At 48.0% G+C, this 109,459-nt stretch overlaps 13 protein-coding genes across 23 annotated transcripts; 5 read left to right on the top strand and 8 right to left on the bottom strand.

The window, feature by feature from the left end:
* Positions 1-1,268: 1,268 nt before the first annotated feature.
* LOC111258359 (putative disease resistance protein RGA4) lies at positions 1,269-3,105 on the bottom strand. Its single transcript, XM_022829577.1, has 2 exons — positions 3,028-3,105; positions 1,269-1,808 (listed from the first exon to the last, which is right to left on the bottom strand). Exons 1-2 carry the CDS (start codon positions 3,103-3,105, stop codon positions 1,269-1,271), a joined length of 618 nt encoding a protein of 205 aa, XP_022685312.1.
* Positions 3,106-19,389: 16,284 nt separating this feature from the next.
* LOC101785879 lies at positions 19,390-29,269 on the bottom strand. Of its 7 annotated transcripts, none has more exons than XM_004979896.4 (19): positions 29,111-29,269; positions 28,930-29,042; positions 28,772-28,853; positions 28,246-28,493; positions 27,555-28,078; positions 26,915-27,013; positions 26,624-26,685; positions 26,350-26,422; positions 25,672-25,770; positions 25,365-25,426; positions 25,091-25,163; positions 24,411-24,509; positions 24,106-24,167; positions 23,832-23,898; positions 22,109-22,361; positions 21,511-21,992; positions 20,482-20,568; positions 20,171-20,235; positions 19,390-20,038 (listed from the first exon to the last, which is right to left on the bottom strand). In XM_004979896.4, exons 2-19 carry the CDS (start codon positions 29,025-29,027, stop codon positions 19,658-19,660), a joined length of 2,916 nt encoding a protein of 971 aa, XP_004979953.1. In that variant the 5' UTR covers positions 29,028-29,042; positions 29,111-29,269; the 3' UTR covers positions 19,390-19,657. The 7 variants fall into 7 exon arrangements, with proteins under 7 accessions (XP_004979953.1, XP_004979954.1, XP_004979955.1 ...); XM_004979897.4 differs by having other exon boundaries at positions 28,246-28,472; XM_004979898.4 differs by having other exon boundaries at positions 28,246-28,451.
* Positions 29,270-29,827: 558 nt separating this feature from the next.
* On the top strand, positions 29,828-31,177 carry LOC111258301 (protein MID1-COMPLEMENTING ACTIVITY 2-like). The gene is made up of 2 exons (XM_022829451.1): positions 29,828-30,679; positions 30,806-31,177. Exons 1-2 carry the CDS (start codon positions 30,102-30,104, stop codon positions 30,906-30,908), a joined length of 681 nt encoding a protein of 226 aa, XP_022685186.1. The 5' UTR covers positions 29,828-30,101; the 3' UTR covers positions 30,909-31,177.
* Positions 31,178-31,646: 469 nt separating this feature from the next.
* LOC101759852 (ATP-dependent DNA helicase Q-like 1) lies at positions 31,647-40,190 on the bottom strand. Its single transcript, XM_022829353.1, is given in 11 exon segments — positions 31,647-31,881; positions 31,967-32,191; positions 32,287-32,545; positions 32,547-32,640; positions 32,719-32,831; positions 32,921-32,964; positions 38,024-38,120; positions 38,280-38,443; positions 38,536-38,796; positions 39,009-39,397; positions 40,070-40,190. Coding segments are annotated over 11 exon segments (1,872 nt in total). The 3' UTR covers positions 31,647-31,776.
* Positions 40,191-43,874: 3,684 nt separating this feature from the next.
* On the bottom strand, positions 43,875-44,933 carry LOC106804486. The gene has a single exon (XM_014805659.1). It carries the CDS (start codon positions 44,931-44,933, stop codon positions 43,875-43,877), a length of 1,059 nt encoding a protein of 352 aa, XP_014661145.1.
* A 746-nt stretch (positions 44,934-45,679) lies between these two features.
* Positions 45,680-49,635, bottom strand: LOC101759445 (glutathione S-transferase T3-like). The gene is made up of 3 exons (XM_004980798.2): positions 49,148-49,635; positions 45,991-47,057; positions 45,680-45,803 (listed from the first exon to the last, which is right to left on the bottom strand). Exons 1-2 carry the CDS (start codon positions 49,468-49,470, stop codon positions 45,995-45,997), a joined length of 1,386 nt encoding a protein of 461 aa, XP_004980855.1. The 5' UTR covers positions 49,471-49,635; the 3' UTR covers positions 45,680-45,803; positions 45,991-45,994.
* A 10,464-nt stretch (positions 49,636-60,099) lies between these two features.
* On the top strand, positions 60,100-62,070 carry LOC101759043 (G-type lectin S-receptor-like serine/threonine-protein kinase LECRK1). The gene has a single exon (XM_004980797.3). The coding sequence runs from the start codon at positions 60,100-60,102 to the stop codon at positions 62,068-62,070; it is 1,971 nt and encodes a 656-aa protein (XP_004980854.2).
* A 1,432-nt stretch (positions 62,071-63,502) lies between these two features.
* Positions 63,503-64,177, top strand: LOC101758635. Its single transcript, XM_004980796.1, has 2 exons — positions 63,503-63,818; positions 63,963-64,177. Exons 1-2 carry the CDS (start codon positions 63,503-63,505, stop codon positions 64,175-64,177), a joined length of 531 nt encoding a protein of 176 aa, XP_004980853.1.
* Positions 64,178-65,998: 1,821 nt separating this feature from the next.
* LOC101753078 (disease resistance protein RPP13) lies at positions 65,999-84,443 on the top strand. 2 transcript variants are annotated; one of them, XM_012848589.2, is made up of 4 exons: positions 65,999-66,110; positions 78,694-79,439; positions 81,608-83,692; positions 83,782-84,443. In XM_012848589.2, the coding sequence occupies exons 1-4, from the start codon at positions 66,033-66,035 to the stop codon at positions 83,807-83,809; spliced, it is 2,937 nt and encodes a 978-aa protein (XP_012704043.1). In that variant the 5' UTR covers positions 65,999-66,032; the 3' UTR covers positions 83,810-84,443. The 2 variants fall into 2 exon arrangements, with proteins under 2 accessions (XP_012704043.1, XP_004979960.1); XM_004979903.3 differs by lacking the exon at positions 65,999-66,110 and having other exon boundaries at positions 78,416-79,439.
* A 3,458-nt stretch (positions 84,444-87,901) lies between these two features.
* Positions 87,902-93,033, bottom strand: LOC101753766 (putative receptor-like protein kinase At4g00960). Of its 4 annotated transcripts, none has more exons than XM_022829429.1 (10): positions 92,538-93,033; positions 92,083-92,249; positions 91,130-91,735; positions 90,448-90,500; positions 89,933-89,985; positions 89,687-89,784; positions 88,996-89,224; positions 88,665-88,905; positions 88,401-88,560; positions 87,902-88,294 (listed from the first exon to the last, which is right to left on the bottom strand). In XM_022829429.1, exons 3-10 carry the CDS (start codon positions 91,544-91,546, stop codon positions 88,055-88,057), a joined length of 1,491 nt encoding a protein of 496 aa, XP_022685164.1. In that variant the 5' UTR covers positions 91,547-91,735; positions 92,083-92,249; positions 92,538-93,033; the 3' UTR covers positions 87,902-88,054. The 4 variants fall into 4 exon arrangements, with proteins under 4 accessions (XP_022685164.1, XP_012703468.1, XP_022685166.1 ...); XM_012848014.3 differs by having other exon boundaries at positions 88,996-89,059; XM_022829431.1 differs by having other exon boundaries at positions 92,102-92,249.
* A 4,204-nt stretch (positions 93,034-97,237) lies between these two features.
* Positions 97,238-100,641, top strand: LOC101754435 (stachyose synthase). Its single transcript, XM_022828940.1, has 3 exons — positions 97,238-97,537; positions 97,609-99,730; positions 99,888-100,641. Exons 1-3 carry the CDS (start codon positions 97,359-97,361, stop codon positions 100,458-100,460), a joined length of 2,874 nt encoding a protein of 957 aa, XP_022684675.1. The 5' UTR covers positions 97,238-97,358; the 3' UTR covers positions 100,461-100,641.
* A 172-nt stretch (positions 100,642-100,813) lies between these two features.
* LOC101755236 lies at positions 100,814-105,251 on the bottom strand. Its single transcript, XM_022828873.1, has 3 exons — positions 102,044-105,251; positions 101,362-101,954; positions 100,814-101,281 (listed from the first exon to the last, which is right to left on the bottom strand). Exon 1 carries the CDS (start codon positions 104,771-104,773, stop codon positions 102,623-102,625), a length of 2,151 nt encoding a protein of 716 aa, XP_022684608.1. The 5' UTR covers positions 104,774-105,251; the 3' UTR covers positions 100,814-101,281; positions 101,362-101,954; positions 102,044-102,622.
* Positions 105,252-106,487: 1,236 nt separating this feature from the next.
* LOC101755644 lies at positions 106,488-108,709 on the bottom strand. The gene has a single exon (XM_004979908.3). The coding sequence runs from the start codon at positions 108,503-108,505 to the stop codon at positions 106,670-106,672; it is 1,836 nt and encodes a 611-aa protein (XP_004979965.1). The 5' UTR covers positions 108,506-108,709; the 3' UTR covers positions 106,488-106,669.
* Positions 108,710-109,459: the final 750 nt, after the last annotated feature.

The following is a 109,459-nucleotide window of genomic DNA, read 5'->3' as shown; positions in this document are numbered from 1 at the left end:
GTTAAGCTGATCGACCCCACCTGGTCTTGCCAACACACCGCCTGGTCAGTGTTCTCCCAAACCAACCCTGAATCCCAGCCGTCCACCCCGAACCGACGTCCTGTATCCTGCGGCCAAGATCGCTCTGAACACTCCACACGTTGTCGCAGCCAGCAAGGCAAGCAAGGCATACGGCCGGCGGCGTATGCAAGCGCGCGCGTATAATATTCTCCCAACCGCGTATCCGCTGGTAAAAATTTCGAAGCCTTCCTCGTATGAGTCGTATGAGGTTCTTCTTTTTCTGAAAAAGAAAAAAGAAACACCGAGGTGCATGGACGGATCGGGTTGACGAGCATGGGCTCCCGTAATGGCCAATCTTAGCGGAAGTTTCGTAAAGAGTCTTATGAGTATTAATTTTCATATTACATCACCAATTGTGCTGATTTGGCAAGATATTTTTATGAAGAGAGAAGGAGAAGTTTCATTATATACGAGAGAAGTTTCATCCCACGACACTCAACCAGCATAGTTACCTAGTTTCAAATTTTAATAATTTATAATGAAACTGTGCATTAAAATTATCCTCGCTGCCGCTGCGTGCGCGACGCAGGCGAGCCGGCGACAGGGTCGGTCTGACCGACGACCACCGTACCGGCGTCCCCTACACGTAGCGCACACTTGCCCTGGCTTGTGTGGGTTACGGATCATCCCTTGGCAAACCGAGGAGGAAAACAGAAGCGGCGAATGGACGGTGCGGCCTCTGTGACGCAAGTGCAACTCGGAGGACGCGGCGGGTATCGCCACGAATGAACCTCGTGGTGCAAGCAACAATAGCTGGTGCCGAGAACAAAGGTGCCTTCCATCCTGGAGTAGCAGCTTGGCTAAATATTGACGAGTGCCTCAAGACAGTGGCCTATGAAGCGAATGACATCTTTGACGAGTGCAACTATGAGGCACTTCGTCGAGAAGCCAAGAAAGAGGGCCACCATAACAAGCTTGGAACGGAGAAGTCACGCAGGATTGTGCAAACCATTGAGGCCCTGGTCACCGAGATGAATACATTTGGTTTCAGACACCTGCACCGAGCACCACCATCATGGCAGTGGCCACAGCTTCCAAAAAAATTGACTCTGACAAGGATATATATTGTCAGCAGATCCAGAGATGAGGAGAAGAAGAAAATTGTGGGGATGCTGCTTGATGAAGCTAGCAACATGGATCTCATGGATGGTCCTTCCTATTATTGGTATGGGTGGTATGGGAAAGACCACCACCCTGGTGCAACTCATTTACAATGACCCTGCAATCATTTGAAGACAAGTGATACTTTTGGCTGATATATCCTTCCATTCTTTCAGACTTGTCTTGGTATTCAACACAGAGACAAGGGTTTTTGCAGCCAAAGGAGAACCAGCAAATCTGTCAACAATCATATCAACAATGTCATCTAGCTCTTCAATGTTTGGTTTTTGCAAATTGAATGCTCTACTCTGGACTATTTCCATCAAATGTTTGGGACTCAATTTCTCGATAGTATAGGCTTCAGCTACACCCATTTTCATAATTTGAGCTACTTCTGCATCATGAGTTGTTGTCAGTACTGCACTGCCCTTGCCACCTTGCTTAAGGCAGGACATCGGTTTTCCCCACTTAGCCTCATCCCTATTCCATACATCATCTAACACAATGAGGTACCTCTTTCCAGTTATTATACCCTGGAGCTCCTTCAATGCTTTTTCATGATCTTTGTCACTGGTCTGGCAGATATTGCTTGCAATGGTGCCATCAAAATCATCATACACACAACACCACCTCCGAAGCACAATGTGCTTCTCGATTAAAGGGTCATTGTAAATGAGTTGCAAGATCCGTCAACCGGAGGGGGGGGATTCCCACCTGAATTTCACTAAAGGGCCTTGGGTTGTACAATATTTTCAGCAACATAAAACACGAGTTACAACCGGAGTACAACACGAGAGAGAAACAAAAACACATTCACATATACACTTCAAATTGACAAGCCATCATTCAAGCCGAAAGAACCACCACCGTTCGCCAATTAGAGTCACCACTAAACAACATACTCGTCGGGTTCGTCGTGGCCATTGCACATCCAGTCCACCTCTTGTAACTACGTCGTTCCAGTGTCACCCTCCATCTGAGAACCAGGCTAATGGAATGGGAACTAAAGGTGGCAGGAGGTGCGCAAACCAAAACTCATCGGACATGATGATATCCCTTAAAGCTGATGGTAACACCATTCAGCGCACATCCAAGCTCCACTTATCGCCATCCAACGCCGTACAAGGGGAGGAAGCCTCGAGGGGAATGGCAATAGAGGTGGAAACACCATCCGGCATAAGATTTGATGGCACCATCAACAATGAGACAGTCGATGGAGTAGAGGCGCCATATGGGGAACACTTACGTAACCACGACGGAGGTCAACAACCATTAGCCGCTAGATCAAAGAAGTGTGATGTGGAATGAGAAGCACCAAAACCATTAGCGGTTGTGAGTGGTAGCACGAGGGGATCTCCGAGACGATGCCTTCACTAAAGTGGTGCACATAGCCCCAATAGGGAGTTGTCGTTGTCAAGATTTGCGGATCAAGACTCTAGACTAGTAAATTTCTTTTATGCGCGTAAGGCTTCGGATGGTGGCGTGGGAGACACGGGTTTAGACTGGTTCGGGCAAAGGGAGGCCCTACGTCCAATATCGAGGCTGCTCGCGTTACCCACGCGGGGTTCTGTAGTAGGGGTTACAGATGGGTGAGAGAGGGAACTGATCCCAGGTCTCTTGAGTGTGCTTGTGCTCTAAGGGAGTGTGAGAGTGTACTGTTGGCTTCAAAAAAAAAGTCCCCGTCTCAGGATCCCCGGTCCTCCTTTTATAGCACAAGGGGGAGCTCGGGGTTACAGTCGAACCGGGCGTCCGGAGAAGAGGTAGAAAGGATAAGCCAAGTAGAAAAATAATACAAGGGGAGGGTCCCTAGGCCGCCGCTCTTGCTCCGGCCCACGGTCCCTGTCAGCGCGTCCGGCGAGGGAGAACGATTCCTTCCAGATCTTGTCGATAATCTCCCTGGGCGCCGTCGCCGTCGAGCGTGATGATGAGCCCCAGCCCCGGCATCCGTGCCCATCGGGGAGGAAGTCCGATTCTATTGCCCCGCCGATTACCGCAAGACCCGGACGTCGCATCCCTAAAACTGTCGTTGGGAGCACGGGGCGTGAGAGCGAGCGATGCGCCCTCCTGTGCCGTTCGGCGCAGCTCATGAGTACTCTGTGGCGAGTCAGAAGGAGCCGCGGCCACTGCAGCTCACGCCGCACGGCCGCGCACCGGTATTCGGGACCGATTACGTTGGGGACGCTGCTCCCTTTTGGCTTGACAGGGCCGCGGCACATTTATGGCGAGGTCAATAGGGGGACCCACGGGATCATCATCCTGATCCTCCAGTCCACGCCCGAGGCGGATATTCGTCTTGTGGTCCCGAGTGAGTCCGACCCCCGCGCCAAGGGTCGGGCGAGGCGGAATTTCTGTGGTGGGGGTTGGGCAAGGCGGAGTTTAGTCTTCGAGGGGTCGGGAGCGTCCGACCCTGGGACTCCGGGTCGGGCGAGGCGGAGCGTGGCCTCTCCCTTTCATATTGGGCTGACGGCAGTTTTGCCACCCCAGATGGGCCTGGGCCTTTAAGTTCTGTTGAGTTCGTGGGCTGGGGGAGATCATTGATATTTCCCCCCAACAGTAGCCCCCGAGCCTATGGTGGAGCAGGAATGCTCCTCCAGAGGCTGCAGTGGTTGCCAGTACGGGATCCTCTTTGTTTGACCCGGGGTGGAGGAGCTGTTCGGATGGTGTTGACCGAAGAGTCCGACTGGACAACTCATCCTGTGCGCTACTTGGCGCTGGGGACACCTGGTCGTTTCCTTTCGTCCGAGAACCTTAAGTTAGGACCATCCGCATAGCCTTAGGTTGCGAGGCTAGCCCCCGAGCCCCCGCGCGTCGCAGGGGACCGATCGGAGGTTGGGTCGACTTTTGTTCATTCACCCTCAAGCATCCGTTCGCTAGGACGGAGGGGGTGAGCCGTGCCACGCTATCCTCGTCAGACGAACCGTGGTGCTCTTGGAGCTACTAACGGGTTGATTCAAGTGGGATCCCGGTCCCCGTTCGGGGGGGTCCGGCTCGGGCCAGGCTGGTGGCGTACCCCAGGCTCCAGCCGGCCAGTTCATATAGTTCCCGAGTCCATTCGGTCGGATCTGGGGGCTCGTTGCCTTTCCTCGTGGAAAAAACCATGAACTTTGGTGCCGGTCTGGACTCGAATGTGAGCTTGAGACGCCCGGGGCCGTCGCGCGCCCGGGTCACGGTCGCTAGTGGACCCGTCCCTTCTCACCCCTCGCTCGTGGGCATCCTGAGGCGGCTGTCGAACCCGTAGTGGGCCAGCCTTCGAACCTCTGGATCATAATGGGCCGTAGGGGCGTTTCCAGCCCCGTATCCCTTATTACCTTTCGGTGGGCCTTGGGCTGAATCGGGGCGGATGTTGCGTCTTGGGCCGAACGTGGGGACATTGCGTGCGCGTCTTCTGGGAGGCGGAGTTATGGAGGGCACCGACCCGCGAATCGAGGAGAAGAGGATGTCTCTGCGGCCGATCGTGCGCGCGGTTTATGAAAAGAAAGTGGGCTTTGACGGGGGCGTACCTGGCGCCGCATCGCTGGTTCCGCCTGCTGCTTTCAAGTCTTTTCGCCTTCCAAACTCGCCCTCAGCTCATCCGCGCCCGCTTCATCTTTCTCCGCTCAGAGCTACGCCCTTTCTCCCCATCCCCGTCGAGTTCTTTCCTCCTTCGGCGATGGGATCCTGGGGGATTTCCCACTTCAACTCCTCGCGTGCCGAAGGTCTGGTGAGGAAAGGCCTCTTCTGCGAGAGGACGGAGGTGGGCGAGTGGGAGCTGCCGGGGTCGGAGCAGGTGCCGACGCCTCCAGCCGGCTACGTCGTCTCCTTCGCCCACTTCCACGAGCGGGGGTTCGCGACTCCGCCGAGCTGCTTCTTCCGCGGGCTCCTCCATTACTACGGGCTCGAGCTGCAGCACCTCAACCCCAACGGGATCCAGCATATCGCGGCGTTCGTCGCACTATGCGAGGGGTTCATGGGCATTGAGCCCAATTTCTCGCTGTGGAAGTACTTTTTCACGGTCAGCTTGTACCAGAAGATGGAGAGGAGGGGGAACCAGCAGCGGTCACCCCCGGTGCCGATCGGGTGCGCCGGGATCCACCTCCGCCATACTCGCTCCAAGGAGTACATGGCGATGAAGACCGCGGCGTCCCACAAGGGGTGGCACAACCAGTGGTTCTATGTGAAGAACTACTTGAACTCCCCCCTACCGGAGTTCACCGGCCGCACCATCGACGTGGCGCCGTAGGTGTGGGCGTACGGATCGGTCGAGAAGGAGAAGAAGCGGATCCTCGACCTGCTGCAGGCCGTCGAGCAATTGATGAGGAGAGGGCTTACCGGCGCCGGGGTCATCGGGGCGTACCATGCCCGGCGGGTGGCGCCGCTGATGCTCCGGGCTCGTTCGCTCGCCAACATGACTCCGGGCGCGTCGACCGAGGGTACCGTCCTGGCGACGGGTGCGCTCACCGCCTCCGAGATCCGACAACGGATTCGGGAGGCATTGGAGGACAAGGACGCCGACTACCCGGTGCCCGGGCACCCGCCGATGCACCCGGACGAGGGCTTCATCGACTTGGTAAGGAATTCGCGCGCCGACCTCCTTTTTTTTTCATGTTCGTCGCTCTGACGCGGGGTCATTTTGTGTTTGTAGGGCATGCTGACCCGGGTTGTGGACTCGCACCCGCCGGTGCCGGAGGACGCCGATCGGCGGCTGCAAAATCGTCTCCTTGCAGAAGAGCAGAAGCGCCGCAAGGACAAGGAGACGGCGAAAAAGAAGAAGAAGGCCGCCAAGGAGTTCCAACAGCGGCGGCGAGGGCAGGTCGTGTCGGACGACGATGACGACGACGATGATGACGATGAGGAGGAAGGTGAGGAGGATGATGATGAGGAGGAAGAGCTTGCCTTATCCCCTCGGTCGGGCGCGCTCGTTATTCGGGAGGCGCGCCCGCAAACGGCCGTGAGGGGTGAAGCGGGCGGACCGTCCGCCCGGGGCTTGGTTTCGCAAGGCTCCGGGGCCATGCCCCAGGGATCGGCGTGGGGCGCCCCCCAGGAGTCAGCGCAGAGCGCCCCCCAGGGGTCGGCGCGGGGCCCCCCCCAGGAGTCGGCGCAGAGCGTCCCCCAGGGGTCGGCGCGGGGCGCCCCCCAGGAGCCGGCGCGGGGCGCTCCCCGGAGGTCTATGGAGCCCGCCCCCGCCGTCGTGCCTGCAGCCCAAGAGCAGAGGAGCGGCGATAAGCGGCCGCTGCCGGATGCCCCAGGGTCGGCGTCCGGCTCGGAGGCGAAGCGCGCGCGTCGTCCTTGCTCCGGAGGAATGTGAGTTGGATTTCCTCGTGAACCTCACTCCTTTCCCCACCTTGCGTTTGTTTCCGCTGACATTTGTTTGTTGTTTCGCAGTGCCACCCCCCGTGGTCTCGTTTTTCAACTGGCACCCAAAAAGGCCCTGCGTGTGTTGTCCGCCTGTGCTTAGCGGACCGCGGCCCCGCCCGCGGCGAGCGGCGGGGTCCCCGGTGAGGTCGCGGGTCCCATCGCGGGAGCGGTTCCCGTGACGGCGACCGATGTAGTGGTGGCGCCATCGGGCGTGGGAAAGGGCGTGGACCCCGCTCCACCTTCCGCTTCTTTGGTCAAGCCTTCGTTGTAGAGCGTCGTTCCCCCGGGCCCTCAAGCCGGGGAGGTGATCGACCTCGACGCCGACGAGGCGGAGGGAACGGCGGCGATGGGGACAGGGACGGATGTCCCTGCAGCCGCGACGGGGACAGCGATGGCGACAGAGGAGGGAGGGCCTGCCTCCGCGGCCGCGGTGGAGGAGGCGGCGGTGACGGAGGCGGGGACCTCCGCCCCGGAGGTCCCGACGGAGGTGGCACCGACTGCGGAGGCGGAGGTGCCCGCTCGAGGGGCTCCGGCAGTGGCGGAGGAGCCTCCCTCGGCGGTTGTGGTGGAGGGTGAGGTGGCTGCGGGGATACTTGTTCCGCCGCCTGCGTCGGAGGCGGTGGCGCCGTCGGGCGGGCCCGCGGTGGCCCCGACGGCGACGGGTGCGCAGGCGCCGGGACCGTCGGCGAACCCGACGGCTTCCGGGGTGATGGAGCCTGCTTCGACGACGGCGTCGGGATCAGCTCCCGCCTCGGTCTTGGCCGCTACCGTTCCCAGAGCGTGGAGAGGGTTTTTCCTGCGTTGGACGTCCCGTGAGGACCCGCCGAGGCACCTCTTCACCCTGGATGACGCCGCGGAGTGGCGCAAGTGGCAGGCGGTGCAGGGCAGCCTCGCCAACGCCCGCGCGGCTCTGTCCTCGGTGCTGGGGGAGTTGGACAACGTCGTCCTCCCTGCTAGCCAGGTACGTTACCTCTCCTGTTGGTGATTGTCCCTTTTCTCGTTGCCTTGCCCCTGATGGTGCACTGCTTTGTAGGCTCTCCAAGAATGCAGTCGGGGGAAATCTGATTTCCTCCGGCTGGAGCGGGGGCTCTGGGAGCGCTTCAACTTGGAGAGGGAGCGAACCAGGGAGCTGTCCATGCAGATTGCTACCGCCCAGCAGGTCATCATCGATCTACAAAGGCGCGAGCAAGCGGCGCAGGAGGACGTGCGGCAGTCGGAGGCCAAGCTCCAAGCCATCGTCGAGAAGGCCCGCCTTGATGCCGAGGAGCTCGGATGGCTGAGGGGGGATCTTGATGCCCTTCAGAAGACCGTCGAGCGCATCCGGTGTGAGCGGCAAAAGGCCTGGTAGGAGCGGGATTCCGAGGCGGCCCGGAAGAACGAGGCGGAGAAGATGGCGGCTGAGCTTGGCGCGGAGGTCGGTCAGCTCCGGGCACAAGTGCAAGAGCTCCAGACCGCTGTGTCCCAGGGGGCCGATCGGGAGCGTGAGCTGAAGGCCCGGTCCGACGGTGAGACTCCTTTTCGTTTCTGTGTCTCCGTGGTGTTGCGGTGATTTCTGACTTGGTGGGTCTTTCCGGGTGGTTCTTGCAGACGAAATCGCCAAGCTGAGGGAGCTACTCGACGCGGAGCGTGGTGAGCACGGCGCCCTGCGGGATGCGGTCTGCATCGTCTGCGACGGACTCGGCGTGGTCCAGGGGGAGGGGTCGAGCTCGCTGACGGCTCGTGTCCTCGGGATGTACCGCCGGGCCTGCGAGATCGCCGTGGATGCACTCCACACCGGCGTGCGGCGAGCCTTCGGGGTCTTCGGCTCCCATTATTCTGGCATCAACTTCGCCGGATGAGCGGAGGATACGCCGCCGGCTACTCCGAGGCCGAGCTAGATGAGATCGACGCGTCGGTGTTCAACCCGGCGGAGGCCCTGGCGAAACTCTTAGAGGATGAGGCTGTCCCTCCCGAAGATCCCCAGCGAGCTAACTGTATCGGGCTGGCGCCCCAGATGTAAATACATTAGTTTCAGACTTGTTTTGTGATGGCCATAGAGGCCTTTTCTATAAATTGTCGTAAAAAAGTTCTTGATTCCCGTTCTTGTTTTTAGGACTTGGAAAGTTTAGAGTGCGTTGTCGGGCATGTCAGTAAGCTTTGATGAGCGAGGGCACCGTAGCCGCTGGAGCGTAGGTTTTTTCGCAGTCCGATCAATCTTGCCTGAACACCGTTCGTGCACTCTCTCCTTTTTATGCCCAAAAGTTCAGAAAGGGGGGCTCGGTTCGGAAGGAAAAATGTTTTTTAGATGGTGCCAAGTGGCTTGAGCCGGAGCCCCCGATAGCCCCCGAGGGATATGCGACCCTGGAGCGAAGCCAGGGTCGGATATCTCTGAGCTCGACGGAAAAAGCTAGAATAGAATTGGCTTGAAATTCCTTTTTCCGCAAAAAGAAATCTTCGAATTTACAGAAAAGTTTATGTACAGAACTTGGAAATGAAAACTAGGGGTAGAAACGCCTTAGCTGTTCTATGTTCCAAGCATTGCCGAAGATCTGCCCGTCGGGGGTCGCTAGCTTGTAGGTGCCTGGCCGTAGTACTTGCGCGACGATGAAAGGACCTTCCCACGGGGGAGTCAGCTTGTGCCGACCCCTGTTGTCCTGGATGAGACGGAGCACCAGGTCGCCAACGTTGAAGGCTCGGCCTTGCACCTTGCAGCTGTGGTAACGTCGTAGGGCCTGCTGGTATTTGGCCGAGTGCAGCAGGGCCACGTCGCGCGCCTCGTCGAGCTGATCTTGTGCGTCTTCGAGCGATGCCTAGTTCCCTTGTTTGTCATACGCCTTGACCCTCGGCAACCCGTATTCCAGGTCGGTGGGCAGGATAGCCTCGGACCCGTAGACCATGAAGAACGGGGTGAAGCCAGTCGCCCGACTGGGGGTTGTCCTCAGGCTCCAAAGGACTGCGGGAATCTCGGCGACCCACCGTCCGCCAAACTTTCTGAGGCAGTCAAAGATCCGTGGCTTGAGTCCCTGGAGTATCATGCCGTTGGCTCGCTCGACTTGCCCGTTCGTGCGGGGGTGTGCCACGGCCGACCAGTCTACCCGGATGTGGTGGTCGTCGTAGAACTGGAGAAATTTCTTCCTGGTGAACTGCGTGCCGTTGTCGGTGATGATGGACTTGGGGATTCCGAAGTGATGGATGATGTCGGTGAAGAACTGCACCGCCTGCTCAGATTTGATTTGCGCGACCGGTCTCGCTTCGATCCACTTAGAGAACTTGTCGATGGCGACAAGTAGGTGGGTGAAGCCCCCGGGCGCTTTCTTGAAGGGCCCGACGAGATCCAGCCCCCAGACTGCGAACGGCCATGTGATGGGGATGGTCTGGAGCGCCTGCGCGGGCAGATGGGTTTGGCGCGCAAAGAACTGGCAGCCCTCACAGGTGCGGACTACTTGGGTGGCGTCGGCGACCGCCGTCGGCCAGTAGAAATCTTGCCGGAAGGCGTTACCAACGAGGGTTCTTGGCGTAGCGTGGTGGCCGCAGGCTCCGGCGTGGATGTCCTGGATCAGTGCCTTTCCCTGTTCGATCGGGATGCAGCGCTGGAGGATGTTGGTGTGGCTTCTCTTGTAGAGCTCCTGATCGATAACGGTGAAGGATTTGGCGCGACGCGCGATCCTACGGGCCTCCGTTTTGTTCGCCGGGAGCGTGTCGCGGACGAGGTAATCGAGGTATGGGGCTCTCCAGTCGGCTGGGGGGTCGGACCCCACCGCGGGGTCTGCCACGATTTCCATGACCATGGGGCCGGAGGGGTCGGCTTCCGAGGCTGAGTCGGGCGAAGCGATGCCGACCCCGTCGGGGCTGGCGTCAGGGCCTGGGACGGGTGGCGCGTCGCCGACCTCCCCTAGGTCAGGGCCCGATCCCGGGGCCGGTGGCGCTTCGCCGACCCCCGTCGGTTCTGGGTAACGGATTGAAAGCTTGAACTGGTCGCTGACGAAGACGCCATCGGGGACGGGCATTCGGCCGGATGCTGCCTTCGCCAGCTCGTCGGCGGCTTCGTTGAAGCGCCTTGCGACGTGGTTGAGCTCCAGCCTGTCGAACTTGTCTTCAAGCTTGCGAACCTCGTTGCAGTAGGCTGCCATCTTGGGGTCGTGGCAGCTCCACTCCTTCATGACTTGTTCAACGACTTGTTGGGAGTCGCCCCGGATGTCTAGCCGACGGATGCCCAGCTCGATGGCGATGCGAAGCCCGTTTAGGAGGGCCTCGTACTCGGCGACATTGTTGGACGCACGAAAGTGGAGGCGGATCATGTACCTGATGCGCACGCCTAGAGGAGAGACGAAGACGAGGCCTGCTCCGGCGCGGGCCCTCATCAATGACCCATCGAAGTACATTGTCCAGTACTCCTGCTTCTCCGGCGCCGATGGCGTTTGGATCTCCGTCCACTCTGCTATGAAATCGGCGAGTACCTGGGACTTGATGGTGGTGCGGGGGGCGTAGGTGATGCCCTGGTCCATGAGCTCGAGCGCCCACTTCACGATCCGTCCCATGGGGTCCTGGTTCCGGATCACTTCGCCTAGTGGGAACGACGAAACGACCATTACCGGGTGGGAGGTGAAGTAGTGGCGCAGCTTCCTCTTCGTGATGAGGACGGCGTAGATGAGCTTCTAGATCTGCGGGTAGCGTGCCTTGGACTCGGACAAGACTTCGCTGACGAAGTACACCGGGCGTTGCACCTTGAGAGCGTGCCCCTCCTCTTCTCGTTCCACCACTAAGGTCGCGCTAACCACCTGGGTGGTCGCCGCGATGTAGAGCAAGAGGGGCTCGCCGTCGATCGGCGGGACCAGGATCGGGGCCTTCGTCAAGAGGTCCTTGAGTCGGTCAAGTGCCTCCTGGGCCTCGTCGGTCCATTCGAAGCGGTCAGTCTTCTTTAGGAGTCGATAGAGAGGAAGCCCCCGTTCGCCAAGGCGCGAGATGAAGCAGCTCAGGGCCGCCAAGCATCCCGTGACGCGCTGGACTCCCTTTATGTTTCGGATTGGCCCCATGTCGCTGATGGCCGCTATCTTCTCCGGATTGGCTTCGATGCCACGCACGGAGACGATGAAACCTAGCAGCATGCCCCTTGGAACTCCGAAAATGCATTTTTCGGGATTGAGCTTAATACGCTTACCCCTCAGCCTTTCGAAGGCTAGCTCGAGGTAAGGGACGAGCTGGTCGCCCCTCTTGGATTTGACTACGATATCATCAACGTAAGCCTCAACGGTCCGCCCGATGAGGTCCCCGAAACATTTCAGCATGCATCGCTGGAATGTAGCCCCCGCGTTTTTTAGGCCGAATGGCATCTTAACGTAGCAGTAGGGGCCGAAGGGGGTGATGAAAGAGGTAGCGAGCTGGTCGGATTCTTTCATCGCGATCTGATGGTAGCCGGAATACGCGTCAAGGAAGCTAAGGGTTTCGCACCCGGCGGTCGAGTCGACTATCTGATCTATGCGTGATCTATGCGTGGCAAAGAAAACAGATCCTTTGGGCACGCCTTGTTGAGATCGGTACAATCAACACACATCCTTCATTTCCTATTCTTTTTTCGTACAAGAACAGGATTAGCTAGCCACTCAACGTGGTACACTTCCTTGATGAATCCGGCCATCAAAAGCTTCTGGAGCTCCTCGCCGATGGCCTTGCGGCTCTCCTCATCGAAGCGGCGCAGTCCTTGCTTCACTGGCTTGGAGCCGGCCTTGATATTCAAGGAGTGCTCGGCGACTTCTCTCGGAATGCCGGGCATGTCCGAGGGCTTCCACGCGAAGACGTCGCTGTTCGTGCGGAGGAAGTCGACGAGCGCACTTTCCTATTTGGGGGATAGGGTAGCGCCGATCCGCATGGTCTTGCCGTCGGAGCTGCTGGGGTCGAGGAGGACATCCTTGATGCCTTCGGTGGCCTCGAAGGAGGTGGCCGACTGCTTGGAGTCGGGATGGTCCTCGGCGCCCTCCGCGAGCTGGACCGCCAGATCCCCTGTGAAGGTGATGGCTGCGGCGTACTCGCAGCATTCCACGTCGCACTCGTACGCCTTTTGGAAAGACGTGCCGACGGTGATGATCCCATTGGGCCCCGGCACCTTGAGCTTGAGGTAGGTGTAGTTGGGGATGGCCATGAACTTCGCGTAGCATGGTCGCCCCAAGATGGCGTGATAGGTTCCGCGGAACCCCACCACCTCGAAGGTAAGGACCTCCTTCCTATAGTTGGAAGGGGTCCTGAAAGTGACGGGCAAGTTGATTTGCCCGAGAGCCATCGCCTGTTTTCCTGGCACGATGCCGTGGAACGGCGCCTTGCTGGGGCGAAGGTGGGAGCGGTCAATTCCCATAGCATCGAGGGTCTCGGCGTAGAGGATGTTGAGGCCGCTGCCTCCATCCATAAGCACCTTGGTAAGGCGCGTCGTGCCGACGATGGGGTCGACGACGAGGGTGTAGCGTCCTGGATGCCGGACGCGTCCCGGGTGGTCGGACCGATCGAAGGTGATGGCTGATCCCGACTAGTCGAGGAAGGCCGGCGTTGCCAGCTCGGCCGCGTAGACCTCTCGGCGCTCCAGCTTCTGACGGCGCTTGGAGTCGTACGCTGCCGGGCCGCCGAAGATCATGAAGCAGCCGTCCACCTTGGGGAAGCCGTCTTTCTTCTCTTCGTCGCCCTTCTTCTCCTCATCGGGCTTCCGCTTCCGGTCGCCCTTCACTGGGTTGCCTACAAAGTACCTCTTCATGAGGTTGCAGTCCGTGTAGGCGTGTTTCGCGGGGAACTCATGGTTCGGGCACGGTCCCTCAAGCAGTTTGTCGAAGAAGCCAGGAGTGCCCTCCGGGGGCGGCTGTCCTCGCTTGCGCTCGACAGCAGCCATGAGGGGAGCCTCGCGCCGCTGTTTGCCCTTCTTCTTCTGCTGGCGGTTGGAGGTGCCCTCGTCAGCATCCTCCTCCCGCTTTTCCTTGCCTTTGGAGCGGTCGAAGATCGCTCCAACGGCCTCTTCGCCCGAGGCGTAGCTGGTGGCAATATTGAGGAGCTCCTCCGTGGTTCGCGGGCCTCAGCGCCCTAGCTCGTGGACGAGGGGTCGGTAGGAGGTTCCCGCTAAGAAGGCCCCTATGACGTTGGCGTCCGTGATGTTGGAGAGCTCAGTGCGCTTCCTGGAGAAGCGCCGGATGTAGTCCCGGAGGGACTCGTCCAATCCCTGGCAACAGCTCCGGAGATCCCAGGAGTTGCCGGGGCGCGTGTACGTGCCCTGGAAGTTTCCTATAAATATCTCCTTCAGGTCATTCCAGCAGCGGATCCGTCCCGAAGGGATATGTTCCAGCCAGGCTCGTGCCGAGTCGGCCAGGAAGAGTGGTAGGTTGCGGATGATGAACAGATCATCATCCGCCCCGCCGGCTTGGCACGCGAGCCGGTAGTCGCTGAGCCAAACCCCAGGGTTCGTCTCCCCCGAGTATTTGGCTACGTTCGTCGGTTGCCTGAAGCGCGGCGGAAAAGGCGCGTTCAGGATTCGCGCGGAGAAGGCCCGGGGCCCCGCCGGGTCGGGGCTCGGGCTGCGGTCTTCCTCGCTGTCGTAGCGCCCGCCGCGGTGGAGGTGGTAGCCGCGATCTACCCCATTCTCCCTATCCGCGCGGGAGCGCCTCCGCGCGTCCAGAGTGTCGTGGGCGTCGCGAACGGGGCCGACGCGTCGATGAACAGATCGAGCCCCGCCTCCCGTGGGTGGTGGTGTCCACCGGGCGGACACGGCCTGGTTCGCCCTGGGAGGAGGCTGGTGGACAGACTCCCTCCGTCTCTCCGGAGGCGTGTCAGGCGCCGCCCTACTAGCATTTTGTCTGCGTCGCCGGGACACGGAACTTTCCGCCTGCTGGACGGCGGCGCATTCGAGCAAGTCGCGCATCTCTTGGCACGCCCGTCGCTCCTCGGGCGTCGCCGACTCGGGGAGTTGCCGGAGTAGGGCCATCGCGGCAGCAATGTTCTGGCTGGCGCGAGCGAAGAGCTGAGGGCACTCTTCGTCCGCGCAGATGCGCTGCTGGACGTCGCGCGCCCGTTGTCACGCTCCGCCTTCGTGGCGGGGGCGTTCGACTTCTTGGCGGGACACTGCGCGCACCCCCGGCTACCGAGGACGCTCCGGAGCCCTGCCCAGGGCCCCGATCGTAGCCACGGCGCGCGAAGGGGGAGTCCTCTGTCTCCCTTCGGCGCCGTCGTCGTTGGACCCCTCGGAGTGCACGTCGGCCATGAAGCACTCACGCGAGGGGTGGTGGCTCCCGCTGTCGGAGCCGGCGTCGGAGATTGTCCTCGCCACGCCCGCGAGTTTGTTGCTTGCGGGCGACACGGTCATGGACCGCGTTAGGAGGCGACCGTAAGTCACCGCGGCATTGCGCAGCCCGAAGAGCCGACCACCTGGGAAGGGCCCTCCGGCGTGCGCCTAGCCGCTCGCCGCTGTCCCGGCGGCGGGGCCGGGGATGGCGGGATGAGCGGGCAAGACGAGGAGAGGGATCAGCTCGATCCCCTCCCCGGTGGCGAGGAAGTCCAGACTCCCGAAGCGGATCAGGGAGCCTGGAGCGAAGCTGGTGTCGTGGCTGGCCATCTGAAGCCGGAGATGTACGCGCAACGGTCCCCTACCTGGCACGCCAACTGTCGTTGTCAAGATTTGCGAATCAAGACTCTAGACTAGTAAATTTCTTTTATGCGCGTAAGGCTTCGGATGGTGGCGTGGGAGACACGGGTTTAGACTGGTTCGGGCAAAGGGAGGCCCTACGTCCAGTATCAAGGCTGCTCGCGTTACCCACGCGGGGTTCTGTAGTAGGGGTTACAGATGGATGAGAGAGGGAACTGATCCCAGGTCTCTTGAGTGTGCTTGTGCTCTAAGGGAGTGTGAGAGTGTACTGTTGGCTTCAAAAAAAAAGTCCCCGTCTCAGGATCCCCGGTCCTCCTTTTATAGCACAAGGGGGAGCTCGGGGTTACAGTCGAACCGGGCGTCCGGAGAAGAGGTAGAAAGGATAAGCCAAGTAGAAAAATAATACAAGGGGAGGGTCCCTAGGCTGCCGCTCTTGCTCCGGCCCCTGGTCCCTGTCAGCGCGTCCGGCGAGGGAGAACGATTCCTTCCAGATCTTGTCAATAATCTCCCAGGTCGCCGTCGCCGTCGAGCGTGATGATGAGCCCCAGCCCCGGCATCCGTGCCCGTCGGGGAGGAAGTCCGATTCTGTTGCCCCGCCGATTACCGCAAGACCCGGACGTCGCATCCTTAAAACTGTCGTTGGGAGCACGGGGCGCGAGAGCGAGCGATGCGCCCTCCTGTGCCGTTCGGCGCAGCTCATGAGTACTCTGTGGCGAGTCAGAAGGAGCCGCGGCCACTGCAGCTCACGCCGCACGGCCGCGCACCGGTATTCAGGACCGATTACGTTGGGGACGCCGCTTCCTTTTGGCTTGATAGGGCCGTGGCACATTTATAGCGAGGTCGACAGGGGAACCCACGGGATCGTCATCCTGATCCTCCAGTCCGCGCCCGAGGCGGATATTCGTCTTGTGGTCCCGAGCGAGTCCGACCCCCGCGCCAAGGGTCGGGCGAGGTGGAATTTCTGTGGTGGGGGTCGGGCGTTCCTGACCCCGGTCCTCCAGGGTCGGGCGAGGCGGAGTTTAGTCTTCGAGGGGTCAGGAGCGTCCGACCCCGGGACTCCGGGTCGGGCGAGGCGGAGCGTGGCCTCTCCCTTTCATATTGGGCCGACGGCAGTTTTGCCACCCCAGATGGGCTTGGGCCTTTAAGTTTTGTTGAATTCGTGGGCTGGGGGAGATCGTTGATATTTCCCCCCAACAGGAGTGGTCTCCCATCATCGCCTCCAAGAAGGCCAATGGTGCCCGAGATACGCTCGATGATGGCACTGGTGCAAAAACCAGGCTAGGATTTCTCCTGACCGAAACCTCCTAGACCAGCACAACTGCAACCAAAACATGTGGATGGGGACACCTCGAAACAGTTCCTCCAAGGAGGAAGAACGGCACTTGAGGGTGTCGCTGTCGTTGGCACGACAAAAAGCCAAGCTTGGATTTCTCCTGACGATTCCTGGGCCACTGGCTGCAGTGCACGCGCTGTGGGATATGGACAACCACATGCAGAGAGCAACGAGTGGAGTTCCTGATTGGCCGCAGCAGCGGAGGAGGAGACACAAGGTGAGGACAGATCACCCTCGGCCGCCGTTGTCACCGGACACTGAAGCCTATAGACATAGGGACCTCCACTCTGCAGCAGCCTCGGCTACTGCCACATCGGGGGAATCGGAGCTAGATGAGCTCCATGCCCCGGGCTCCCCTGTAACTAGAAGTCAGCAAGGCCCTCGAGCTCCCCCACCAAATGAACGAGATTAGGATCGGAGGAAGCTGCATCTGGCGAGGGGAAGTTGAGTTGTCCGCCATCATCGTTGGGCAACGAAGCCCAAAGGTACCATAGCCCCGCCTCAGCAGCAGCTCAGCCTCGCTCACCGCCACACTGAGAGAGCGGTAGCTGGACGTGAGGTCCAGGAGCCCTGTGCCCCGAGCTCCCCCACCGGAGGGACCAGATCAGGGTCCACTAGTAGAAAATTGACCTTTAATCCCGATTGGTAGGGAGCAAATCTCATGTAAAACCATCCGGGATAAAGCAATCGAGACAAGAGGGTCTTTTGTCTCGGGTCAACCAACCGGGACTAAAGATCTCCTTTTATCTCGGTTGGTAAAACCACCTGGGACTAAAGAATTTTTCAAAAAAAATATTTATATCTCAAAAAAATATTAGAAATTCCCAGGAGGCCCCCCCACGCGTGTCTCAAGTCACAAGCCACGTGATTTTTCTTGCAAAATATGCGCATGCACGGTGCGTTGAATTCGAAACCACGACCTTAAACCTCGCACGTAGCTTCCTTGCCATCCCACCTGCACAACACATTGATTATATTGGGGATGCAATCCCTTTGTATTAACTTATGGGGACCCTTTTATCCCTATTAGAAACACCAACTGGGATAAAAGATTTCCTTTTATCCCGATTGGTAATACCAATCGGGATAAAATGGTTCGAGGGCTTTAGTCCTTTTTCAGCCACCCGTGGGGATCCTTTTATCCTGGTTGGAAATACAAACCAGGATTAAAGATCTTTTTTTATCCTGGTTGGTGTTCAAGGGCTTTAGTCCCAGGTGGTAAGACCAACCGGGATTAAAGTCCCTGCCGGGATTAAAGTAGGGACTTTAATCCCGGGGACTAAAGTGGAGTCTTTAGTCCCAGTTGCAAATACCAACTGGGAGCACCCCCTTTTCTCCCAGGTCTACTTTAAACCAGGATAAAAGAGGACACAAGAAAAGTCAGTTCTCTACTAGTGGTCCCACGAGGCCGGATCTGGCGAGGGGAAGTCGAGCTCTAGACTCTAGAGCTCACAAACGGATCAAAGTTTGCTAATCTTGTTAGGTTTGGTGGCTGCTCACGATTTGAAATTGGATTTGAAATTGGAGAGGAACTGGTGAAGAGGAGGTGGACAGAGAGGGAGGCAGATGATTGCCGGCTTCGACACCGCTGCCGCCGCCGCCGCCGCACGGCGTTCCGTGGCGGTCGACGAGGCCCGCGGGTGGAGTCTGGGCGACCGGCCGAGTTGCCCCTCCCATCGCCTGAGAGCGACGCCCTGCAGACCTTCTTATGGTGGAGCAGGAGTAGATCAAGCCTTCATGCACACGGATCCGGCCGTCACACACCAGGATCTGACCAAGAAGAAGAGAGAGCGATTGGATCTTGAATGGGAGAGTTGGGCTGCGGTGGATGAAGAGGTGAGAGGAGTATTCGCACGGTGGCCGCTTGGCACCACCTGGTGGCCGCTTGGCACCACCTGCTGGCCGCCACCGCTGTGGTCGCCGTTGCTGGCAGGCAGCAGCAGCGGCCGCGCCGGCCTTGGGAGGAGGAGGAGGTTCGGTGGCTGGGCGGCGCCCTCGAGTCGCCTCCCGAGGACAACATCCTTGTCAGAGTCAATTTTTTTGGAAGCTGTGGCCACTGCCATGACGGTGGTGCTTGTTGCAGGTGTCTGAAACCAAATGTATTCATCTCGGTGATCAGGGCCTCAATCCTGCGTGACTTCTTGCCCATCTCCGTTCCAAGCTTGTTATGGTGGCCCTCTTTCTTGGCTTCTCGACGAAGTGCCTCATAGTTGCACTCGTCAAAGATGTCATTCGCTTCATAGGCCACTGTCTTGAGGTACTCGTCAATATTTAGCCAAGCTGCTACTCCATGATGGAAGGCGCCTTTTGTTCTCGGCACCAGTTATTTTTGCTTGCACCACGAAAGTGTGAAAGTTGGAAGAAAAACATGCAACAATCATTAAGCTGCGATTGGAGGTAACAATCGATTCATCATCAACAAGAGCGCAAATGATTCTCAGCTGGAACTCAGGTCATATTTGTGTTTCCTTTTTTCCTTTTATTCCACATCTCACTAGCTTCACAAATCCAGAAATAAAGCATGCGAGCATGCCACTAGAAATGAATGAGACGAGGAACAACTAAAACAAGCCCCTATTTTGGAGTATGAAACTTTTAACAGTACTTTTATGGTCTTTCAAGGTTATATCGTGAAATGGATGCAATTGAATCTGTCTCGAATTCGAAATTTTTATCTAAGGGGGTGTTTGGATCCCCGGGCTAAACTTTAGCCCCTATCGCATCGAATGTTTAGATACTAATTAGGAGTATTAAACATAGACTATTTACAAAACCCATTGTACAGATGGAGGCTAAACGGCGAGACGAATCTATTAAACCTAATTAGTCTATGATTTGACAATGTGTTGCTACAGTAACCATTTGCTAATGATGGATTAATTAGGTTTAATAGATTCGTCTCGCTGTTTAGCCTCCATCTGTATAATTAGTTTTATAATTAACTCATATTTAGTCCTCCTAATTAACTTTCGAATATTCAATATGACACGGACTAAACTTTAGCTTTAGGATCAAAAAGTGCGATGGGAATTGTTAACATGAATGGGCTACATACAGACTGGGTCTTGGGCACGCACACAGCAGGTGGATATCGAAGCCCAACGAAATCTACACCTTTACTATTATTTTTTAAGGAAACAAAAAAAAAAACTCTACCCTTCGGTCGTTCGTTGTCCTCCTACCCGTAGCCGCGCACGGCGCACCGTTTCAAAACAGAGAGGAATCCGCACGTCGTGTCTCCTCTACATTATGGAGCAGTCCCTGCCGCTCGACCCGTAAAAGGGCTGCGGCACGTACGGGGGCAGGATGGGTCGCTCGTAGCTCAGCGGCTGCGGCACGTACGGGGGCAGGGGCACGGCGGCGGCGGCTGCGGGGGTCTTCTTGTCGCCGCCGCCCTCCTTCTTGGCCTCAGCGCCGACCTGCAATAAATTCGCGGGCCCGACCTTATTGCGCAGCGCCGTGACGAGGCGGACGGGGTCGACGCCGTGGCCGACGACGACGAGCTGGTCCCTGGCGTCGCCGGCGAGCGCCACGGAATCCACCCCGGGCGTGGCCGCCACCAGCTGCATCGCCGTGGTCCGGCGCCGGGCGCACGTCATCTCCACCCTGATCACGATCTTTTGCTGCAACGAGACAAAACAAAAATATGAATCCACATCCCCATGTCAGCGTGATCATCGTCATTCGCTCCAAATCAGAACAGGAAAGAAGAACAATGGTGGACGAACAGGAGGAACAGGAAGCGACTCGTGCACCTTCATTGTCGCTGATTCTGTAGCTGGAATTGGAAGCTTTGATCGTCCCCCAATCAAATCAAAACCTGAAAATGAGGAGGAAACATAATGATTTGAATCATTCAGAATACAAGCACAAAAGGAGGAGGCTGGTTTACAACCAGGCTGCTAAAGCCTAAGGGTGCGGGCATGCACCTTTCCTACTAGGGCTCAAGCAACATACTAACTGTTAATGTTCACTGATTTTGATGTATAAATATGCAGGTACAACATGCATCTCCTTGCATTCTCTTTAAAAAAAAGAGTAAAAAGAAAAGAACTTCAAGTCTTACTGTTTCCCGCATTTATCGGTGACAGGTGTGGCAGGTTAGGCATTGGATTATTTTGTTCTTGATAATTATTGTCGACCAGAGCTTGCCCTACAAAAATGTTAAACTTTCATCCAAAGAAAACAAAACTAAGAGCATCAAACTAAAACAGTAGTATTAATATAGTGAAAGTGCCTGGTAATGTGCAAACTTGAGCGAGATTCTTTCTCAATAACATTAATTTAAAGAAATTAAAAAAGTTCTTTTCTATTTATTTTATGCTAAAGAATATGTCTCATTATATACTCCCTAAGTTTTGAACAATAGTATGATTAAATAAACTATATATATGTGTATATAATTTTTTAAACTATATAATTTTATTTTATTTAGTCACTAAATTAGCTATTCTTGCTTGCACCACCAAAGGATGGTTAATTCTAGCAGTGTCATCCTCCGGCCATATGCCAGTGACACGCCCACTCTCCTTCATGGAACCAGCGGAGTAACTAGCTAATCAGTCTCACCACATGGCACGAGGCGACTCGATATGTATTCTTATGGAAAAAATATAGACAAACGAAAAAAAAAGATGGATGGACCCAGATCAACATACAGAAACTAATCATATCATGTTAATGTGTAAAAAATAGTAGATTCTTGATTAATAGAATTTTTTTGTTAATAGATTTCATTTGTCTGGCTTCAGTTCTTACTTATCATTTTGCATGAAGGTACAGCTTTCACATGATTGCAACTTTTATATAGATTGAACAAGATTTTTTTTTGAAAAATATCAAATGTATATTTATTGCATTTACTACTAGTATGCTCGCACTGACGTTTGATAGATTTCCAGCCATTTCTCTAGCATACCACAAAATTGTAAAATGTTGTTTGCTAAAAATATATCAAATTTTTAAAACTTTTTTGTGAAATTGTGTGAATGCATGTACTTGTAGGTCAAATCCAAGTCAAACATCCATTTCTCATCTCAAATTAAATATTGGCAAATTAATTTGAGTATCTAAAATAGTTCAAGCTTACATGTACCTGCAAAATGACGATCCTTCACCCAGAATGGTTCTGATACTCCTTCTTGAATTCTCTCTTCATGGGTGCTAGCTAGCCTTACACCCAACTTGAACTTTCCAGTTCTAGCACAATAGGATGTCATCTGGAAAAAGACATCACCAAGACATGCCTCTCCATCAGCTAGAACTAAGATACAATTACCTCCTAGGACTGATGATGCTTCTTCTCCAGGCCGTGGACACACTTCGTAGCGACCGAACTCCTCTGAAGTCCAGTAATCCTGACCGTGGTCATTGAAGTCACCATGGAGAACTACGATCTGAACAGAAGCTGAAGACAGGGGACCATATGTGATCTTTATGTTGTTCTCATCGAACAAAGCAACTTTGAGAAGGTTCCCATCATCTGCTTTTATTGGATCCCTTGTGTGATAGGCCCCGCACACCTTATTCAAAAATCGCAATTCGTATTTACTGCACATCTTCCTCTTCAATTGTCGCCTTTAAAATGTTAGATAAATGAATAAAAGTTAGCAAGATGGTTATTGATAGTGACATAAAGTACACAGTACAATTTTGACAGTTCTATGTAACTGAGGACGAATTGAGGAACACACTCTTCATCTGAATCATCAGGCTCAAGTGGCTCAATGATAACACCTCTGTTCCGACGAGTCTGCATGACTTCCATTGCTATGATAGTCAGTGGGTCTAAGTGCTCTTGCATGAGGCGCGTAGTAGGTTTATTAAATTTTGGCAGTGGCATGAGCTGATCAAGAAGGTTCCAATGACGCTTGCTCGGCTCCACATTAGGCCTATCCCATACAAGTTGCACTGCAAGTGTTGTTGGGTTTGTAGTGAATCGCGTATCTGCAGAATAAAACTATAAATCAAATCATCTGTTTAATTAGTAGTAGTAGAAGGAGTGCTCAATTAATAAAAGACTATTAAGTTAACCTGAACGTATGGTTGTAAATATGATCGTCTGCAGATGGAATTTTATTTACCGCTCAAATTTTACCTTGGACATGGTTCCATTTTCTTTTTTTCTCTAGAGTATGGGTAAATGGCTAAGATATTATGTTTAAGCGGCCAAAATGAGGTCACACGTTCACATGTCAAAAATATAGAAAAAATCCACATAAATAACCAGCTTAACCCACCAGTTGTGTGAATCAGAACATGGGCATTGCCCATAAAACTTGGGTCCCTGAAAGAATCATCCACTACCAATGACGATTCATCAACTGAATAGTTATTAGAAAGATGAAAGAAAGAAAATTAATATATTCAAAATTAATACAACTAGTTGAATTCGACATTGCCGTGGATAAATGTAAAAGAAACAAGTGTACGCACAAACAAGGTGAATCATCTGCATGTTGCTGTGGATATTATCGATATTTCTGTTAGGCTTGCTCGCTATTATAAAAATGTTTGGTAATAAGCTTGTACCACTAAATTAACTTACAAACTCCTTAATTACATAAAATGAGTAAAACTGGCCTAATTAATTTGCCATGCCAGTGTGAGGCTACATTCTAATGCAGGTTTCCATTTTGACCATAATCTATTGTGTTTGCTGCTAAAAATACGATTGCATCTCTTTTACAATACTTTTATATCAATCTATACTGTTATAATTGTATTAATGGAATGAATTCTAGGCATTGACAGTAAAGATATTAGCCTATAATCTTAATAATCTACACCATTAATGCAGAAGCTATCTATGACAAGGGAGGTTCTAAACCATTTGTGATGATGTATGTAACAACAGACAAAATGGAAAGGGAAGTCTATGCGTCTGAGAGGATGGTAATGGTGAACTCTCCTTGGAAAAAGTCTATGTGATGATGGATATATATGGATGATGTATTTCGAGGATATCTTTAGAAGTTGTCATCATCTGCGCATATCTATGGATATGGTTTACGAAGATGGGTAGTTTTACTCATAGATAAAAATAATAGATCTAAACTGCTAAAACCAGAACAACAAAATTAACATGTTTTTTTAAGTATTAGATTAGAAATGTGATTCAACAGTAACACGCTCTACAATAAAAAGAAAAATACTAAACATTAGAAATCAGAGAACATGAAATTAACATTTAGTTTATCAGACATGGCTAGCTTATGAGAGCAATCATGATGAGACCATTTTGGCCTTGTCTATAGCAACACAACAGGTAAATAAAAGGACCAAAATTTGTAAGTTATGTTTTATCTGTTCAAATCATATAACATTATGGGAGATAAATCCCCATAGTTACCCACATAACCCATCATTTGTAGGAATCAAAACAGGATCACCATCCAATGAACAGAAGTGTCATACCGTTTTGTCCTGGAAAAGCTTGGTCCACCCACAGAGAATCAGGATAAGGGTATGATGTTATCAAAGCCTGTAGTTGGACAAAATAACAAATAGGTGACAAATAAAATTAGTGTGCCGCATTATGAAGTGGAAGTAATATAAAACCCTAGACCCATCTTAAGCACTCTCCTTTACGATTATTATGATTAACTGTGTATCAAAACCTAGTGTCATGATATAGTCAGGGTTGTGTGCCCTACATATAAAACTGTAGCCTAGTTTTTTAATTACTTACATTGATAGATGATTCTGTAGCTGGAAATGGAAACTGTGATCGTCCCCCAATCATACCCAAACCTGAAAATGAGGAGGAAACATAATGATCTGAAACATTCATAATACAAGCACAAAAGTAGGAGGCTGGTTTACAACCAAGCTGCTAAGGCCTAAGGGTGCGGGCATGCACCTTTCGTACTAGAGCTCAAGCAATATACTAATTGTTAATGTTCACTGATTTTGATGTATAAATATGCAGGTGAACATGCATCTCCTTGCATTCTCTTAAAACAAGAGCAAAAACAAAAGAACTGCAAGCCTTACTGTTTCCCGCAGTTTGAGTTGAATTTATCCAAAACAGGTGTGGCAGGTTAGGCATTGGGCTATTTTGTTCTTGATTTTCATTCCCAAGCATAGCTTGCCCTACAAAAGTGTGAAACTTTCATCCAAAGAAACAAAAACTAAGAACATCAAACTAAAATAGTAGTATTAATATAGTCAAAATGCCTGGTAATGTGCCTAATCAAGTTGGAGCAAGATTCTTTCTCAATAAGATTAATTTAAAGGAATTAAGAAAGTTATTTTCTATTTTATTTTATGCTAAAGAATATGTCTCATTATATACTACCCCAAGTTTTGAAGAATAGTATGATTAAGTTAAATATATATATGTGTATATAATTTTTAAAACAATATAATTTTATTTTATTTAGAGTTGGTTTCATACATTTATGGTGGAAAATAAAAAAAACTTTTCTTAGGTAGCGGCTTCACAAAATTACATTCTAATTTATATTCCTATTAAAAGTCTAGATTTCTAAAACTTACACGTGCAGTAGCTGTGTACAGATTGTAAACTCTTAACAATGTGAAGTAGAAAAGGTTCCAATTAATGAAATACTACCAACTTAAAAAAGTTTCAAACACAGAACAAGCTACCCACTTAACCCATCACTTGTAGGAATCAAAACAGGATCACCATCCAATGAACAGAAGTGTCATACCGCTTTGTCTGCAAATAGCTTGGGGCATCCTCGTCATAGCAGGATCAAGGTATGGTTGTACCAAAGCCTGTAGCTGGACAAAACAACAAACAGATGACAAATAGAATTAGTGTGCCGTATTATGGAGTGGAAGTAAAATAACGCCCTGGAGCCACCTTAAGCACGCTCCTTTACGATTATTACGATTAACTATGTGTATCAAAACCTGTTGTCATGATATAGTAAGGGTTGTGTGCCCTACATATAAACTTTAGCCTAGTTTTCAATTACTTACACTGGTAGATGGTTCTATAGTTGTAATTGGAAGTTGTGATCGTCCCCCAATCATATCCAAACCTGAAAATGAGGAGGAAACATAATGATTTGAACCATTCAGTATACAAGCAGAAAAGGAGGAGGCTGGTTTACAGGCAGGCTGCTAAGGCCTAAGGGTGCGGGCATGCACCTTTCGTACTAGGGCTCAAGCAATATACTAATTGTTAACATTCCCTTATTTTGATGTATAAATATGTAGGTGGAACATGCATCTCCTTACATTCTCTTAAAAAAGAGCAAAAAAAAAAAAGAACCTCAAGCCTTACTGTTTCCCTCAGTTTGAGTTGAATTTATCCGACACGGGTGTTGCAGGTTAGGCATTGGGCTATTTTCTTCTTGATTTTCATTGCCAACCATAGCTTGCCCTACAAAAGTGTTAAACTTTCATCCAAAGAAACAAAAACTAAGAGCATCAAACTAAAATAGTAGTATTAATATAGTCAAAATGTCCGGTAATGTGCCTAATCAAGTTGGAGCGAGATTCTTTCTCAATAAGATTAATTTAAAGGAATTAAGAAAGTTATTTTCTATTTTATTTTACGGTAAAGAATATGTCTCATTATATACTCCCCAAGTTTTGAAGAATAGTATGATTAAATTAACTATATATATGTGTATATAATTTTTTAAACTATATAATTTTATTTTATTTAGAGTTGGTTTCATACATTTCTGGTGAAAAATAAAAAAACATTTTTTAGGTAGCGGCTTCGCAAAATTACATTCTAATTTATATTCCAATTAAAAGTTTAGATTTCTAAAACTTACACGTGCGGTAGCTGTGTACAGATTGTAAACTCTTAACAATGTGAAGTAGAAAAGGTTCCAATTAATGAAATACTACCAACTTAAAAAAGTTTCAAACACAGAACAAGCTACCCACTTAACCCATCACTTGTAGGAATCAAAATAGGATCACCATCCAATGAACAGAAGTGTCATACCGTTTTGTCTGCAAATAGCTTGGGGCATCCTTGTCATAGCAGGATCAAGGTATGGTTGTATCAAAGCCTGTAGCTGGACAAAACAACAAACATGTGACAAATAGAATTAGTGTGCCGCATTATGGAGTGGAAGTAAAATAAAGCCCTGGAGCCACCTTAAGCACGCTCCTTTACGATTATTACGATTAACTATGTGTATCAAAACCTGTTGTCATGATATAGTAAGGGTTGTGTGCCCTACATATAAACTTTAGCCTAGCTTTCAATTACTTACACTGATAGATGGTTCTGTAGTTGTAATTGGAAGCTGTGATCGTCCCCCAATCATATCCAAACCTGAAAATAAGGAGGAAACATAATGATTTGAACCATTCAGTATACAAGCAGAAAAGGAGGAGGCTGGTTTACCAGCCTAAGGGTGCGGGCATGCACCTTTCATACTAGGGCTCAAGCAATATACTAATTGTTAACATTCACTTATTTTGATGTATAAATATGTAGATGGAACATGCATCTCCTTACATTCTCTTAAAAAAGAGCAAAAAAAAAGAACCTCAAGCCTTACTGTTTCCCTCAGTTTGAGTTGAATTTATCCGACACGGGTGTTGCAGGTTAGGCATTGGGCTATTTTCTTCTTGATTTTCATTGCCAACCATAGCGTGCCCTACAAAAGTGTTAAACTTTCATCCAAAGAAACAAAAACTAAGAGCATCAAACTAAAATAGTAGTATTAATATAGTCAAAATGCCCGGTAATGTGCCTAATCAAGTTGGAGCGAGATTCTTTCTCAATAAGATTAATTTAAAGGAATTAAGAAAGTTATTTTCTATTTTATTTTATGCTAAAGAATGTCTCTTTATATACTCCCCATGTTTTGAAGAATAGTATGATTAAATTAACTATATATATGTGTATATAATTTTTTAAACTATATAATTTTATTTTATTTAGAGTTGGTTTCATACATTTCTGGTGGAAAATAAAAAAACATTTGTTAGGTAGTGGCTTGCAAAATTACATTCTAATTTATATTCCAATTAAAAGTCTAGATTTCTAAAACTTACACGTGCAGTAGCTGTGTACAGATTGTAAACTCTTAACAATGTGAAGTAGAAAAGGTTCCAATTAATGAAATACTACCAACTTAAGAAAGTTTCAAACACAGAACAATTTGTATCATAGAATCTGAGAAAGAATAGACTTACTTTGCCTGTTTGAGCTGTTATGGCGCAAGTTATTTTGTCTTCCTGGCCGGTCATGGCCCCGCACAAAGAAAGGATTTGATAATCCTTCTAGAACTCGTTCTTCAGTTGGCGACACTACCATCACCCCAAACCTAACCTTCTTGTTACTGGAGTTTTCGAATATTCTAGAACCACTATGACATTTAGCTCCATGAACAAGGTTAAATCGACCGTTACTAACTATTGATTTTACTGACTGATCCACATCTCCTGTTGCCGTATTTCCACGACGTGGTTTTTTCATGTAGTACTCAAATTCCTCTCTGGACCAATTGTGTTGATTATCGTGTTCATTGAACTCTGCGTTAACGACAACCAACTCAACTGTTGCAGAAGCAAGGGGTCCATTTTCTACAGTTTGATCATTATTACCCTCAACTAGAGCTACACTTATATCTATGGTTTGCCCTTTTTCAATTGTGTCAATATTCCCAGATGTGAATACCAGTCGGTATCTAGGTGGCTGCAGTTGATTTGATTGTGATCTGTGAAAGAAAGAAAAACTAACTTATGAAGTGAAAAAACAGAGTGAAGCTAATAAACTGTTGTATCTATTCCTAGTATATACTATTAAATTATTATGATAACTTCACTATTCACTGTTGGTAGTGCCCGAAAAACAAATGATATGATGGTATGTAGCAGACAATACCTTGGAGCATCAGAAGCATGACTTGTGCCGTTAGTATGAAGCTCTGATTGTTTGCGGAGCTTCTTCAATTCTTTGCTCTGAACATTTTGATTTTCAAGAACCTTCTCCAACTGTTTGTGTATTTCACTAATGTCATCCTTATTCTGCTTCGATTGTTTGTGAAATTCCACTTTGAGTAATTTTATCATCTCTAGGATCTCATTGCCCTGAGAGCATGTTAACAGCTCCTTCAAAAAAAAGAACGGTAACTGTAGTACGATCATTGCAGTATACTGGGTATCTAAAATTCGATGCAGATAAATTTATGGTGACAAGATCAAAAGGAATCTAAACATGATGCTGGTTTTTCTTTTAAAATTTCACATTTGACTTTGGAGTTCGAATTTTCAGTGCAATTTATTTGGAGGGACGACCGGGTCGCGTTTTCCGAATCAAAAAAAGAAAAAGTTATATATTGAAGAACACTGCTGCAAAATCATGCAGTTTCTGAAGCATATTATAAGCCCAACAGGCAGGCTGAAAGTACCTCATTTTTCCTAGCATTTCCTGAAGACGGAGTCCGTCGTCTTCTACGTTTAGTTCTCTCTGGAGATGCGTCATCAGCTGAGCTGTTTGGTCCCCAGAAAGTCAGGCGAGATTTGAAGCAAGCAGTGAAATCAAGAATTGAATCTCCGACAGGCTTACCTCGCGCTCGTGGAGTAGGGGTCGAGGTCCATCAGCCCCTGACGCCCCCTTCCTTGTGAGTTTGTGATGCAGCTCCTCTTTTTTGTGATGCCCACCATCTCCAGTATCCACAACTGAGATTGAACAGATCTTTTCATCAGAAACTTAATGTATTGCTAAACCTTGGCCCAAAGATGAATACCTGGCGAGCAGATCCGCCGCCGCCTGCCCCTCCACCACCTCACTGCGAAGCAGAGGGCGAGAGCGACATCCCACTGCCGGCGAAGAACGAGCTGGTGCAGAGGGGAAGGGCAGATATGATGAGCAGAAGGGATGGTGAAGATTGGAAAAGCCAAAAATGTATCTACAGCTGGACGGAAGAAAATTCTCTGCCACCCCTCGATGGAGAGCGACCGGGCAGTGAAGTAGATAGATTGGAAAAGCCAAAAATGGCGCGTAACCGGGCCCCGCGCTGGAAGAAGAAGATTCTCTGCTTCAGCTATTCGGGAACGCCATCACGCTCATCGACCCACAGGGTATGACGGGTGGGCCACGGTATACCTGGCGGGCCACGCCCACCGCCACAGCACGGTGCGAACATACCCAAGTCTGGTGGCGGCGATGCTGCTGCCGCGACAAACCCCGCGTTCACACTTGACAGAGTCTGTGCGAAAAAATGACCGCACGCGTTCACACTTGACGCTTATCCTGCCCTGTCCCCAATCGCGTCATCCCGCCATCGACCCAGGAGGTCCCGTGGAGTCCCCGCGACCTCCACCTCAAGCCCCTGTCGTTCCTCCCGACTTGTTTTGCTCCATCGGCGCGACTCCCTTGCAAGTCCATCTAAAGTCCCGGGGTGTTGACAACAACTACTCCCGGTTGCTCCCAGTTGCGCTTGCACCCAAATGCTTCTCTTCAAATGCACCATGCATGCACTCTGTTTCTGCTTCTGCCCCCGGGGGAAGTCCGGTGGAGTCCCTCAAACCTCCGTCCGGGAGCAGCAGCAAAACGGAAAGGCTTCAAGAACACCAACCAGAGGTACCCCGTACTCACATGGCGCCACAGGGTAACTCGTGCTGAAGCCCTCCTCATCCTCCAAGTCATGCATTGCAGGTCAGGGCTAGCTAGCTTATGAGTTATGACCAAGCCCATGCCCATCTCTTCTCGAGACCAAGTAGCTAGTCAATGGCTCAATGCAACTGTGCATGCATGAAACCTTAATCGCTCGCTCTGGCTTTGATGAACCTATATATGCATGCGCAGAGGTCGACTGCATGCAGAAGCATATCGTTTTACTCTTGTTTGCGGAGCGGTGCGAAATGGCCGGGTTTTGGGACATGGTCGGGAAGGCGGCCAACCTGGTTCAGCTATTCGGAGTGGACGCCATCACGCTCATCACCATCGTCGCGAGCTGCTTCTGGCAGTTTCATGAGGTTCAGAAGGAATGCCGGAAGCTGGAGGACAGTGTGCGGATGCTCCGGCTGCTCCTGCTCTCGCCAGCCGGCTGCTGGATCATGCAGCAGCAGAACTTCGAGCTGCTGGGGCATCTCGTGACCAATGCACTCATGGATGCAGACGACCTCGTCCGGTCCTTCTGCGAGAGCACGCCGTCTTTATGTGTCCTGAGGGGCAGGGGCATGTCCAGGCAGTTCCGCGATCTGCGCAACAGCATCGACTCCTACTGTCACATCATCCTCTCCATCATCGTCGTCGTGCAAGACAACCCTCCTCCTCCTCCTCCTCCTCCTCCTCCTCCGTCGTCGCTTGTCAGGTGATCAGATTTTCGCTCCGATATCCAGCAGCTAGATGTTTAGTTACATGTTCAGAAGACACAACAACGTCGTCGTACAACACTGGCAATCTGAACTGAATGCTTTCATAATTCATTGAAATGCAGGGCTCAGGTGAACCATGTAGGCGTGCCACCATCCCCCGGGGATTCCACGTCGTCATCTACGGCTGCTCCTGATCACACTCACATCATCGACATCAATGAGTAGCCAGCAAGCCACATCATCTATCGCGTGGGGAAGACAAAGATGGAGGTGCTTCCAAGCGGCCTGCCTTGGTGGAAGCAGTTCAGGGTTTCTGGACCATGTCTTCGAGCTGTTTTGCCAAACAATTTTCAAAAATGGCTTCAGCTTCACCAGAGAAGCTGCTTCACCAGAGTAGCCACAACCCTGCCAAACAGGCCCTTCCTCTGCACACTTACAGAATTCATGCTATTGTTGTCCATTTCATCCAACATTTCAATATCTGAATCATCTGAAATAGACCAGACTTTGAAGTGGATAAATCTGCTTTTACTTTCTTTGAAGTGAATGGACCAGCCTTTCGACGGTTTGTAGCAACATCAACTCTTGAACTGTTTATCACCATTCCATTGGAGCTGCCATGAGCTTCACTCTTTGTCACCTCTAGGTCGTCCCAGCCTTTAGTAGCCAATGAAGACAGGAATTCTTGGCCACAGTTCTCCACGGTAAGAGCATCTACCAAAACCAAAAGCACCATCGATTCCAACATTTCTACTCCTCATCTCCACCAAACTGGAGATCCAGTGATCCACCAATCGGATGGGCACCACCACCCCAGCCAGCAATGCCAACATGAACCCCAATCGAACAAAAATCTCTTGATAACTTGTTGCTGTGCTTAGCGAGTCAACAGAGTTGTGGCACCTCAAGAGGCCATTGAAATGAACGCATTACAATCATAAGTTGTGGCACTTGTTTGGGCTCTGGATGCTGTATATACAGATCGAGACAGGTGTGACCTGACGTGACAAGTTCATCTCTAGATCCTGTGGGAAACACCCTTCAAAAGCTCAAAGCATCACTGACAGTATGGCCATGCCTGATTCTCCCAAAACTATGTCTTCAGGCAGTTGTCACAAGGGCTTGGACCATCTCTGCACCTTTGCCTGTTGTAGTGTTCACCAAAGTGCTCCAGCAGGGCCTGCCTCCGGCATTCAGTCTGCAAGAAAAAGGGAAATGATCACCCATATTGTTCAGTTTAAGCACAACTTTTGACAACATAGTGTACTGAACTGTAGATTTACCTTCAGCTTACAATATGATTGCATCTTCTTAGCCTGCTCCATCGCCGCCTTGAAGCTCTGGCTGTTGAAGTTGTCCGCGTTCCTCAACATGCACACAATACGGCTGAAGTCTTTCTTCTGGTATAAGACAATACAGTGTGCCGGAAGGTCGTCTCTTCCTGCCCTCCCGGACTCCTGATAGTAGCTTTCTATTGATTTCGACATGGTGTTGTGGATGACAAAGCGCTGCATGGTGAAGATATTAGCGTGACAAAACTTGCAGAGACCGACAGAGAGAACACAGACAGAGGTATACGCAAACAAAGGCTGAAAACACGTACCACGTCAGGCTTGTCGATCCCCATGCCAAAGGCTATGGTAGCACAGATGACCTTAACCTCCCCACTGTGCCATTTTTCTTGGACACTGGTTCTCTGACGAGCTGCTAAGCCGGCATGGTAATATGCACATTTGATCTTGTATTTCTCCCTCAAGAACTTGGCAGTGTCTGTACACTCATTCTTCGAGAGACAGTACACGATGCCAGACTTGTTCATGATGCGCTCTTTCAGGAGATCACCCAGCTGCTTCTGGGCAGTTTGTCTTACCGATCACCTCATAGTTGAGATTTAGTCTATCAAAGCTCCTCTTGAGAATTACAGCATTTGGTATCCTTAAAGCACCAAGTACGTCCTGCAGATTCCATCAACTTAACAGTAAGCAATTTGTGCAATCGTACGCAAGCTGTAGTGTGAGAGAGTGCTTTATTATGTTAAGGACAGATTCAGTTGCTGTTGCAGTTAAAGCCATGATTGGGACCCTAGGGAAGTTCTGCTTGAGGCATCCTAGACCGCGGTAATCAGGACGGAAGTCATGTCCCCATTGACTGGTTTAGAAACAAAAATATGAACTACTGTCAGGATATAGCCGCTTCCTTCTAAAACAGTCATCACAGATGCTGAATTTATGTATTACCTTACACAATGTGCTTCATCGACCACAAACCTTGCTAGCAGTCCCTATTCAAAGACATTTATATTAATACCTTTTGTCAGCTAAACTTAAATAAAAAAAAGTGTATCCTCTGCAGAAGTAGAATTTAATTTTTTTTTCGAGAATACGCAGGAGAGCTGCGTACCTTTGTATTAAGAAGAATGAGTGGAATTGTTACAACGCGGGCCTACCGGGCTCACGCACACGGTTTTGAAATGTAACTTGAGCTTACATGGCAACTTATTTACATCCGTTTAAACACAAAGGTTAGGGTAAGAAACCACTAAGGTACCATTGCTTCAGCGTCGTCATGCTGTTGTCGCGGCCACTGGAACATTGCTAAGTATTTGGCTCCTGCCGCGCACCAATCAGCAGTTTGTTCTCGGATTAGCTCAGTCCGTTGCAGAGGATTTCTTTTTGGGGCTCTATCAAAGTTTCTGTCGTTGCGCTGTTTCCAAATTGTCCAGGAGATCAACATAAACAAGGAGTCCATCCCTTTTCTTAGTGATATGCTCATGGCTCGCCCCTTATGCACCCAGTAGTTCGTTAAAGAGGTTTCAGACAGTGAGGTGGTGTTCTGTATATGCAGCACTGTCGAGACGATGTGCCAAACCTCCTTTGTGTAAGGGCAAGCAGCTAGCAAGTGCACTGCTGTTTCTAGCTCCTATTCACAGAATGTACACTCCGCGTTTCCCTGTAACCCATGTCGATGCCTTCTATCGGTCATCTAGAACCACTCCTTAATTGCCAACCAGATGAAAAATTTCACTTTCATTGATGCCCATGATTTCCAAATCAGCTTAGCGGCAGCGAACTTTGTGGCTCCAAAAAAGAAGGCGCGGTAGGCTGAACGAGCAGAATAGACTCCAGAGGCGTCCCATCTCCACAAGACTCGGTTTTCAACTCCCTGGATTAGATGAACATTGGCTAGCTTGTGCCAGAGAAGAACATGTTGTGTAAGAGCAGGCACTGTAGCGCATCCGGCAAAGTCTAGAATCCATTGCTTCTGGTGCAACGCCTGTGCGACCGTCCTTGTTCTTTTCACCTGCGGCGTGATCAAGTTACAGAGATATGGTGCCAGAATAGAGGGTGAAGATTGTCCTAGCCAAGCATCCTGCCAAAAGAGCGCTAGATTGCCGTCCCCAAGCTGTATCTGAATGGAAGCCTGGAACATGTGCTGAAGAACAGTGTCTCGGGCAAACTCCAATTGCAGGTTCTTCCAAGGCCGGTTCGCGTTAGTCTTCTTCAGCCATAGCCATCGTAGACGGAGGGCGAAGGATGCCAGCCTAAGGTCCAATAGACCCAAGCCGCCATAGTCAGTAGGCCTACAAACTGTTGGCCAGGCAACAGTACAGTGAGCACCTAAGGCTTTTTCTTTGCCAGTCCACAGGAAACCGCGGTGCCTTTTGTCAATCTCCTCTAGGACCCAGTCTGGCATTTTCAATGAAATGAGTGTGTGAATAGGTATTGAAGTCATGATCACCCTAACTGTCGTCAGTCAGTCGGCTCTGTTCATCAATGGCGCCTTCCATGTGGGCATACTAGCCGTTACTCGGTCGATCAACGGTTGGAAGTGTGCCTTCCTTAATCTTCCAACTGTCAATGGTAGCCCCAAATATTGAATGAGAAATTCAGAAACCCTGGCTGGCAAAATTTCAGTGATTGCTTCAATCTGTTGTCGAGAGCATGCTATGGGCGCCACCAAGCTTTTCTGAAAATTGGTGTGCAGGCCAGACGCATTTCCAAAGAAGAGTAAAATTTCCCTAACCGTGACCATGTCCTGAATTGTGGGTGAAGCAAAAAGGATCATGTCGTCTGCATATAAAGAACATTGGTGTTGTATGTCATGATCGGCCGGTGCAGCCAAAACACCTTGCTGGACTGCTCTTTTGAACAGATGGTGCAGCATCTCCATCAGAAGGATGAAGATCATGGGGGACAGGGGGTCCCCCTGCCGTAGTCCCCTCATATTGCGAATAACACCTCCTGACACTCCGTTGACTAATACCCTTGTAGATACCCAATCTCGAAATTTCCCCCAAAACCAAGGGCTTGCAGGACCTGCAGCATGAACGGCCAACAAACCATGTCAAATGCCTTTGAGATATCCAACTTGAGCAGCACAGAGGCTTTTTTCTTCTTGTGTAATGATCTAGCACCTTGCTCTACAAACTTGAAACTGTCATGGATGGGTCCGACACGAAGCCGTTGGGCGGTGCCTGCGGCAACGGTTCACTCTGCAGCTCATCGGGGAGCGGCAGCTCGCTCAGCGCTTCTCCCACTGCGCATATCCTGGGCCTTCGCTGGTAGGTTCGTAGGGGCAGCGTGATGGGAGACGCCGCAGCAGGATATGCACGCGTATCTTCACACTCCCTGGAAATCATGGCGGGAGGCAGTGTACAGGAGGCTTCAAGCTTCATTGGGTCCCCTCCGTGTTCCGGGGCCCAGCGGTCAGGGAGGAGCAAGGCATCAGGTGGTAGCTCCTTGCGTTTAGGTACCCAGGTGCGGCGTTCCCGTGACCCCGCCTGCCGGGTTGGCAGCTGAACAGTGCTGCGCCGCACGGCATAAACAGTGCTCGGGAGTCGCGCGCACGCCCCCGTCCCATCTCTGCGTGATGTTGCCAGGGTTTCATGGCGGGACACCTTCTCACCAAATTTCTCGGCACCCAGGTGCATTGACCGGGTCAACCGCACTGTATTGCTCGCCGTGGACGTAGCGGCCGTAGCATTTTGCCGGCGGCCGTTGAATCCACCATGGGTAGGGTCTTGAGGAGGGTTAGCCGACCGAGCAGCAGGATGGGTTGCTGCGATCGCCCGCGGCGTTGCATGACGCAATGGCGGCGATCTCGCGGCGTTCCTACGACTCGGGTTGGCGGCGAGCTCATCGTGTGGCGGCGAGCATCCATCCTCGACCCCCATCGCCGTGGGGAAGCCATACAAACGCGGTTTGAAGCCCTGGGACTCGGCATATTCGCGGTTAGGGTCGCCGTCCTGCCCAGAATCGCCATCGTCAGACGGCGGCGACAGCCCAAGTGGTGGTGATGGCGATCTTGAGCTGAAATCCGCCACATGTCGGAGGTGAATGAGCACACGGTATCCAAAGACTTTTTTCTCCTTGAGATAAGGCGGCAGGTTCCCAAATACTCTTTGCATAACTGGGTCATCATAAACGAATTGTCGTTCGTGCTCCGCAATGAGGAGCGTCTTCCTCCGCGGCAGCTCGCGCGGATCGTCAATCCAGGCCTGCACTCTCAGCCTTGACATGTCCGAGCGCTCATCGTCAGGGGCGGATCTAGAACGGAGGGGCGGATCTAGAACGGGGCTGCGCCCCGGGCTGAGCTGTTGAATCACACCTAAAATAGTCTAATTTTGTCTCCTAAGCCTCATTTTGTTAGGCTAAACAGCATATAGGTTAAAGGGACTCCATGATCTCGCCCCGGGCTGCAGCCCGGGCCCTGGATCCGCCCCTGCTCATCGCCAACTTGATCAACCGTCTCCACCCAGCAGGAGGAGGAGAGTATGTTCCGGGCAGTGCGCTTACTCCAAGCGTGCGCCGGAACGCCTTCGAGCTCAAGAGTGACGCGGAACATCAGCCGTCTGGCGTCGGCCCTCACCAAACGAGTCCAAGGCCTAAAGAAGAGACGCACGCCGCTAACGGGGACACTCCCAGCCTGCATCATCGCGTCGCGCGCTCGCTGGGAGGTGAAGGTGACGAGGAAGTGCTCCGGCCAGAATTGTCGGACGCTGAAGTTATCGGCGTCGGCCTCAGGCACATCAGCGATGGCGCGGTGCATCCCGTCCAGGGGGATGGTATGCGGAGCCCCGGGGGCAGTTGCCAGCAGGGCCAAGCGAAGTCTAGCCTCCTCAGCGTCCATCGCGTCGTCGCGGGATAGGAAGCACGTTTCCTCTGCCGGACGATCAGCAGGGTTGCCCGGAGGTGTGTCGTCATCGAACAGGGCCTCCGTGTGCCGATGTCGTCGTCGTCGGATCGAGAACCTGACGGCCCTTCCCACAAGGGCGGCCCTGGCAGGCACTGACCGAGACGTGGAAAGGCAGCGTCGCCGGCGGGAGCCTGTCCGGATCCCGTGACGGGGTAGGTGCGCCGCTTATCCCTTGGTGCTGCGCACCCGACGCCAAAGATGGCCGGGGCAGGCGGGGAAGGCGTGCGTCCCTGGGCCGCAGAACCACGTGGAGTGGGGGAGGGGAACACTGGCGCGCACGGACAAGGCGGCGGCCACCCCCCTCCGCAGATGACGCAGAACTGGCCGGGCTGCGCGGCCTCTTGCACTCCCTAGCGAGGTGCGAAAAGCTGCGGCACCTGAAGCACCTCGTCGGCAGCCTGCACTGCGCAACCAAGTGAGTTTGGGAGAGGCAGTTTAAGCACTTCCCGGTGAGCCCTCCGGGATTCGCCTAACGGGCGGCCGCGGCACTGACGCCGCAGCGAGATGTCGCTGGGCCAGCCGTTGCCTACGCCGCCTCCTGGACCTAGTGTGGCGACCTTCCGCCTTCGTCCAACCATCTTCGTCTTGGTCCTGGGCGAGGTCGGGCAATGCAAGGACCGAGCGCAGCCGCGACCGCTCGGCAGTGCACTCCGGTCGGCGAAGGGGAAGGCCGTGCACCAGGGTCGTCTGGCCGCGGCGTCGCTCAGGACGTAGGCCGGGACGGACCCCAGTGCGCAAGCCGTCAAGCGCAGAAGACCTGGCCTGCCCGCACGCGGCCGTCGCCTCGTCGACAACCAACGAGAGTGGAGGGGTAGGTTGTGCCATGGTGGGTGGGGAAGGAGCGAGGAGGAGAGCATCTCGGTAGGAAATCCGCGCCGGCGAGAAGCACAGCGACTCGACGTCGGAGTCTGATTCGTCGTGCCAACGAACCTGTTTTCCTCTTCCGCCTTGTGTCCCGCTCGGGTAGAACGGCTCGGCATCAGGGGAGAGGGGTGAGCGGCTGGCGCCGGAGCTGGGCTTGGTGGTCGCCAGTGCCGGAGTGGCCGCCGGCGAGGGGTGGTCGTGGGGACCGGGAGCGTGGGAGGAAGCGGGAGAGCGGACGAGAGCGGAAGTAGAATTTAAAAGATGAAGTTTCAGACTAGTACCCTCTGATCTAAGCCTCTCAGGATCTCCATAAATGTGTAGTTCGCAGCAATTCTTTCTGGAGTAACATACAGAAGTTTGAAGGATGGCTTGACAGATCTGCAATGAGATAATCAGATCATGACAGTATGTCATGCATACAACAATATGTGATTTGTTTCGTTGGTGATTAGGTACTCTGCAGGACGACAGGAAATTCCAAAGGAAGGTACATTATAGATCTAATCGCGAATGTTACAGAGACCACATAATGTTTACCTGAGCTCTTGGATTACTGCAGATGCCTGAGCAGGAGTTTGCTGAGAATTTAAGAATGCTGCCGGTATCGCAAACTTGTAGGTTAATGCCACAATCTGATCCTGGATAAGTGACAGCAAAGGGCATACAAAAACAGTGACGCCTGGGTGCAATGTTGCTGGAAGCTGCAAGAACAGTAATTTCGATGAAGTGTTCCAGGTCCTGACACCAACCAATAGAAAGAACAATGCTGAACAAGAACGTTGAATTAGCTGACCTGATAACAAAGACTCTTCCCACCACCAGTTGGCATAAGTATGAAACAGTCTTTATTATCCATTGCAGACCAGCAAGCTTCATACTGCAGAGGCCTGAAGCTTTTGTTGCCAAAGATGACAACATTAGCAAAGTTGACATCGTCAAGACAGCTAAGCTGTTCATAATTCAGAGTTTCGCTCTTTTGATGAAATGCAGCTGGGTGCCTCTCTCTATTTGAAGTGGGAGTTGTTGACTTGTATCTGTTGGTTCCCCTGGTCACCTTCAATAGGAAAGATAAATATGAGCAAAAAATAGAAGAAGAAAGGCAAAAGGCCACGTAAACTTGTTTGAAAGCACAGAACACCATAATTGCATGTTTGGCATCTTGTATGAATGCAAGGCTCAATCGTCTTAAGTTATGGTATCACCTTACGCAAAACTAAAATAAGAATGGAAATGACTAGTAGAGGAAGATCAAGATAAGTGGCTTACAGTAGACTTTGCCGACCTTCGGCTCTGCATTCCAGAGTTTCGAGATTGTGCCTGCCTTTGAGTACTGGAAGAATTGTTGCGAAGGTTATCAATTCCATCCCCCATGTCAAAATCTGAATCATCTGGGGGAAAATCGAAAGCCTCCAAATCATCAGGAGCATGGCGACTAAACGAATCTGCCTCTCTGACGGTACGACAACTGTCCATAGCAGCTCCTCCATTACAGTCAGGTACATTCTTCATCATCATATCATTCAAATTGCCACATGCTTCGGTCTCAATCCCTTTCAAGTCGTCCCAGTCATCAGTAGGTTGCGTAGCATCAGCCAATGAGGCAAGGAAATCATCGCCACAGTTCTCGACGGTAACCAAACCCATGCCATCCTCCCCTGCACCAGAAGAAGCAACCATATCTCAGTGAGCAGACAATCCCAGTAAACATTACAAAAACAAACCATGAGAGCAGGTTTGCAGATTCAACAATGTAAATGTGAAACAACCTTTCTGATTGCCCCTGAAGTAGTACAGTACAACTTTCTTTTTGTGAAAAGAAAACTGAGAAGCATAATGAAATATTATCATATTCCTAGCCACCACACATAAAATCGACACACTGATTCATACAATCATACTCACTATGGACGATGGACGCAATATTCTAAAGGTTTAACGACTCCTCTTTTCCTCAATATTTATAGTCAATATTTCATTATGAGGATAGTGTTCAAATACCCCCAAACAGTTCCAGCAGTAAATCAGTAATGATAATACTGAAAACATAATCACATATTTAAAAAAAGGTTCATACTCATCACTGGAGCAAAACTGTATAAGAAAAAAGGTTGAACAGCTCCTCTTTTACTGAAACTATAAACAGCTCCTCGTCTCCTCAAACTACCAGTCCGACCACTGTTTCACTAGGGGAAACGAGGCAGAGAAACATCTGGATCTCAGCCTCCTCAGGAGGGTCACGGAATTTTTTTCCCTCCAGAAGTGATTGATGGCCAGCCGCAGAGGCACAGGCAGCCCGGATAGGAAGGGGACCAGCCGCGGGCACGTACCGTAGACCTCGAGGAGGCGGGCGAGGCAGCTGGAGGCGACGTTGCGGTCGAAGCCGCAGTCGGCGGCGAGGTCGAGCAGGCGGCGGTCCTCCCGCTCCCGGTCCCTCCGCGCGCGGTCCATCGCCGGCGATTCAGTGGCCAGGGTCCGGGCTTCCACGCCGTCGGAGCGGAGGTGTGGTGTGGGGAATGCGGGGAAGCGAAAGTGGCGGGAACGGACGGGTGCGGCGGCGCGCTCTGTGAGTTCCGTTCCGTAGCGGGTTGGGTGGGGGTGGGGCTGGGGCTGGGGGTGCTGGGCCTGGGCCTATGGATAGTTAATATATCTTTGATTCGCTAGCAGCCCAACGAATATAGCCCAAAACAGCCCATGAAGAACAAAAGCAAAGTCCGGAGGGAGCCCGTTAGTGGTTTCAGGTAGGCAAGCAGCAAACGGTCAGAAGCTCATCATCACGTGGCACACGGATGCAACTTTTTCTTTGTTACGTCATCTCCCTAGTTAAAGCCGGTGATATTTACTTTTCTTTTTCTAAAATAACATGAGTAAACATGAAGCTATTATTATATTCAACAATTTGAATAAATCGAATAAATCGTTCCGTCTCAATTTGTTGTGTTGCCAACATTTTTTTCTGTGAACGTGTTCGGCTGCGTTACTTAGGGGGTGTTTGTTCGACACGTGTCAGAGTTGGCGTCAAAAGCGAAAAGGAGATGGCCGATGCAATCAGCCAAAAAGGGATCGGCCGATGAAGCTACAGCAGGATGGCCGGCGGCTGATGCAATCAATGGGGTTCAGCCAACGGAAGCTGAGGTGGTCCAGCCGATGTGTCGAGGTGGGCCTGTATGGGCCAAGGCAGGGTTAGCCCGTAGAGGATTGAGTAGAATCCGACTCTGGTGCGGGTTCCTCTAGTATGTAGATATTTGTTGCTTTTAAATTAGAGATAGGATATCAAGTCGTGTTCGATCAGGAGACGTGGTGTAATAAGCTAGAAATAGGCGCCCCGAGGGGCTTGGAAAAAGAACGAATATCAAATCAATACAAATCTACTATTTTCATGCAATTTACTTTCGGCGACTTCGTCAAGATCTTTTCTCTTTCACGAGTTCGTGCAAGTTGGTAGGACTGCATCAACGTGATCTTCGGCCAATCCGTAAGTTCTACTTCTCGAATAACATCTAAGCTTTGACTTCGGGCGCATTGCTGTCTTTTCGTTTAGATCTATTCACTAGTTATCGATACTAGTTAGAATTTCAAGCTTCTTGTTGTTTTAACTTTTATCACCAGTTATCCAGCTTGAAACACGTGTGATCGGCCATTTATCTTATCATCATATGGCCGATTAGATTTGTTTCGAGTGTTGTTTCCGTAGCATTTGTTCAGGTTGTTTCGCGGATTTCCTTTACATTTACTACGCGATCATCGGCTGACCATAGCCAGTCGTCTATTCCCTATCGATCACTCCGCCGATAACGTCCTTGAGCAGATCGGAAATCCAGCCGATTGGCTCTGAGCATTTGACACGTGTTTTTCCTTGTCAATCAACAGGTCTTGACTGGCACGCCACGCGAACCGCACCAGGACGATAACCCAAACAGGAGTTAAGTAGATTCTCTCGAGCCATGTGTCCGACGTGACGTTCGGGCCCACTGTCCGATTTTTACGCCAACACACTTTTGGCACGTCCAATGGGACAAGAACGAAGATCCAACATGACCAAGGGAAAAGCCGCCGAGGTCATCGACCCTGAAGCAGTTGCAGCCGGTGAAATTCCGGCCCTGGCGGGAGGAACAGAAGCATCCTTTTCCTTTTTCCTTTGCACCTCCAAGCTGGAAGTTTTCAACTTCGCTTTCGCCACTTCTCGTGCAACGACAGCCTAACCAGATGATGACGCGGGATCCGTCTCAACCTTTCTTTTCTTCTCAAGCCCCCGACCACTCCCGCGACGACGCCTTTTACCCCTGACCTCGGCACGAGGCGGCACAACAAAGTTGAACATTTCCAAGATACGATTTACCCTGCGGTCATGCTTAACAACCGTCTTCAACGACTTCTCCTCTGGCTTCGAAATTGGCCCAAAAATCTCGCAAGCCCGCTGCTCCATCCCCTGAACATAAGTAACCGGATCTGCCCTCTTCAACCTCGGCATCAATTCAAGGATAACACAGCGGGCTGCTTTTCCAGGTCACACACCTCTTCTCAACCCTGAAATACTTAGAGAACTCCGCAGAAAGAGGCCAGACGGTAGTGGCGATATACTCCTCCACCAGGTCACGACCAGAAATGGAAGATGATGCAGCTCTGTACGTAGCCTCGCATTTCCGCACTGCCGAGGACCTCGTGAACGGCGGAGTAGTAACAACATCCAGAGGATTGATGAGAGCATAAAAAGGAAAACCAGTCCTCCCGTCCCCAGCCATCTCCACTTTCACATAAAACCAATAACCAAGTCAATCATCTTCCCACTTGTTCCTCTGAGCAAATGATAATTCAATCCTCGGGATATTCCTCCTCTCATTCTTCCTCCGAGTGGCAAAAGTACAGCAACCGAAATGATTCTCGTACACCCTGTTATCTCCCTCGAAAGTAACCTTTTTCTTCTGAATATGCAATTCATACAGCCGGGCGAAGTCATCGACATCGATACACTCGCCAAACGTACGCTGCACCCAGTAAAACTTAGACAGCGCAACAAAAGAGTTGGGTGTCAACTGATGCAGTTTCACCCAATAACGATAAAAAATAGCTGATAGACGACTGTCACATGGAAACCGGAGCCCCGCAACAAAGAAATCCTTGAAGACAACAGCCTCGCCATATTGGGGTTTCGGAACAATCTCATCGCCAGGAGCCCTTCCAACACCCACTGGAAAAACATCTTTCTCCTCATAAGTTTTGATATCCTCCTCCGTCACCAGCGACCTCCCAAACTGCATGGTAGGAGTGCAAGACTCTTTCCCAGGCACGAGGTCAGATACGTCAGCCTCAACCTCGTCAAGATCCTCCTCCCCGCTAACCACCTCGTCACTAGCACCCTTATCCGTCTCCAAAACAGCTTCGCTGCCCCCCTCTCTACCCCTCTCCTCAACCTCACCACTTCCACCCTCCGTTTCTTCCCCTTCGTCGTCACTTGACATAGACTCAGACGAGTCACTGCTAGATGACCCCTCGCCAACGGCGGTCAGTGCAGTCGCAGTATAGATTCTTCCCCCAGATCGCTTAGACTTGCCCTTGTTGAGTTCTTCCTCCTCAGATACTTCCACGATCTCCACCGACTCGGACAACGAAGCTTGGCTAGCCTCTTCTCCAGGGCCAGCCTGGATTGCGAGCTCCTCTGAAGACATTAGGCGAGCGGTTTGCCTAACACGAGCCACCTAACCGTTAAAAAGGAGCAAAAATAATGAAACTCAAAAACTAAGCTACAAATAATTACTCATAGTAACTTCGCTACCTTTAGCAAGTGTGAAGCCGAAAACCGAAGGCACACCGGCTCAGCACAGCAGCGGGCGAATACGCAACGAAGCACCTAAGGGCATGTACAACCCACAGATAGGTGTTCGTCTCTAAGGGCCTCGAATCTATCATACAGATAGGTATAAAGACAGATCATACAATCCACAGACAGGGGGTCCGTCTCTATACTGTTTAATGCTTTGCATGTAGCTAGGATCAACTATAAATAAATTTTTGTATACCATTATGTGGCTATTTGGTAGAAAATATATCAAGGATAAATAAGAGCAACATGATTACAATATTTTTAAAAATCATCAATATAATAATTATATTTCATATAGATGCAACGTCTTTTATCTAATTTCCTTTGTTTCCGTAGCGTTGCCATATGTGCTCGATTAGATCCTTCTTGAGTTTCCTATGTGTTGGTCGAGCTTTGATAGTGGAATTTCTACGAAGTACCTCTGCGAAGGTAGGATTAGGGTTGTCGCTTGTACGCACTTCAGGTGGGAGCACTATCGTCGCACTTGGATTCTCATTCAAATCCAAGACTTCTCTAATTGAATCCTTCTCATCTTCCACTATCATATTGTGAAGGATAACACAAGCTTGCATTATGTTGATAACGTCCCCCTGCTTCCATAACCTTGCTGGTCGACGAACAATATCAAAGCGTGATTGCAGCACACCAAATGCGCACTCGACATCTTTCCTCGCCCCTTCTTGCATCAATGAAAATAATTTGTCTTCCGCCAACTGAGGGGCCGTCACTGTCTTCACAAATACTGCCCATTCTGGATATATTTTATCAGCAAGATAATAACCCATGTCATATTGTGTACCATTTACATTATAGTGTACGGCAGGAGCTTCCCCTTTTATTGTTTGAATGAACAGTGGTGACTTGTTTAGAACGTTTATGTCATTCTGAGACCCGGCGGTACCAAAGAAAGCATGCCATATACGAAGATCCCGAGTTGCCACCGCTTCAAGGATCATAGTAGGAACGCCTTTATCACCACGTGTGAACATGCCTGCCCAACCTTTCGGACAATTCTTCCATGCCCAATGCATACAATCGATGCTTCCCAACATTCCTGGAAAACCACGAGCCTCATTTTCTACTAATATTTTTTCCAGTTCATCGCTTCTTGGAGGGCGGAGATATTCTTCACCGAATGTTTCAATCACCCCTTCAGCAAATTTTCCCAAAATCTCCAAACAAGTGCTTGCAGCTATCTTTAACACCTCATCAAGTTGATCAGCCGAGCTTCCATAAGCTAGCATCCTGATAGCCGCGGTACACTTTTGAAGCGGTGAAAGTCCATTCCTACCAGTAGCATCGGATCTTTGGGTGAAATAAGGAGACCAATCACTGAGTGCATGCACGATACGTAAGAACAATGGCCTATTCATCCTAAATCTCCTACGGAACATCTCATCGGTGTAGATAGGATTTGCAGAGAAGTAATTAGCGACAAGATCATCATGAGCTGCTTCTCGATTCCTCGATATGTACCTGCGCGGTCCAGTTTGTCGGCGACGGCGAGATACTGCTGATGCTTCTCCATCGATGTAGGCCTTCAATTCCTCTTGTATCATATCTTCTAAGATTTCATCCTCCGCTAGCATATCTTCTACGGTGAACACCTCTGCAGGATCAAAGTCCTGGGCATGTTGCACCTCAACTTGCTCCATAGGAACTATCTAGAGTGGAAAATGAACTGGTATGCGGTGATCTGGTCTGTGGTGGACTGGTGCCATTTTATAGTATGCGGTGAACATCTGTACGGTGTATATTCACATTCAAATGACATGTTCACATTTAGATAACACATTCACATTCAGATAGGTGCACATTCACATTCGGATGACATGTTCACATTCAGATTACACATTCACATTCAGATAGCTCATCGATTCATATTTAGATAGCACATTCACATTTAGATTCAGATTCACACTCAGATACATGTCCATGTGCGCTAGAAGACCTTCACCCTTTCTGACAGAAAATAAAAAGATACATGTCCATGTGCTCTAAAGGAGATGACATATGACTCTAGTGCACTCATAGCAAATGTTCCATCAGGCCATGACCTCTCAGCAAAGATTCTTACAACATTAATCTAAATCAGGTAACATTCAATTGAAATGGCATGTTCACTAGTACATAAAATTCAGGTAAATAGTAGATAGCACTCAGATGACAGGTTGCTCAAACTCTTCCCAGGTTCTGCATCCCTTCTGTTCTAGGCTTCTAGCATAGGCACTCGCCTGCAGTACCTTCAAACAATACCAATGGAAATAAAATCAGAATAAAGAATAAATGGTTCAGTCACTTTCAAGAATAAATGTTCAGTCACAATTAATAAAGAATAATGGTTAACATACTCATATAGCATTCAGATTCAAATAGCATTCTCATTCAACTCAGATAGCGCTCAGATTCAACTCAGATTGCTCAAGTTACCTGTTCAGTCACTTTCAGGAAAAAGGGCCTTCCTAAGACACTTCATGGCAGCAACTCGCTCCGCCTTTTCCACATCAGACATTGAACTTGTATCTTGTAAGATGAGGCTGTTATAAGCCTCCATCATCTTTGATTCTTTCTCAAGCTTCTTTCCCTCTTTGGTCTCTTGTGCAGTAAGATGGGCAACTTTTGTGGTCTCAAGCTTCTCAGATGATAGCTTCTGTTGCAGTTCCAATATCTTCATACGGTTTGCATTTGTTTCCTCCTGAATTTTGCTAAACCTACCTAATTTATCTAGATCAATAGCAGATTCCTTTGAGTTACCATCATCGCTGCTGGAGCCTTTTGACTTGCCTTTTGCTGCTAGAGCTGCCTTTTTAGCTGCCTTCTGACCCATTGGTCGATTTGGCATCTCTTCCAAACTTTCATCACTTCCCTGATCCCTTTCTTCTTCAAGGTGAAATGATTTCCTTTTACGTGCATTCCTCAGCTCTTCATTGTATGTTTTCCACTTTGACACTTCTCGACAAATTTTCCAAACCTCAATCCCAACAAAGGGTCCTAGTTTTGCATCTTTGTTGTCCTCCACATAGAACTTGTGGGCTGCATCAATCCACATTTGATCGGAATATCCACTTGTAAATACTCTACGAGCCTTTACATAAGCACATTCAAAGAGGTCTGTCCACCTATTAATCTTGTGCCATCTATCCTTGCATTGCTTCAGATTTCTCTTTCGAAGTGGTGGGGTAGTCTTGTTGTAGGATTCAACAACCTCACCCCAATACTGGTTACCACCCTTATCGGCTCCACAGGTAGAGTCTGTTGAATGTTCTATCCAAGCGCTCATCAATCTAAGATCCTCTTCCTCTGTCCATAGGATCCTCTTCTCAGTCCTAACATTGTCATTGTCAAGTATTTCTACTTCAGGCTGTGAACTTGCATCATTGTTGGTGGACAGTTTATTCAAAGGGCTGTTGTGAATAGGTTGACCAACCAAATGAAAGTTGTGTGGCTGATTTCTGAAGTAGTTCATGAAACCACCAGATGGATGTGGATCTTTGTCCCTGCAGGAAACAAACAATGACCACTATGTTTCAGTTCAAACAATAACATAGTTCACTGGAGGAATACAGTAGTACTTCAATTGATAGACATGGTCACAAATACGCAATTGATAATCAACTGAACGGAACTGATTTGAAAACATCTCCTGTTACTTCTGATGCTCGTCATTAGTAAACTAGCTAGATAATTCAGATAGAAGGGGTCAATGCTGCAGGTCTCAGAGTTCTCCCATTGCCAACATAAATGATTTAGGCATATGATGAATGAACAGAGATGAACTAAAATGGATTGTGCAGTAGTAACTAAACAAAGGCACTCCATTCTTATGGTAGGATTACTAGTTCACAACATATCATTCATACTATATGGCAGCGACATCTGATCAGGCAGACCATTTCAGGTAATCACCAGTTAACATTAAATGGCAGACATCTGATCATATTGTATTGCACCTGTTGATTTGGCAGGGATTGTTGACTCTGCAACTTCAATTGCATATATTTTCTATGATCATCTTCTTTCCTCCTTAAATGGCTATTAAGTTTACCTTTTTTTATCTGTATAAATACAGTTGCTACCTTGCATTAGGCAATCTTGAAGATGCCTCAAGGAACTACATGTCCTATTTGAACAGTAACACTTTGAGTTCTAACCCCAAAATGTTTACTGAAGCTTCTAATGGTTTGGAAAAAGTCAAGGTATCTTCTATCTTGTCCTTTTTGTTTATAGCAGACACATCTAATATTCACTATTTTTATTTTTTACATTTCATATCTTTTTTGTTGTTAAATTTGGATTGATTTTCTCTATGTTCTAGAATCCATAAATCATAGTACATGGTAAGTATGCAATGCAATTGTTTTTAGTTAGAAAGACTTATTAGTTGTTTATTTAGTTCCCAAAATTATTCAGTACTTTTGAAATAGTAATGCCTCACAGAACTACATATGTGCTTCCCCCCATTGCAAATATAACTCCATATGACTCCAATATGACATATGGACTAGTAAGCTCCAAGGTCTGAATACTATAGTCCATAAAAGTGACAGGCCATTTTACAGAGAATCTGTTTGTTACTGAAACTCCAGCAAAAGTTGCTCCAGCTCTGAAGTTTATCTTGTTAAAAAAAGACTGAAGTAAAGATAGTGATACAAAGCAGTGTCTAGGGTCTGGTAATAGAAACATATAAACTCACACATGCAGTGAGGTTACTGGAACAAACAAGTGGAACAGAACAGAAACATTCAACTAAAACTACCAGCTTTACACTCCCTGGCAAAGCCTCCAGAGACAACCTCTTCTGAGACCAACACAACAAACAAAGCTTGGCAGCACCATCATGATTACAGCAACCGAGGACCACCACACATATTGCCCTCGATTCCTCGAATCAATCACTGTGCATTCTCTTCTCAAACTTGAAGTTTCTAACAGCACTAGTTACATTCAGCTAGAGACTGACGGCGTTTCTAGGAACTACAATAGGCTGATCAATTGGAGCACTACCACCAGGAAAACAAATTTGCTGTCAGGTCCTGTTTTCACTATATTTTTCTTCATTCAACTCTAGAGGTTTGACCATAAATCTAGCAGGGCCACTACTCCTCGGCCATCATATTAGTTAGATTAACAAAGTCATGTAGCAGCTGATGAATCAAAAGATAAAGTAGTGCTTGTACAATTGAAAACAATGTGCCCCTAACAGTCCAATAAGAGGTGATAGTTGACTTGCAAGTAAAGTTCCTTTTCGTCGATTCCAATTGACCTGACAAAGCACGAACAGGCTTCTAGCTAGAGAACTACAGTTACCTAACTAACCTAAATTCCCTGAAACTAATCTTGAATTATGGTCAACTTTGCAACACTTCGGATACACTATTTCAATTGTTCTTGCACTAATTTAGCAAATAAAAATTAAATGACTAATCAAACAGTAAGTTGCAGTGACAATCCAAAAATGAACAGAAGTACTGACAGCACTCCATTTTGACAGCTATAAACAACTAAACCACAGGCGACTCTGTTACACATGTTGCTAGCATAAATCATACCAAACTTGTAGTCACACATCTAAGTTTTGAGTGATTACCATGTTCCAGGAGAAGAGGGATCTTTGCTGGCCGTATCAAACCAAGCTTCAGACGGTGAGTGAGGGAACTGAAATCCATCTATGCTGGGGAAGCCACCAACGCTGGATCCATCAATGGAGGATGGCGCCGTCGTCGTGCCCCTGTCGACACCACCGGTGGTTGGGCGGGTGCCTGCTGCCGCCGAGCTGCTGCCACGACCTAGAGAGAGAGCCGTCGGCGCCGAGAAGCCACCGCGACCGAGGGTACGGGTTGGGGCCGCCGCCGCCGCCGCATCCAACGCTGACGGTGTAGCCCCCTTCTTCTTCCTAGCTGCGGCCGCCATGGAGTTCGGAGGTGGAGATGGAGGCGGATTGGGGGAGCTGGGAGATATGACGGGGAAGATGGATTGGGCGCGAAAAACTCCCGCGCGCGCCCAAATCTCCTGCCACTGCGCGCCTCCCGCGCGGGATCCGAGCGCGCCGTCGACTCTCGAGGACGAGGCCGTACAACGGAGTCGCCGCCGTCGGTTCCACCTCGGAGCACGGGAGATGCCCGTCGCCTCGCGAGGCGACGGGGCGCGCGTCGCTTGGCTCGACGGGGGGCTTCCTGAAAAATGACCTCGCGAAGAGACGAGAAAAAGACGCCGCTGTACGTGCCCTAACCTCGCAGAGCACCAAAGCCCTCCAGCGGCCAACAACAGAAAGTGACCGGCTCAGCACTCCTTTTATAGGCGCGGTAAAAAAAACGCCAAAAGTCATATTTCCACCGCCTTGAGCACACGAAACGTCACACGGTGAAAAGAGGTCTAACCGCCGCCAAAAGGTAACCGTTGTCTCGGTTCACGCCAACGCTCGAGGGTGACATTTTTTGGGCGCATAACTCTATTTCGTGGGTTCGGTCGCCGATGTCTAACCTCACCCACGAGGGGCTACTGTTGGGAATCACCCTAATAAATGTCAATCTCGAAGCTGACAAGAACCGATTCCCTACGACTCCTAACCTCGGCCAAAACCGTCTCCAACCGAAGCCAAGATACCTTCTCGGCAACTAACCCTTGTAAGACCCAAGAAATATCTCTTTTTTCTACTGTGTGCAGGGCAGCTCCGAAGGCGCAAGAACAGCTTCGTTTTTAGCATGTGACCTCGCTTGCTAACGGCTTCGGGGTACGTCACTGAAGCCAATACTTGATTGTCCGCGAAGCCAAGGAAGGGGTGAGCACACGCAGTGGAATCAAAGATGAACAGGCGGTCAAAAAGAGGGCTGTGTCAGGAAAAAAGGCCGCGAGGGAGAAAAAGACCTCCAACGAAGGGATATTCCGCGAATGTAGCAGGTAGACGAGGGCAAATGTGTAATCAGATTTGTACGACGTGTCATGTAATGGAATCAGTTTATCACTTTGTACGGCATATTCCTATAATGTAGTGGTTGGCTAGTGGTGTAACCAGTATGTGAAAATGTACCTTTACAACACTATAAAAGGAGGCGAACCGCCCACCGTAACGGACACTATTTATTGACAAGACAGCTATGGAGTAGACTTGAGAATTGTTTAAACCCGAAGCCACTAATCTCCTGTTTCCTAATCGTGTTGTGATCTTACTTATTCCGGAGTTAGATCCCAATATTTGGCGCCCACCGTGTTTAAGCCAAGAAGCAACCCACGATGCCTCCACAAAGAAAGAAGAAAGCCACAACGGCACCCGAAGCTGACGAAGATAGACAACTCATCCCGTCTGAGCCATCACAACAGGTCATGTCAGACAAAGAAGAGCATTGTGCACGCATCGAACAAGTTCTAAGAGCGAAAGCAATGAAGGCAAGGGCCGTACCAGAGGCCGAACATGACGATCAGCAACCCACCGATGCCGAAGACAGAAACGCCACTGACACAGAGGACGAGCTGCTTTCGGTCATAAGTTGGAGGAAGTCAAGAGGCAGAAAGCACAGTTCACGGAGCAAATGCAAGCTCAAAGAGCGGCAGCCAACAGACTGGCCATCTTAAACGAAGCCAAGAAACAATTGGAGCAATTGCAACAGGAAATTGCGAAGCTAGAACACATGCAGGAAACTCCACAGCAACCACTGTCCCAGAACAGCCAGCATCCCAGCTTCGATTCTGCACGAGTCATTTACACCAATCCCAACCTCGGCCAACACGACCAGACACCAGTGGTAAGCGCATGCCTGGTCATCGACAAGAGTTCCCCACTTTCGATTGGGCTCCAGACTGCACCCTGGCCAGTCACATATAAGTCAGTAACTCTACCTAAGTTCAATGGTCAAACGGATCCGAAGTTGAAGTTGACCCGTACTTCACTAGAAGCACCAAAGCTCAAGTATATAAAGCTGTATGAAGACAGGCCACAGCTATTCTTCGCAGCAACAGTTAAATCAAAACAAATGTCTTCACTGTCCATGCTAGCACTGTCTGCCCATGATATAGAAGTAACAACACCTCAGATAGATGAAAATCATGAATCTTCTCTGTCAGAACTAAGCTTGAAGGGGCTGCCACATGAAGATAAAAGACATATCACACTCCGATTCAAGCAATCCACAAGAAGGTACCTTTCAATTTCATTTTCTTCGTTGCCTTCTCAAATGTGACTTGCATGCAGTCCGGCTTCATGCACACTTTGCACAATTGGCATTCAAAATTCGAGCTTAATGCAAAAAATAGCCAAAGAAATGATTACTTAATACTGTTTTTGAACCATTTTGCAAGCAACCTCTACATTCATGCTCTGCTAGTAAAATGCATTATTTTGTTCACATCTCTTAGGCTTCTACAACTACAATTTCATCAATTTTTGTGACATGCACAATGTATAGAATACATAATGGATTTTTTCCTCAAAAATATTTGGGCATTGAACTGAGTGCCCATGAATTTAATGGTTATTCCCCTGGAACAATCCATTCTGACTGATGTAACCCCAGGCCTAATTGTTAGTTTATAAAGCTCTTGGTTTTATCTTTTTTAAGATAATGTTCATTGGTTTATCTAGGTTACAATCGATGTACATAAAGGAATTCTTACATATTCTCCATTTCCAGGGCGTAAACTAAGGCTTTAGCCTTCACGTTGGTGCCGATATTGGGCACTCAGAAACGATGAGATCCACGAAAGTACATTGTGGATGCCCTCCTTGTGCAGTTCTGCTATATAACCAAGCCTGCATAGCGTTTCTTGAATTGAATACCGCCCTATTTCTTTTTTTGAATACCGCCATATTTCTGGATAACATGTGCAGCAGATTTATGTATTCAATGACTAAAATAGTCAGCTCGAAGGAAAGACAACTAGTAGAATAGTGAGTTCGGGGTCCAATTGGAGATGATTTGATTGTTCTTGGTGGTCTAAGATAACTTTATCGGACTATTTCCATTTTCATGGAACTGTGAATATCTTCGTATTTTCACTGGTTGTGGTGGCTAGATGAGTTGGACATTTATTATGACCCAACCCTTTATTCAGTCATGGCAAAGTTTCAGATGAAGAGAGAGTCCGGGAGGGCAGGAGGCCACGAGCTTTGTGTGTGTGTGTGTGACGCGTCTGGGCGGGATGGTTGCTTTCAGCCCACCCACCAATCCGCTGCTTCCTGGTCCTTACTACTTTGGGCCCAAACGGTGCCCACCACCAACTGGACCACCGGCCCACGACACTGTCAGCCCAACTGACCTACCCATCCAGCCAGGTGCACCAGCAGCGAGCGACTCCCTTCTCTGGTTTTGTAGAGCAACAAATGCTCATGCCAATTCGAGTGAATTTTGCACTTCCTTCCAGCACTCAACTGTACTGTAACAGTCTACCAGAAGTCCGGGAGAGGGCAGCAAGAGATGACCTTCCGGCACTTTTGCATCGTACTGTACCAGAAGAAAGACTTCAGCCGTATTGTCAATTGTGTGTGCATGGTGAGGAACGCGGACAACTTCAACGACGAGAGCTTCAAGGCGGCAATGGAGCAGGCTAGGGGTATTTGGATACGAGGTACTAAATTTTACGAGGGTTACATTAGATGTTCGGACGCTAATTAGGAGGACTAAACATAAGTTAATTATAAAACTAACTGCAGAACCCCTATACTAATTCGCGAGACGAATCTATTAAGCCTAATTAATTCATCATTAGCAAATGGTTACTGTAGCACCACATTGTCAAATCATGGACTAATTAGGCTTAATAGATTCGTCTCGCGAATTAGACTCCATCTGTGCAATTAGTTTTGTAATTAGACTATATTTAATACTCATAATTAGTATCCAAACATCCGATGTGATAGGTATTAAAGTTTAGGGGGTGTATCCAAACACCCCCAACACCCCCTAAGAAGATGCAAGCATACTGTGAGGTGAGGGTAAATCTATAGTTCAGTACACTATGTTGTCAAAAGTGCTGCATAAAACTAAACAATATGGGTGGTCATTTCCCTTTTCTTGCAGACTGAATAATGCGGGAGCTAGGCCTGTAAGTTCGAAGGGAACATGGCTGCCTATCTTGGCTTACCACGATTGCATGTTTATAGAGGGATTTACATGATTTAGTTGTTGTAGTTGACTTGATCTCCAAGTATAAAGATTAATCTATCGTTAAGGAGGTAAGCTCCATGAAATACAATTAGGTGAGATCCTCCCCCATCTCCCAAAAAAGAGGGAAGCTATATGATGCTCGCGCATTTTCATCCTCTCCCCACACTCGAATTTGTGCCCAATGAGGAGACGCAACGTACCCGGCCTCGTCTTCCTTAATCCCGGCAGCTCCGGTGAGCTTTTAGGGTTAGGGGTCGGGGTCTTTAGGGTCTGAGGTTTAGGGGAGCTAGGTGGTGTACCTGTATCTGGCCGGCGGTCCTAGAGGGAGCTCCATGGTGACATGGTAGCAGGCGGTGCCGGCAGTTTGTGCCGATGGGGTGGTGAGGTGGCGTGGGTGCTGCCAGTCGTGGGTGGCTGGTGGACAGCGTTTGGCCTGTGGAAGCGGCGGGGGCGAGAACCATCAACGAGTTAGTGTGGGTGCTTCAGTGGGTGGCGGCGGAGGTATCGCTGGAGCCAGGCAGGTTGGTGGCGACGGCGGGGGCTAGCAGCGACCAATGCCAGGAAGAAAGAGAAGGGAAGATGGATTGGGAAGAGCCCAACTGGGGAGGAATGGAGCCTCGCCGGTGCCGGGGACGACGCTGGCAAGGGGAAGAGGCAGCAGCGGGCGGGAGGGTGGCGGTCGAGTGTCCCTGCACAGAGAGGATAAGGTTGGAGGTGTGGAGGAGATGAAGGTGGATGAGATTCGATCAGGGCTATTTGTTTTTGATCTAAAGGTCCAAAAGATTCAGGTGCGGGAAGGGAGTTTTTCACTCGAGTATAGCATAGACATCCCTAGAAAATAGGATCATATCAGGAGGAAGATGAGGAGGCGACGATGGCAATTGGGAATGCAGCTCTTGAATCGTTCCATTTCGGTTCCAACCAACCGTGCATTATCAGTTGCTTCTTCTGATGCTATATACGCTCAATTCCGTAGTTTCCATGCACGCATCAAACTGATCAGTTTTTCGGCTGCTCCAGCAGTATGACATGATATGTAGGCATGCAGTCGATCATGCACGTTAGAATAAAACCCTGTTCATGTTGAGTCTATTGGCTTGTTTGATGTACTTACCGTAAGGTGCTTTATATTCTGGCTTCATGACCCTCCGTTGCATATATATACACAAGCATATACTCCCTCTGTTTGCTGGTTCTGAAAGCTTTTGTTTCAGCGGCTTCTCTGGCTTCTCAATAAGGTGCCCAGAAGATATCGAAGAGCTTATTGTTAGTTTAACACCAGTCATCAACTGAAAGAGCATCTAGGCCCCTAGTGGGTTTTGGTGTGTTAAATGATAACTAGATTAAAGGTCTAACACACTTGATAAAGTATGTGAGTAGGTATAAGGTTATTGGTAAATAATCTTAGTTGAAAAAGATTGTATTTATGGCTCATATGGTGAAAATAACAAGTGTGATATGTTACATTGCTTATCTAAGCATGAGAGCAAGCAATGATGATAAAGATGAATTGAGGAATGGTTGATAGCCTCATATTGCAAGATTGCTTGATTTTGAAGATAAATGTCATAAGAATAAATATTATGTGTGATCCCATAGAGTCTATGTGTGATATATAACAAGCAAATTAAGATGAAAATAGAGGTGTGATGGCATTGATATATTTGTCGGTCTCTAAATAAAATGAGAAGCTTGTTAGCAACAAATGGGATATTGAAAGTAAAGGAAGATATGATCTCTCAAGTGGATTTCACTCTTGATGTCAAAACAAAGCTAGACTCATGTGGCAGCAATTGGATGAAGAAATCAAGCAAGAGATTAGCAACGAGGTTTGGTCAAGTGGTGGCTTGAGCCATGAGCTTTGCTAGGGTGAAGTGAATAATGCTTGGGGGATTTCGAAGTATCAAGTCAAGCCTTACCGAGTATAGCAATGGAATGCATCAAATGATTAATTGAGTCATATGAAGGGGTGACTTGTGATCTAAAATTGTTTGTCATTCATATGTGTTGAACATTGATCCAAGTCACCAGTTCAAGGTTGAAGTGCTCAAATAAAAGAGACAAAGTTGGATGCAGCTCTCAAGTGGATATATTGATCAAGTATGGCATGATACATGATGATGAAACTCAAGTGGATAAAAGGTTGTATTTACATTTTACATATTACCTTAAAAGTTTCTTCTAACATTCCTCGAAGCAAAGTCACTTATGATAGGGTTGATGTCAATCTCATCCAATAATTTCTTCTCGATACATAATGTTGCCAAACCACTTAACCTCTCTTGAGTCATTGTTGACCTTAAATAGTTGCTCAATAACTTCAACTTTGAAAAGTTTCTTTCAGCCGATGCGACAGTCACAGGCACAGTAAATAAGATTCGGTAAGCAATGGAGACATTAGGTTAACAATCCACATCTCTCACATACTCAAAAATCTCCATAGCAGACATTACGCCATCTGGCAAAGTGAATTTTATAATCTTTAATTCAGAAATAAGATTATATACCTCAACATCAGATGAACCATAAAAAAAAGTTTTTGCAAATTTAGTGCAATATTTTTCAAGATCATTATCATTTAATGACGTCAAAGTACTTGAGATCATCAAAAATCCGAATATATCTTTAAACACCATGAGTTCTTTAAATCTGTTCTTCAAAGAAGCGATTGCCATATTAACCAAAATAAAAAATATTCAACTTCAAAAGCCTTCTCAGCTTCAAGAATTTCTTCCTGGCAATTACTTTCATCAAACTGTTTCTTCCTCGTAGCACGACGTTTTTCTGGAAATGATGCTTCGACACCCATGTCTGTTGCAATACCTTTGGCGATGATCAGACTAGAAGAAAACCCCTCATTTCTGTAATTCTCAAAGTATTGCGTTATACCTTGTATTTGCTTCAAAGTAGAGTCAATGCACATGGCTGGCGATTGCAACTTCTTGCTCACTTTATTTACAGCAAATAAAATGCTCTTGGATTGATATCAAGTAACCGTGTTTTTACCCCTTTGTATTTTCCTTTCATATTAGAACCATTGTCATAGCCTTGACCCCTTATGTCACTAATATTTAAGCCAAAAGACTCCATAGATTCAAGCAATACATTAAAAAGCCCCAAACTAGATGTGTCATCCATCTTCAAGAACCCAAAAACGTACTCATCAATTTTTATCTTGCCATCAGACAAATTAACACATCGAACTAATAAAGTCATTTGTTCTTGATGACTGACATCAGGGGTACAATCTAGGTACAATCTAGGATAACAGAGAAATACGTAGCCTCTTTAATAACCTTTATGATAGGACTTGTGATATCAGAAGCCAAAAGAGAGATGAACTCATTCTGAATTTTATGACTGAGATAATGATAATGAATGTCTTTGTTCTGAATACGTGTGAGGTGATCTTGCATTAACAAGTCAAATTCTGCAATCATCTCAACACAAGCTAAGAAATTATCATTACTATATAAAGCTGCTCACTGCTTCCTTTGAAAGCCAAATTGCGTTTACTAATATGCTCGATACTATTTTCATGTTTTCTAAGCTTCTCACTAATATGCTTCCAATTTCTTAACCCATCACCCGCTAAGGAACTAGGACTCTTGCTAGTGCTAGACTTGAAGATCTTACAACAGAAATAAAAAACTTTGTCAACATGCTTCGAATAAACTAACCATTTTCTGTCATGTACCTCTCCATTACTTAATTTTCTAGAATAATGAGCATATGAAAAATATCTTGAGGCAGCATCTAAAGGAAATTTGATATTTTCTTCTCTTATAGGCCCTTTCTCGACTAATATGTCTCTTGCTTTATTATCAAGATTATCCCAATTTCTTGGATCATAAATATCTGAAGTGTACACAGGTTCCTCATCAACATTAGCAGACTGTGCATGTGCACCTGATGCATTTACTGTGGTCTAAGAGTCACTTACATTGTTATCATCGACGTTGATGTTAACATTTTCTTCCTGATTCCCATTAGTTGGTTCATCTGCAATAATTATTGCCAACTCATCTGGGTTCGTCGAAACACCCATATTACTCTCAGGACCCTGATAACTCTTGCAAGATTTATCCTAGCTCCTCTTTGTGATTCTATGAACTCATCCACACGTCTTTTCCTTTTCCTTTTCTCGTAACCTGATTCATATTTTCTAGACGACATGATATCCCACAGTGCTGAAATTATTATAAATACACGATAGTTATAAATCAGTTGAAATTAAATAACTTGTGATAGTGAATTAATAATTAATGATATGAAGAATGGGGAAATTGGCAATCGAGTAGCGTACCTGGGTGCCAGCACAGTTGAATAGGAACAACCAAATCTCGTCCGGCGAAGTTCAACAGTAAATGGAACAACATGCGCACAAGACACAACTCTAGAGTCTAGAGGGATCACGCGCATGCGTGGGAGTGCGACCGCCGGACGTAGCCGCGCAGCACGACAACGGCGGCAGCAGGGCAGCTTTTGGCGGCGGCGCTATGGCCTATGGCGTGTGCGATCTAATTGTTGCCCGTGCGCCTGCCTTTAGGAATTAGGCACGATGATTGCGCCTGACATGGGTGGGGCCCGGTATTTTGTTTCGTTTCTTCCTATTAGGACCTCTGATTGTTTAATTGTTAGGCCTATCACCACCTGTGCATCGCGTTCTGGGAACCTGGGGGTCGGGGGGAGTTTGGGGGGCCAGGGCAGCCGACCCCCTATCCCCCCCTCCCCATGGCCGGCCCTGCCTAAATTTTTCCATTTTCCATTGCTATCGATCTTGCCGTGTCCACCGTACCTACTACTATACCGTGTGTGTTGAATTCCTTGCCTCCAGCTGCCAGTCTGCTGCTGCTACGAAACGCCATTGCCGGCCCCCATGACCGTTACCATTAGATAATGCCATTGCGTACGTCGTCGCTGCTAACACAGAATCCAGCCGGTCTTTCCTATCGCCATCCATGGTCTCATGGATGGATTATTGTCCGTGCACAACGCGGTCGCGGGTCAATATGAATTTGACCAAATAATCCTTCAACACAAAAACCGTAATGTAGCGGTCGCGAGTCAATTTTGAGAGGTGACCAAATGCACTACTTTCTTATGTTTGACCAGGCTTATATATACTCCCTCTATTCCAAATTACAAGACATTTTGATTTTTGTAGATACATTATGTTTTTAGCATGTATCTAGGTATAGTGTATATTTGAGTGCATAACAAAAACTATGTATCAGAAAAACTCAAGACGTCTTATAATTTCGAATGGAGGGAGTAGAAAATGGTTTGTCAACAAAAAGAAGGCTTATACATCATAAATAGAGGTAAACTATATATGTATGAAAATAATATATATAGTTCGTAATTGGATCTTTGATGATGCTTATTTTTATACTCCCACCACCTCAAAATAAAGGGAAAAAACTCAATTTGTAAAGTTGCCATGAGTCAAATAATTTTAAGTTTGACCAAATCTATAGAAAATTACATAAATATTTTATGATATCTAATTATCATTCCACATAAAATGCTCTTTCATAAACAACTTATTTCGTGTCGTAGACGTTAATACTCTTCTCTACGAAATCTACAACATCAAATTAGTTTTATTAAATTATATCCATGAAATATGTTTTGATAATAACATATTTACTTGAACTCGTAGACGTTAATATATATTTTTTTCTTAAGCCTTGATGAATACTAAAAATTGTCGAGGGCAAAAGCAAAGTGAACTATAATTTAGAACGGGGTGAGTATATTTGTCCACTTCTCCTATATCTCGGGTGCTTGATTTTTTTTATTATCCAGACAACATGCATGTAATTATGTTATGGTTTAGCTATAGAAAGAAATTATTTATTGTCTCTTATGACTGTATCCTTTAATTGTACTAGTTGATTGTGTAAGATCGTTGCCTCAAATTTATAAAAAATAAGGCGCTTAAAATATAGCGACTCCCACATTTTCCAACTGAAGAAGGAGAACTTGTCAAGCAGCAAGATGAGGAAGAGAGCAAGTACATTCATCACTTCTGCTCCACCCTTACTAGCTAGCTTGGCAGTTGGCAGCCATGGCTATACCTGTACCCATCCGTCTGCTGTTGCTCGCACTCGCCACGCTTGCTTCCCTGCCCAGGTCAGGTGCGCAGACCAACGTCACCTTGGGGACCTCCCTGCCGGCCGCCGCCGGTGCCGCCTGGCCCTCCCCATCCGGCCGCTTCGCCTTCGGTTTCTACGCCACGGGCGGCGGCCTCGCCGTCGGCGTCTGGCTCGCCACATCGCCCAACGTGACCGTCACGTGGACGGCCGGCGGCGGCAACGACACGCCGGCCAACGGCGGCGAGCTCCAGCTCTCCGAAGACGGCCGCCTGCTCTGGACCGGCGCCGACGGCCAGTACAGAAGCCTCGCCGCTCCTCCCCAGCCGGCCCTCTCTGCGGCCATGCGCGACGACGGTAGCTTCGTGCTCTACGATGCCGACGGGGCCGTGGTGTGGTCCACGTTCGAGTTCCCCACGGACACCTTGGTCCCCGGTCAAGACCTCGTCCCTGGTGCGCACCTCTTCTCCAGCGTGTCGCCCACCAACAGGGCCGCCGGCAAGTTCCGCCTCGCCAACCAGCTCAACGACGAAAACCTCGTCTTGTACCCCGTGCAGACGGAGAACGCCGCGCACGCCGCGTACTGGGACACCGCCACGTTCCAGATCGGCTTCCCGCTCACCCTGCGCCTCGACGCCACCGGAGTGCTATACCTCACCGGCAACGGCGGCAACTACACCAAGAACCTCACGCGGCCCGGAGCCGCGCTGTCTCCCGCCGAGACGCAGGTCTTCTACCGCGTCACGCTCGACCCCGACGGAGTCTTGCGCCTGTACCGTCACGCCGTCGCGTCCGGCGACGCGTGGACGACCGACGTCCAGTTGATCGGCCCAAGCGACAGATGCCACGTCAAGGGCACGTGCGGGCCCAACAGCTACTGCGTCCTAGACCGCGACGCGCAGCCGAGCTGCCTTTGCCCTCCGGGGTTTGAATTCATCGATGCTGCCAACGGCGCGCTAGGGTGCACCAGGACCTCAGGCGCCGGCGACTGCGAGGCCGGTCTGTCCATGGCGACGATCCAGAACATGTCGTGGGCGGACACGTCGTACGCCGTGCTGGGCGCGGCCACCAGCGCCGCCGACTGCCAGGCCGCGTGCATGGCCGACTGCCTCTGCGCCGCCATGCTGCTCAACAGCAAAGACGGCACGTGCACTACGCAGCAGCTCCCTCTCATGTACGGCCGCACTGGCGGCGGCTACACGCTGTTCGTCAAGATCACCTCGGTGAGCCCGGCAATCGGCGGCGGCGGCAGGGGCCACCGCGTCGGGCGCACGACCATCGTCGTTGTGGTCTGCACCGGGCTCCTCGCGTGCGTGTCGTTAGCCGCGCTCCTGGCGGCGGCGCTGCTGTTCTGGGCGAACCGGAGGACGTTCGCGGAACAGGACGCGGCAGAGGCCCTGGACGAGGAGGCGCCCCTGAGGTCGTACAGCTACCAGGAACTGGAGCACGCAACGTGCGGCTTCCGCGAGCCGCTGGGCCGCGGCGCGTTCGGCACGGTGTTCCGGGGCACGCTGCTGCACAACAGCAGCGAGAAGACGATCGCCGTGAAGCGGCTGGACAAGGTGGTGGAGGAAGGGGAGGTGGAGTTCCAGCGGGAGGTGCGCGCCATCGGGCGGACGAGCCACCGGAACCTGGTCCGGCTGCTGGGGTTCTGCCACGAGGGCGCCAACCGGCTGCTGGTGTACGAGTACATGAGCAACGGGTCGCTGGCGGAGCGTCTGTTCAGGAGCGGCGGCGGTGACGGGCCGCCGGCGTGGGGCGAGCGGATGGGCATCGCGCTGGACGTCGCGCGCGGGCTGCACTACCTCCACGACGAGCTGGATAGCCGCGTGATCCACTGCGACGTGAAGCCGCAGAACATCCTGATGGACGCGTCGGGCACGGCCAAGATCGCCGACTTCGGGCTGGCCAAGCTGCTGCTGCCGGACCAGACGCGGACGTTCACGGGGGTGCGCGGCACGCGCGGGTACATGGCCCCGGAGTGGTACCGCGGCGTCGGGCCGCTGACGGTGAAGGCGGACGTGTACAGCTACGGCGTGGTGCTGCTGGAGATCGTGACGTGCCGGCGGAGCATGGAGCTGGAGGAGGCCGGCGAGGAGCGGACGCTCATGGAGTGCGCGCACGAGTGGCTAGTGCGGGGCGAGGTGACGCGGGCGGTGGGCTGCCAAGACGAGGCGCCGGAGGTGGAGCGGGCGGTGAAGGTGGCGGTGTGGTGCGCGCAGGCGGAGCCCCAGGCGAGGCCGGCCATGAGGAGCGTCATCCTGATGCTGGAAGGGCTCGTGGAGGTGCCCTTCCCGCCGCTGCCGGCCTCCTGATCGATCGAGATGCATCATCATGCATGTATGTACCATCGGACTATCGGAGAGACGGATCGGAGTAGTAATTGTACGGAGTAGTTTCTTGGGACAGTGTATCTTTTATAGTGACAGGCCGGGTGGATAATTAAGATGCAAATTTAGGGTGTTATTGACGAGTACACATTATCACAGGTTTCCGTCAACAATCAAATGTGGCTCAAGAAGATTAACCCCGGCCCCTTATTGACTTTAACTAGTCGTACGACTTGGAGACTATATACCCGTTGGGTGGGCTCGCGCGCCTTTGGTGAAGATGGTCTCTGACAGGCAAGGATCCCCAATTGGTGAAGACACTTCTCTCCTTCAACCTCAGAAACTCTAGTTCCTCTTTTTCCTCTCACCAGTTTATAACTCTTTTATTGTGAACTTTGCGCCCTCTATGTTCACGAACATAGACGATGTTCCCCAGCAATAAACCCCAAGTCTATAAGTGCTAAATTAACCATCTGAACTAGTCCGCTGTACAAAACAATGGCAGTTACTTTATGTATTTTATTTTATTATGACAGAGGTCGGTAGCTTTTTATAAAACAAAATAGATCTAAATGTCTGCTGTTGGCGATGATGATTAGAGCCTACTCCCTCAGTTTCAAATTCTAAGTCATTCTGACTGTCCTACTACGTATAAAACTTTTACTACATATCTAAACATAATGTATATCTAATTACACAACAAAACTATGAACCTAAAAAAACCCGAATGGAGGGAGTACAAATTAAAGGCCATATGCTCTGATTATTATGAACCTAGAAAAGCTATGATTCATCTTATTTCCGTAACATGTGTTGTACTAATTAACATAGGCTTAGTTGAAGGTCTCTAATCAGTACCCCTCCGTTCCAAATTACAAGTCAGCCTGACTTTTTTCTAGATACGTAACTTTTTACTGTGCATCTAACTATAATGTGTGTATATTTGAAAGTTTGCTTCTATACCGCCTTTGCACACAGAAAGAGGTAAGGATCGTGCGTGATCTGTTTCCTTTCGTTCCTACGTGAGTTGGATAGAGTTGAGCTAGCCTGGCCATGTCAAAAAAGCACAAGAAGTCGTCGACAGAACATATGCACGCTCCCCATTACCTCCAAACATGCATGCAAAGACAGAAGTCAAGTAGTAGGCCGCAAATGCAATGCAAGCTGCGGTAGCTCGAAAACGCAACTCCACACAACGGCTTGACTGACTCGATCGGAGTGGGCGCACGAACAACGGAGACGCCATGACCACGATCAGACAAAGAGGAGGACGTGTACTCGTCACATCCCAAAACAACTCATTTCTGCATGCATGCTACTAGCTCCGGCCCCCGGCCGCGGCCCGCGCACAACGTACGACGCCGCGCCGACCCGCTGAGAGCTGGCCATCTCCCCTTCGCGCGTGACCCTGACATGCATGCCGGTGGCAGCTTCACCCTCTCCTCTTGTCACACGAGACACGCGCGCTACTGCATGCAGCGCATGGGCTATCAGCGAAGAAGCGATCGAGCACGGAGGCCGGCACGGCAGCGCGGCGGCGCCCGCGTGCGTGTGCAACTGCATGCCAGCACCAACGCACACGAAATCTTGCCGTGCGGGCTGGCTGGCTGGCAGCGCCGGCCCGCTGCTGCTACTCAACCTCGCCCTCTACGTCTCCATGATGGGATTCGCGAGCTGGGCACTCAACAGCTTCGTCGATGACATAGGTGACCAGGAATACTACCCACCTGCGGGTCCGTACGTCAACCCATCCGATCCGATCCATCATCTTCTTCTTCCGTGCAAATAACGACCCTTGCAGAGATTCTTTTATATGCATATACATACTCAACAGCTTCGTCTAGACGACGCGTGCATGTGCACGGGCACGCCTGGAGGCGCAGCGCCGGCGACGCTCCACTTCATCCAGTTCGCGCTGCTGGCGGCCGTGCTCGGCAGCGCGTCCAAGGCCGCGGCGGCGTTCCACGCGCGCGCATCGTGGCGACCGCAGGGTCTCGCGGCCGCCGCCGCGCTGGGCACCGTTGCGTGGGCGGCCACCGCGCTCGCGCTCGACCTCGCGTGCAAGGAGATGCGGGCCGCGTGCTGGCAGTAGATCAAACGTCGTCGCCCTCGGTGGCGCTGAGCATGGCCACCACCACCACCACAGGCAGGGCGGCGGGCCCTCGTGCAGTGTCATGTGAACTAGCATACCCATCGTGGTGTTGTCACTGTGTTGTCTTGTGATTTTCCGTCCTCGTGTTTCGTCGCGTGGAAAATAAGCAATTTGGTTTTTTAGTAATTGTGAAGTTACGAAGAGAAGTAAGACATTGCATCGCTTTTTTAGAAGCAAGATATAATCGAGACTTCATGTCCCTTAGAAAGAGCATCGTCTGTTAAACAAGTCTGCCACAACCTTTGTTTGACTATTTATAGTGTAATTTGCCTATGTTTTCAACTCAACCATCGGCACGCATTCATGCACGTACGCGACGATGATAGGTCTTGTTGTTGTTGGGACTAAACAGTAAAGGTACTCGATCGGTGGCAATGGCAGGCATGGCAGGGGAGAGGAATTGAAGAGGGGACGAAGCGAAGGCGGCGCTACTTTCTCCTCAAGGTATATATGACTTATGAGGCGCTACTTTCTCCTTGGTTTTAAACATTTTTTTGGGTTCATCCATATAACATCTATCATGCTGATAACTTCACAAACAGAGCTTATCTTAACCGGAACAAGGTGAGGACTAGGAAACTATATATGAATTGAAGAACCACCGTCAGCGCGCTCAAAATTATGATGGTTTAGTGAAAGCCAAAAGCTGCAGTTTTTCTCTAACATGATAATGCTTTGGTGAAAAACAAATGCCAAAATGTGAGCGGCCTGCGCACAACCTAAGCCTTTAGGGGCACCTGCTCCCCAGGGTGAAGAGGCCGCCTTGGAGCACTGTGCTTGATGATACTCCAGATTTTTGGGCACCATTCTGAACGGAGAGAAGAAGAACATTTCAGCTCCCTTGAGCCTGAATATTGATATATATTGTATCAGCATCCCCTTAAGCTCTGTTTGTCTGAACGAAATCCAATAATAACTTCAGTAGGGTTGCTTTGCTGAACATATTGCCGAGCATAGTTTCATGTCAGGTTTAAGGGATATAAACAAAATTCATAGTCCCTTCTGGGGTGTGGCCCCTTCGTGAAGTGGCCCATTCGGGGAGTAACTACCACATGTGCTAATCACATGTTTATTCATTAATTACATAATTAAGTAATTGATCACTAATTAGTGATTCACAACACCTATGTCTGTTCTGAACTCAGAGGCTAAATACACAGCTGGTTCATATCACCAATCTCTGAAGCAATTTGCATAACAATTTACTGATCTAGGCAGATTGGATCTCGATGTTAAACAAATTAAAACCAAAGCACACGGTGACGGTTCCACATGTGCTCAGGCCAGCCGTTCACACCACCAAGGTCCTTATCTAATCTTAGAGATCCAAAGCGTTTTAGTATTTACAAGTGAGGCGAAACTGGTTCCGTATCTTGCATGTTACAATATTTACTGATATGATCAACTAGTCCTGGTGTATGCAAATTCAAACTGTGAATTACGAAGAAGTTTTTCTTCAGAGCAAATTAAATAACTAAATTACGAAGAAGTCTTTCTGTCACCTTCACTAGGATCGGACCTGGAAATTGAATTCAAAAAAATACAATGCCCTGGTCCCTTGAATAAAAAAAATGGAAATCAGACTGTCCACCAATAGCAGGTACACACTTTACTTCATTTCTCCTCTTCCTCTTCCTCCTCCTGCAGGCATCTATCGATGGAAATCACCGATGCTTATATGTGTCTACTCTCCTGACCTCTCCTCACACACGGACATCAACCATTGTTGTTCCTGAGTGCCCTCCGCCACACCCAACATTACTCGACCTTGCATTTGGGAGCTCCTCGCGCGAGCATGGATCTCGTGACGGGGGCCATCGGCAGCATCATCTCCAAGCTGGCCGAGCTCCTCGCGGCGGAGTACAAGCTGCAGGCCGGCGTGAAGATGGAGACACTGCTGGCACGTCAAATTTACCGAGTGTTTTTATATTTGCCGAGTGTATTTTTTCGGTAACTCGACGAATAATTTCTTTGTCGAGTGCTGCGCTAAAAACACTCGGCAAAAAGGTGGTTTGCCGAGTGTAAAAAACACACTCAGCAAAGAGGGGAGTTTGCCGAGTGTTTTATTTTTAACACTCGGTAAAGAAATAAAATCTTTTTTCTGGAAAAGAAGAAGAAGAAAAATGAAAAAAACCTTTGCCGAGTGCGCAGATCTAGGACATCGCCACCCCCTCCCTCCCTCCCTCCCCCAACGGCGAGATCCAGGGACGGGGATGGAGACGGCGACGTGGGCCAGGGGCAGAGGGGACGGCGGCGGCGCGGGCCAAGGGCGGAGGGGATAGTGGTAGCGCGAGCCAGGGGTGGGGCGTGTCAGGGGCGGAGGGGACAGTGGCAGCGCGGTCCAGTGACGTCGGCGGCAGTGGGCATGGTGGAGGTGGCATGGTGCGGGCGTGGTTGGCGTGGTGTGGGCGGTATTGGCATGCTTGGTGGATGTGGCGTGGCGGCGGCAGGCGTAGGAGAGGCGGTGGTGGCGGGGTGGCGATGAGCTCACCGGCGTCTTTGTTTTTTTCCTAAAAAATATTTGCCGAGTGTTTTTTTGGCACTCGGCAAAGACTTTACCGAGTGTTTTTTGGCACTCGGCAAAGACTTTACCGAGTGTCCGACAAAAAACTCGGCAAAGATTGTTTGCCGGTAAGATCTTCCCTGAGTGTCAGTTGCCGAGTGCAATACTCGGCAAACAATATTGCCGAATGTTTTTAGACCTTTGCCGAGTGCCCAACGACCTGAATCCGTAGTGAGATTTGTTTTCTGTGCTAGCCTCGGTGTATGCACGTTTCTCTACGTGGGGAACAAAAAACTGAAGCACATGTGTGCACGCTGGTTCCATGTGTGTGCACGTTGAATCTCTGAGGCTAAATAAACTGGTTCATATTCATTAATCTCCAAGCAGATTGGATTTCGATCGATGTTAGTAATACTTAAACAAAACCGAAGCACATGGTTCCACATGAGCTCACAGGTCAGCATGCAGTTGACACTACCGAGGCCCTTATATATATATCTAATCTTAGAGATCCAAAGCGTATCAATCTAATTCTACGATAGGTATGTATGCGGTGGTGGTGTACGCAAATTCAAACTTCAGAGCAAATTACGAAGTTTCTCGGGGGCTCGTTTTTCTTCAGAGCAAATTAAATAGCGGAATCTTTCTGTCACCTTCGCTAGGATCAGACTTGGAAATTGAATAAAAAATACAATGCCATGGACCCTCACCGATAGAAAACTATTAGTCCTCAACCAGGATATAAGAAACATTTTTAGTCCCGGTCGGTAATATGTGCATGCGCGTGGGATTCAAACCCACGACCTCAAGTCTCGCGCATAGCCTCCTTACCATCCCACCTACACACTATATCTAACTATGTAGGGGATGCTATCATTTTGTATTAACTCTTGGAGGATCCTTTTATCCGGGTTGGAAACATCAACCGGGATAAAAGACGATCTTTTATCCCGGTTGGTAATACAAACCGGGATAAAAGGGTCCAAGGGATTTAGTCCTTTCCCAGCCACACGTGGGGACCCTTTATATCTCGGTTGGAAACACCAACCAGGATAAAAAGGGTCCGAGGGATTTATTCTTTTTTCAGTCCCATGGGGGACCATTTTATCCTGATTAGAGTTTTCAACCGGGATAAAACATCCCCTTTTATCCCGGTTGATGTCATGAGCTTTAGTTCCGGGTGGTAACACCAACCGGGATTTAAGAGTGACCTTTTAGTCCCTGTTTGTCTTACCACCCGGGACTAAAGGGTCCCCCACGGGAGGTTGGTTTTTGACCCGGGATAAAGGCACTGTTGCAAATACCAACCGAGAGTAAATTCCAGCCTACCGTGACGCACCTCTTTTTCTCCCGGGTCTACATTAAACTGGGACTAAAGGGAGGATCGAAAGTCGGTTTTCTACTGGTGCCTTAAATAAAAAAAATTGGAAATGAGACTGTGGGGGCGGTTACAAAGACACCGCGGGCAGGATGCCGAATAGCAGGCATCTATCGATGGCTCACGAGCTACAACACCCAGGCACTCACCAACCGTCCATCATATCCATTGATCACGCCTTGTCACACCCAATAATTCACCGGAGAGACTCTCCCGATGCTTATATGTGTCTACTCTCCTGACCTCTCCTCACACACGGACATCAACCATTGTTCCTGAGAGCCCTCCGCCACACCCAACATTACTCGAGCTTCCATTGGGAGCTCCTCGCGCGAGCATGGATCTCGTGACGGGGGCCATCGGCAGCATCATCTCCAAGCTGGCCGAGCTCCTCGCGGCGGAGTACAAGCTGCAGGCGGGCGCGTGAAGCAGCGGATCGAGTCTCTCACAAGGGAGCTCGAGAGCGCACACGCCTTCCTCCAAGAGATCGACAAGGTGCCCCCGGACCAGCTCAACAACCAGGTCAAGATCTGGGCCTGCGAGGTCAGGGACGCATCCTACGACATGGAGGACGTCCTTGACACCTTCCTCATCCACGCCAAGGATCCCAACCCCGTCAACAAGAACAAGAACAAAGAACATGCTCGAGTGGCTGAAGGAGAAGATCGACATGACCAAGGCTCGAGTTAGCATGACCAAGGCTCGCCATGACATTGGCAACGGGATCGAGGAGGTCAACAAGAAGCTCAAAGAGATCGACGAGCGGCGTAAGAGGTACAAGATCGACGATTGCGTGGCTTGTCCTGACACACCGTCCTCGTTTATCGATCCGCGCATGGCGCGGGTTCGCATGACCAGCGCGTCCATGCTCATTGGCATCGATGAGTCCAAGGAAGCAGTCATAAAGATGTTGTCCCACGATGACATGAAGACAAGGGTTGTCTCTGTTTTTGGATTTGGAGGACTCGGCAAGACAACTCTTGCCAAGGCAACATATGACCAGCTTAAACAAAACTATGAGTGTGGGGCATTTGTTTCCGTTGGCCGGAATCCGGACTTGGTGAAAGTTTTTAAGGACATTCTCTACGATCTTGACAAAGGCAACTATGGGGACATTCACTCTACACAAAAAGGTGCAGATTTGCTCATCCGCGAACTCCAAGAGTTCCTACGAGACAAGAGTACGCTAGCTGTTAGTGCTACAAGTAGTCGCAGTGTTATCCTAAACACTAAACGGTAAACAGTTGGTCACCATTTGTTTAGCGTTTAGGCTGTTTAAACAGTATTTAAACAGGATTAAACGACCTAAATGGATAATAATTTTGAGAGAAACAACATTTAGAAATTTACAAATGAATTAGAGTCCATAACTAATGATTAAAAATATTTACTATGCTCTCATATAGATACATACTCCCTCCATTTCAAATTGTAGGTCATTTTGATTTTTCTAGGTTCATAGATATTATTATGCATCTAGACATACACTATATCTAGATGCATAGCAAAAACTATGCACCTAAACAAGCCAAAACGATCTACAATTTAGAACGGATTGAGTACTTATCTTTATTCATTTATGATAGATTTTAGTTAGTAACTACTTTGTATATTTTTTCATCCATATTCATAGCTAGTAATTGCACCCTTAGTCCGAGCAATGTATTTTGTCATGAAAATTGGTATTTTCATTGCTACTTCCATAGATGTGCACGTGGTCTACATGTTGCATCATGCATGTATATACACATTAAGTTAGTATTTTTATATTAATAATAACAATATTTATATATATATATATATATTGGTGTACTTTGGGATATTTATTCATAATGGTATATGTAAGAAACTTAGATTTGGATTTAGTGATTATTTTCATAATGATAGATGTGGTAATTTTTTAGAAAATATAGTAGATCTGGCTCTGATGATTAGATTCTACGGCATTGATAGTTGGATGTTCTATTTTTCATAAGAATTTTTAGAATTTATCTTATTTTTAATAGCACATCTCGTCAGTAATAGCAAGATAGTACCCTACTGTTCAAAGTTTATTTAACCGCTTTCTTATGAATTGAACTCATATACGCACAAAATTCCGGTTTGCATGTCTGTATGAAACAAAAGAACATTAGAGATGCACTTTGAAGTGTACTATTATAGATTAGTCTAGATATGTGACTTTATACTTTTAGTGTAATATTTTTCCTTTTTCTTAATTGAGCTAACATGATACTCCCTCCATAATGAAATATAAGTGACTTTGAGTTTGTTCTAAGTCAAACAATCCTATGTTTGACTAAGTTTATAGAAAATAACAATAATATTTATGATATCAAATGAGCATCAATAGATCATTTACGAAATGTATTTTCATAGTTTACTTCTTTGACTGCGTGGTCTACGTGGCAAGACAGGAACTAGTCGAGGATTAAGAAAACTACTCGTAGTAACTAGAGTAGGACTCGCTTAGTCGAAACCGACCAATATTCTTGTAAATCAACTAACCTGTAACCCTGCCCCGGCAATATAAGGTGAGGTAGGGATCCCCTCCAAAGTAATTCAATCCAACCAACACACAGGATGTAGGGTCTAAATCAAGTGTTTGAGTTCACCTTCGAGTTCCTGATCTCCGTGAGTCCCATGCACTATGCACTATCCTCTTCATTCCTAGGATCCTCCCGCCGTGGTGTTGCTCGGTGCGGCTATTGAACATCCGTCGTAATAGAATTTTCCCACGAGATTTATCACCTCGTCCACCCGGAATCCTATGAGACCTTCACATATTGCGAAAATACTCTCCTTCTCCATAAGCTTGTTGAATATTAAACATCTATAATTTGGAAATATGTGAATGTTACACGAATAATTAAATATAAGGAACTAGAAAATAATTAATTATTAATACTTTTATTTTACGTACATTTATATCATGCAACGACAACACCTTGTGATGCACAAAATTGTTCATGTGCTCACAGATGTAGTATCCACATAGACTATTGCCTTGTTCCCATCTCAAGCACTTTAGTGAAAAAAAACAAGTCATGAAATATTCGTGTTATAAAATGTACCGGGAACTTTGTATTGAATGTAAGTTTTTCTTTGAATGGACCACAGTGAGTCTTGAGGAATCGTTTCCATGCACCACGGATTAAAATAATGATGATACAATGTTAGGTGAAAATTTAGGAAAGAAACTTTTGCATAGAGATAAAAGTCCCGAATTATTATGAGTTTAGCATGTCTTGAATGTCTTGGTACTCCGCCGGTAGTTTCCTCAATGAATCGAACACAACAACATGACTTTTTTCTATCATAATTATTATGAGAATCTAGTGGAAACTATGTACATAAATGTTCATATTAGAGATAACTAACATTAATTATGTAAGGAAAAAGAAAATAAAAATAGACTGTACCCACTTGTATAGCAGTAGTATGTATTCCTTCTAATTTTGTTTGTCCAAGAAATTGTCTATTGCCTCCAATGTTTTCTTTGGTTGATCCTGTATCTGAGCTTGGTTAATGAGCGATGGATTCATGAAGCCAACATTGAAGTACGATTCTCTGTGGCACCTCTAAATTAGCATCCTACATAAAATGGAAGATGAAGTTAGTAGGACGACGCACACACAAAAAATTATGATCTAAGCCAAAATTTACATATTGATAAACAGACACTTACAGAACTCAAGCGCTGATGAGAGAGACGTCAAGGGCATCCTGATGGTACACTTCATATATAACCTAGAATTCCATCCATAGGAGTTTCTCACGTTCGCCAAAAAAATCAATCGGTTTAACTCGAAGAGCGAACATGAACCTCTCATTAGCATACTACTCCATGTACCATTCATGAAATTCGTACCAATTCTGGCCTTACTAGAGGCTTGCCTACCTCAAAGGGTCATTTAGGTACAATTGGCTCTGGAGCTGGCGGTTCAACTTGCCCTAGAACTTCAGCAAGAGACATAGATGTATCTTGCATAAATCCAATGACTCTGATTTGTTGTTCTAAGGGCATTGCTTGTATAGTTTGAGCATCTTTATCTCGTAGATCCCTCAGCTGGGGGATAGTACAATTGGAAGATGAAGCTCCTCGCCATTGTTTCTTCTCATCAAACTTAACTAACAAACACTCTTAGTTCGATAGTACAGTCCTCTTTGCTTCTTTTGACATTCCAATAAAAAATTTTAATTTTGTTGGACCTACTGGCTTTGGCTCCATCTCCTTTGCTTTTCTTTGCTTATCGCATTTTTTGAAGAACTCCTTTCACCATTGCTTGGGATAGCTTTCGCAATTCCTCTATAGTCATATCAGCCGATAGTTTCTGAATGGTTTCAGACTTCCTTGTTTTCCTTGGCTGCCTTGGCTTGGAAGGCGGTGGTCGCGGCTTCTTTAGAGGTGCTGCAAGTTACTTGCTCGCTGCGGGTCTTAGTCTCGGCGACGGTGATCGGGGAGGGGTGTTGTGGTCGTCGTCGCTCGCACCACCAGGATTCGATGGAGATGGAGATGGTGATCAAGCAGGATGCGACAGTTCTGGTGGTGTCGACGGTCCGAGGTGGATGGGCTGGAGATGACGAACTTGAGTTTTGAGGAGATGGTCGCTGCGGGGGATCCACGGGGAACAATGATGCCATCTTGCCAGGGATGATGATGTAGCATTTGCGCCATATAATGATCCCGTGAAGTGCATGTCTTGGTGTCCTTTCCCTGTCACCTCCCGGGAGGTCGAGCTCTATGCCTTCATATTGATTATCAACAATATGCTCTAGGCCAACGCTGGAGTAGCCATGTGGAATCTCCAATCCATGGCTTGTCTGCCCTGGTAGGATTGGTAAAGCACTCCCGTACGCCACCTGTACATATATATGCAAAATAAAGAAGTTATTAAACTCCTGAGGTGTGGATCAATTGAGAAGATTGCATAAATTATATATATGCATACCTTAACAGTGATGTTGTTGAATGGTCTATGCGGTTCACATGAGGTGCGCTGAGTGATGTCATCCACAGGTACCATTGGTTGTCCACGGGGTAATCTTGGCATGTGCTCATTGAGGAGCCCTGTGGAAGCACAGCTGATTCGGCGTTGAGAAGGGCTAACAATGTTTGGATCCGGCGGTGCTCCAGATTGGGCCATCTCAGTAATTGCCGGGCCACTCGACACATAATTTCTTCTTGCATTCTTACTTCTTGTGAATGCACTTTGACTTCTAACATGCGCCACCATCTCTCCTGTTGCTATTCCTTTCTTCGCTTGAAGCTTTTGTATGAGTCAATGTCCCTACGGAAAGCGAACTTCCACAGAACAACCCCATAGCCTCGGCAACGTCCTGGGTGTTCAGGATTCCTGAGGGCCAATGTGAGCTCATCATTCTCTCTATCTACCTTCAACTTCCCAGCTTTAGCATCTTTAATGTCTTTGATAAGCCTTTCGGCCTTCTAACGTATTGTTTCATCTTCAACGTATTGTTTCATTTAAAAATTAGATCCCTTAGCTAATAACCAAAATTATTTATCTACTACTCTACATTTATTTAATATTCTAACATGATACTCCTGTTGTGATTGACTTTTAGTTAGTAATTACCCTATACACTTTTTTATCTACATTCATACCTTTTCACTTTACAATGCACCTCCATACATTGTGTTTAGCATGAAAATTAGTTTTTTTCATCGCTTCCTTCCATATATTTATAAATGGTCTACACGGTGACACACATTATGTATATATACCTTAACTTAGTATTTCTATATTAACAATGATAGAAATAGCTTATTTAGAATCATATATTTGTTTACTTTTGGACATTTCTATATAATTAACATGCAAATAGTTAGATTAAGATATAAATGTTTCCTTTTATATATAGGTTATTTTTAATAATGACATACGTGCATAATTTAGATACAAATTTAGAAGGGCATTTCAAGTTATTTCTTATAATAACATTTATGGATAATTTAGATGAAGATTATATGGTTACTTTAAATTATTTTTTATAATGTAAAGGTAGGTAATTTATTTATCAGTTTACGGGTTTAATTTAAAATATTTTTATAATAAAAGTGGTGGATATTTTATTAAAAATATAATAGACCAATTGCAATGATTATTATAGTCTACAGGATTGATGCCTAGATGTTTTATTTTTATATGAATTTATAGTGTTTATCTTTTTTCCTATCGCACCTTGTGAAGATAAATGTGCAGTCTCCAATTAAAAAAATAAGAGAACATAGCTAACAATCAAAGTTACTACCTTGAGCTCTCTCATTTGTTAAATTTGCTAACACAATACTTATATAGATATAAATTATTATCTTCAATCGATTGTGATAGACTTTAGTTAGTAATTACTTTATTATATTTTCATCCATATTTATAATCTTTATTTTTTTCACTTTGCGATGCACGTATGCGCTTGAATTTATTAATGGACCCTAAGTTTGAGCTATATTTTAACATGAAAATCTATATTCTGCTCACTTCCTCTATATATTTATAAATGGTGACATATCATATGTATACACATTAAATTTTTATTTTCTACACCAACGGTGTAAGAAATAGACATTTAAATTCATAAATTGGTGTACCTCTGTGAATAATTTTGTATGTATAAATTTAGGAAGTTACTTTAGGCTATTTTCATAATGGTATAGAATGGTAATTTTTTAGAAAATATTTGGAAGATTTGCGATCAGTGTCTGACTGTGTCCGAGGCTCCTTTGAGTTCTTTCTTATGGTCGTCGTTGTATATTTGTCTAATGGATGTGATTTCCATGCTTGTACACTGATTATTTTCAAGTACGTGCTGAAATCAAAGATGTAAAGTCTCATGTGGAAGGTAGGTTTGCCTTAATAGCATTACACTTGGGGGGTCCAATATGTCGGTCAAGCTGGATTGTATTGATAGAATCGTGTAACAAAGTTTAAAGCTTTGCGCATTTCTTGACCAGCAGAAGTAACTGGAATGACCAGCAGAAGTAACTGGAAATCTGTGTGCGTGAGTGTGTAACAAAGTTGAAGCCATGCAGAGGCTACGATGGTGAGTGGTGTGGCCCTTTGGTCTCTAGCATGACTTAATGCTTGCAACTTGCAATAATCCATCCTCCATCGTGTCCCTTGCTGCCTTCCGGCGACAGATGTGGTCATGTGGCCATGCGTGGCGAAGTGGCGATCACTCCATGCTCGGGTCGACAAAGACACACGCTACGCTGGCGTGCGAGCCATGTCGACACGGTTGCTCGGTGGGCAAGAGAGGGATCAACAGTTAGGATCTCTCCAAGCAGATACGGCCAACGGTACCACATCATGTAGATCATTATATCTTCGAAAGGACCATAATACACACAGTCACAACTTCTAGTGGCAGTGCATCTGTTTTGCGTAGAGTAGCGACCCGAAGAAAAATGATAGATCCAGGTCACATCTACAGATGTTGTACACCACAAGCTGTAAATATCAAAGTAAACGGTTCCGCCACCCCCCCCCCCCCCCCCCCCCCCCCAACACACACACAAAAGGTACTTCAGGCGGCAGTACTGTGACAAAATATATGCAGCAAAAATGGACGGTGACAAAATAGATGAATTTCCCATGAATGTGAAAGTGTGGACTAATGTGATTCTATCATTTCTGTCAAAAAGGTAATCATGGAGAGCAATCACGTACAAGATGGAAAATAAGCGTCGTGACAGTGCAAACGAGAGTGTGACTGTAGTGTGCGTCAGTGCGCTCGGTGTCCGCAGGGGTGTTTGGATACGAGGTGCTAAACTTTAGAAGTGTCACATCGGATGTTCGGATGCTAATTAGAAGGACTAAACATGAGCTAATAATAAAACTAATTGCAGAACCCCTATACTAATTCGTGAGACGAATCTATTGAGCCTAATTAATCCATGATTATCACATGTTTACTATAGCAGCACATTGTCAAATCATAGGCTAATTAGGCTTAATAGATTCGTCTCGCGAATTAGACTCTATCTGTACAATTAGTTTTGTAAATAGTCTATGTCTAATATTTTTAATTAATATCAAACATCTGATGTGACGGGTACTCAAGTATTTTCCAAACACCCCATCAAACTGTGAATTACGAAGAAGTTTCTGGGGCTCGTTTTTTCAGAGCAAATAGCGGAATCTTTCTGTCACCTTCACCTTTATGTCACCCTCTCCTTCGATGGCTGCAATCCCAACTTCTCGGCAGCTCCCTCATCAGGACGCTAAACGAGGAGCAGGCCGGCCCAGTTCCCAAGCCCCCCATCACCTCCCTCGGCTCCGGTGATAGTCCCAGCGCCTCCGCCGCCGCTAGTCCCAGCCCCTGTCTCCAACTCCGGCCAACCTCCCCCGCTGCCACCGCCTCCCCTAGCTCTGGCACCTCCCTCCACCACTGCCATAGATAAACTCGTCCAGTTGTCATCACGGCACGGATGGGAGCCAAAGGAAGAGGATGGGGCCAGTAGTGCTTATTAATAGCTGCAATATTGAAAATATGAATTTGACGGGGCCAATAGAGCTTAATAGCTGCAATATTAAAAATCTGATCGTCAAAGGGCAAATAGTGCTTAATTAGTAGTTGCAATATTGGAAATCTGTCCGTGACAGGACGAATAGTGCATATTAATAGCTGCAGTATTCGAAATCTGGATAGACTAATCCTAAATACTATGATTTTGTCATTTAAATACCATAGCTTGGATACTCGAATATCATGATTTGGATGTCTAGAATACCATCATTTGGACCTTACCATGATTTGATTTACATTCTTGGGACCTAAAAAACCTACAAGGTATATGCTAGACAAAGCATTAGTCCCATAACTATGTTGGTACTTAGTTTCTAAAATCACAAACTATGGTTTAATGAGGCCATCTTCGCTACAATCTCCCCGTTTTTGTGATTTATGACAACACAATCAAAGCAAGCATAATTTTGCAAAAATTGACCAATTGAACTACTTACACCTGCTTGGATGCTTGCCATCATCCAACCTCCCCTTTTGTCCATCTTCATATGACTCCCCCTTGATGCACTTCTCCCTTTTTCTTGTATTTCTCCCCCTATGAATATTCACACAAAGGTTCTTGCACCGGCTCTTACTTTGATTTCACATTTCTCCCTCTTTGGAATCAAGTCATTAAAAAAGAGCAATATCTTCCATTTGTGAGCCTACAACTTGCAAACATGCTTAAGTGAAAACATTAGTAACCTACGGAGATAGCTTCATGAACCATGATCCACATGTGATGGTACCAATAAAGATACCAGGTAAAAAGAAGACTAGGATGGATCCAGAATTCATGAAACTAGCATGATACAAGTTAAGCTCCCTCTACATGTGTGTACAACATTAGTACCAATGACTATATTGGCACTCAATCATTAAAATCACAAACTATAGTTTAATTAAAATTACAAACTATAGTTTTGAGATCATGTTCGATACAATAGCACGTCACGTAGATCATAATCTTCGAAAGGACCATAATACACACACTGAGAACTTCTAGTGGCAGTGCATCTTCTTTGCGTAGAGTAGCGACCCGAAGAAAAATGATAGATCCAGGTCCAAGATACTTGTACACCACAAGCTGTAAATATCAAAGTAAATGGTTTTCCCCCTTTCAAAAGCTACTTCAGGCGGCAGTACTCGTAAAATATATGCAGCAAGAAGTACAAGATGGAAAATAAGCATCGTGACAGTGCAAACGAGAGGGGTGTGATGTGCGTGTGACTGTAGTGCGTGGGGTGGTGTACCTATCCTGATGTACGCAAATTCAAACTGTGAATTACCAAGAAGTTTCTGGGGGCTCGTTTTTCCTCAGAGCGAATTAAATAGCGGAATCTTTCCGTCACGTTCACTAAGACCTTGTTTAGTTCCTAATTTGGGAGTGTCAAAGTTGGAATTTTGTTATAAATGCGCAACTGTAGCATTTCGTTTGTATTTGTGAATTATTGTCCAAACATTGACTAATTAGGCTCAAAACATTCGTCTCGCAAAGTACAACAAAACTGTGCAATTAGTTTTTCATTTCGTCTACATTTAGTACTCCATGCATGTACCGCAAATTTGATGTGATAGGAAATCTTCTTTTTGCATAGTGTCAAAGTTGGGATTTTGATGGGAACTAAACAGGGCCTAAGCTAGCACGTGATGGATGGACAAGGAAGTAATGGCTGCTGGCCCGCTAGACTTGACTCACGTCCTCGTCCTCGACCTCCGTTACACGATAGCACCCAGGCTGCCTGGCCAGGCACTCACCAACCGTCCACCATATCCATTGATGACGCCTCGTCACACCCAATAATTCACATGGTATGGAAATGCAGTCACAGGAGAGATGCTCCCGATGTTTATACGTGTGTACTCTCCTGACCTCTCCTCACACACCGACATCAACGTACCATTGTTCCTGAGAGCCCTCCGCCACACCCAACATTACTTGAGCTTGCAGTGGGAGCTCCTCGCGCGAGCATGGATCTCGTGACGGGGGCCATCGGCAGCATCATCTCCAAGCTGGCCGAGCTCCTCGCGGCGGAGTACAAGCTGCAGGCGGGCGTGAAGCAGCGGATCCAGTCTCTCACAAGGGAGCTCGAGAGCGCACACGCCTTCCTCCAAGAGATCGACAAGGTGCCCCCGGACCAGCTCAACAACCAGGTCAAGATCTGGGCCTGCGAGGTCAGGGACGCATCCTACGACATGGAGGACGTCCTCGACACCTTCCTCATCCACGCCAAGGATCCCAACCCCGTCAACAAGAACAAGAACATGCTCAAGCGGCTGAAGGAGAAGATCGATACCTTGTTTAGCAAGACCATGGCTCGCCATGACATTGCCAACGCGATCGAGGAGGTCAACAAGAAGCTCAAAGAGATCGCCGAGCGGCGTCAGAGGTACAAGATCGACGATTGCGTGGCTAGTCCTGCCACACCGTCCTCGTGTATTGATCCGCGCATCGCGCCGGTTTACAGTACCAGCGCGTCCATGCTCATTGGCATCGATGAGTCCAAGGAAGCAGTCATAAAGATGTTGTCCCACGATGACATGAAGACAAGGGTTGTCTCTGTTCTTGGATTTGGAGGACTCGGCAAGACCACTCTTGCCAAGGCAACATATGACCAGCTTAAACAAAACTATGAGTGTGGGGCTTTTGTTTCCGTTGGCCGGAATCCGGACTTGGTGAAAGTTTTTAAGGACATTCTCTACGATCTTGACAAAGTTTTTAAGGACATTCACTCTACACAAAAAGGTGCAGATTTGCTCATCCGCCAACTCCTAGACTTCCTACGAGACAAGAGGTACATACTCCCGTAGCCACCCAAACTCTACGCTAGCTAGCTGTTAGTCCGTCAACCTATACTTTCGCACTGCTAATAATTGTGAGAGGAACAACATGTAGAAATTGACAAATGAATTAGAGTCCATAACTAATCATTAAACATATTTACTATTCTCTCATATAGATACATCCTCCATTTTAAATTTTAGGTCATTTTGACTTTTCTAGGTTCATAGATATTATTATGCATCTAGACATACACTATCTAGATGCATAGTAAAAACTATGCCCCTAAAAAACCCAAAACGATCTACAATTTGGAACGGAGGGAGTACTTATCTTTATTCATTTATGATAGATTTTAGTTAGTAACTACTTTGCATATTTTTTCATCCATATTCATAGTTAGTAATTGCACCCTTAGTCCCAGCAATATATGTATCATGAAAATTGGTAATTTCATTGCTTCTTCCATATATGAGCACGTGGTCTACATGTTGCATCATGCATGTATACACATTAAGTTAGTATTTTTATATTAATAATAACAATATTTTTAGAATTATATATTGGTGTACTTTGGGATATTTATTCATAATGGTATATGTAAGAAATTTTGATTTGGATTTAGTGATTATTTTTAGTAATAGAAGATGTGGGTAATTAAAATACAAATTTAGAGAATTAGATAACTAATTTGGATGAAAATAGAGAGTTAATTTTTGTTATATTTCATGGTGGCAAAGGTGGATAATTTAGATATAGATATAGAGGGATTACTTTGGACTATTTTCATAATGGTAGATGTGGTAATTTTTTTAGAAAATATAGTAGATCTGGCTCTAATGATTAGATTCTACTGCATTGATAGTTGGATGTTCTAATTTTCATAAGAATTTTAGAATTGGTCTTATTTTAATAGCACATCTCATGAGTAATAGCAAGATAGTACCCTACTGTTCAAAGTTTATTTATCCGCTTTCTTATGAATTGAACTCGTATACGCACAAAATTCTCGGTTTCCATGTCAGTATGAAATAAAAGAACATTAGAGATGCACTTTGAAGTGTACTATTATAGATTAGTCTAGATATGTGACTTTATACTTTTAGTGTAAGTTTATATTTTTCCTTTTTCTTAATTGAGCTAACATGATACTCCCTCCATAATGAAATATAAGTGACTTTGAGTTTGTTATAAGTCAAACAATCCTATGTTTCACTAAGTTTATAAAAAATAACAATAATATTTATGATATCAAATGAGTATCAATAGATTGTTTATGAAATGTATTTTCATAGTTTACTTCTTTGATACATTAGATATTAAATTTTTATTTATAAAGTTGGTCAAACTCATGATAGTTTGATTTAAGATAAACTCAAAATCCATTATATTTCTATACAGAGGGAGTAGTTTCTTAATCACTAATTATGAGCCCTCAACTATCTTACTCCTACATTATAAGGTGTCTCCATTTTTGACAACTCAGCTAGCTATAAGTGCCAACATAGACTCGTTCTATATGCATGGCACAATGAACAAATGAACAGAGAAAACTAGCTACTAGTTAATAGGTACTCCCTCTGTCCGGCAATGAGTGTCCATTTAGAAAATTTCAGACACATTAGTAGTAATGAGAAAATGTCTATGTTGCCTCTAATAACTAATACTAATTGTGATTGAAACTCATGCTGTCCGTTTAGTTTTCTAGATCCTAAATAAATGCATGTGCATTGGAACCAGAGAAATGACATCATTTGATCATTTGATTCGCTCTACGTGCTTCTCCATATGTTTTTCTTTATTGGTGTGAATGTTGTTTTAATTAGATGATATTTACTAGGAGGTAAAAGGACACTCTTTGTGGGATAAATTTTAGAGTCTATAGTGCATTTCCTTACATATGCAATATGTATTTAACATCTCTATTATGTGTGGACCCACATTAGTTTTGAAGAATGTGCTATAGGTAGTTGGTGAAATGGTCTATCAAGTTGACTTCACCGTTGGAGACACTCACTTGCAGCTGATTGCCAACCAGTCAGCAAAGATTCAGAATCATTAGTTTCATTAGTGTTATAACATGACGAGTAGTTTTCTATTTGTTCTATATATTCATTCACGGTTCTTTGTTATATAGATAGATGTCTTGGATACTTTTACTGACTATTGTCATGTGGGTAGGTACCTAATTGTCATTGACGACGTATGGGAGACACAATCTAAGAAGAGAATCATAGATCAGGTTTTGAGTACTCAGAATAATAAAGGAAGCAGAATAATAATAACCACTCGTAATTCAGAAGTTGCCACTGGTGATGAGGTATACAAATACAAGCTACAACCGCTTTCGGATGATAACTCAAAAGAGTTATTTTATGCAAGGATCCCTGAAGATAAATGTCCTGATAATCAACGACCGAAGGTATCTGAAGTAGTTGATAAAATTCTGAAAAAATGTGGTGGTGTACCTTTAGCTATCATCACAATGGCTAGCTTACTGGTGGGAAAATCAATGCAAGAATGGTTTGAGGTGTGCAACTCTATTGGTTTTCGTGATAAAGATAAAGAGCAAGTAGATGATACTCTGTGGATACTGTCTCTTAGCTACTATGATCTCCCTTCTCACCTGAAGACTTGCTTACTGTATCTAAGCTTATTTCCAGAAGATTATTTGATTAAAAAGGATGCTTTGATATGGATGTGGGTAGCTGAAGGTTTTGTCAATGAGAAACCAGGAATCGGCTTGTATGAGATTGGGGAGGGATACTTCAACAACCTAGTTAACAGAAGTTTGATCCAGCCAGTGGAGGATGAAGAAACCAAAATCATAAATGGATGCCGTATCCATGATATGATTCTTGATCTCATCCGTTCCTTGTCCCGTGAAGCAAACTTTGCCATGGTATTCGACAACCGTACTGAAGACACATTGTTAGGAAGCAATGCACGTAGGTTAGCTCTCCACAATGATGCTCCTCTGAACAATCATACGGACACAGCACGAGCATGGTCTTTCTTTGCTTTTATGCGCCATTCTGTTCCAAGGGTCCAGTTTCGGAGCTTTAAACTCTTACGCGTGCTATATTTGGAGAGCATCTTTCATCGTTTACCCTTCTATGAGCATATTGGAGATTTACTTCATTTGAGGTACCTCGGGACAAGCCGGTCCTCCTATGAGGATTTGGAGCTTCCAAAAGAAGCAGCTTTCAAGTTTCTTCGGGTGTTGTATTTGGATGACAACATCCTAAGTGCAAGTGAGCATCCAAGGGAATTATTACCATCGAGCGTGGGCATGCTAACACAATTGGTATGCCTACGTGCTGTGGATTATAGCCTGCCGGGTGAGGAAATCAAGAACCTGACGTCCCTGCAGGAGTTGCACATACGTCCTGGCACGTGGGGCGATGAAAAGTCAATCGGCCAGTTTGTGAAAGATCTGGGCAACCTACGTGAACTCAGGGCGCTCAGGATTTTTACTGGCCATTTCAAGGACAAGAGAATGCAATCGGACTTCGTGAATTCACTAGGAAATCTCCACAACCTGCAACGTCTGCAACTGTTCGGTGCGAGTGTAACTATCGAAGATGGAGAAGGAGCACGGGAGAACAAATGGCAGCTCCCGCTCCCGCTCCCGCGAGGACTCTGCCATTTGGTTCTGGACACGGTCCCTGAATTGCCGCCATGCATTGATCCAACGCGTCTCCCCAACCTCTCCCACTTGACCCTGACTGTCGATGAGATGGGTGACCAGGGTCTGAAAATCTTGGGAGAGTTGCCAGAGCTCCATTACCTCAAGCTCACGCTGTCCACGAGATGCCGCAGCAAGGCAACGATAACTGGTACTGCCGCTCATGGCTACTTTCGGAAGTTGAGATCCTGCGAGTTGCCTTTTTCAACGGTCCAGTTTGTGGTCAACGAGGACTCGAGTGTTTCATTCACAATCTCGACTCGAGTGTTTCATCATTCACAATTTCGTTTTAAAAAGAAACAGGACAACTGCAGAGTAGCAGGTGCCCTTATGCCAAACCTGGAAGTGCTCAGCTTTCGCAACGACGTGGAAGAATTAACCGACTGCAATCTGGGCTTGGAGTGCCTCCCTTCGCTTCAGAAACTAACAGTAGTTCTTCTCACCGGTTGGGGGCTGCCTGATGATGTGGCCAATAATCTGACCGGCAGAGTGGAGGCTGCACTGAGGCACACAATCCAAGCCCATCCCAACCGGCCCACACTCGAAATTGACCGCTATGATTATTGCTACAATTCTAGGTGCGTACCTGCTCACATGGACTCCTCGTAATTTCCATCTAATCTTCTGTTGATCTCATAATCTGTTCTAACTAAATTTGGAATTCCAGCGAATCAGACAATGATGATAGTTATTGAATCAAGAGGAAGAAGAAGAAGAAGAACAAGATCAAGAGGAGGATGAGGAGGCGACACCATTGGAAGATAGCTATTGAATCGCTTCAGTTCGATTCCACCAAACCACCCTGCATGCACCTACGTGTTTTCTTTAGCTGCTGCTTCGAGTTCTTCTTCCTTCTTTCAGTTGCTACATATGTTCGTTTTGTGGCTGCTTCAGTGACATAATCTATAGGCAGTCAATCGCTGTTCAATACTATTTCAAGATTCGCATGGATGGACTCCGTTTCTGCGTAGCATTATCTTCGACTCTATTTCTATTGTTTGGATAACCCTACCATTGGATTCTGTTGGTATCAAACTCCCTTTTGTGTCTGAGTTAGTGTGAGAGTGTAATAAGAGGCTGATGTCTCTCTTGTGTCTGTCCTTGATGGCTGAGGTCGTGGATTTCAGTCCCCCTCCCCCCTTCACCCACCCCATCCACCTTTTCTTTTTTTAATGCCAAGTTGTTCGTGTTGTAAGGTTCTTTAAATACTGTGAACTCATCCTTGTTTGGTTCTGTTTTTGACCCATGAGCAATGCTATAGTATTCTAAGCATGACTGTGGACCATCTATTTAGTAAATTCGAATGGATAAGAAGACCTATTACCTCCATGAATATAGTTGTTATATTTATTTATTTAATTTATATTTCATAAATTATGACAAATATGGGGAAAATCTACATGTTAATTAGAGTAGCATAGCAACATATGCAACATTGTTGGGCGGAAATGTGAAATCAGTCAGCCCAGGAAGCCCAGCGTCCAGTGGCAGTGGGAGGCTGGGAGCTGTCCATGACTCCATGAGTCCAGGTAAGCTTTTTCTTTCATTCATTTATTCTTTCTTCTAAACCTTTACAACTAATTCACTTTTGCATAAATTTATGATTTTTGTGTATTCTGTGCACATAAAACAATTAATACAATTCATCCAACATTTCTCCAAACATAACTTAGAATTTAAAGATGCATATTCAATATTTTATATTCATTTTGGACTCTATTTGGTTGAATTGTTTCTGAACAACATCATAGTTTGAATCGATTTAACCGCATAATCCTTTTCTATCTTTTTTCCCTAAGAGCATTCATTCTGGTGGCTTCTCTAGCTTTTGAGGTGCACATTTTGGTTCACATTGGAGATGCTTAATTGACTCCAACATCCTTAAGCACACTATAGACGCCATGAGATATATTGGGTATAGTGTGATCGCCAAAGCTCTATCCACCAAAGCTCTGCCGAAATCGTAGTACCGACCGTTGATCGAGAAGGTTGCCGTGAAATTACCAACTTGGCATGGCCCGTTGATGAACTAGAGTAGGCGTCTCACCCTTGTGGAGTCGACGCTCTCCACCATGCCCATCTATCTGATCATGTCAGATAAGCAGCTGCCACCCTGGGTGATCAAAGAACTTGACCGCATCCGAAGGAACTTCCTCTGGACAGGAACAGATTCGGCCGTCCATGGCAAAAATGCTATAACTTGGCCAACTGTTTGCATCATCTCTGGATGTTGCATCATCTCCAAAGTCTGTAGCTTTTTCAGCAGCTCGCCAATTATTTGCACATGTTGGACAAGCTGCTGGCAGGTCTTGTTATGGCGAACCGTCCCAGCTGCCTCCACAATTATCAGGACAAGCTTCACTGCATCAACCCTTGCAAGCTTGGCGATGTCCATTATTTTCTCTCTGCTTGGCTGCTTGCTTCCCGAAATCACGCCAGACTGTTCCTGCTATAGATGTATCATCCTAGTAGAACAAGAGCAATCTTTGAGAAACAAACTCCGGCCTGATAGGTGGATGGATGGAACAAGTTCAGTAGGTAGATTGTAATGCACATCGTCCACACAGAGTAAAGCCGTAAAGGTACGTGAGAGTGTTCATATTACACGCGTAGCAGTTGTCCACAAAGGGGCTATACAATTTACCTGGGCAAGACTTCAAGGGCTACGAGATGTGACCCTTTCGGAACTATAATCCATGGACATAGTAGTGGTGGGGGGAGTGTGTGACACTGTCCGAGAAAGTGAATTTTCTTTTGTACTCATCCTGATAGTACAGTTGCATGTATTTCTTACCTGCAATGCAACGCAGAAGGGAAGGGACCGTGTCTTTGAGCCTCTTACAAGTTGGATGGAGCTCTCACCGATCCTGCATGCAAAGGAAGCCCTTTTAGCCCGTGATTTTTGCCGTGTGTCATTTCCTTTCTGAACCAAGGCTGTGTGACATTTCCACGAACACCTTGTGCTCACCCTGCACGCTCGCACCCAGATGAACACCACAGGAACCGCACAAAGAATGTAGGGACTATGGTTCGCACCTGTCACAGGAGTCAGGAGGGAACGCTATCCCAGATTCAGCTGTCGACACGGTTTCGGACGAGACCGAGCTCCGCGATCGCGAGGGGAGTCAACGCCTGACTGAGGGCGAGCTGGGGATCCGTTTGGGCGAGGCATCGCGACAAGCATGTCCACCTCGACCCTCCAGCGCGGTGCCGGTGCCAGCGCCGACGCTGGTCACTTCCGAGCATTTCCACGGATGACTTCTCCATGGTTCCTGGAACGGCGAACCGCGTCGAGGGGCGAGAGCTCAGCCGTATTTTGTGCATGCTGAGGAACGCTGACAACTTCAACATCGAAAGCTTCAGGGCGGCAATGGAACAAGCTAAGAAGATGCAATCATACTGTGAGCTGAAGGTAATTATACAGTTCAGTACACTATGTTGTCAAAAGTACGTGCTGCATAAAACTGAACAATATGGGTGATCATTTCCCTTTTTCTTGCAGACTGAATGCCGGAGGCGGGCAGCACTTTGGTGAAAACTACAACAGGCAAAGGTGCAGAGATGTTCCAAGCCCCTGTGATGCTTGGTGATGCTTTGAGCTTTTGAAGTGTCTCTCACAGGACCTAGAGAGGAACTTGTCGCGTCAGGTCACACCTGTCTCGATCTGTATATACAGCATCCTGTGTGTGATTGTAATGTGTTCATTTCAATGGTGCATGCTTTACTCACTTGCACTGTGAAATATGATTATATGAACCCTTCTGTGTCAGGTTACCTTGAGTTTTTCTTTTTGCGTCCAAATGTGAATTTCCCCCTTGGTGTCATGTTCACCGGGTGAGGTTTTGTTGACGGGATGCTGGGCTTCTGTATTCATTTCACTTTCAGCCCAGCCCACCACTTAACTGGGCCAAACCATTCCCAGGCCGAGCCGATCGATAAGCTCACGGAACCACCCATTTCTTAGCGAGTGAGAGGAAGGGAAGAAGAGAAGACAGCCTATCGGGCGAGGCGGGGAGCAGCCCTGCGCGTCCCGTCCATGGCGCCGCGCGCAGGTATGGCGTCCTGGGGCGCGAACCGCGAGGCGAGAGCCCTTCACTTCCCGTCCCCGGCCACCACGGCGCCGAGGAGACACCCGCCAGCGGAGAATTGGAGGCGCCAGATTTGGAGAAGATGATAGGTGGGCCCTACCGGTTAGAGAGAGAGAGACAGGAGAAACAGAAGCCGGACTGGTGTTGGACTGCTGGGCGTTGAACTTGAGGGAGAGGCAGGGATAACATTGACATTTTTTATGGCCTTTCCATGCTAGCACAATGAGATGGCTTGTCATATGGGTCTATCGGACCGCCTGCTGGACCTCGCCGTCGCACACGGCCTCGACCGCTACCTCGCCGCATTCTGCCTCGCCAGTGCCACCGAGATCTTCGGTACTGCGTCTCCATGGCTAGGTGTCGATTGGGGTTCCATGCTGGCTGGGGCGGTAGTGTTGGTCCGATTGGTGGATCTCTGGATCTTCAGTTTGGTGGAGATGAGGATGTCATGTCCCTGATTGCCACGGGAGTGTAGGAGCAAGTTGGCGAAGAATGGGAGAAGAAGGCTGTGAAAGGAGACTGAAGAAAAGGAGCTGGTGGAGTGTGCCGGACGCGCTACACTAATTATTTCTTTTAGTATGCGCTGAGATAAAACATTTAAGCATTTCCATAATCTATTTGGCAAACGCGTGAAAAACTTGCAAAATTATCCCATGAGATGTCTGTTCCAGATCGAAGGTTGCACCTAAATAAGATACCTTAAAGTAATCAATTGAATCTTTCTCTCTCATTGAACAAAAAATTTGAGGATTTCCAGGGGTCTTCAAAATGTTCATAAGCATGAAACAAAGCTATGCATACACTTCGGTAAACTGAAAAACTTGCGAATTTATCCCATCAGATGTCTGCCTATTAGTGGGCGCGCGCCTTTCCAACCGTTAGGTAAGCTGGTCGCTGAGGCATAGGCAGTGCAACATCGTGGCAGCTGAGCATCAGAACAACCTCCTGCATGGTAGGCCGGTTTGCAGGGTCCTGTTCGACGCACAGCAGTGCTATCTGGATGCATCTTAGTATCTCTGTCCTCTCGGATTCATTGCCTAGGGGTGAATGGAAAAGCTTGATCAATCTTCCTGCTCTCCATAAACGCCAGGCCTGAGGGAAGAAAACAAAGAAAAAAACATCATAGATTGTTTAACTAAAAGGTCCATACTGGATGTCTATTACGAAAGATGGAGACAGTTTTGAAAGTGCTACTCACCTTCCTATTCAGAAATCCATGATCATCTCCAGATTCTCCACTTGCAAGTGAAAAGCATCTGCGTCCACTTACTATCTCGAGAAGCAATGCTCCGAAGCCATACACATCTGATTTGATTGAGAAAATACGTCTTTCCCTACATTCTGGAGCGGTGAAACCACTAAAACATGCAAACAAAATGTAAGCGCTCAAGCAATTAGAAAGAAGAAAGAGCCTGCTGTGGTGTCACAACCATGATATCAATCTGATAGGATCTTATCTTACATTGATCCTACTATGCGGTCGGCAAACTCTTCCTCTACACCTGGACTATATGTTCTCGCCAAGCCAAAATCAGAAATCTTGGGATGCAAGTTCAAGTCCAAGAGAATGTTGCTTGGCTTTAAATCTCCATGTATAACATGCAGTCCACAATGCTTATGAAGGTAAAGCAATCCCTCAGCTACCCCTTTCATTATCCGAGAGCGTGCAGGCCAGTCCAGAAACAACCTTCCTGTTCCAGTACCTGCAGGAATGCTAAAATTAATAGGCTAACTAAATAAGAACATAAATATTGTCTAAACCTGAGGTGAAGTAATAAATAGTGAGCACGTGCCAGATATAAAGTTATCGAGGCTTCCATTCGCCATATACTCATAGACCAAGATCCTCTGACTTTCCTGCATACAGTTGCCAAGAAGCTTAACTATATTGGTATGCTGAAGCTTCGTAAGAAAGTAAATCTCATTTTGAAACTCCAAATCTTGGACATCCAGTTGATTAGGTGAAGAAGGTAAATGAAAACATCTTTTGACAGCAACCACAAGTCCATCATGCAGTTGACCCTGAATGCAAACAAATATTCAAATGAAGATCAATTTATTTGAACAAACTAATTTGGGTACTAATAAAGAGTTCGATTATATGAGTAACATGACAATGGAGTTTTTAATCTTCCAGTATTACATTGCTATTTGATAGCTAGACTTCTCAATCTTCTTGTTAATTGGCACGGCATAAAATGGAATATAAGATTACATAAAGCACATGAAAAGCAGAGGGAAAGGTGTATCAAAGTCAAGCCAAACTTTGCGAGGAAGCATATCCATTGATTAAAGGTTTTTTTTTTACTTTTCAAAGTCCGTGTTGTTAGATTTTTATATACCACTCTTGTAAAACATGCAGATGAAAGAAAATCTTCTTAAAAACACTAATGCTATTTATATAAATTTAGATTACATATTCTAGACAACCTTTGGTCAATATATGGCGTCATCTTCTTGGGGGTGGTGAGGGGGATGAAATACCTTGTAAACACAACCAAAGCTACCTTGTCCAATTTGATTCTGATCGGAGAATTTGTTTGTAGCATCAACCAACTGGGTTAAACTGAACTTGAGTGGCTCTGTTATGAAATGAAAAGATATCGAGGTCAATCCTTTTTTTGGAGACCAACGAGATCAATATATTTGGCACTCCTAAACCCTACTATTGTTTCCTTCAAAATACTGCTCTGGTTGCTGACAATTGTATTACTATTTAACAGGACATACCAGCACAATTCAATTGGAGAGGGCGCTTTTTAACTTCACCATATACTTCAGTCCTGTCATTGAAGTAAGGAAAAAAATAATCTTTTGATTTAGGAAAAAGTTGGGAATTTTATATTGTTTGCATGGTCTATTCACCAAAATATCTCCTTGAAGTAGAAAGCTGATTAATAAAATTCGAAACTGAATTCAAGAAATCTTGTTGTGAGCCAGTCTTCCATCATTTTTATAGAAATATGCAGAAAAAGGAAGGTCATTCTTTGCCTTGGGATCAAATTGGTTAATGGGCATTCAAAATTGTGACAGGTGTACCTGAAGCAATTCCGGTAATTGGATCTCCTTTAGTGGAATTATCACGTGGAAGTGCTAGTGCGGGACAATCCACTTTGACTCATTTTTTGTAGTTTATGTACCTTTGCACTGCCTCTGCTTACTGATGTATTTATATTAATGCACTTTCCATTCATACGATCGATGTATGATATATGTAAGAGTTAAATGTGTTGCACTTATCTAACCTGGTGTCACAGGATGAGCAACCTGTAAACAGTCTTGGCACCTCTTTTACAGCCTGAAATAACAAAAATAGATGTCTGGTTACTAATAAACTGGAAAGATGTTTCTCAAAGTAAATAGTTTTGACATGGATAAGTCAAGTTCTTGTAGAGTATTGCACGATGCATCATTGGAAGCTTACATATATGAGAAAGAATTAATTACCATGTAAATAATGTGATTTCACGCCATTTTATACAAATTTGTATTCTCCCACATGCACTTTGTTTCGCATATTCTCTCTTTTCTTATATCTCAGAGTTGTGCATTGGTTTCCTAGAAGTGTGTATGCATGAAAGGAGATGAAGAGGAATGATAAAGACTATCAGGTTTTTTTCTTTAGGGATGAAGAGTAAGGATGGAGCCAATCAGATACATGGTATTCAAGTTTCAATTATTTCTCAAGCATAGTTTGGGCGAAGAACGGCCTAAAGAAGCTTTTATTGTCTCCATGCTAGCGCATGGCATGTATACGATGCTTCTTTTTTATTAACTCATGGCAATTTAAGATGCTTCATCCTTGTTGTGGACACAACACACAAAACCTTCATGGAACAAACTAATCAGTCTACTCCTATTTCAGTCACTAATGATGATTGATCCAATTATAAAAAAAAATACTTCATAGCCTACCAATTACCATACCTGCGAATGCTGAGGCCGTATGATTTCAAGAATTTGGTCCAGGTGATCTGTGGTGTCGATGTGGCTGATGAGTGGGAAAACTTGGAGACAAGAGTTCAATCTATTCTGTAGAACTCGGAACTGATCTGCCTGCTTCGCAGCCATGAAAAGGTGGTACACATAGTTGTTGTTTTGGCAGGACGTGACAAGCATGTACGCTTCACGTAGGATCTGCTCGAGCTCACTCAATCCGTTCCTGATCTCTGGTTGTTGCATCATCTCTGAAGCCTGCAACTTTTTCAGCAGGTCACCAATTATTTGCACATGCTGAACAAGCTGCTGGCAGGTCTTCTTGTTATGGCGAACAGTCTGAGATGCCTGCACAATCATGACGACAAGCTTGATTGCATCAACCCCTGCAAGCTTTGCGATGTCCATCTTCTGTCTGCTGGGCTGCTTGCTTCCAGGACTATGGCCACACCAGACTGCTTTGTTACAGATCCTTCACCCAAGTAGAACAAGAGCACTCTTTGTGAAACAAGCTATCTTCAGCATGCTAAGCGGATGAAACAAGCTCATAGAGAGCAAGGTAGATTGTAACACCCATCATCTGATGGCAGACTAGTCCTGTAAAAGACGGAGAAGCAATGTTGACAGACAAACTAGTCATGGCCAAGGGGGAGCGCTCATACACGCGTAGCAGTTGTTCACAAGGAGTAATACAGTTACATAGATAGGGAAGACTTCCAAGTCTATGATGTTGACCTTTTTGGAACTAATATAAACCATGGATATATATATATACATATATATTAATTGTGGGAGTGAGACTGATACTGCACTTGAAAGTGATAGTGTACGCTTTTATTTTTTGACTAATCAAAAGTGATGGTGTACCTGATTTTCTTACAAGCAAGGGGGAAATGCAATGCAGATGTTTGACAGTTGAAAGGCTGTGTCTTTGAGCCTCTTACATGTTGGATGGAGCCTCACCGATTGCATGCACAGGAAGCCTTTGTAGCGTGATCCTTGCTGCGCGATATTTCCATTCTAAACCAAGGGATCGGGTCATTTCCATGAACACATTCGCTTGCTTGCACGCATGCAAATGAACACCACCGCCGCCACGAACCACCGGAACCTACCAAAAAAACTGCAGGATGAGAGAGAATTTGGTTTGCATCTGGAACAAACCATGAAGGCTGAAAGTGTACATACACCTGTCATAGACACAAGGAAGGGATAGCAGCTAATAATACACTCTTGGAAGTCGCTGCGGTTAAGACTGTTGCAAGTTGCAACTATGATGGTGACATTTTGGTAGTTATTAGAAACTAAACGATGACAAACAAGGGATCAGAATCAGAGTGGTCTAAGAAAAAGGGATCAGAATCAGAGTGGGATACTGCATCATATTCGTGATTCTTACCTTAACGAGAGAGATTCCGCATGAATATTGGATGGAGCTCTAGCTGATTCTGCATGAACCGGAAGCTTTTAGCCCATGGTCCTTGCTTCGTGACATTGGCTTTCTGAACCAGTGCTGCGTGACATTTCCACGAACACCTTGCCCTTGCCTGCATATACGCAGTACAAAAACATTTGGATAAGACCTTGTATTGCACCCGTCGCAGAAACGGGCGAACGCCATCCCAGATTGTTCAGAAGCTCCCGACAAAAGCTCGCCCCTCTTGTCCGTTTCCGACGAGGACCACCGCGTGAGAGGTCAACGCCTGACTGGGCGAGGCATTGCGACAAGCAAGTCCCACTCTATCCTGCCGGCGCCGTGCCGACGCCGGCGCCTTCGCTCCGCGGACGAGAGGACGGGCGATTCCGAGGAGAGCCCCACTGGCCGGCACCTCCGCTCCGCCGCCGCCTTTCCGTGGTTCGTGGAATGTGGCTCCAGTGCGGCGAGCGAGGGCGTCGGCGGGCGGCAAGACGGCAGATTGATCCGTGCCCATTGACCCGGTCAGCCCAGCAGGCCTATAACGAATTTAAGAGAGAGGGCGGGGAAGGAAAAGAGACCTGCCAGCCCAGACAGACACTTGGTCAGCCCAGATTCCAGTCGGCGGGCGCGGCCCATGAAGATTCAACGAATTTTCTTCCTGTCTTTCTTTTTGCACAAGTATTTACGATTTGATGTCTCCAGTCTCCCCCGGCTCCGGCGCTAGTCCCAGCGCCTCCGCCGCCGCTAGTCCCAGCCCCTGCCCGAGTCTCCAACTCCGGCCAACTCCCCCGCTGCCACCGCCTCCCCTAGCTCTGGCACCTCCCTCCACCACTGCCGTAGATAAACTCGTCCAGTTGTCATCACGCCATGGTACACTACAGGGATACCGCCATAGTGCATATTAATAGCTGCAATATTCGAAACCAGACTGTGCGGGCGGTTGCAAAGACACCGGCGGCAGGTACATACTTGGCTTCATTTCTCCTCCTCCTCTTCCTCCGCTTGCTATCCGCTGATCATGGCTCAGGATGCCGAATAGCAGGCATCTACTGATGAAAATAACGTGGACTGAAAATACAAGATTGTTGTTGTTACACTATTCATGGCGAAAGACTATCTTTTCATAACATGTTATTACTTTTATTGCTTTCAGTTAAAATATCATATTTTTCATAGAAATTGCTGGTCAGAGTTTCACCTTATAGACCTTGCTTATCGATATCCTAATATACGACCAGCAGTGAATATTAGCTCCTAGAGCCATATCATATATAATTTTATAAAATTTACTCTTTTCTAAATTTTGGTTGGTGCATGGTTTATGCTTTTTGTTATGTCGCTTGCTTCGTTACCAGCTAGGTTTTCTGCTCCAACCTAACCCAAACTTTGTCCTGCAAGGTCCGCCGCTAGGCCGAACAAGCAGGTCGGTACCAGCAGTGACAAGCATCTGACGAAGGACCACAAGAGTGATACCAAGTATATATGACAACAAGCATCTGAAGTATGACAACAAGCACAGAAATGGTAGTGGTGCAGCGAATGATAAGAAGGTGAAGGAGATCCACCACAACGTGAAGGGAAAGCCAAAGGAGACAATACGTGATGGCGATGCGAAACCTACGGTGAATGTTTTCATCACCACAGGCACCACTAAGATTCAGAAAACGAAGAGGATATATATATATATATATACACACACTAAAATTTTGTTTTTGTTTTCCCTCCTCATACAAATTTTCGTTCAAGCTCAAATTTATATCATTGCAAGTTCAATCCATTCGTATTTTTGATGGAAATTTTAGTACATTTTTAGAGGTGCATATTATGAGTGGTAGCACAGTAGCACCTGGGCTTTTATTTAGCACTTGAGTTTCAGAAAAACCTAATGGGCCGGGCAGATTGATCCGTGCCCATTGATCTTGTCAGCCCAGCAGGCCTATAACGAATTTAAGAGAGTAGGCGGGAAGAAGAAGAGACCTGCCAGCCCAGCAAGACACTTGGTCAGCCAAGATACAGACCTGCGCGGCCCATGAGTTCAGGTATAATTTTTCTTTTTCTTTTGCATAAGTATTTACGATTTGATTTCTCCAGTCTCAATCTCAAGTATGCGTTTTACTTCAATTATTCGTACAAGTAGTGGAGAACGTGCATACGCACTCATATACCAGCGAGTGCAAATAATTTTATCACATGACTACAAATAAAACCAAAGAAAGTCCCTTATATGCCACCACTCAAATTAGTAATAGTATATGATAAGATGCACCTAACATGAATTACAAAAGATTTAGCTCCTACTAAACAAACTTACAATTTTTGCGGGTTTTCCACGGGGTTCTTCTGAAAAAACCCGGTTTGAAAGCATGGAATAAAGTTTTCGAACTTTAGAAGAGTCTATTGTATGTCGGATCTGGAGTCTGCCTCCCACTGTAAAATTGTAAGTAAAAGAGCAAAAAAGTGCTCATCACTAAAAGTAAAATTAAAGTTGCAAAAAGAGGATACCAACGAGCTCGCAAGAACTGGGATCAGTTAGTACTTAGTGCCTTTCTTTATTAGCAAAGCTACTATCTAGGTAGTGCGTTCATTAAGCCTTCTCCTAAGTTCGTACTCAGTGGATGCATGGCCCCACTTAAAAGAAATTTAACTTCAAATCACGCCATGTACGTTCTTTCGAGAACACACTTTTTCTTCAATGTCTTTCGCTTGATGTTTGACGTAGAACATAATGGCCAAGACTATCTGCAACATGGTTTGCAGTTTGCAGACAAGTCTGGAGCCTTCAGGAATTAATATGATCGAGCTGCACTAAGAAACTGCACCCTTAATCTCACCTTTTCATAGAGTAATTATGTTGTTGAGACTACACTCTTTTGTGGGAATGCAAATCATAGAGTTGTTTGTTACTTGTGAAATCTCTGCACCAATCAGAGCAACCGCTTGTCTCAGGGACTGGCATTTTCTGAAGCTGGGAGCCAAATGGGTGGTCACTGTCAGCTCCAGCTCCTTCGACCTCCTGCATTATCCTACCATTAAAATTCTGCACGGTTCCCCTGTGGTTCAGTAACCAACCAATCAATTTTTTTAAAATTCAGGCAGCCCAAATGTTAGTTGCTACCCATGGCCTGGCCTACATTCAGAAAACGGATCACGAAATTCAGCAGCAAAGGTTGGCTAAAAAAGTTGCAATTGTAGGTGAGTTGGGGTCCATGATGGTGTGTGTATGCAGGCAGGAGACGGCAGTGCACATTGCAGAGTTTAGAGGCCCCATGCTGATGCTGCGTGCATGTACGTTCTAGATCCTCCTCCTGATGATGACAGGATCAACTCACTACTAAAGGAGCAGCTGCAAATCCCAAATTATTTGGGATTTAAATATTTCATGGTGGAGGTTCAGAGCCATTATTCTTCAGCTCTGTAAGATGGATGTAGATGCACTGGGTGGAAGTTTTTATTGGTTTATGCTGTTTCATACCACAACTACAAAGTTCACTTAATTAAATACCCTGGTGAACTTTTTTTTTTTCTAACTTTCTTCTAAAAGGGCTTTTTCATTGCGAAATGAGAACTCGAGTAGTGCAGTGGTAGCTTGGATTTGCTCTTTATGAAAAAATATATCTAGTTGGTTCTCGAGTTTTCATCCCCTTACCAGGAATGGAACGATTCTAGTCATAGCTTTGTAGTTGTTAATATGCTCTTGATATAAACTTCGTTAAAATTAGAGTTCTAAATTTCACTTAGGAAAAAAGTTAAAACGTCTTACATTTTTGTAACGCAGAGAGTAGTACCGTTACAATGGCCATCTAGGCTTAACTACTCTTCCTAAACATAATAGATACATGATTCATATATCTCTTACTTGTTCAAAAATATACTTTGTTACAATGCCCTTTTCCAATATAATAGGTAGTAGTAGATCGATCTCCTACTTGTCCGTTTGTAGAAAAGAACTTTGTTACAATGAAAATGAGCATGATCACTTAAAAATGACGCACACGACTATTGGATCAGCATTCCTGGGCCCTCACTGAATCCGCAGCAGCAAGATGGTGCATGGTTCCACTGTGATTCGGCAACAAATACTGCTCAAGGTCAATGTTCAGAGACAAAAAGTTGGCAAGAAAATGTTGAAAGATAGATGGAAATGGGGGTCCACGAAATGTGTTCCAGGGATGACACGCCAGTGCACACTCGCATTGTGAGTAGAGGGCCCATGCTGTGCAGGACTGTAGGTTCTAGATGCCTGTGACAGGTCAAGCATCAGCAAATGAAACGCATTATTTCAGCTTGAATATTTTCGCCCTAGAGGATGGCTCTAGATGCATCATCATGCATCAGAACGAAATCCCGGTGTCAATTCAGAACAGAGTTGCCTACGAATCCGGCGAACCAAAAGCACAGGGAAATTCAAATTTTACCCGATGTCCGAAGATGAGGATTCAGAAATCTTGTGGACGACGAGAATTACTAGGTTTCCATCATCAGATTTGTCCACACGTACACAGCATTTCTCTTCGTCGCCATCTTCGCAACGAGACAGATCTGCAACCAATGCTGCAGGGACACGGGAGAAGCAGCTGACAGGACATGCCGCTTTCCGTCCACGCCGACGCCGCCGCCGACCACGCTGCTCCGTCCATCCTGATGAGCTCGACACGGTGACGAACACACATCGAGCTCTCATTTGCCCGTCTCAACCTCTCCCTGATCTGAAAAACTTTTCTGCTGAATCGTTCGTGCAATCAAATAGTACAGTCACATTCCATTCCGTTGCGAGCCGTCTTCTCTTCCAGAGACGCAAAAGCAATGCAAAAGTGCTCTACAACAGAAGCTCCTGTCACCTGTCGCGACGTCATCACGCTCCAGATCCTTCCTAAAAGGGAGGCTGCTGGCGTCTTCTTCCTCCGGCGTCCCGTGCCTATATATCGCCATGGAGCACGCTCGCTCACCTTGTCCTCATCGGCTCGGACACCTCCAGGAGCTTGGTCAGCTAGCACATCAGCCTACTACCTTCTTCTTGGCATAGCCTGAATCTTCTTCTCTGAACACATTCCAGTCTTCTATTGCCAATGGCGCCGCCTAATAACGAGCCGAAGCCCAAGCCCAAGGTCGCCGCCGTGGCGGCCAAGCCCGGCCCGGCGTCGTCCGCGCCGTGCCTCTTCTCGCTGAAGGACGGCGAGCTCACAGTCGGTGGCGGCAAGCAGGAGGCCGCGCTCCTCACGGGCGTGCCGGCGAACGTCACGCTCACCCCGTTCGCCGAGGCCTTCGACCCCAATTCGTCGGACTCGCCGCCGGAGCTGGTCAGGCAGGCCGCGGCGAACGCCCGCCGCGGCGCGTTCCTGGGCTTCACGGCACCGGCGGCCACCGACCGCGCGCCGTGCCGCGTGGGGTCGCTGCCGGGCCCGAGGAGGTTCCTGAGCGTGTTCCGGTTCAAGACGTGGTGGAGTACGGCGTGGGCGGGGCGCCGCGGCCGGGACCTGCAGATGGAGACGCAGTGGGTGCTCCTCGAGGTGCCCGAGCTCGCCGGCGCCGGCGCCGGGTACGTCCTCGTGCTCCCACTCGTGCAGGGCAGCTTCCGGTCCGCCATCTTCCCCGGTGACGACGACGACGACGACGACGACGGCGTCGTCATCTGCGCCGAGAGTGGGTCTACCGCCGTGACTGGCACCGACTTCCGCCGCATCGCCTACGTGCACGCCGGCGACGACCCTTACAAGCTCATGCAGGAAGCCTACCTTGCCGCCAGGGTGCACCTCGGCACGTTCAGGTTGATACAGGAGAAGGCGTTGCCGGCGATGGCGGACCGGTTCGGGTGGTGCACGTGGGACGCCTTCTACCTCACCGTCGACCCGGCGGGCGTGTGGCAGGGCGTGTCGGAGCTCGCCGGCGCAGGCCTACCGCCGCGTTTCCTCATCATCGACGACGGATGGCAGAGCGTAAACCGCGACGAGGACCCGCCGCACAAGGACGCGCCGGGGCTCGTGCTTGGCGGCGACCAAATGACCGCGCGCCTCTACCGCTTCGACGAGTGCGCGCGCTTCCGCGCGTACAGGGAGGGCGCCCTGATACGCCGCCCGCCGGAGCTCTTCTACGACAGGAGCATGCCCAAGGCCGTCGTGCGCAAGGCCGCTGAGATCGAGAACGCCGGGAAGGCGAAGAAGAAGGCGGCGCAGGCCGGTGGCGCCGCCGCCGACTTGTCGAGCTTCGACTCCAAGATCGCGGAGCTCCGGCGCGAGCTCGACCAGCTGCTAGCGAAGCGGGACGCCGTTCTCTCGAAGCTCTGCGACGACGACGGCGCTGCCGGCGCCGGCGACGGCGGCGAGGTGGGGCTAAAGGCGTTCCTCAAGGACATGCGGCGGCGGTTCCCGGCGCTGGACGACGTGTACGTGTGGCAGGCGCTGTGCGGCGGGTGGGGCGGGGTGCGACCAGGCGCGACGGCGCTGGACGCGCACGTCGTCAAGGCACGGCCGTCGCCGGGGCTGGCGGGCACCATGGACGACCTCGCCGTGGACCGCATCGTCGAGGGCGGGATCGGGCTCGTGCGCCCCGACCATGCTGGTGACCTCTACGAGTCCATGCACTCCTACCTCGCAGGCGCCGGCGTCACCGGCGTCAAGGTCGACGTCGTGCACACCCTCGAGTACGTCTGCGAGGACCACGGCGGGCGCGTCGAGCTCGCCAAGGCCTACTACGACGGCCTCTCCAAGTCCATCGCCAAGAACTTCAATGGCACGGGCATCATCGCCAGCATGCAGCAGTGCAACGACTTCTTCTTCCTCGGGACGCGGCAGGTTCCCATGGGCCGCGCCGGCGACGACTTCTGGTTCGAGGACCCCAATGGCGATCCCATGGGCGTCTACTGGCTGCAGGGAGCTCACATGGTGAACTGCGCCTACAACAGCTTGTGGATGGGCCAGTTCATCCGCCCGGACTGGGACATGTTCCAGTCCGATCACGCCTGCGCCGCCTTCCACGCCGCGTCACGGGCCATCTGCGGTGGCCCTGTGTACGTCAGCGACTCCCTCGGCGGCCATGACTTCGAGCTGCTAAGGAGGCTCGTCTTCCCTGATGGCACCGTGCCCAGGTGCCTGCACTATGCTCTCCCGACAAGAGACTGCCTTTTCAAGAATCCACTCTTCGATCAACAAACTGTCCTCAAGATTTGGAACCTGAACAAGGTCAGCGGCTCAGTTTCTTGCAGTTTGTTTTTGCTCTTTTGCATTGGCAACATATTAGTTCAAGATATTTGCAGATTTGGAACTTAAGTTCTTGAATTAATGTTCCTGACAAGTAGTTCTATCTTAAGTCTGAACCTGAAACTGTCCAATTTTGCAGTTTGGAGGGGTCATTGGGGCCTTCAATTGCCAGGGCGCAGGTTGGGATCCGGCGGAGCACCGTGTCCGAGGCTACTCGCACTGCTACAAGCCAGTCTCCGGCGAAGTCCGGACTGCGGACGTTGAGTGGACCCAGAGGGAAGACACATCTTCCATGGCCAACGCCTCATCGTATGCAGTCTACCGATGCCAAACCGAAGAACTTCTACTGATGACGCCACATTCAGAACCCATCCAGTTCACCCTCCAGCCATCATCCTTTGAGCTCTTCACATTTGCTCCGGTCACGACCATCGGCGGTGCCACCAAAGTGCGGTTTGCGCCCATTGGGCTGGTTAACTTACTGAACTGTGGCGGCGCCATCGTCGATGTGGAGTATGGCAGTGGTGGTGAGGTGAGAATGAAGGTGAAGGGGGCGGGGAGGCTGCTGGTACATTCTGATGTGAAGCCAAGGAGGAGCTTGGTGGATGGCTGTGAGGCTGAATTTGAATGGGGAAATGGCGGGATGCTGATGGTTGATGTGACGTGGAAGCAGGAGAAAGATGGTGTCTCTGATGTGATCTTCTGCTACTAGGAGACGAGAACACTGTGCTGTTCCACGCCTGCAACCAACACTGCCTGTAATTCTGTAGTTCTTTGCCTTTTTCATATATACTTTGTATGACCAAATTAATTTGTGTTTTTTGTATTGTGTGAAATTTGTATTGTTTCATATGAAATGATTTTTAAGTTGAAATTTTGTAATGGTTTGGTTCTACCATGAGTTGCAACTATATGCTCCACCAGGATTTTATAGTTTGTGTAACCTCTTTTAGGCTCATGGGTCCATGCGACAGTAAGAAGTCCATGACAAACCATTACTAAAAATGTTGTTCCAGATTCAAATAAAAAATACCCTTACAAAATTTAAATTTGTTACAAACTATGAAAGAAAGAAATGGTCTAGGAATATTGAAAATTGTTTAACAGGAAAACCACTACAAAATATATTTGGAAAATATTATTTCATCTTTATAAAAATCATATTTAGTTCCTGTTTATCAAGCCAGAAGCAAGTGTAGTGTAGACCTTAGTCATCACTCAACTCAAATACAACTAGAACCCATTTTATCAAGACTACTAATAGAGTACTAGCTAGTGATTATAAGGTTGTGAAGTGACTCACAGTGCCGGAAACAGTATTTGGAGCAGGTTGAGGAGGAAGTGCCGGAAACAGTATTTGGAGCAGGTTGAGGAGGAGGGATTGGCATCGGTGGCGGAGTTTGACCAATTGCAGTGTAAACACTCCCGCACCATTTCAAACATCTGGAGACGCTCAGCATCCATCCTCTACCGCTCTGCCTCCATCGTCGCCGCTAGCTCCTCCCGTAGCCTCCTTTCCTCTTCCAGCTGGACCTACAATATTTCATCCCAATGTTACAATGCAATGCAAAAGTATGTAAAAATCAATGAACGATGAATAAAATGGAAATAACCTAGAGTGCCTCCATCTGGAACTGTGTAGAGTTCAGCCATGGGCATATCGCTGGGCTGGAACTCATGCTCCATGCTCAAAGCTGGGAGAGAGTGGGAGTACTGGCCATATCGATTGTGTCGTCACCAATCTAGAACCGGCCATGCTTCTTGCCTCCTCCCGCCCTCATGACCACTTCTCCATCAAGGTCATGGGCACTCGGATGGTACTTTGGGCCATGGACCTTCCTTGCCATCGATGTGTATCCATCGAGGCGGCTGTGGACAGTCGCGTTGCTGTACGCCGAGGGCGGATCCTTCGGGTTGTAGGCGATGTCGGCCGTTGCCTTGCCCTTGTGGGCCAAAGCATATGCCTTGAACTGGGAGCAAGGCTCGCCACCATGTGCCTCACTTTTACCCGCATGTATTGTTCCAGGGTCAGCTTCATGGTTCTTGCCTCACTTTTAGAGACCCTCACTCTAAGGATATCTGCGTGGTATTGGACAACGGCTTAGACGCGCGCCTCGTACCACATGTTGTTGACGAGTTTCTTGGCGGCTTTGTCAGCCACATCATCCGCTTTAGCCTCGTATCCCTCCTCGCATCTAAAGAAGTCCTGCATATAGATACGATGTATCCGGTCATTATTTCAAGAATGTCCAATCAATGCGATGTATTGAGCAATGTAGTGCGAGAAAGACTTACCCAAAGCTCAGCCTTGACACGCTGTGTCATGTTGGCGAATACCCTTCCATCCCGATCAAGGGCGCTGGGGATGGTGGTGTAGTGGGCCCACGTGTAGGCCGGCTCGACAGTGCCGCCGAACTGCACCAGGCTAGGGAACATTTGCCTAATCAAAAGACCAAGGATGCCGTTCACATGGCGTGCATGATCACCCCCACCAACCTTCCTCCAACCCCTGCCTAAGTGATTAAGATAAATTATTAGTTTCTATTGTAATTTTGAACATATCAAATGAAAAATTAGTGATAACATCTAAAGTTACTTGGACCCATTGGGTCGAATCAGCGGGCGTATCGAAGGAGGTATCGGTCGCCTCGGGCGTCTCTCAAGAGGAAAAAGCTTCTCACTATATTTTTAAAATCAAGCGCAGACAATTGCTAAGATAGATAGTCAATTATTAGTTTGCATTCAAACTAATTTAAAAATTAAAATAGTGTGGAGCTGAAGCATAAAACAAAAAACTTAGCTAAGGAGGAAAACCAACACACTATATTTAATGGTGACTAGATTATAGCAGTGCACATACTATACACGTGTTTATCAAGGCTCAGGGACGCAGCGAGCTGGCCTACCGGTGATGCCAGCGTGCACCAGCAGCGCCCACAGTAGCGTCATGAGCTCGCCGCCGCGCTGCAAGGCCTCGATGTGAACCTTGACGTTGTCGGACGGTGCAAGGTAGAGCACCATCTCCGACCAGAACTCTGCAAGGAGCTCCCACACCGTGTCTTCTTCATGACCAGCTCCATCTTCTGCATCTCCTTCTCCTGATCTCTGCCTTTCGGCCTCCTCCACCAGCTGCTTTCCCAGCCTCGAGCCTTTGTTCAGGACATCGTGGCAACTCTCAGCACTGAAGGAAACTATCAGGTGTCCATACACACCTGACTCTGGCACAGCATTGCTAGACTTGGACGCCTCCTCTATGCCCTTCTTCACCGCCTCGTAGCGGCGCTTTGTCCAAGCGGAGTCGTCTGGCAGCAGGTCTGGAGCTTCTGCGACCAGGTATGCACAGTAGCGCGACAAGCTTTGGGCGACCACCATGCTGGCTGTGCGTGTGGAGGAAGAAGAAGCAGACCACCTGATCTCAAAGAAGCTCGTGGCGATGTGCCACACTAGGAGAACGTCGGTGGTCGTTGTGATCTCATCGCCTTGGCTCGCCCAGGTAACGTCAATGCACCGGCGCCGCAGCGTGGCGGTGCCGCCGCTCAGCCGGCCACCGCAGCTCCTGAAGGAGGCGAGGACGGCGGCCTTCACCTCTGGAGGAACCTTGATCACGGGCTTGTGACGGGTTTTCCTTCGGATGAAGAGGTTTTTGAAGAGGCGAGCCCATGGCTGGTCGCAGAAATGGCTTGGCTTTAGCAGCTCGGCCTGCCCAATCTCATCCTTCCAATACTTTGGGGATTTATTGCGTCTTAGAAGACAGGAGAAGATTCTCCGGACGCAACGGTTCCGGCAGCTCATGTAGTGGCTGATGATGCTTATCTTGGTCCACTTAGAGCGCACGCCGGCGGCCATCTCTGAGATCTCGGTGACCACTATGGCCGCAGCAACAACAAGGGCAAGCAGTCCAAAGATTGGGAACAAACCCAAGAGTATCAGCAGGAGAGGCAGGAAGACAAGGTAAGCGGAGACCAGCAAGGACAGAAAGAAGTGGAGAGCCGCGAAGACAGTGCCCAAAGAGGCCATGGGGAGAGGGGAGTAGTAGAAATCCCTTGCGAATGAGAGCTCGCCGGCGATGACCCGGAAAATCCTTTCGTGGTCGTCCTGCCGGCCCAGCAGCCCGCCGCTGAAGAAATGGTACGCCCAGGTAGAGCCGGCCTCGGCGAGGCGGTGCCCGGCGAACCGCCGGCGCAGGCACTTGAAGAGAGCGAAGGAGAGGCAGAGGTCCTTGAGCTCCGGCCTCAGGTCTCTCTCTAACCACACTCGGTCCAGTGTGACCAGCCTACTACGCTTATCATCCAGAACAGAAAGCTTGACACGGTGCCCTGTTGGGCTTTCTTCCACGTCCCGGTTCCTTTCTCCCGTCACGATCAGACGGGGGACCTGCCCTTCAGCTTCGAAGCAGCCGGTTTGCTGGAGGTACGCCATGTAGCCACTGATGAGCTGCACACTGCGTCCAAGAGCGAAGGAGCTCGTCGCCGTGCGGTAGGCGGCGAACCTGAGCAACATCCTGCAACCACCAAGAGCCCATAGTGGCACAATTAGCATGATCATGTATCCATAGTCTGTGCCGATGATGGCTCCCTTTGCGTGGAGGAAGATGCTGTAGATGACGAGCCCTGCCACCCAGACCCCGTTGATGACGCCCTCCATGGATGGCCGGATCTTTAGGCTATCGATGTCGTCGCCGGCCACGGGCGAGGTGACCGCGGCCACGGCCAGAGCTGCCATGTCAGTCTTGGCCTTGAGGAACTGGATGAGGACAACCGAAAGCATTATATACATGATGAAGATCTCGGTCCCCAGCCCCCCCTCGTCTTGGTCGTCACTTTCTTTCATGGAGGAAAGGGACGAGGTCAAGAACCAGAGGACATAGGACATCAGTGGGGTGTGCGCGGCGGACACACCCCAGAGGAAGAAGCGGAGCACCGGATGGCCGCTGCCGCGCCGCCGCGAGCTGAGCCCCATCAACAGCGGGGCGTGGACGGTGACCGCGGCGAGAAGAAGGAAGGCCTTGATTAGTGAAGAATCCATTACAAGATGATGACGATGATGGTGAGGCTACTCGGGTAGGAACTAGCAACTCGTCGTGTGCAGCAACGGTTCTTATAGGATGCATACCACAAGGAAAGAACAAAGGACGCAAAGAGTTTCCATTCGCTGAAGAACCACATTATTCTCAAGGAAGGAAGGAATAGTATACCTTTCCTTTTACATGGAGGACATATACCATTTCTTCTTTACGGCATGGAGGACATTATACTTTTGAGTTAGGGAAGCCTCTGTTTCACCCGTGTGACATATAGACAGTCCCTTTTGATATAAATGGTGTGGAAAAAATTAGTTTTGTTTTTGTATCGTGTGAAGTTCTTACTATTTCAGATGAAATAAATTTTAGTAATTTAATTTGAAGAAATTGTGTAATGGCCTTTTCTGCTACGGGTCGCAGCTGTGTACTCTATGTGGCTTTTCTAGTTAGCAGGAGTAGGATAGACTAACACTTTGGGTAGTGCTCATAGGTGGTCAAACAAACCAACCAAATAGATTTTGGTCCTAGTTTTGAATTGCTTGATTTCCATTCCTAAAACGAAAAATTGGCTCCAAATTAATATTGGATTTATCCAAATAGAGATTAGTTCTAAATATGTCCTTCACTTAAATTTTGTCTAAATTTGAACTCAATAATTAGAATCTTTTGTCCAAAACCTCAAACGCTGCATGGATTGCTTTAATAAACATAATCGAATTGCAGTGCCCTCCAAGAAAAATTCGAAACCAAAACAGTGGTCCGCAGCGAGACAAGGCACAGCTCAAGGAAAGAAAAAGAAAGGGGGAGAGAGAATAAAGGATTAGTATTGAAGGTAGAGACATGACTCAGAATCAGTATTTTTTCCCCTTTACTAATAGCAGTGCACTATTAGTTGTTAAGGTAGAGACAACTGCTAACAGCGAGACAAGGCACAGCTCAAGGAAAGAACAAAGGGAGAGAGAGAATAAAGGATTAGTATTGAAGGTAGAGACATAGACTCATAATCAGTATTTTTCCCCTTTACTAAAAGCAGTGCACTATTAGTTTTTGAAGGTAGAGACAACTGCTAACAGCGAGACAAGGCACAGCTCAAGGAAAGAATAAAGAGAGAGAGAGAGAATAAAGGATCAGTATTGAAGGTAGAGACATGGACTCATAATCAGTATTTTTTGAGGTGCTCCCGTACTCCATAAAAAACACAACAAATAGTGCGAAAAAACTCAGCGAAAAATTTGGATGAATAGTGGATGCGACAATCTATGTTCATGTAAAGTTTGAGGATGAACAAAATTTTGTGCACCGAGAAATAAAAAAGAGAAATCGGTGTATGAATAGATGCAGGTTGCGGATCAAGATGAACAGTGCACCCGACCAGATTACATACGAGTTTTCTCCTTTTTGTTTCTCCTTGCACAAAGTTTTGTTTATCCTCAAACTTTGCATGTACATAGATCGTTGCATCCTCTATTCATCCATATTTTTACTGAATTTTTCACACACTATTTGTTGTGTTTTTTCATAGTGGAGTATTAGAGCACCTCAAGGTGTTGGAGTGCATGAAATGTTCTGGCGAGAAAATATGTCGGCGATGGGAGGTGGAGGAGCACGCAAGTGCTGACCATGAGCGTGTGTTTGAGAGAGAAGATAGGTGTGATAGAAGAAGTAGTGTGTGTGTGATAGAGAAGGAAGCTGTGGTGCAAGTGGTTGCAGTCGAAAATATTATGGGTCTAATTAGCCAGTTTATTTTTACCCTATTTTATTGCTTTAAAACTCGTACAAGTTCATTATAAAAATGAGCTGTGTGCCAACCTCGATAAAACCAAACTTACCTCCTTGCCCAAGTCAACTGGATTTGGCGGAGCATGGTACTGAATTTTGACCAAATCAACTCAGGCACCTAGCTAGCCATTTCGTTGCTCTCCGTTGACACTACCACCTCCTCGACCAGGACGCTGCTCCGCCGCCACGCCACCACCACCCAGTGACTCCTCGCCTACAGCCGCATTATCCCTGAACTTGGCATAAATGTCGCCCCTGTAAAACTCCCTCGTCCTCCACACAAGCACCAGCGACACGATGGCGCCGGCTGCCGTGGCGGCCGTGATGATCAGGAACGACCTCCTGAAGCACTCCACGCCGACGCACGTCTTGTCCCCACCGCCGCCGGGCAGCGCCCCGCCGTGCTGCCTCGCCGCCTCGGCGTCGTATAGCCTCCCGGCGACGCGCACGTTAAGCACGTAGGCGCCGACAGGGCTCGCGACGGCGCCGAGGTTGTAGAGCGTCGGGTAGCGCTTGAGCCCGAACAGCTCGGAGATGACTGCGTAAAGCAGTGGCCACTGCGCGCCGAAGCAGAAGCCGATGAGCACCGACGCCACGTAGAGCGTGCCCCGTGGCGCGCCGGCGGCGATGAGGAGGTGGCCGGCGCAGGAGGCGACGAGCACCGCCGTGAGCGCGAGCGGCCGCGGGAACCGGTACCGGGAGAGGAGCGCCTCGGAGGCGTACCCGGCGGCGACGCGGCCGGCGTAGTTCCAGACGCTGATGAGGGAGACGAAGGCGTCGACGCTCTTGGGAGGGTACCCCAGCGACTGCCCGATCTGACCCATGTTGTCGATCGCTGTCAGTGTGCCGCCGGCGCCGCAGGCGATGGCCACGAATAAGATCAGCATGTCCACGCTCACCAGCGCCTGCAGGATGGAGTAGTCCTCGCCGTGCGCCGGCGGGGTGAACGTGTGCCTCAGGAAGGAGCGGCGGCAGGAAGACGATGGCGGTGTGTCGGTTGTGCTCGCCGGCATCTCTGGCACTGGCAAGGCGGCTGGTTTATCAATGACGGTCACCACCGTCGTGGGCGCCGCTCGTAGGGACTCCTCGAGCTCCTTCTTGATACGGTACTCCTGCCTGACGACGACGGCGAAGGGGATGAAGAGGAGGAGGAGGAGCCCGGCGGCCGACGCGGCGTAGGCGTCGCGCGAGAAAGTGGCCTGCCTCTGCACGACGATCATGATGAGGATGTACGCCGCGAGCGCGATGGAGATGTAGAGCAAGCAGAGGAACACGCCGTCGCCTCCTCCACCACCGCCCTTCTGCCTCGGCCGGCGCGGAGGCAGGACGCGGACGGTGCCGAGGAACACGACGGAGACGGCAGCGGGGAGCCAGGCGATGAGCAGGACGAGCGACCTGGCGTCGCCGCCGCCGTATAGGGCGAGGTAGACCTGCGCGAGGATGGCGCTGCTGAGCCCCACGTAGCCCTTGAGCAGGCCGAGCACGGCGCCGCGTGTCTCCGGGAAGTTCCGGACGCAGGTAACGAGCGCCCCCGTGCCGGCGAACGCCTGCGAGTTAGCGCCGGCGCAGACGTAGGCGCACATGAGCCAGACGGGGGGCCGCGCGACGCGGCCGGCGAGGGAGAGGTAGACCATGAGGTAGCCCGCCAGGTTCATGGCGGCGCCGACGGCGAGCACGGCCCACGGTTGGGCCACCTCGTTGAGGAGCCCCGCGGGGACGCCGACGTTGCTGCCGAGGTCCTTGAAGAAGGCGAGCGTGGCGACGGCGCGCTGGTCGTAGCCCAGCGACATCCGGATCGCACGGGAGTAGATGCCGAAGGCGTACGTCGCGCCCGACGCCGACAGGATCAGCAGGCACGCAAACAGCGTGAACCAACGCCCCCACAGGACCTGCCGGGCAAACCGCGCCGTCAGCACCTCCGCCGCCACGCCATTACCGGCGGCGAACGCGAACACCATGGCGCTATTTGCTCAGTGTATGCGTGCAATGCAGATTTTGCAGACTGTCACTACTCACTCAGTGATCACTTGCAGTAGCCTTGAGGAACAGACATGGCTGCTTCATTCCAAGCAAACATTTGAGTTAGTCTGCGATCATGAAGTGTTGAAATAATGTTAAAAATGTGGTTAGGAAGCTGTCACGTCCATCTCCTTCCAAGGTGCCTCTAGTTTATATCCATGGGCCTGCAGCCACTTCCTGACACGAGTAAACAAAGACAGAGAATTAAGAAAATATTGGGTCATCGTAACGTAGGATTCGCCGGCTCCTGCAGCCGGCGAGTGTATTAACAATATATGCTCTTTTTTACTCCTTTCACGAGTATATCATACTCTCATCACTCGACGAAGTGATAAGTTTGTCGAGTGTTTTCCCTCGACACTCGGCAAATAAACAATTTGATCTTGAAACTTTTTCTACTCTTCACATACAGCATGTAGTACTCCATGTACAAATTTTGTATATTTATGTATCTGTTTGCTATATTTAATTAATTTATTGCATTTCAAGGAATTTTTTAGTATAAGTCAAATTTGAACTTACTCGGGAAATGAAAAGATCGAACATCTTGTTCAGAAACCACGAACTTATAGCCGAATGGTTTTTAAATTCTAAAATAAGCAAACGAAGTCTGAAAATCATGAGATTTGTCATGATGTGATGGTCGAAGTTTACAAATCGAAGCATCTACGAAGAAGAATCATAGCATTGAGAAGGATTCGGTAAGATTTGGAGTCAAAGTGATGGTCGAATTGGAGTTTGACTTCAAAACATTTTGTATAGGTAATAGAGAACATAGATTATTTCATGTGAAATTTTGGTAATTTTTTAAACCGTTTGACAATTTTAATTTATTAAGTGCAATTACAGAATTTTAATTGATATAAATAGAATTTGAGCTATAACTGCATAAA

Source organism: Setaria italica, chromosome VIII, assembly GCF_000263155.2.
Source record: "Setaria italica strain Yugu1 chromosome VIII, Setaria_italica_v2.0, whole genome shotgun sequence".
Lineage (NCBI taxonomy): Eukaryota > Viridiplantae > Streptophyta > Magnoliopsida > Poales > Poaceae > Setaria > Setaria italica.
The sequence above is the reverse complement of the archived record's forward strand: the minus strand, read 5'-3'. Positions and strand labels throughout refer to the sequence as shown.

Excerpts from the sequence above, each read along its gene's own strand:
- LOC101755644 (XM_004979908.3), bottom strand. The coding sequence starts at position 108,505 with ATGGTGTTCGCGTTCGCCGCCGGTAATGGCGTGGCGGCGGAGGTGCTG.
- LOC111258301 (XM_022829451.1), top strand. The coding sequence starts at position 30,102 with ATGCAACTGTGCATGCATGAAACCTTAATCGCTCGCTCTGGCTTTGAT. Across the intron at positions 30,680-30,805 it reads CCTCCGTCGTCGCTTGTCAG|GGCTCAGGTGAACCATGTAG; the intron begins GTGATCAGATTT and ends ATTGAAATGCAG.
- LOC101754435 (XM_022828940.1), top strand. The coding sequence starts at position 97,359 with ATGCAAAAGTGCTCTACAACAGAAGCTCCTGTCACCTGTCGCGACGTC. Across the intron at positions 97,538-97,608 it reads CGGACACCTCCAGGAGCTTG|TCTTCTATTGCCAATGGCGC; the intron begins GTCAGCTAGCAC and ends AACACATTCCAG. Across the intron at positions 99,731-99,887 it reads AGATTTGGAACCTGAACAAG|TTTGGAGGGGTCATTGGGGC; the intron begins GTCAGCGGCTCA and ends CCAATTTTGCAG.
- LOC101753078 (XM_012848589.2), top strand. The coding sequence starts at position 66,033 with ATGGATCTCGTGACGGGGGCCATCGGCAGCATCATCTCCAAGCTGGCC. Across the intron at positions 79,440-81,607 it reads GACTTCCTACGAGACAAGAG|GTACCTAATTGTCATTGACG; the intron begins GTACATACTCCC and ends TCATGTGGGTAG. Across the intron at positions 83,693-83,781 it reads GATTATTGCTACAATTCTAG|CGAATCAGACAATGATGATA; the intron begins GTGCGTACCTGC and ends TTGGAATTCCAG.
- LOC101758635 (XM_004980796.1), top strand. The coding sequence starts at position 63,503 with ATGCCGGTGGCAGCTTCACCCTCTCCTCTTGTCACACGAGACACGCGC. Across the intron at positions 63,819-63,962 it reads GGAATACTACCCACCTGCGG|GCGCAGCGCCGGCGACGCTC; the intron begins GTCCGTACGTCA and ends GCACGCCTGGAG.
- LOC101759043 (XM_004980797.3), top strand. The coding sequence starts at position 60,100 with ATGCGCGACGACGGTAGCTTCGTGCTCTACGATGCCGACGGGGCCGTG.
- LOC101755236 (XM_022828873.1), bottom strand. The coding sequence starts at position 104,773 with ATGGATTCTTCACTAATCAAGGCCTTCCTTCTTCTCGCCGCGGTCACC.
- LOC101785879 (XM_004979896.4), bottom strand. The coding sequence starts at position 29,027 with ATGGTGGGCATCACAAAAAAGAGGAGCTGCATCACAAACTCACAAGGA. Across the intron at positions 27,014-27,554 it reads TAACAGCTCAAACAGGCAAA|GGCACGCTATGGTTGGCAAT; the intron begins GTAAGTCTATTC and ends ACACTTTTGTAG. Across the intron at positions 25,771-26,349 it reads AGCTATTTGCAGACAAAACG|GGCAAGCTATGGTTGGCAAT; the intron begins GTATGACACTTC and ends ACACTTTTGTAG.
- LOC101759445 (XM_004980798.2), bottom strand. The coding sequence starts at position 49,470 with ATGGCGGCCGCAGCTAGGAAGAAGAAGGGGGCTACACCGTCAGCGTTG. Across the intron at positions 47,058-49,147 it reads CCCTCTTCTCCTGGAACATG|GGACAAAGATCCACATCCAT; the intron begins GTAATCACTCAA and ends TGTTTCCTGCAG.
- LOC101753766 (XM_022829429.1), bottom strand. The coding sequence starts at position 91,546 with ATGGACATCGCAAAGCTTGCAGGGGTTGATGCAATCAAGCTTGTCGTC. Across the intron at positions 89,225-89,686 it reads GCTTTGGTTGTGTTTACAAG|GGTCAACTGCATGATGGACT; the intron begins GTATTTCATCCC and ends GTTTGCATTCAG. Across the intron at positions 88,295-88,400 it reads ATGGATTTCTGAATAGGAAG|GCCTGGCGTTTATGGAGAGC; the intron begins GTGAGTAGCACT and ends TTCTTCCCTCAG.
- LOC106804486 (XM_014805659.1), bottom strand. The coding sequence starts at position 44,933 with ATGAATAGGCCATTGTTCTTACGTATCGTGCATGCACTCAGTGATTGG.
- LOC111258359 (XM_022829577.1), bottom strand. The coding sequence starts at position 3,105 with ATGCCGGGGCTGGGGCTCATCATCACGCTCGACGGCGACGGCGCCCAG. Across the intron at positions 1,809-3,027 it reads GACAAGATCTGGAAGGAATC|CACATTGTGCTTCGGAGGTG; the intron begins GTTCTCCCTCGC and ends TTAATCGAGAAG.